The 144,179-nt window shown below is 47.3% G+C and overlaps 1 protein-coding gene across 2 annotated transcripts; it reads right to left on the bottom strand.

The window, feature by feature from the left end:
- Nucleotides 1-30,862: 30,862 nt before the first annotated feature.
- Rph3al (rabphilin 3A like (without C2 domains)) lies at nt 30,863-135,449 on the bottom strand. Of its 2 annotated transcripts, XM_042670532.1 has the most exons (9): nt 135,335-135,449; nt 115,254-115,363; nt 113,016-113,159; nt 110,409-110,538; nt 81,473-81,559; nt 55,854-56,028; nt 34,178-34,291; nt 32,305-32,451; nt 30,863-31,866 (listed from the first exon to the last, which is right to left on the bottom strand). In XM_042670532.1, exons 2-9 carry the CDS (start codon nt 115,328-115,330, stop codon nt 31,832-31,834), a joined length of 909 nt encoding a protein of 302 aa, XP_042526466.1. In that variant the 5' UTR covers nt 115,331-115,363; nt 135,335-135,449; the 3' UTR covers nt 30,863-31,831. The 2 variants fall into 2 exon arrangements, with proteins under 2 accessions (XP_042526466.1, XP_042526469.1); XM_042670535.1 differs by lacking the exon at nt 81,473-81,559.
- Between the last annotated feature and the right edge of the window lie 8,730 nt (nt 135,450-144,179).

Here is a 144,179-nt window from a genome sequence, read left to right as displayed (position 1 = left end):
GCTTGCCTTGCATGCATGAGGCCCTGGGTTCGATTCCTCAGCACCACATAAGCAGAAGCCAGAAGTGGCACTGTGGCTCAAGTGATAGAGCACTAGCCTTGAGCTGAAGAGCTGAGGGACAGCGCCCAGGCCCAGAGTTCAAGCCCCATGACCGATCCCCCTCCCCCCCCAAAAAAGCTAATGTCTAGCCAGGTGCCAATGGCTCATGCCTATAATCCTAATTTCTAAAAAGCTGAGTCTCAGGATTCCAGTTCTAAGCCAGCCTAGGTAAGAAAGTCTGTGAGACTCTTATCTATCTCCAATTAACCACTAAAAGGCCTGCCTCCGTTTCTCCATCAGTGCAGAGCACCTGGCTGCTCTCCCTCTCTGCTGTCAGGACCAGGTAAGGATGCTGAGCAACAGCACATCGAGAAGTGTATGCACTTGCCAAGACTGCACTGGCTGCCATGTGTGAGGCTCTTGAAGCAGCTGTAAATGTCCAAGCCCCATCAGTCATGTTGCTAGGATGGGCAGTTTGGACTGGCCCTTGGGCAAAGTTAAATGGGTAGAATCTGCTCTTGTTCATAAACATCTGGAGCCTTATGCCCCTGTCCCATTCTGATGTCTATTAGTAAAGCAGATTCCAGTTTCCTACCTCACACTGACCCAGAATGTGTGCAGGTCCAGCTGTGTCTCAACAAAGCTCTCCTGGATCATTTTTATGCACAATGAAGGCTGAGAATGACTGCGTTAGGAGGTGCAAATAGCTTCCCAGCGATTCTCAACCTGTTGGCAGCTCCCACATTGCTCACATGTGTAATGCACACCATCACCACCAACACCCTCTCCTGATACGTAGCAATTCTCAGCTGGGAAGGTGGGTGCCAGAAGGAGTTATGTGGAGGAAGTGGCAGTACTGAAATTTCCAGAGGGATTTAGCAAAGCCAAAGTGGGGAGCCTGATACACCCCACCTTGGCTATTAGGATGTGTTCCCTGGCTCAGAAAAACCAGTGCATAATTTTCCTTCCAATAGATAGATGCTTTTGGGGGGGAAAGGGGACTTCTGGGATGGGGCTTAAACTCAAGGCTTTTGTGCGCAAGGCTGGCACTCTACTACTTGAACCACACTACACTTTTAGCTTTTTTTGCTGGTTAATTGGATAAAAGAGTCACATGGAGTTTCCTGTGTGGACTGGTTTCGAACTGCAGTCCTTAGATCTCAGCCTCCCAAATAACTAGGCTTACGGACACGAGCCACCTGGGCCTGGCTTGTGACATGACTTTTGAGGAAGCAGCCTCTACCCGATACTTGTCTGGGTGTCCTTGGTTGGTACTTCTGGCTAGTTCCCATGTATCCTGGGTACATAACACCCCCACACACAATTTTTCCATCTTTCCCTGATTATTGGGGAGCTCCTTTCCTGCTGTGTGGCTAGAGTCTTGTCTGTACTAAGTGGAATTTTTTTAACCCAAAGGGGATGCTGGTAGAGGAATTCTAAACATTGTTGCTGGCTGGCAGCGAGGAGTCATCTAGAGGTTCTTGTCCATTCATTTATTTATGAAGTCACATTTCAACAAATGTTTACTGAGCGATGCCTTTGTAACAGGCCCCGTGCTGTGGGCTGCAGGGGACCAGGTACCCAGCAAAGCTCTGATTTTCTTTAGAGTTTGGATGACAGAGGTGGGGGGTAAATCAGGATGGGCTGTCAGAGCCGTTCTCTCCCTGGGACCCTTGCCTTCATTGTACCTTTGTACTCACCAAAGCCATGGCCCAAGGGGGAGTTGGGGGTGAGGGGTCTGTTTAAGTGTTTGCAATATAGCTTGTGTCTACTTCAGGGCAAATTTGATGTACTAAGCGATATTAAAAATACAGCTCTTTCAGATAATTTATTATGTGCATTCTCCTAAACACATTACACTCGTCACAGTACATTTACGAGCACTGGCCTAGCAGTGGGGACAAGTTAACACTTACCTAATGATGTTTTGTAGATGTCAAATGCTCTGGAGCTGCAATGATGGGCTAAATGAGGCACCTGGGATGTGGGAGCTCCTCACCTCACCCGCTCCAGCTTTCCAGATGAGGCACCGGAGGCCTGGAGAGACAGAGTGCCTGGCAAGAGAGCCCATAAGGCAGGCTTGTGACCCAACCAGGTCTCTTGATGTCTGGCTCCCTCTGCCCCCTGGGTGTAGAAAGTCTAGGCCCTGTCCCTCCACAATGGCCATGGACCGGGCGACCAGGCTAGAAAGAGGCCCATTTTCTAGGAGGGACTTAGCTCAGGGAGATCATTTTCCTATAAAGGGAAAATGCTATGTTCTCTTGGGACCTCTGGGAGAAAGAAGTCATTGGAGTCTTAGGTGACAGCACTGATGGGCTTGCCCCAGGCCTGTGGGCCACTGCAGCGCAGGGGCTCGGTTCAAGTCAGAGGTGGGGTGGACATCCGAGTGTAATAAATGTATCCAAGTGGCAGGGACTTGGGCTTGAGGGTATGGCTCATTGCCTACTATGTGAAAGATCCTCAATGTGATCTCCAGCATTGCCAAAAAAAAAAAAAAAAAAAAGGAAGTACTCAAACTAATGATTTTGAAATGCAAGGCACATGCAGTTCAAAGGTATTAACAATGCAAGTGGGAGCTTCCAATTATAACCCGTTCCACCTCTTAAATTCATAAAATAGTTCAGTCATATAAAAAGGGTTTCGAGTATAATGTACCCATCAGTTGACTTAAAAGTAACTCATTCCAAATTCCTCAAAGATCCTAAATTTAAGAGGCTGGAGGTGCAGCTCAGTGTGGTAGAATGCTTGCCTAATATGTACAAGGTCCTGGGTTTGAAATGTATCATTATACAAAAAAATAAACAAATGATAAATAAGAATAAATATTTTAGTGGCGCTGTAGCTCAAGTGGTAGAGCGCTTGCCTTGAGTTGAAGAGCTGAGGGACAACACCCAGGCCCAGAGTTCAAGCCCCACGACCGACAAAAAAAAAAAAAAAAGAATAAATATTTTAGTGTTCTTTTTTTTTTTATGGTCAGTTGTGGGGCCTGAACTCTGGGCCTGAGCGCTGTTCCTCAGCTCTTCAGCTCAAGGCTAGCGCTCTACCACTTGAGCCACAGTGCCACTTCCGGCTTTTTTCTTTTTGCTTATGTGGTGCTGAGGAATCGAACCCAGGGCCTCAGGCATGCAAGGCAAGCGCTCTACCACCAAGCCAACTTCCCAGCCCACTTCTGGCTTTTTCTGCTTATGTGGTGCTGAGGAATCAAACCCAGGGCCTCATGCATGCAAGGCAAGCGCTCTACCACTGAGCCACCTTTCCGGCCCAAGAATAAATATTTTAAAAAGGGAAAAGCTGAGCATGGGAGCTAGGCATGGTGGTGTGTGCTGAACTAGGATAACTGAACTCAGGGGTTCGAGACCAGCCTGGGCAGCATAGCAAGATCCTCTCTTAAAAAAAAAAAAGTCAGTGACTCACACCTGTAATCATAACTTCTTTGAAGGAGGAGATGAAGAGAATCTCAGTTCCAGGTCAGCCCAGGCAGAAAGGGCCCCAAGAGACTCCATCTCAATAGAGAGAAACACACTCCTGGCAGTGTTCATGTTATCCCAGCATACGGGAACCCGAAGTAGGCAGATCTCAGTATGGCCACATGTGCAGACAGAAAGTGAGACCCTATCTTAACAATAATTAGCTCTAGGAGCCAGTGGCTCACACCTGTAATCCTAGCTACTTAGGAGGCTGAGATCTGAGGATGTCAGTTCAAAAAAAAAAAAATCTGTGAGACTCTTATCTCCAAATAACCACCAGAAAACCGGAAGTGGTGCTGTGGTTCAAGTGGTAGAGCACTAGCCTTGAGCAGAAGAGCTCAGGGACAGCACCCAGGCCCAGAGTTCAAGCCCCACAACTGACTAATAATAATAATAATAACTAGCAAAATAGGGCTAGAGGTGAGGCTCAGCAGTAGAGCAGCAGGCAACCTCGTATGAGGAGGCTTTGAGTTCAAACCCCAATGTTCAGTGACAGCTTTATTCACAATAGCCAAAGGTGCTACAATTGGTTCCCATTAACAAGTGAATGGATACAAAACAAAATCTGATAGATAGCTCAATAGTACCCAAACTGAGGAGCTCAGTTTCTGTTTGGGGTGATGGAAAAAGTCTCAAAAATAGTGATAAAAAGCCAGGTATTGGTGGCTCATACCTGTAATCCTAGCTATTCAGGAGGCTGAGATCTGAGTATTCCTGTCCAAAGCCAGCCCAGGCAGGAAAGTCCATGAGACTCGTATCTCCAATAGACCACCAGAAAACCAGAAGTGGTACTGTGACTAAGTGGTAGAGTGCTAGTCTTGAGTTGAAGAGCTGAGAGACAGCACCCAGGGCCAGAGTTCAAGCCCTACAATCGACAAAAAAAAAAAAAAGTGATAAAAGTTGTATAATATTGTGAATGTAAAACCAAATTGTACATTTAAAATGATCAAAAATTGGGGGGGGGGTTGAGTTTCTCATGCTAAGCATTTAAGAGGCTCTGGGTTCAATTAACAACACCCATAAAATGATTAAAAAGGCAAAATTTGTTATTTGGATCTTACTACAAATGTGTTATAGGCCACACATAGTAGTACATATCTATAATCTCAACATTTGGAAGGCAAAGGTGGGAGGATTGGGAATTAGATGTCAACCTGAGTTCCGTAACTAGTTCCACAGATACATAGTGGGACCCTGTCTAAAACAAACAGAAAAAGCTGAGCAGCAATGCCTCACACTACACACGACACTCAAATCTGAAGGTCTCCATTCAAAGGCAGCCCGGGCAAGAAAGTCTGTGAGACTCTTAGCTCCAATTAACCACCAAAAACCCAGAAGTAGAGCTGTGGCTCAAGTGATAGAGGGCTAGCCTTTAGCCAAAAAGCTTAGGGACAGCACCTAGGCCCTGAGTTCAAGCCCCAGGACTAGCAACAAAAAACCAAAGAGCATTACAAATGTGTTTGAAATGCCCTGATGCAATATTTCTCCTCCTTCTCTTGGCTTTCTGCAGAGGCAAAAAATATCTTGAATTAGGTCAATTCCATACCATGCCTTTGTGTGTGTGTGTGTGTGTGTGTGTGCTGGTCCTGGGGGCTTGAAGTTGTGGACTGAGCACTGTCCCTGAGCTTTTTGCTCAAGGCTAGCACGCTACCTCTGGAGCCACAGCTCAAGTCACATGGACTTTCTGTGAGGTCTAGCTTCAATCTTTGATCCTCGGATCCCTGCCTTCTGAGTAGCCAGGAATACAGGCGTGAGCCACTGGCACCTGGCAACCATGCATTTGTTTTTATATTTACTCAATAAATATGTACTTAAGCAATAAATGGCATTGTTTAGTTTGCATTAAAACTTCACACACATGCTATAGAATGCACAGATCCTCATTAGCTTAGGTCTGACTCACAATGTTTGTGAGCTCTCTTCCTGCCTGTGGTGTAGCTGTGTTTGTTTTCCCTACTGTACTATTCTACTTTGGGAAAGCATGGTAATTTACTTCTTTTTTCTAATTTTGGAATGTAAGTTGGTCCCTATACTTCCCTATTATCAATGTGCTGTGATGGTTATTCTTGTCTCTTTTTTTCCTTTATTTATTTATTTTTGGCAGGGCTGGGGATGAATCGAGGGGGTTGAGCGTGCAGGCAAGCATTCTGGCACTGGACCACACCTTAGCTCTAGTTCTTGGCCTACTCATAGGAGTGCTGATGCTTTTGTAACTCCTGAACAGGGGATTGCTACTCCAGGGGCTAAGTAAGTGCCTTCCTTTAGCTTGACCAGGAATTACTAAATTGCTCCCTGCACTGATTAGAGCCAGTCTCCTCCCACTAGACATCCCTTTCCTGTCAGTTTCTCTACATCCTCATCAACGTTTGTGGTTTTGACATTCAGAAAGAAATTAAAGGGTTTCTGTTCTAATTTGTTTTCCTTCTAACTAGTGCTAATTCATTTTTGCCTCTAAAGGTAGGCACATGATGTCAATAAAGAAATGTAAAAAGTGAAATGGAGGAATTCTTTTCCTTTTTTTCCTCTTTGTGTAGGAGCTTGAACTCAGGACCTGGGCACTGTCTCTAAGCTTTTTGATTTTTGATTTTTTGTTCAAGCTAGGGCTCTATCATTTGAGCTACAGCTCAATTTCTGGCTTTTTTGCTGGCTAATTGGAGATAAGAGTCTCATGGATTTTCTTGCTAACACTGGCTTCAAACTTCAATCCTGAGATGTCAGTCTCCTGAGTAGCTAGGATTACAGGTATAAGCCACTGGTGCCCAGCTGTAAGAATTTCTATCAGTAAGGGATTGATTAAATATAGTGTCATTCCTGTATGGAGAAATCATTATACAGGTTATTTAAAAGGATGAAGCAGTGCTGGGAATGTGGCTTAGTGGTAGAATACTTGCCTAGCATGCATAAAGCCCTGGGTTCGATTCTCAGTACCACATAAACAGAAAAGGCAGGAAGTGGCGCTGTGGCTCAAGAAGTAGAGCCACTATCCTTGAGCACAGAGGCTCAGGGACAGTACCCAGGCCTTGAGGTCAAGCCCCAGGACTGACAAAAAATAAAAAATAAAACAAATAAAAGGCTGAAGCAGGAGGGCATGGTGGTATATATCTGTAATTCCAGAACTTGCGAGGCTGAGCCAGGAAAATGGCTGGAGGCCAGCTTGGGTAACATAACAAAACCCTGTTTCAAAAGCAAACAACAACAACAAAGAACAAAGCATCTGAGTGTGGTGATAACACACCTGTAACCTCAATACTCTGGAGGCTGAGGTAGATAAGCTGAGCTACATAGCCAAATATGTCTCAAGGTAAAAAAGGAGAATAGAGCAGCTCTGATGTGGAAGGCACATTGATGTTCTGATTTCTCAGATTTATTATTATTGTTGTTGTTGGTGGTGGTGGTGGTTGTGGGGCTTGAACTAAGGGCACAGTCCCTGAGCTGTTTTTGCTCAAGGTTAGTGCTCTACCACACTGAACCACAGCTCATATCTCAATCTCCTGAGTAGTTAGGATTACAGGAATGAGCTTCAGATTTATTATAAAATAAAGAAAGAGGCATAAACCAATATGTTCCTTGTGTGTGTGTGTGAGAGAGAGACAGAGAGAGAGAGAGAGAGAGAGAGAGAGAGAGAGAGCATATGTATTTGCATAGATACCCCTGCAAGAACAAGCAGGCTTGGAAACAGCAGCTCACAAGGAAGTGGTAAGGGGGGGGGGAGAGGTGGAGGGGCGGTGGAGGACACTCCATGGGAGGATGTAGTGATCCCAAGGCTCTCCTTAAAGCAGAAGGTGCCAGTTTTTGTGCCCCATTGGCCTAGCCCCACCCACCATGGCTGTACCCCATTGATCTAGTGGCCTGGTTCTTCGCACTGGGCTGAGCTTCCCCAGCCCCCACGCTTCCTTCCAGCCCTGGCTCCACTCCTGTGTATACACAGACCTCAGATGACCTGGGTCTCTCCACCGTTTTGACCTAGCCAGTCCCTTCACTATTCCTCATCAATTGGCAGTTATCCCCACCCCCCATTTCCTTTAAGACTCTGCCCCTGATGTGGTCCACCAGCCCCATGAAAACCCCAACACCCTCCATATACTGCTCCTGCCTTTGCCAGCCCGCATGTGGCCCTAGTTCCCGTTGGCCTCAGCATGAATTGCTTCCTTTCAGTCTCTCTCTCTCTGCCCCACAGAGGAATGCCCTATGTAAGTCATACGTGTGCTGTGGTGCTAGGATGGAGTGGTGGGGTCAGACCTCAAAGAAGGGACACCTAGTCTACAGGGGTGAGTAGCCTCCTTTCTCCCCTGTTGTCCTTAACCCCTCGAGAGGCCCAGTCCCTTCAGGGTCGCAGAATCGGAGGCACAGTTTGAAAACTTCTGGCCTCCAGGAAAAACCCAAACCATAGCCAGGCGTGAAATATGCCCTTGACCTCCATCACTCTCGTTCACCTCCCTTGCTAGAAACCACTTTCTCAGCTGAAGTCTCCCTCCCCTCCCCTCCCCTCCCTTCCCCTCCCCTTCTCTTCCCTTCCCTTTCCTTCCTTTCCCACCTCTATACCCTGTGTGCTAGTATTGAATCTTAAACTCATGGCCAAGTTCTTCCTTAGCTTTTTCGCTCATGGCTGGTGCTTTCACACTTGAGCCACAGCTTCACTTACAGCTTTTTGTTGGTGAATTGGAAATAAGAGTCTGGAGGAGGTGCTGGTCACTGATGGCTCCCATCTGGAATCCTAGCTACCCAGGAGGCTGAGATCTGAGGACCTAGGTTTGAAGCCAGCCAGGGCAGGAAACTCCATGAGACTCTTATCTCTAATAAATTACTTAGAAAAAGCCAGAAGTAGTGCTGTGGCTCAAATGGTAGAGTGCTAGTTTTGAGTAAAAAGAAGCTCAGAGACAGTGCCTAGGCCTTGAGTTCAAGCTCCAGGATTGGCATTTAAAAAAAAAAAAGGGTCTGTAGGATTTTTCTGCTCAGGCTGACTTTAAACAGCCTCTTGAGTAGCTAGGATTATAGGTGTCAGCCACCAGTGCCCTGCTTTTTATTTTTCTTAAACTTGACTCAACAATGCATCAGGGGGCTGGGAGTATAGCTTGGTGGTAGAGTGTGCTCAGTGTGTTCGAACCAAATCCACAAAGTGTCAGGCTAGCTTTGTCCTAACAAGAGTATATTTCTGTCCTGGAACACTGAGATAAACACACAACAGCACAATAAAATACATTGCATTATTTATCCAACATTTCATAACTAGAAAGAGAGTCAAAACCAACGTTTGAGGCTGTGACAGGCTACCATTAGTTTGAACATAGCCAAGCCTCTCTCTGTGGGTGTGTTGGGGATAATGGAGGTTCAGATCCTTGACAGGAGTTGCCAGCTCTGGGCTGGTCCTGTCAGGAGTCAGCCATGCCCCAGTGTTCCCAATGTCCCAGCCGCGTTCAAGCAGGGCTTTCACAGCACACAACATTTTGTTAATGTGGAAACTGAGGCCCAGAGAGGTGACTGAACCACTAAATGTCATAGTAACTTTGAAGTTGGACCAGGATCCTAGCTTTGTGCCCTCTCTGTCCAGGGCAGGGGAGGGGTAGGAGGCTGGTCCTATCCTCTCCTGCCATCTTTGGGCACAGCCTCCAGCTCAAGGCTTTAAGTCTAACCTGGTGAGGCCCACAAATTGGTTGTTTTGGGAGCCGTTCCTTAGCCTGGTATTGACAGCACCTAGGCCCCCTCCCACAGGGCCTTGGCAAGGATATTCAGTGCTTTGGAAGAACCCATTTCACTTATTTCTCCCATCTTCCCTTGTTTTATGCCTGCTCAGTCCCAGACCAACACCCAGACCTACCTCAGGACCTTTGTACTAGCAAAGTCCTTATGGAGTATCCCCACATCAAATCTTCTCATGATGGCACATTCTCACCTTTCAGGTCTCAGCTCAAGGATGACTCCTAGAGAAGCCAGAGGAACCACTAAAAGCATCTGTAAGCACCGGTGTTTTGTTATGTTTATTTTTTTTTTCTGTGCTAGTATTGGTACTTAAACTCAGTACCTTGCACTGTCCCTTAGCTTGCTCTTTCTTTTTTTTCCAGTCTTGGTGCTTGAACCCAGGACATGGACACTGTCCCTATGCTTCTTTTGCTCAAGGCTAGCACTCTACCACTTGAGGCACAGTGCCACTTCTGGCTTGTTCTGTGTATGTGGTACTGAGGAATCAAACTCAGGGCTTCATGCATGCTAGACAAGCACTCTACCACTGAGGCACATTCCCAGCCCATCCCTTAGGTTTTTAAATCAATGCTGGTGCTCTACCACTTCTGACTTTTTGCTGGTTACTTGAATATAAGAGTCTCATGGACTTTTTTTTTTTGGGGGGGGGTCTGGTTGTGGGGCCTGAACTCTGGGCCTGGGAGCTGTCCCTCAGCTCTTCAGCTCAATGCTAGCACTCTACTACTTGAACCACAGCGCCACTTCAGGCTTTTTTCTTTTTGCTTATGTGGTGCTGAGGAATCGAACCCAGGGCCTCAGGCATGCAAGGCAGGCGCTCCACCACTGAGCCACCTTCCCAGCCCAAGAGTCTCATGGACTTTTCTGCCTTGGCTGGATTTGAGCCTCTATCCTCAGATCTCAGCTTCCCAAGTAGCTAGGATTACAGGTGTGATCCACTGGTGTCTGGCTTGTTTATTGTGTATTGGCTGCATGCTCCTTCTGACAGTGACCTAGCGTGGCCCTCAGTCATTGGGCACTCAGTCTCCAGGGGTGATGGGCAAGGTCGGAATCAATGGCATTACTAGCAAGGTAGCTGGGAAGGAGGCCTGCAGGGGCCCAGCAGTCCAGGCTAGTGGTTCCTTCCTGCTGCTCTTGTGGTGGTGGTGGCCTTGGAGACAGCAGTGCTTAGAGGGGGGGGGGGGGGGGTCATCCATCAGCCGGCGACGTGGAGAGCCTGGTAAATCAGGGAGGCTGTCTGAGGCCCCTTCCCTTACTGTCTGCATGGCACTCTGGGTCATCTGGGAGCCTGACAGGCAGGCTGTGTCATAGGAACTGGGGGCAGTTCCCCAGGTTGAAGAGGGAGGGGCTCCACACCACCAACTCCTTTTCTCTCCCCAGGCTCTTCAATGTGTTCCCATTTTCCTTGTAGCCCTCATCTCATTCTGCCGGACAGGTCTTTTATTTTATCTAAAGTTTAATACACAAGGGTATAAAGAATAACACAACAAATTCAAAGAGGTATCCACCAAATAGTTTCATCTTTTTTTTTTTAAAAAAAGAGATGCGGAAGGAGTTCTCAAGATGGCGACGGGGCAGTAGGGAAACGCCACAGCTCTCTCCAACCAAAAAGAGAGTTCGAGTTCCAACCTTTAATCTCCCCAAGAGACCGACAACAACAAAAAGACGAACACTCAGAGAAAAACCAGAGGTGGAAAATAACAAAAAAAGAAAGAGAGGAAAAGAAGAATTTCAGAACAGAGAAGAGCGAAGACCCCTCCCCCAACCTTTACTGGCCGCGCGGCAGTGCGCCAAGCCGCCGGCCAGCCGGCCCGGCGGGGGCTGCCGGAGCCACAGAGACACAGGGGGCTGCTTGCAGATCACCAGGTACCGGATTGCAGAACAGCGGATCGCCAGGAACAGAGAAACCTACCAGCCGGGAGTCTCCAGGAGGATCCCACCCCACCCATCACTCTCCACCGGAGCGGAGAGGCTCCATCCCGCCAAAGCCGCCCGGCACCAGCAGCGCCACAAAGGGACCTGTCGCGATCGCAACGACCCGGCGGGGGGCCGCCCAACCCAGCCCGCAACCACCCCAACTGAACTCGGACTGCAACAACAACTGACGGACTGCAACAACAACTGACGACCTACAGGGTGAGTACCCATCAGGGGACAGGGAATCCATCAAGGGAGACCAGAGCTGGAGGGAATCCCCAGACCCTGACCTAGACTCCCTACCCCAACACCCGGACCACAGGACCCACTAAAACTGGGAACTGTTCGAGAGCCCCACCAGCCGGTGGAGCACACTCTGCTGGCCAGGCCAGAGCAAGAGCGCCCCGGGAAGGGAGCTTAAATGCTCAAGCCAGGAACAGTGCCCCTGGGTCAAGACTACCAACAGTAGAAGAAATTTGAACTGTGTCCTCCAGGCTGCATAACCAAGGTGGTATACACATTAGCACAGGCCTAACGAGCGCGCTCCAGGCTGGGGCCGGAACCAGGCCAGGGGACCGGCGCCTGAACAAAGCAAAAAGGGTCAGAAGTGGGGCTGTGGCTCAAATGGTAGGGTGCCAGCCCTGAGCTGAAGAGCTGAGGGACAGCACCCAAACCTAGAGTTCAAGCCCACAACCAGCCCAAAACAAACAAAAACACATCAGGAGCCCATAGCAGACTCCAGTATTTGGGAGAGTGCATCCAGAGCATCTGATCTTCCCAAGAGCACCCGCAGGAGCAAACACAAGCAGTCTAGGCTGCTCAACCCTTCCAAAGGCGGGAATTGCTACAGCAGAGAGCTGAGAATCCTAAGTGAATAGCAGCTGGAAATAGGCTCCCAACAGAATCCAGATCAGGCACAGACTCTCTCTACCAATACAGAATCAGCAACCAAGCAAAGACAGACACACCAAAACAAGATTGAAGAGCAGTCTCCTGAACCCCCATGCGAAAATCACAGAGAAAAATCACAAGGTTTACCACTACCCAGGACAGCAAGCTCACCTCAAAAGCCAGCAGCCACGCAGGGGAGAGCCCCAGTGGGAGCAAAGCAGGAATGGAAGACAAAAACTACATCCAAGGGTTGCTGGAGGCAATGACTCAAGAAATAAAGCGAGAAATGGATCAGAAATTGAAAGAGCACAAGGATGAACTATCAAAAGATATACAGGATATCAAACAAAAATTGGATGCAAAAATAGAAGCTGCACAAACCTCAGTAAGAAGTGAGATAAACGCCAAATTAGAGGTAATGCATACTGATATCACCTCATTGAGAGGTGAGATCAGTACTCTGAGAACCAACATTGAATCCATAAAGGGATCCATTTCCATCATGCAAACCACAATAGAAGCCACGGTCAACAGAGTGAATGAAATGGAAGGTAGAGTGTCAGATACAGAAGACAGAATACACCAACTGGACCAAAAAGTGACAGATATGGAAAAATCACTCAAATTAAACCAAAGGGAAATTCAAGAGCAAGCAGATAATGCTAAAAAATTTAACCTTCGCATAATCGGAGTGGACGAAGGTGAGGAATTCCAGAGCAAGGGAATGCAACACCTATTTAACAAGATAGTCAATGAAAATTTTCCCCACCTCAAAAACGACCATCTTAACTACATCACAAAAGCTTATCGAACACCCAACAAGCAAGATCCCAGGAGAAACACTTCTAGGCACATAATAGTAACAATGATGGATCTGAATAATAAGGAAACAATCCTGCATGCAGCAAAAATGAAGAAGGAGCTATACTACAACGGGAAAAAAATTAGAATCACTGCAGATCTCTCCACACAAACAATGAATGCAAGAAAAGCCTGGGAAAGCACCATACGAGCCCTGAGAGCCAATAACTGCCAACCCAGACTGATATACCCGGCAAAGCTAGCATTCACATTCGATGGAGAACTGAAAACTTTTAATAGCAAAGAAAAACTAAATGAATACATAAACATTAAGCCAGCATTACAAAGAATTCTAAGAGGGGGGACACAACCTGAAGAAAGCAACCAGGAACTGGGACCTGCCCCAAACAGGCATTACTCAAAGTCTAACTGAGCAAGCACAGGAGGAAAGGAAAGAAGAAAAACTTAGGAAAACGGAATGGCAGGGACAACAATGCATCTCTCTATACTTTCTCTTAATATAAATGGGCTGAATTCGCCAATTAAAAGAAAACGAACTGAGGACTGGATCAGAAAACAAGACCCATCCATCTGTTGCCTTCAGGAGACCCACCTCTCAGCCAAACATACAAACAAACTCAGAGTGAAGGGGTGGAAAAGGATCTACCAATCAAATTCCCCCAATAAGAAAGCAGGTGTAGCTATCCTGATATCTGACAAAATAAACTTTTCATTAAAATCAGTACAGAAAGACAAGGACGGACATTACATATTAATAAAGGGAACAATCCAAGAGGAGGATATAACCATCATCAACTTATATGCCCCAAATATCGGTGCACCCAGATATGTTAAACAAATGCTCTCAAACTTACAGAATAAAATAGATCCCAATACGATAATACTAGGAGACTTTAACACGCCACTCTCACCAAAGGACAGGTCTACCAACCAGAGGATTGGCAAAGAAGCTACCGAATTAAGTGAGGCCATACTTCAAGCGGAATTAACTGACATCTACCGAGTATTTCACCCTAAAACAACACAGTACACATTCTTCTCAGCAGCTCATGGAACTTTCTCCAAAATAGACCATATCATAGTTCATTCAAGGAACTTAAGCAAATACAAAGGGATCGACATAATCCCCTGTATCCTATCTGACCACAGTGGAATCAAGCTAGCTCTCAATAACAAAGCATACCGCAGAAATTTCTCTAATACATGGAAATTGAACAGCACACTCCTTAACAAGGCCTGGGTAACAGAAGAGATCAGAGAAGAAATAAAGCATTTCCTAGAACTCAATGAAAATGAAAACACCTCACAAAGAAACTTGTGGGACACAGCAAAAGCAGTCCTGAGGGGCAAATTTATTGCCCTCAGTGCCCACATCAAGAGAATGGAGACAGACCAAGTAAATAATCTCATGTTGCAACTAAAACAGCTAGAAAAACAAGAAAAAATGGGACCTAAAGCTACTAGACGAAGCCAGATAACCAAATTGAGAGCAGAGATTAACCAATTAGAAAATCAGAAAACCATAACCAAAATAAACCAAACAAAAAGCTGGTTCTTTGAAAAAATAAACAAAATTGATGGCCCGTTGGCAAGATTAATTAAAAAAAGAAGAGAGGAAACCCATATTAATAGGATTAGGGATGCCACGGGAAACATCACAACACGTACCCAAGATATCCAAACAATTCTAACTGACTACTTTCAAAAGCTATACTCTCTAAAGGAAGAAAATCTGGCGGAAATGGATGCATTTTTAGAGAAATACAAGTTACCCAAACTGAGCAAAGAAGAAGTTAACCAATTAAATAAGCCAATATCCTATAATGAGATACAGGAAGCTATCAAAAGTCTTCCAACAAAAAAAAGCCCAGGACCAGATGGATTCACAGCAGAATTCTATAAGACCTTTAAAGAAGAACTAATACCCATACTCCTCAAGCTCTTCAGAGAAACAGAGAAGGAGGGAGCTATCCCAAACTCATTCTACGAAGCCAATATCACACTCATCCCCAAACCAGGCAAAGACCCAACCAAAAAGGAGAATTACAGGCCAATCTCCTTGATGAACACAGATGCAAAGATCCTTAACAAGATTCTAGCTAACAGAATCCAGAAACACATAAAAAAAATAATACACTATGATCAGGTAGGCTTCATCCCAGAGACACAGGGATGGTTTAACATACGTAAGTCAATAAATGTAATCCAGCATATCAACAGAGCCAAGGTCAAGAATCACATGATTATCGCCACAGATGCAGAAAAGGCCTTTGATAAAATTCAACATTCATTCATGCTAAAAGCTCTGGAGAAAATAGGAATAGAAGGAACATTTCTAAAAACAATAAAAGCCATTTATGACAGACCAATAGCCAATATTATACTTAATGGGGAAAAGCTACAACCAATCCTCCTAAAAACAGGAACAAGGCAAGGATGTCCACTGTCTCCACTCCTCTTCAACATAGTCCTAGAACCCTTAGCCAGGGCAATAAGGCAAGAAAAAGACATTAAAGGGATCCGCATAGGGAAAGAAGAAGTGAAACTATCCCTTTTTGCAGACGACATGATACTATACCTCCACGATCCCAAAAACTCCATCCCCAAACTTTTAGAAATCATAAGTCACTTCGGCAAAATAGCAGGATACAAAATAAACCCACAAAAATCAGTTGCCTTCCTATACACTGATAACGCACAGGAAGAGAGGGAAATAAAGGGAGCAACCCCATTCACAATAACCTCCCAAAAAATAAAATATTTAGGAATTAACCTAACCAAAGATGTAAAAGAACTATTTAATGAGAACTATAAAAAGTTAAAGAAAGAAATTGCAGAAGACACTAGGAAATGGAAAGACCTCCCATGCTCCTGGATAGGCCGACTTAATATAGTAAAGATGGTGATACTTCCAAAATTAATATACAAATTCAATGCAATTCCTATTAAAATCCCAATGACGTACATCACTGAAATACAGAAAACAGTCCAAAAATTTATATGGAACAACAAAAGACCTAGAATAGCCAAAACAATTCTAGGGGATAAAGACAATATGGGAGGGCTATCCATGCCGAACTTCAAACTCTACTACAGAGCTATAATCACAAAGACAGCATGGTACTGGCACAAAAACAGACCCGAAGACCAATGGAACAGAATAGAAGATCCAGATATAAATCCACAGGCCTACAGCCAGCTGATATTCGACAAAGGAGCCAAAGACATACAATGGAAGAAACACAGCCTCTTCAACCGCTGGTGCTGGGAAAACTGGGCAGCCACATGCAGAAAACTAAAAGTGGACCCCAGCCTATCACCATGCACCAACATCAACTCAAAATGGATTAAGGACCTTAACATTAAACCTGAATCTCTGAAACTACTGCAGGACAGAGTAGGAGAGACACTTGAACTAATAGGCACAGGAAGGAACTTCCTGAACAGAGTCCCAGGGTCACAACAAGTTGGAGAGAGACTCGACAAATGGGACTACCTTAAAATAAAAAGCTTCTGCACAGCTAAATCTATCGCAACTAAGCTAGAAAGACAACCAACTAATTGGGAAAAAATATTTACCAGCAATATATCAGACAAGGGGTTAACATCCTGTATATACAGGGAACTCAAGAAACTAATCCCTCCCAAACCTAACAAACCAATTACTAAATGGGCAAGGGAACTAAAGAGGGACTTCTCAAATGAAGAAATAAAAATGGCAAAGAAACACATGAGGAAATGTTCATCATCCCTGGTGGTGAAGGAAATGCAAATAAAGACAACCCTGAGATACCACCTTACCCCAGTCAGAATGTCCCACATCCACAAATCAGCCAACGACAAATGCTGGAGGGGATGTGGAGAAAGAGGAACCCTATTACACTGCTGGTGGGAATGTACACTTATACAACCACTTTGGAAAGCAGTCTGGAGGGTCCTTAGAAAGCTAAAGATTGACCTCCCTTACGACCCAGTCATACCACTTCTAGGCATCTACCCTGAACAACAGGAACCAATATACAAGGACACGTGCACCTCCATGTTTATTGCAGCACTGTTCGCAATAGCTAGGATATGGAAACAACCTAGGTGCCCCACCACAGATGAATGGATCCAAAAATTGTGGTATCTATACACAATGGAATATTATGCAGCCATTAGAAATGACAAAATAATGGCATTTGCAGGGAAATGGATGGAGCTAGAAGGAATCATGTTGAGCGAGGTAAGCCAAGAACGAAGAGACAAACGGTACATGGTCTCCCTCATAAGTGGATGCTAAATCCAAAAGGTTAGTGATACGACAAAACTAACAGGACTTAAGAAACAAAGAACTCCCGCTCATCTGGTTGAACCACTACTAAATATCCTCATGCTGCTGATCACAAATATGGTATATAACATGTGAACACTGTTATATATTACAGACTGTGGTAGACAATTTGCTCCAGGGAAGTTAGAATGAACTTGTGACTTTGAAATTATGTAATCACTTAATCACAATCAAAAAAAAAAAAAAAAAAAGAACCTCGGGGAAGGGAGGGAGGGAGGGGATGGTAGGGGGAAAACAATGGAGGGGGTAACAATGTTCAAGAGGAAGTGTACTCATAACCTCACTCATGTAACTGTGACCCTCTGTATAGTAGCTTTACAATAAAAAAAAAAAAAAAAAAAAAGAAAAAAAAAAAAAAAAAAAAAAAAAAAGAGATGCTTTTCAACTTATAAAAATTGGGACTCTAGGGGCTAGATGTGTAGCTCTGTGACAGAGTGCATGACTAGCATGCAAAGGCCTTGTGTTCCATCCGCAGCGTGTGTGCGTGCGCTCACGCACACATACACACGCAACTATGACTGCTATACTTAAAGATGCACAGAATGCAGATGCCAGGGGTAATGACCAGTCCTATAGCACACGCCAGCAAAATTGCCAGCCAAGTCGGAAATGGAATTGTCCTTCCTCCAGTTCCCGTCACCCACACGACAGCCTCCTGTACCCACTGTATTCTGATGCTCATGATACCACTGCACAGTTTTTCCTGCTGTCTTAAAAGTGTAAACATAGCTACATGCTGGTAGCTCATACTTGTAATTCTAACTACTCAAGAGGCTGAGATATGAGGCTTGAGGTTTGAAGCCAGCCTGGGGAGGAAAGTTCCTGAGACTCTTATCTCCAATAAACTACTTAGAAAAGGCTGGAAATGGCACTGTGGCTCAAGTGGTAGAATGCTAGCCTTGAGCAAAAAAAGCTCAGGGACAATGCTCAGGCCCTGAGTTTAAGCCCTAGAATCTGTGCGTGCGCACATGTACACACACACACACACACACACACACACACACACACACACACACACACACACACAGTGTAAATATAAGCTGGGCACTGGTGGCTCATGCCTATAATCCTAGCTACTCAGTATGCTGAGATCTGAAGATCTCAGTTCAAAGCCCTCTCAGCAGGAAAGTCCCTGAAACTCTTATCTCTAATTAACCAGCAAAAAGTTGGAGTAGAAGTACGACTCAAGTGATAAAGAGCCAGCCTTGAATGAAAAAGTCCATTGAGAATATGAGGCCTTGAGTTCAAGCTCCAGTATCAGCACACACAAAAAGAATAAATACAGGGGCTGGGAAGGTGGCTCAGTGGTAGAGCGCTTGCCTTGCATGCTCAAGGCCCTGGGTTCGATTCCTCAGCACCACATAAGCAAAAAGAAAAAAGCCAGAAGTGGCGCTGTGGCTCAAGTGGTAGAGCGCTAACCTTGAGCTGAAGAGCTGAGGGACAGCGCCCAGGCCCAGAGTTCAGGCCCCATTACTGGACCCAAAAAAAAAAAAAAAAAGAATAAATACAGTAAAACATAATAAATAAAAATAAAACTTCCCTTCTTGTATTCCAACCATACCCTTAACTATACGCTCAATTATGAAACTTACCTACTTCATCACAGGCCGCCTTTGACGTTTTTACTGTGCACATTTGTATTAGAGCAGTATCATTTCATATAGTTTAGAACTTTTCATAGATGGTAAAATATTGCATATATAATCCAGCCAGTTGTTTTCCCCTCAACTCTAAATGCTTAAAAAAAAGAAAACAGCTTTATTGGGGTATAATTTATATACCATAAAATCCAACCATTCCAAGTGTACAATTTAATGATTTTTTAGTAAATTTACAGAGCCATGCAATCATCAGCAGAATCCAGTTTCAAAACATTTCTATCTCTTCTAAAAAGCCTAAATGAGCCGGGCACTGGTGGCTCACACCTGTAATCTCAGGAGGCTGAGATCTGAGGATCTTGGTTCAAAGCCAACCTGGGCAGGAAAGACCATGAGACTCTTATCTCCAATAAACCACTTAGAAAACTGGAAGTGTCACTGCTGCTTGAGCACTAGCCTTGAGCTGAAGAGCTGAGGGACAGTGCCCAGGCCCAGAGTTCAAAGCCTCATGACCAACCCCCCCCCCCCCAAAAAAAAAATAAATAAATAAAGCCTAAATGTGCTGGGTCTGGTGGCTCACTCCTGTAATTCCAGGAGAAGTCTGTGGCACTCTTAACTCCAATTAAACAACAAAAACCGAGGGCTGGGAAGGTGGCTCAGTGGTAGAGTGCTTGCCTCGCATGCATGAGGCCCTGGGTTCGATTCCTCAGCACCAAAAACCAAGAAGTGGAGGTGTGACTCAAGTGGTAGAGATCCAGCTTGGGATAAAAAAATCCAAATAAGTGTTTAAAGCCCTGAGTTCAAGCCCTAGTACCAGAACACACACACACACACACACACACACACACACACACACACACACACACACACATCTAAATGCTGTTTATTTTCTCTGTAGCCTGCTGGAAGTGCTTTAGGATAGACATCTTGGTAACCTCCCCTTAGAAAGCTCCTAGTAAATACCTCACTGCCCCGAGGATGTCACCACCTTTGGTCCTAATGGTGATTTGGAAAGGAGAAAAGTCTTAGCATGACGGAGACACAGAGAGGGTAAGAGGTTGCCCAGGTCACTGTTACCAGAAACAGACTGTGAGCCCCAGGGCTGGTCCCAGTCAGTCCCAGGGTCCCAGGTCATGGCCACTGTGAAGCTGAGAACTTTCCTGCCATGGGGTGAAATATCCAGTGCTGTGCTCCCACGGTGTAGGCCAGGCTCAGGGAGGGAAATGCCTAGGTGCTACACCAGACAGGGAGTGGTAGAACTGCCACCTTAACCAAGCTACGTGACTCCCAAGTTTGCCTGGCCCCTTGCTTGTCTCCTCTGCTGCCTTCCTTTCTTTGTGAAGAAAAAAATAAGAAGACAGAAGTAGAAGGTGGGGCAGAGGAGGAGAGAGACAGGGGAAGACCAAGCAGAAGAGAGAAGCAGGGAGGGAAGGGGAGAGGGAGAAAGAGAGAAAAAGGAGGGAGGAAGATGTGGCAGAGCCAACATTTGAATTCTTTCACACTCAAGATACACCCATGAAGGCACTTACAATTCCATGCACGGCATGCGGCACTCTGATGTGCATATGTCTGTGCATACAATTGTGTAAGCAAGCAATACATACAGGTGCACACCCACACAGGCATGTGCATACACATTGCTGAACAGACATTCAACTAGCCATGGTTGGTGTTCTAAGGCTCTTTGTTGGCTCAGGGTGCATGCATGTGTATGAGAGAGAGTGTGTGCACGTATCTGTGCACATGTGCATGGGTATGTGAATTATTGTGTTTGTGGTATGAGATGGGGTATAGCTTTTTGGGATGCCCCTCTGATAAGGTACCTCCCCAAAGGCACTAACTGTGGGGCTTAGCCCTGAGCCCCACAGCTTCTGCCCAGCTGCCTGCTACAGGCCTGTCATAGTTTCTGCCCAGGAGAATAGATCTGGGCATGATCTCAGGGACTGCTGTGCCCCCTTTCTACCAAGTAGCTTTCAAGCTTCTACTCCAAAGACCATTCCTATCTCTGCACTCATTTGAACTTCCCTCCACAGAGCCACAAGGGGATGTGGGACTTCAGCGAAAAAGCGACAGTAGATGGCATGGTGGCTCACACCTATAACCCCAGCTACTTGGGAGGCAGCTATTAGCCATGGCAAAAGTTTATGAGACCAGTATCTGGGTGTAGTGACATGTGTCTGTCATCCTAGCAATGTAGGAAGTGGAAAGAGGAGGGTTGGAGTCCAGGATGTCCCAGCAAAAACTTGAGACCATATTGAAAAATATCAAAAGTAAAAAGGTTTGGAGGCCTGAGTCAAGTGGTAGAGTCCCTATCTAGCAAGTCTGAGGCCCTGAGTTCAACCAAATAGACAACCAATAGGAATCTAGGACCAAGTGCACACAGTGTGTCTCACACATGGCCTCACTGCCAGTCTAAGAAATGGGCACAACAACTACTACTACTGTCCAGATGGGGAAACTGAGGCAAAGTTACCTACAGCGTTCTATGCCAGCAAGAGCTAGGCTCTGAGTTCAACTCCAGGTCGTATGTTCAGAAGACCCTACGACCTAGCAGCTATCCAGAGTTCTGGTATCCAGCTCCCAAGTCATGGCCCTGCCCAGGTAGTTTGCAAAAGCCCATAGATAGGCTGACTGGTTCATGAGGATGTCTTCCTGTCCGGTCCAAGACAAAGTGGGAGAAGCAGAGGGCAGTTATAGTAAGTTATTCACAAGGTTAAATTCCCTTCATTTATAAGAAAGCTGTTTTATGAAAATTTTCTCCTTTCTGAAATGATCTTATTATAAGGGTGATCTTATACAAGGCCTTGAATGAGAGATCCTCTTGCTTCTACCTCTGCCTCCTGAGTCCTGAGATTACAAGTGTGCTCTACCACTCCTGGATGCTGGTCTTGTATTCTTGGTTGGCAAGTTAAAATATGGACCCTCAAATCTAAGTTATTTTTCTGGCTGATGAATCCCCCTTAAGTCTGAGTCTCTTTAGGATACCCCCTGCTCAGTCTGCCTCAGTCTGGCATTGGGTCTTTTCTTTCTGTGTCTGCCCCCACCCCCAATTTTATCCTTGTATTTGCCAAAAGAAAAAAAAAAGTCTAGTTGCAGAAACCTACTTAGGATGTTTGAAATCTTTATGCTGCAAACTCAGGCTCTGGATGAAGTCCATAAGAAAACAGGGGAAAGCTCTTTGTCTTACCCAGCAGTCAACTTCAAGGCAACTTCAGCCCTGGGAACTCAGCCAGTTCCTGGGCAGCGAAGGGATCAAAACCCTTTAAACAGTGAGAAATGTCTTTAGAACAGAGCTCATCTCAGAGTCCGAGTCTGGCCTCCCAGCAAGCCCAGAACAACAATTTGGTGATGCTCGTTTATCTCCTGTCCACCAGCAGATGCCTGATCTCCCTGGGGGCATGAGCAACAGAGCTAGGAAAACGTATCTCAGGCTGGTCTCTTGATGTGTTTGTTAGGTGCCAACTGTAGTTCTTATTCCCTAGGGCCATTCAGTGTGAGGGCAAAGAGGTCCCCTTCTTTCCTAAACTCTCTGAGAGATCAAAATTTACAAGATAATATTTACCTGGAAAGTGAGGGTGCTCCTCATCCATCCAAGATTCCCACAAGAGCTGGGTATACATATAACTCTGTGTTTAGCATACACAAAACCCTAGGTTTGACCCCCACCACCAAAAGAAAAAAAAAGAATTCCATAAAAGCAGCAATAAAAACAACTATAATTGAAGATGGTGGTGCATACCTATAACCCAGCTACTTGGCATACAGAGGTAGGTGGATCAGGACTGAGACTTGCCAGGTGCTGGTGGCTCAGGCCTGTAACCCTAGGTAGCTCAGAGGCTGAGATCTGAGGATCATGGTTCAAAGTCAGCCCGGGCAGGGAAGTCCGTGGGATTATCTCCAACCACCAAAAACTTGGAAATGGAGCTATGGCTCAAGTGGTAGAGCACTAGTCTTGAGCAAAAAAGCTCAGGGACAGTGTCCAGGCCCTGAGTTCAAGCCTCAGGACCAGCATTTAAAAAAAAGTCTGAAAACAAACTAAAAAAAGGAGTAGGCTTGGCTCAAGTGGTAGAGAATTTGCCTAGCAAGTAAGTGCAAGACTGAGCTCAATCTTCAGTATCACAAAAACAAACTAAAAAACCAGAACCAAACCCAAATAAGAGCTGAGCACTGGAAGCTCCCACCTGTAATCCTAGCTACTTAGGAGGCTCAGATCTGTGGATGGCAGTTCAAAGCCAGCCTGGGCAGGAAAGTCCATGAAACTCTTATCTCCAATTAACCACCAGAAAACTGGAATTGGTGGTGTGGTTCAAAGTGGTAGAGTACTAGCCTTGAGCAAAAGAGCTCAGTGACAGAGCCTAGGCCAAGAGTTGAAGCCCCATTACTGACCCAAAACAAACAAACAGAAAAACAAATGAAAACAAAAAAAACTTCAAAACACAAAACAAAACAAAAAACCCAAACAAGCAAAGGAAAGGATAAACTTGTTACCTGCAAGCATCTGAGAGCATGCAGAAACATCCCAAGGCCAGTGCCTGACTGCTGGAGAGGGTGAGGCCTAGAGGCCCAACAGCTGCAACTTATTGAGCCTCAGGTTAAGTGATGCGTCTAAGATTTCGTCAGAGCCAGGACCAGAAGAGAGTAGCAGGCTCTGCTGGTTGGGGCCAGCTAAGGGAGGACATGGCTGCCTGGGGCCAGCTGTGTGCCCAGTCTGGAACTGACCCCCACACTCCCTCTCACACCTGGGGGCTGTGCTGCCAGTAGTAGAGCTTTTATTTCTCTTTCCCCAGATACCAGCTCTGACTCCTCCAATTTCCAACATGATCACGATGTTTTGTGAGTCAAATAGGCTATAAGGAAAATCGCTCTTTCCCTAGAATAATTTATCATCTTGTTATTTCCACTAGCTGACCCTGTTGGAGTCTATTCTGTGCTGAGCTCTTTGAATTCCCAGCTCAGAATTCCCCAGGCTGGGCAGGCAGGAAACGCTGCCTCCTGTGCCAGGAGGGATGCCAGCAAGAGGGCATGGGGAGGAGTTTGTGTTGGGGGGGTAGGATGGGACATGGAACATAGTGGAGACAAGGATACAAACGAGGGTCCTCTGTGTGTGTGTGTGTGTGTGATTACTGGGGTTGAACTCAGGGTCTTGCCCTCTCACTTAGCTTTTTCTATTCAAGGCTGGCACTTGACCACTTGACCCATGCCTTTACTTCTAGCTTTTTGGTGGCGAAGAGTCTCTCAGATTTGTCTGCCGGGTCTGGCTTTCAACTTGAATCCTCAGAGCTCAGCCTCTTGAGTAGCCAGGATTACAAGTGTGAGCCACCAGGGTAGCTCCAGAAGTGAGTGTGCTGAAAGGTTGGTCCTCAGCTCAGCGAGCTATTTGGAACTTGTGGAACTTTTAGGAGGCGGGACTTAGTCAGGGGAGGTGCAGTCATTGGAGGGAGCGGTGGGACCCTGGCCTCTCCTCTTTCCCTTTTTTTGTTCTTCAGGTACTATGATGTGAGCAGAGCCATATGTTCTCACCATGATAGGACGCCTCTTCACTGGCCCAAAGCAACAGGACCATGCTACCACTGCCTGAACACTGAAGCCGGAGGAAACCTTCCCTCTTTTTAGTTGATCTCAGGCATTTCACCACAACATGGGAAAGCTGGCTGACACTATGAGCATGTAGTTAGGAACACAGGCTATGTGCTCGAATCCTTCCTCTGCCACTTGCTGGCTGTCCTTGGACAGGTACTTCACCTCTCCCAGTCTGTTTCCCCTGTCTGTGAAATGGGAGAAGGCAGGGACTCATCTTTACCGCTAGTTTATGGGAATTAGTATAAGGCTCAGTGTGACCTTCCCTTGCAACATATGTGACCGAGTACTAGCTGTCTCTACGGATCACTTTGCCCAGGAACTTCCCTGGTTTTGACACTGAAAACCCAGTCTCTCTCCCAGGAAACTCCTATGTTCTGGGAAAACTAGGATGGCTGGTCACCCTGGCTATGGGATCTCCAAGCTCCTCATCTCACCAAAGAAATCAGGGTTCTGGGAAAAGCCAAAGTCTTTGCTAAGATTTCTTGGAAAACTAACTCCTAGGTCAGTGTGTGGCACCTCTGACTCTGTCCTGGGTGTGGACAGAAGGGTCCATGTACAAGTCGTGAATCAGAGTGAGATATGACCTTTGCTACTTTAAAAAAAAAATCCCAAATCCATTCCCACAAGACATTGAAGTGTGTGTGGGGGACATTGTGGACATTTAGGGCGAGATGAGGAAGTGTTGACATCGCCACAGTGCAAATACTGTGACAGGACCATGGAGCATAGCCCCTTCGGTCACTCCCTGGGTACAGGGGCAAAGGGCTTCACCTAGGGATCCCTTGCCTCATCCCATCTCTGACCTGTTCTTCTCTCTAAATGTGCTTTCTTCTCATGTCTGTTTTGTGGCTCTGTTTAAATATGCTCTGAGGTTCAACACAACCAGCATTACTATTACTATCATTATTTTGCCAGTCCTGGACCTTGAACTCTGGGCCTAGGTGTTGTTCCTAAGCACCTTTTTGCTCAAGGCTAGTACTCTACCACTTGAGCCATAACTCCACTTATTAATATTATTAAATTTTTTGTGGCAGCAAGTTTGAACCAGGACCTCATGCTTGCTAGGCTGAAACATCTCTAGCCCCCTTTTTACTCTGGTAATTTTTTGTTGTTGTTGATTGTGGGGCTTGAACTCTGGGCCTGGGTGCTGTCTCTTAAGCTCTTCAGCTCAAGGCTAATGTTCTACCGCTTGAGTCTCAGCGCCACTTCAGGTTTTCTGGTGGTTTACTGCAGATAAGAGTTTCATGGAGTGGGGGATGGTGGGGAGAGGGGAAAAAAAAGAGGTTCATGGCCTTTCTTGCCCAGGCTGGCTTTGGACAGGAATACTAAGATCTCAGCCTCCTGAGTAGCTAGGATTACAAGTGTGAGATACTGGTGCCTGGTTACTCTGATAATTTTTTAGATAGTCTTAATTCCTGCTCTGGGGGGCTGTACCTGGACCCACTGATCTCTCTGTTCATTTGCCCAAAGACCAAAAGTTAGCCCCCACCTACCACTTAACACTCATTTGTCCATTATCCATCCATCCATCCATTCACTCGCCCATCATCCTTCCCTCCATCCACCCATCCATGTGTCCATTTATCATCCATCTACCCATCATCCACCCATTGTCCATTATCCACTATTGTCCATCCAACCACCCATCATCCCTCTTTCCATCTATCCACCCATCTATCGATCCATCCATCCATCCATTCATCCACACATCTATTCATCCATCCATCTACCCACTCAGTCTCCATCAATTTAGCAGTATTTCTTGACAGCTAACCAGGGACTTAAAGATAAATAAGATTTAGCTTCTGCCTTTCAGAAGCCAGAGGAAGACAAAAGCTTTTAGTACTGCTCTACCACATTCTAGAAGCACTGACAGGGGGTCTAGAGGACTAATTTGCCAGGCTCCATCCTTAGGAAGACCCAGCTTTGGGTCTTCTATTTCTCGTAAAGAATCTGGGCAGGGGGGAAGGAAATGGCAATTGGGAAGGAGGGAGGGATGGAGGGAGAGGCTTCACTTGTCAGCTGCTCAGCAGGTACAGTCAGACTTAAAATGTCCCCAAAGAGTGTCTGCTGAGAGGCAGGGGGTGTGCACACTGAATTATTCCTCCAGTAATTGGCACTGAAGAAGCTGCAGACGTCCTGGGGCCCGCATCAAAGGGCTCAGAGTTTCAGTCTGTTTCAGTGGTGATGTGGCAGCTTGTGGGGGCTCCTGGGCTCTCAGAGTTCCCACCCACCTCTCTCCTCCACCTGCCATTCTCTTCCCCCTCCTCTTGCTACTCTGCAGGGATGGGATTGGGGGTGGGCAATGCTTTCCCTAGCTTCTTGCACAAGACAGCCTGAAGGGGTTAGTGTGCAAGTTGGAGCCCCGATCACTGGCAGAGCTTTGTGCCAACCATTGTGGGGAGCGGAGGAAAAGAACATACAGACCTTGTTTGCAGGGGGCACCAGGATCTGGTTGTGGTGGGTCTCCACCAGTGCTCTTCCTGTAGGGCCTGAAGAAGCCTTCTCTCCATGTGGTCGAGACAAGGCCAGCACCAGGTTTTCCCTTTAGTCTCATCCAGGCAGTTTGACCCACTGCCTCACACTATTAGAAAATGGTTTAGCACCGCTCTCTTGTCTCACAGATGGGAGTAGTAACACACACAGCACCATGATGAGGACCTGTGTTCATGGTCATCCAGTCAGGGACCCTGGCCCTTGCCCAGGCTGCCCCCTCAGCAAAGAGTCTGAGGACTCACCATGAAGGCCTTGACTGTTGATGGAATGTTACTTGTGGAGTCTACACCCAGAAAGACATGGCTACTCAGAGGCAGCTACACAACTTACAAGGCCTGGGGTGGTGGTGGTAGTAGTTGTGATGAAGAGGAGGGAATCTTATTTGAAAAATTTTAAGCATTTCCAGATGATAACAGAAAAGCAAGAAACTAAGCACCGGGCCCTACTCAGGCAGGGGGCCAAGCAGCTAGTACAGAGGCCAATAGGACTCCAGCCAAGCTGGAGCAGCCTTGGTCCCCAGCAGACACCTGTTCCCTTGGAGGTACAGGAGAGCAATCGGCTGTAAGAGGAAATGATGTAAGACTCTGGTGCTCTTTTGGAGGCTATAAAATAGTACAGCTGCTGCAGAAGCAGTATGGTGTGCCTCAAACAATTAAACAAGGGTAGAGAAGTGCATACCTGTAATCCTAGTCCTTGGGAGGCAGAGGCAGGAAAACAGAGTTCTAGGGCAGCCTGGTTTAGAATGAAACAATGGCTCAAAACAAATACATAAAACCCCCCACAAAATTAGCATATGATCCAGCAATTCCACACCTGCTTTTACCCAAGAGTTGAAAGTGGGAACTTGAACAGATGTTTGTATTGATGGCAATTATTATTTACAACAGCCAAGAGGGGAAAACAAATCAAATGTCTGTGGATGGAAGACTGGGGAAAGGCAGGCAAGAGTAGCTTATGCTTGTCTTCCTAACTACTAAGCAGGCTGAGATCTAAGGACTGAAGTTCTAAGCCAGCTTGGGCAGGAAAGTCTGTGAAACTCTATTTCCAATTAACCACCAAAAAACTAAGGGATGGTGCCCCGGCCTCGAGTTCAAGCCCCAATATTGGCGCATATACACACACAAACCTGAAGAGGCAAGATGCCCTATGCCCACACAGTGGGTATAAACTCAGCCCTAAATACACACAGCACAGGTGGGCCCTGAGGATACTGCCAGACCCTATTGGACTGTCTCCCTAAGGAAGGACAGAGTGGTCAGAAATAAGACACAGGAAGTTGGTGGTGGTTATGGAGCTGGGAAAGTGGGTGTGGAGAGCTACTGCTAAATGGGTACAGAGCTTCCATTTGGGACAAGGAAACAAATTCTGGGTATGGATGGTGAGGGGATGAGCTGGGGGTCTGTGAAGCATCCTCCTCCTCCTCCTCTTGGACTGCAAGGGCCAGCCATGTCCTGGCCTGGCTCTTATAGCCCTGGAGGGGTGAGAGTGAATGCAGAGACAGCCTGGGTGGGGAGGTAGGGCTGCTTGATCACCAGAAGCTTCTGGAAGCTCTCTAGGCCAAAGCCACACTTTACTCTCCCAAATGTGGCTGGAAGGGACAGCTGTTTCACTGTCTCACCCTGATGAAGGAAGATAGATGTCAGTTCCTGCCACTCTTGGTTACACAGAGCCATGGACAAAATAAGTTGTGTGTGGGGGGGAGGGGTGTTGGCAAAATTTCTTTGTAGCAGTAGGATAAGAGATTGTTTCTTCCCGTTCTTCTCTAGAAGTTTCCATCTGTGCTACTGACCCAGCGGGGCTGCCCTTCTGCCTATACCAACTTTCTCTGTTCTCAGAATCCTGATTTGTTTTTACAAGCAAATCCTCAAGGGCATGTTCTGGTATTCAACTGCCCCGGATGCAAACACAGGTGTTTCAGGGTCTCTCCGGGCCTCAGTTTCCTCCTCTGTGAAATGGATGGTGTGAAAATGATGTGACTCTTAGGAACATAAGGATTCCCCAGAGCTGGTAGCAGGTGTGATAGAAGCCATAGTGGTAATCTTCCCATCATGGCAAAATGCTTCGTTTGTCTTTGGCGTTGGCTCTGTAGAATGGAGGACTGTGGTGGTGGGTGGGCATGCTGCCTGGCATCCTTGGTAGGAGGCCTACCTGCCTGAGTTGGCAGCCTCCCTCTGCTGCGCCCTGCACTGGGCAGGACACAGCGACATTCACAGGAGTAGCGGGGACATGCAGACCCAGAACACAGGCTCCTAGGAACCTGGAGGTGCAATGCCAGAGAGTGGGTGTTGTCATGTTAAGGAAGGATGGCAGCTCCCACTTTTGGGGGGTGGAAATGGCTCTAATGAGCTGAGCTGTTGGAGGTGATCCTGCCATGGATGCATTAGCTCTGTCCTGGGTTGGGACACGCAGCAGGGCTTCTCCTGAGGAGTCACACGGAGATGGGGGTTCACCTTGCACACTGAGCCTGGTCTTCCTCCCCTCCCCTCTGTCCCCTGCGAGGTCTGTGTCAGGTCCCCCAGCTGGTGTCAATTCTAGGAAATGCAGGGAAATGGTTTCCACAGAGCAAGGGGTCTGCACGGCAGTCTCGACCTAGGGAGCCTCTCCATCACCTGGGGATGTAAAAATGTACCTTCCCAGCCTGCTCCTCTTCAGCTCCTCACCTTCACAACAGTCATTCTGGGGAGGGCACCGGTGATCTGTTTTTAGTCTACTGGGTGACCCAGAAGGACAGAGGCCATGTCTGTTTTGTCGTCTACTGCGCCAAAGTCTCTAACAAGATCCCAGCAACTGTTCAGGATCTAGCCAATGGCAGAATTGATCCAGCTGGGCATCACGCTTCCAAAATCCCAAATGCCAGAGTAGGAACATTAGCTGGTCCCAAGTACCATCAGTCAGTCACTGCACTGTCTTTTTATGCCATCTAGATGAGCTGTGCCTCAGCCCTTTTGCTTGTAGTTTGTTTTTGAGGTAAGGTCTTGTGCTTTTGCCTGGGCCAGTCTTGGACCATGATCTTCCTGACTCCACTTCTGGAGTAGCTGGGATTACAGAAACCCACCACTATGCTTGGTACAGCTTTCATGTTTATAACAATCCTCATTTTTACAGATGAGAAAACTGAGTCACAGAGAAGTACTCATGATCTCAGGTAAGTTTTGGGGGTTTATGCCATTTTAATATCTTTGTGTCATTTTAGAGGGAACTGGGATGGGGAACAAAAGAAATTATGTATGTCTTCAGGCCACCGTATGTTACCAGGAGTCTTTAACCATTAAATTTTCTTTTTAAGGAAAGCAGAGCTGTGGCTCAGTGGCAAAGCAAAAGAGCCTTGAGCAAAAGAGCTCGGGGACAGCACCCAGGCCTTGCATTCAAGCTCCATGGCTGACAAAAAACAAAAAAACAAAAACAAAAGCTAGGTGCCAATGTCTCACACCTGTAATCCTAGCTACTCAGGGGGCTAAGATCTGAGAATCACAGTTCAAAGCCAGCCTGGGAAGAAAAGTCCCTGTGAGACTCATCTGCAGTTAACTACTCAAAAACTGGAAGTGGAGCTATGTCCCAAAGTGGTAGAGCTCTAGCCTTGAGCAAAAGAACTCAGGAATAGCGCCTAGACCTTGAGTTCAAACCCCATGATGGGGGGAAAAAAGTGTGTATGTGTGTGTATGCTTTTTTTGGTTGTTTTTTGTTTTGTTTTAGCACTCAGCTTGTTTAACACATGTAAGCCTCGGGTTCAATTCTTAGTATATCCCTCCACTCCAAAAACACACACAAAACCCATAAACCCATATACAGGTACATATGTGTAACTCATTTAGATTCTTTTTTTTTTACCTAGATGGCCTGCTTTTTTACTCAGCATTAGGGTTGTGAACTCTAAGACACACATAGATCTAGTTCATTCCTTTCACAGCAGCAAATCAATGGAACTATGTTTTTTTGTGTTGTTTTGTTTTTTCTTTTCTCTCATCCACTTCTCCTGATGCAGCTCAGAAACACAGGCCATCAGGGTCTTTGATCACCACACCAGCTCAATGCAAATTCTAATCTTTATTGTTTCAATTCTAAAGCATAACATGTCACAGGAAAACAGTGAGTTTTTCTACCTCTGCCAGTGGCAAAGAGAAAGGCTAAGGCCTGGGAGCTCCCAGTTTGTGAGACTGGGGTGGGTGGGGGAAGGAAAGAGAGACATTACACACGTACAAACACAGACGCGCGCGTGCATGCACACAGACACACACAGACACACACACACACACACACACACACACACACACACACACACACACACATTCTGTTTTCAGGAGAGGGTTTTTCAGAAGCATTTATACTGAGTATTTTTCATACCAGCCAGCATCTACTAAAGATCAGTGAATTCATGTCTTAGGGGAGACATGTTTCCTGGCTGAGAAAAGTCTGGGAGGCCCATGGAGGGACTCAAGAAACCTAACAATGAGTGAGGCTAAACAGAGCTCCTGGAGCAAGGCAAAGTATGGCCATGTCTCCTCCCCGCTGTTCTGGGCTCCGTGTATACCTACACAATGAAGGGAACACTCAGGGTTACAGTTCTCACTGTGACCACCATTCCAGAGAATGCCCTGCAGGACACAGCTGCAGTGCATACAGGAAGGGCCCTTCCAGCCAGCCCAAGACCCTAAACGTGAACTTGGGGCAGTCTGGGGGGATAGGGAAGGACAATAAATACAGGTAAGGGCGGGGGGGGGGGGTAAGAGGAGTGTTGGATGAAGAGGCCCTTGCCAGGAGGGTGCAGAAAGGCACTGGGTGGGACTAGAAGGTTCAGCCCCCAAACACTGGTTTAAGTTAGAGGTCAGGGACACAGGGTGATGGGCTCAGGCCCCCTTCAGAAAGGAGCCTGGCAGCCTGGCTCCAGTGCTCATGTTCTCTCTCTCTCTCTCTCTCTCAGAGTTTCCATTGGAGAACTAGCTTCATGAAACAAACATCAGAGCCCAGGTCAGGCTGAGGGACGGACTGAGGCCACATCAACAGCGAGGACTCGCCCAGGTGTATCTCTTGCCTTTGGGAGAAGAAAGAGAAGTGAGGACAGGTGGGGATGGAATGGGTCCTCACTGGGTCAGTCAGTTCCCACACAGCCGTATGCCTTCTGCTCATCTGAAAGGAACCACGGAGGTGTGGGAGGCAGAGAGCCAAGGCTGGGCCAAGTGCAGAGAGCCTGTGCTCTGGGCCAGATCCTCTCCATCCATTGGCTGAATGCTTCAAGACCTGTTATCTGTCTCTCTCTGCTTCTGTGTGTCCATCAGAACCCAGGCGTCACCAGTACCTCACCCCCCAGCATCTGGCACCATGCTTGGCCACCACCGAGAACTGAAAATGTTACACACTACTGTACCACTATGGAGTGTTAGAGGAGGAAGAGGGCTGTGTGTGTGTGTGTGTGTGCAAGTGAGCAGGGCGCAGGAAGAAGTGGCATCTAGGAGGTGTGGGTGATACTCACCAGAACCCTTGGGCTCAGGCTGGGGCAGGGTGCCTCCCTGTGGGTCTGCAGGACCTGCCCCAGCCTTGCTGGCCAAACTGCTTTGGCTCCCAGAGAGGTGGCTGGGCAGCCGGGTGAGCTCCATCCAGGGGGCCCCCACACTGCCACCTGCAAGAGACCACATGTGGGCCTGCATGGCTCTGTGCTGCCTGGATCCAAAACTGAGTCAGGGATAAAACTCAGCCTAGCCAGGAGCTGGTCATATCTTCTCATTTGGAATCATAGGACTATCTGCTCGCAACTCCTATGTTGGGAGTTTACTCTCATTCACATGGATGCTGTCTTCAAGAATCTTCTAACAGGACCTAACTTCTGCCTCTGTTAATTGGCCTGATATACCAAGGCAACAGAATGGACCCTAGGACATTTCACTAAGGAACAATGTGAAAATGCATAATTACTAGCTTTTCCTATCTTTACAGAATGAGGGTGGAGGAACAGTATGTTAACTCAGCTGTAAAGAGGAGATATTACTTCCTGTTTATATTCATTAAATAATTCTCTCTCAAGCCAGGCACTAGTGGCTCATGCCTGTAATCCTGGCTACTCAGGAGGCTGAGATCTGAGGATCACGTTTCAAAGCCATGAGACTCTTATCTCTAAAAAGCCACTCAAAAAACTTTAAATGGTGTTGTAGCTCAAGTGGTAGAATGCTAGCCTTTAGCTGAAGAGCTGAGGGACAGCACCCAGGCAGAGTTCAAGCCTCATGATTGACAAAAAAAAAAAAAGTATTTCATGATCGACTAGTAATGTCTGCCATAGCATCAGACACTGAGAAATAGAATGTGTGCCCAAGCCTTTACTACCTCTGATCGATCCCAAACTTCCATTCCTAGCAGAAATTCCTTTCACATCAGCTCTGGCAGAGGATCACTCAGACTTGGTTTTAGGACAACACCTGAAGTTTTTTAAAAAAGTCCAGTTTGGGGCAATTATTATAAGACTAAATTTTGCACTAAAATTGACCTTCCTGAAACTTCTTTCAAAGTTCCAGTTCCTCACCTGGCACAGGTGGCTCACACCTATAATCCTAGCTACTAAGGAGGCTGAGATCTGACCATCAAGTTTCAGAGCCAGCCTTAGTAGAAAAATCTACAACACTCTATCTCCAATTAACCAGCAAAGAAGTTGGACTGAAGGCATGTTTCAAAGCAGTAGAGCACCAGCATGAACAAGCAAGCTGACTGAGAAATATGAGGCCTTGAATTCAATCCTGGTACTCGCACCAAAACCCTCCCAAGAATAAAAAGACAAAAAACCCAGTTCCCAGAACATTCTTCACCTGATTTGAAGGTAAGGAAACTGCTTTCCTTTTCCTTCCTAAGGCCTTCTCTTTTCTCCTTCAATATGGGAGTTAACCCTCTGTCATATGACCGTCACAGAAGTGATGTTACACAGATAGCAAAATCAGGAACTTTTCTGCTCCATCTCCCTTGTGCTAAAAAAGAAGGGCCAGCAGGGAGGTGAGCAGGAATAAGGACTCCACTGCAGTTTCAAGTGGATCCGGACTAGCTACGCAAGCGTTGTGCCTGATTTTCAGTTTTCTTTTTGGTTTTGCTTTTTTTCATTCACAAGACAAAATCTCAGCTGGGGAATGTTCCTGGGGGAGCTTGGTGTCCAGGCAGAGGGCATGGCTGGCTAGACCAGCCTCTAGTCCACGTGGCTCTTCAGGAGCACTAAGGCTTTAACTCATGGGGGAGCACTCTCTAAGCATAACCCCACCTCATCTACAACAATTTCATACCCTAGACAGGGAAGCTTCTATCAGAGGAGTTCAGCCAAGCCGTTCTGTACCTCCGGCTTGGAAAACAAACAGTCGGCCTCCCACACTTACCTGATTCTCCTCCAGGTTTATCACCTTTCATGTCCCTGACCCCAGCGGACGGAAGTCTGTCATCCAGGCTGGAGGAGCTGAGATCTGAGTCACTATCACTGTCACTGGAAACCACTGGAAAGATAGACATAAAGAGAGATCACCCTTCCTGCTGCTGCTTGAACAGAGGGGGTCAGGCCAGGCCTCTCTCCTGCCATGACAAAATGACCGAGAACCTCAGCCAGCTAGGGCATAAGAAACACTGCTGGGGGTCTGGAGGTAAGGCACTGGTGTGCGCGTGTGTGTGGGGGGGTGAGGTGATGGTGGAGTCCTCCTTCTGCTAGTCAGAGGGGAAAGCTGATATGCAGAAGCTAGGATCTGAGCTCTGTATGCCCAGCTCTAGCAGGGAGGGCTAGCTCCCCCGTCAGACTTCTCCCCTACCCCCACTCACCCTCTCTGACACCCTCTCTCCTTGCCTGGCAGAAGCTAATGATCCCAACTGGTGTAGGCAAAGCGATTCCAAGGCCTCCCACCTAGTAAGGCTAAAGGTTTCAGAATAACCCATAAGAAATAGTGCCACCCATTTCATAGATGAGAACACTGAAGCCCAGGCTACAGGTCAGAGGAGCAGGCTCTGACAGGCTCCAGAACCTGAGAACCTGAGGATCTTCTCCCCAGAAGAGCTGAACGAGGGCCAGGAGGCCTGGATCCTTATCTCAGTCCACCCAGTGAAGTACCAATGAGAGGGAAGAGGGCACCATCTCAGGAACAGGGAGGGGGTGGAACTGGGGGTGGGGGGGAAGAGAAGGAGCTCTCACAGTAAAAGGCTTCTTTTCTATACTCAAGAAGACCAGATTTGGCTGGTTCGACAGTGGGTGTCGTGATACAGGATATATTCATCCTCCAAACAGTCTATTTTCATTTTAAACATAGAAATGTACATCTATGTGCCCACCTTATGAGGCAGGCTTCAGGGCTTAGAGATGGGGCCCACACAGCCCTGTGTGTATAAACTGAATCCAAGTCTCAGTATTTATGACTTGTTTCAGATGCTTTAAGCTGAAGCAGGAGCTTAAAGACACTGCAAAGCGATGTGACTGTGAAATCTTTCTATATTTTTCCATTTCTTCCTCCTGTTTTTTACACTTGTCCTGCCCACTTAATTCAGTAGGTTTTTTTCCCCCCTCCCTTCTATCAAGATCTTACAAAGACTTGGTTTTAATGCAAGAGCTCTGGCCTCTTTCCTGACTCCTCTCATCAATTTGCATAGCATGTTAATTAAAGGCTGTAAGGATCATAAGTAAAAATGCACAGAAAGGTGTGAAATCAAAGGTAACCAGCTCTCATAGGTGACCAATGAGGGCCTCTGTTGATGTGTTTTACTTTGAAATGCAAAATGCCAGTTACAGAGAGGGGAGGGAGAGCAGGTTGGGGTCTTGCAGACAGTGTTAGGTGCTTAGAAAGCCAGTCTTAACACTCTCAACAGCCCTGAGCTGCAGGCCCTCATTTGGTAGGAGATAAGATTAGAAACAGGATTGATCTATACCCAGGGTGGCTAATAGGTTTCATTTGATCTGCCAAGTCCTTTGTGAGCAGCATGCAACATTCTCAGACTGCATTAGGCTCAACAGGAGGAAGTGCCTGCTCAGTTAGGGAAATCTGCTAGAGAGACCGGAAGGGGAAATGGGGCTTCCATCTGGATCTGGAACTTCCTGGAAAGTTTCTGTGCCTCAATCTATGTCACCTTTCTGCTGAGGTAGTCACAGGTCCCAGATGCGGGCATCCAGAGGCTCAAAGCTGGCCGGCCGTTTTTTGGCCCTATAATAGAGCCTCAGTACTGGGCTTCCACAGCTGAATGGCCAGCACACAGTAGGTGCTTTATAGAGGTATTATCACCTTCACCCTCACACCTCACATCCTGCCAGTTTCACCACCTGTTGGTCTGGAGTTAATCTTCTCATCACCATCATCGCTGGTCATGCTCATCTCCAGGCCTTAATGTCCCTCACCAGGGACCCTGACATGGCCTATCAGGTCCAGCAAAAACACAGGTCTTGCTGAGTGCCAGTGTCTCAGGTCTGTAATCCTAGTTATGCAAAAGGCTGAGATCTGAGGATCTCAGTTCAAAGCCAGCCCAGGCAGACATATATATGAAACTCTGATCTCCAATTAACCAGCAAAAAGCTGGAAGTGGAGAAGGACGTGGCTCACGTGGTAGAGCACCAGCCTTGAGTGAAAAAGTCAAGCGAGAGCAGGTGGCCTTGAGTTCAAGCCCCAGTACCGGCACAGAACAAACAAAAATTCCCATGGAGGGGCTGGGAAGGTGGCTCAGTGGTAGAGCGCTTGCCTTGCATGCATGAGGCCCTGGGTTCGATTCCTCAGCACCACATAAGCAGAAAAAGCCAGAAGTGGTGCTGTGGCTCAAGTGGTAGAGCGCTAGCCTTGAGCTGAAGAGCTGAGGGACAGCGCCCAGGCCCAGAGTTCAGGCCTCACGACTGACCAAAAAAAAAATCCCATAGATCCCCCCCCAAAATCCCATAGATCCCAGTTTCACCCTCTACAAAGGCTCTTCTCACTTTCAGGAGAAGCACACTCCCCTGCCCACCAAGGATCTCGGGGGCCCTCCTCTTTAGGGAGTGACCCAAGGCATAGGGCAAATATGATGACTACATTACATGGTTGTCCCATGTCTCCCTCCTTCTGCTCAAGGATCTGCCCCCTTTTCTGCTATGGTCCTCTCCCTCTGCCTGGCAGAAAGACTCTGTTGTGGCTTTTCTGATGTAGAAGTAAAAAGAGGAGGAATGTCAATGGGCCGTGTTCTCCTTCATGGAACCTAAGAAATACAAGGAGACACTTGGCTTATTTTATAGTTGCTTTTCAGATCCGGGACTGTGTGGCTTTGAGCAGCGGTCCACTGAGATCAGATCCCGCGGGCATCAGTGCTGTAAGCACTTACGTTGTTTTGACTCATTTCCTGGCTGACTAAACATCAGTCCTGTGGTCCCTAGACAAAGGGGTGGGAGGAGGTGGGCAGGAGGCAAGGATGCTTGTTAGACATCTGGAGCAAGTGGCTCCCAATGTCCTCCTTTGGTATGGCTAAAGGAGGATCGCGGCTAATGCTCCCCGAAACTCTGCCAGAAGGGGAGCCAGGTACTGTGGAACTCAGTGGGAAAACAGTCCCTGTGGAGAGCTGGTGACTGACCTTCACACTGGCTTTCCAGGTGCTCTGGCATCAAGTCATAGTTCCTGACTTGGAGATGTCACAGCTTCTACCTCTCCTTTCCCCAGCTGACCTGCAGTATCTGTGTAGTTAGAGGCTAAGGTGGACATGGAATCGCTGGGGGTGTTGAGTATCTCCTGGATCCCTTGTTGCCAATGGGAAAATGGCAAAGGCCTGGGCAGTAGACTATGGGGTAGGGTATCCCAGGACTCAGGTTATGGTGGCAAGCTTATCTGTCCCATTGTTCTCGCCTTCTCCCTCCATTATATGTAGTCACAGAAGTGAGACTAAAATCACAAGACACAGGTGCCATGCAACATAGGAGGTGTATGTCTGTCCAAAATAGCAGCAGGAGGTGAGGTGAAGGACACCCATATTGCCTTGTCTTTGTGGGGTTCCTGTGTTGTACAAGGTGAAAACTCACCCAGTAAACATCCCTAAGTTTCTATCATTTGACCTACTCTTTTCTCCTGTCACACACCCCAAAGGGCCCAGTCATGATAAAGCAGGGACAGCCTTAGCCTCATGATAAGAGTTCACGAGAGTGTCACAGAGCAAAGACCAGCCAGCTACGTAGTCATGCTCTAGGATGAGCTGCCCCTGTCTCATTGTGCCTGGGATTTCAAACTGGAGCTAGGCCTCGGTGTGGAAGGCTTTGTGCTGCAGACCCAAATCCCATTTCTAATCTGTTCTCATAAACCCTACTTGAAAGAAACAAACTGAAATAAGTTTGCTGTGTCGGTCAGAGCCTGGCCTTGGCACTTCCTGTCTCTAAGGAAAGAGGCTCGGGGAGAAGATTGGGCCAAGGGCAGCTCACACAAACATTCTTTACCCTACTAGTCATAGCTTCCTCTCATGGCCAAGGAAGCAGCTCTTTTGTCTTCCTGTCCCTGTAAGGCCCAACCCTGGGCTAATTTGCCATTCGATCACCATTGCCACCTTCCCTCCAAACAGCAGCTGGCATCGTAAATCTTTTGGGTCTATTAACGAAGATTTTAGGCTCATAAATCTTCTGGCCCTTGCTCTTCCATCCTCCACAAAACACTTGGAATGTCTGAGGCCTGATTTAAAAAAATTTTTTTTCCTATAATTCCCTAAAGGCTGTGTCTGGGATGGCTCAGTGACGAGCCTCTGCATTCTGCCCACGCCTTAGTTTTCAGATCGAAGATGGGAAACCCCCAGGGAAAAGCCAGTCCCGATTGCCTTCAGGAGAAGCAGTATCATTACATGGATTCACTAGGCTCTGTGATGAGGGTGGGGGGAAGAGACTCCCTCCTGCCTTCCCTCCTTGGTGGCCTGAGTTCCTGAACCACTTTCTGGGGAGCCTGGTGTCCCTGAGATTTCCCCATCACACCCAAAAGGGCTGCCCTGCTTCTCTGGGCATCCATCCTCAGCACTGGACAGACACTTGGTGCCAGCTATGCCTGCTTCTCTGGGGATGGGCCAAACTCCCTCTTTTCCCCCACCAGCTCACTCTTGGATGGATTTGCAATTTGACTATCACCATGGAAACTCCGAGTTTTGGTACATGAAGTGGGGGGAGAGTATTCCTTTTTGGAAAGTTTCCTTTGATTACCTCAAAGGACACATGTGGCAGCTGCTGTCCTGTGAAGACAGCTGGCCTGGGGTGGTGCAGGGGACCTGTGAGATGGGGCCTCACAGAGTTGCACAGGGATCAAGACCCGCCTCCAGGCTCTGCTTGGCCAGGACTGCTCTGGATAGCCCAGGTATTTTTCTCCATGGTAAAACCAAGAAGCTGACCAGGTAGCCACTCCAAGTCTGAGTCATAGGACTTTGTGGGATCAGCGCAGCACTGTTGTGAGACCTGATGTCACTTTCTGATGGATAGATGGGGAAACGCCCCCCTCTGGACCATGTAACATCTGTCTGCCTGGCACAAGGACAACTGGCAGTCTGGGAGGCACTTGCGATCCACACGGTTGCTCTGCTCTGAGACTCCGAAGCCCCCAGAAGTTGTGGGAATTAAAGGAGGAAGGAGCTATTTTCAGCAAACATTCTGCCAAGGCAAAGCAGATGGTGGAAAATTTTGCATACTAAAAACAAAAAAAATTATTTTTTGTTTTTAAATGTAAAGGAATGATGATTATAAGGCCCCAGCGAGGGCACAGACATCCCAATTAGCCCTCCCTGACCTACCAGAGACATAGCTCAGAGACAGAGCTGGTCCTGTTGGCCTAGGAGATAGATGCCCCCCACCAGATGGCCTGGGCCCTAATATCCTATTGAAAAGCCTTCAAAGTCTGAGGTGGTGAAGAGGCCCTGGCTCTGAGTCACAGGACTTGGGTTTGTGTCCTGCCTCTGCCACTTCCTAGCTGTGTGATTTTACACTAGTTTCTTCACCATTTTGTGCTCAGGGGGAAAATGAAGGGGGGGGAGGGATGATGACTCTTTCCCTGGGGGCTATAAGCATTAAAAGAGGAAATGAGGGCAGTGGCTATCAGTGGCAAGTACTTCGCAGACAGAAGCTATTTTATTTTGGGGGAGGAGTTCCTGAACTCATGGGCTCACATCCCCCAGGGGCAATGGAAAGCCTCTGGGGTCACCATGCTCCATGCCCAGACCCACCTGTCAGGGACACACTGGCCTCTTCTGTGGAATAAAGATCTCCAAGCTGTGCTCTGTAGGACGTGGACTGCACTGGGGACCTTCAGAAGCCATTCAGAGGTGGGTGCTGGTGGCTCATGCTTGTAATCCTAGCTACTCAGGTGGCTGAGATCAGAGGATCACAGTTTAAAGCCATCTAAGGGAAGGAAGCCTATGAGATTCCTATCTCCAGTTAACCAGCAAAAAGTCTGAAGTAGAGCTATGGCCCAAGTAGTAGAGCACTAGCCTTGAGCATAAAAGCTCAGGGACAGAGCTAAAAAAAAAAAAAGAAGAGGCTGATCTGGGATATGACCCATCTCTATCAATATCAATGCTCACTTACCTTACCTAGCATGAAGGGTATCTATCTGGTCCTGCCTCCCCTCAGAACTCTGCATCTTCAGAAATCCTCCCCTCCTAGTGACTAGCTCTAGCTTGGTCTCCCTGTCAGAGCAGTGTGAGAGGCACCTTCTAGTTCATGTTCAGTATCTAGGTTTGACCTCGGGCTCTGCTTGTATGCATTTGAGCAAATGCTTCAGATCATGGAGGCTTGGGCTTCTCATCTGGAAAATGGAGATAAAAATAACTACCAATAAAATCAGGCCCAACAGGACAAAAGGCTTTAGAAGTTTCAAAAGCTGTACCAATCTACAAATACTGTGAAAAATTGGACTTGAATTCATTTCCCAGGAGCCTCCACTGAATAGTCCCACCCACCCCAGGAAGGAAGGATGGAAGGCTACCCCTCTCCCTTCCTGCTTGGCACCTCTCAGCTCTGAATTTCTTCCAATGCTCACTTTAACCTCATTGGTGCCAGGAGCCATGGCAGGCAAGGTTACATCTCAATCCAAACCTGCCTCCTTTACTAAGTCCTGCTTGGGGTCTTGTACAAATAGGCACTCAGCAAACACTGTTGACACGGAGTGACAGAGTGCTGTTCACCCAGGGCCTGTGCTTGCAGGGTGGGAGGGGTGAACCACACTCGCCTTTGCTTTGGGAAGTCTCCTAGGTCCCCAGAACTATCCTCCAGGGGTAGGCCTTTTGGCAGCTGCAAGAGGCTCAGAGCTTTCCTGTCCTTTCTGCCCAGACCTTGGAGTTGGGAGATCTGGTAGCTGGACACAAACTGGCCACATTAGAAGGTCTTCTCAAGGAAGGCAAAGCAGAGCTGTGGCCTCTGTATTGTACTTAGTTCTCATTCCAGGCTGCCTCTAGTTGCCCTGAAGGATGACCCTGGGCAGGGGAGGGGCAGTCGGGCAGCCTAGGGCAGGCTGAGAGGCAGACCTGGGAATAAGGGCTCTGGTGCTTGCTTATTCATTCACCATCGATTTTGATTTTCTCTCTCCTCCAGGTTCACAGACAGACAGGAGGCACCGGCTAACGAAGACAGATCCTCAGATCAATAGAGCTGTGGTTGCCAGCATGGAAATCCTTCAGTCCTTTGCCCTCGATTGAGGAGCCCTTCTCTGGAGAGAAGGAGGTTGACACCTGGTCCCTCCAGGAACTAGATGGATATAGTGGCTATATAGATAGGGGCAGAGCGTAGGTGAGGGGCAGTTAGAACTTCCTAGGGTGGGAGTGGGGGGGAGAACTTAGGGAAGGCTTGACACAGATACAAAAGCTGGGGGAGGAGGTGTCAGGCATCTCAGACATCAGGAGAAATAAAGGCTTCTTTTGGGGTCAGCCCCTGGCTCAGGCACAAGGAGCTGGTCTGGTGAGGGTACTCTCTGCGCTGTGTGGGGACAAATGATGGCCTCTGCTTCCTGGAAGACATAAAGCATACTAAGCACACCCACTCGAGCCAGCTCCTTGGTGCGGAGACAACTCTTTAACTTCATCTCTCTTTGTGTGCCTCTTTCACATTTTTCTTTTTGTTTCTTTTTTTAAAGTTAATTTACTTCATTGTTATGATAAAGGTAATGTACAGAGGGATTATAATTACATGAGTCAGGTAATGAGTACATTACCTTTTGTACAGTATCTTCTGTTCCCTCATTCTGGTGCTTTTTCTTGAGGCAGGGTCTCCTGGTATGGGCCAGGTTAGCCTGGAACCAGTAATCCTCCTGCCACAGCTTCCTGAATGCTGGGCTTACAGGATTGCATCACTATGCCAGGCTCTCACAATTTTGTTTTTAAATCTCTGCCTCTCATCTCCTCTTTAGTTCCCTCTCTTCTGAGTCTCCACATGTGTTCCTGGTCTTCTTGGGTCTGTCTCTTGGTTCTTCTCAGTTTTTGTCTCTAGACTCTGTCTCTGAGTCTTTCTATCTGCCTCTGCACCTGTTTCTGTCTCTCATCCTCCAAGCCTCTGACATAGTTTCCCCAGGGCCAGTGTCGTGTGGTCTCTGAAGTTTGTGCCTCAGTTTACTTTACTTGGCTGGGAGCCTTAGTACCTCCTCAGCCCCAAGGAGATGGACCACACGCCTTGCTTGGGTCCTAGCCCAGGAGCAATGGAGGCAGAGGGAGGCCCTCCTCACTTCCTGTATGACTCTCTACTTTGGCTGTGCTCCTGCTCTGCCAGTAGGAAATCAGCTTGGCTCCTTCTACCAGGATAGACTCAGTCTGGGATGGACAGTAGGTTCTAGGAGCAGCTGGAGAATGGCATGAGCCATCACCGCTATTGTCCAGGGCTTTACTGCAGCCAGACAGTGTGGGAGGCTACATTTATTCACTTTCCCTAGGCTCCCAAAGGCTGCCCAATCTAGAGTGGGTAGAATTAAGTTGTTGCTTCACCTGGCGACACAGGTGAGTAGCCTGAGTGCCGCAGTGTGTACAGAGAGCCTCACGCCAGCTGGTCTGGTGGCAGCTCTGTGCTTCTCAGCTACACTGGAGCTGATCTTTTCTGCTTGGTGTCCCAAGACCTCACCTTGCAGCTGGAAGCAACCAATCCACTGAGACTATCATCAGGTTTGGGCAAATGAGCAGTGACAGTTGTGTTCCTAACCTCCATGGTATGGCTAATGAGGGCTTTCTGCTCTTGGGAAATCAATCTCCAAACCAGTGAGAACACTCAGGACAGACAAGGGGCTACTAGGGGAACAGGAAGTATGGTGGGGTAGAGCAATGGACGGGGGGAGTCATTGCAGCTTCTGCTGTAGAGATGGCCCCTCCCCATTCATACCCACTGATCCTGGGCTGAAAAGGCTCCAAGGGTAGGTCAGGCCCAAATACATAAGCTTCTCTTTCAAAGTACATACGTGGCTGGGCACTGGTGGTGCACACCTGTAATCCTAGCTACTCAGGAGGCTGAGATCTGAGGATCTCTGAGAGTCTCTTATTTCCAATAAACCACCAGAAAACTGGAAGTAGTACTGTGGCTCAAAGTGGTAGATTGCTAGCTTTGAGCAAAAGAGCTCAAGGTCAGTGACCGGGCCCCAAGTTCAAATCCCATGGCCAACCAAAAAACAAAACAAAAACAGCACAAATATGGCCTGGCTTCTGTCTTCCCTGAGGCAGTCAGGCCCCTGCCTTCCACTGGCAGGCAGAAGGGCCAAGTCAATGAAATGGATTGGATATGAAAAGCCTGCACTTCCAGAGAAGTCTGCCTACTTCTCTTTTAATAGGTGGTCTCCCTTCTGTTCTTTTCACAGAAATGGCAAAACAAGTATAATTGCCTTGTGGGCACCGGCAGCTCCTGCTTGTAATCCTAGCTACTGAGAATTAAGATCTGAACATTGAGATCTAAGAATTGAGGTTCAAAACCAGCTGGGGCAGGAAAATCCATGAGACGCTAATCTCCAATTAACCATCAAAAAGCAGGAAGTGAGGCTGTGGAGCTCAAGTGCCAGCCTTAAGCAAAACAAACAAACTCACCCAAAAAAACTAAGGGACAGTACCCAGGTCCTGAGTTTAAGTACCATGATTGACATAAAAGGAAAAAAGAAAAGAATAATTGCCTCCCTTACCTTAGGGCTGGACCCAACGGTCTCACACATGCTAGGCAGTGCTTTACCACTCTCTCCTTTTTCCCTCTGAATCAACTGGTAGGGGTGAAGCTAAAAGAATGTCAAGATGGCAGGGTGGAGTGGGGACTGTGGCAAACAAAAGCATACTAGCCTTGTGTGAAGGGGAAGCTGCTCCTCAGCCCCAATGGCAGACCTTCTATGTTCAAAAAAGAAGGTAGAACTTCATTTTTTTTTTAAAGTAGTAAGTCTCTACATTAAAAAATTCTGGCAATGAGGAAAGGGGTAACAAGTTTGACAAGAAATGTACTTATTAACTTACTTATGTAACTGTAACCCCTCTGTACATCACCTTGATTAAAAAAAAAAAAAGTCTGGCAGTGCATTTAAGCAGTTCTCCAGATCAAGTAACTGCTCCATAACATGGGCAAATGTCTGACCCTCCCAAGTCAGATAGCATCCCACCTCCCAACACAGACACCCCCCTGCTCTGTCCAGCTTCCACCTGCTTCAGCCAGCCCAGCCAAAACACACAACACAACTGTAGCTACTCTGAAGGAAGGCTGAAAGGCAAGTTCAGAGTCCACTAGGAAATGAGGGGGTAGAGTAAGGCCAGCCAAGGGCTCCAAGGAACTTCAATAGGCTAATTTCTTAGGAGCAGAGGAAGAGGGAAGGCAGCATAGAAACAGCTGGCTCTGGGCAGGGAGCGATCCTGTCTGGAAATAAAGCATTTTACAATCCACAACCGCGGCTCATTAAGAATGAATGGCTTGACTGGTATAAATAGCACGCTGCGTTAAGAAGTCAGGAAACAGCATATGCGTTCCATGGAAAAACGGCTGCCGACGAACTGCCTATTAGCTCAGCTGGCTGCCATTCTGCACTAACGAGACAGAGGCCTCAGGTCCAAAGCTGGGGAAGGATGTATGGTTTGTCCAGCTTTGGGCCATAGAATGTATCCTCTGCCCAACATGGTACTCCAACTCTGGACACACAGTAAAAGCCCATAATGAGCTTCTTGTCATTTCTGATCCCTAGGATCCCCACCATAAAAACTAGCCCTGGCTTGAATGCTCCCAGTGACAGGGAACCCTGTCTGATACAAAACATTTCTGAGGTTGCACGGCTTCTGATGGAAGGACAGATTTTCCTCTCTCTGTCCCAAATCCCACTTGGGGAGAAGCATTCTAAACTGACCATAGTATTCCTTGTGTCTGGCTGGGAGCAAAAGGGGTGCTCTGAACAGAAATGAGGGACTGAGCCTTCCCCTCCTGAGTGTGTGTGTGTGTGTTCTGGGAATATGGGCGGGACAGGTGCATACTGCAGGGTGTTCAGACATAGGCAGGGATGAGAAGGAGTGGGGACAGGCAGGATCAGCTGCAGCCAGCCCCCTGCTTTGAGCCAGCCTCGGTGGGTTCTGTTCTAGTCACAAAGGGCAGAGGCAGTGCATGTAAGGGTGTGGGCTAGAGTGTCCCCATGCATTCTGCTCAGGAGGACAAGGGGGGCTGGGATACAGAAGCCTGGGCCCCCAGCTTAAGCAGCCGATGTGACCTTGGGCAGACATCCCTTGTCATCCATCATGAACAGTCAATTTCACCGTCTGTGGCTGCCCCACAGCCTGCTCTGAACACCAAATAAGATAATGACCATGAGTCACAGGGCGCTCTGGCTGAGGCCAATGCCGCTTCCATCACGGCTTCTCCAGGAGGTGTGTGTGTGTGTGTGTGTGTGAGTGTGTGTGTGAGTGTGTGTGTGAGTGTGTGTGTGTGAGTGTGTGTGTGTGTGTGTGTGTGTAGGGGGGTGGGGGTGGGGACAGATCAGCAGGGCAGTGTTACCAGGTAAGGGCATCCCCTAGTAAACCTTGGCAGCTGGAGCTAAGACAGATGGTTCAACCTGAACAGAAACTTGAAGCTTGCTTTCAATGGACTGCGACCAGAACCAGCTAAGGAGTTTTAATAAATTGCTTAAAATCTAGCAAGCCAGTGAAGTGATACCGAAACTCCCATTTTTTTTCTTAAAATTACCCAAATGGAACTAAGCCAAAACCTCGAAGTACTTTTCTGGAACAGACCTGGAAGGGAGCCAGTCTGTTATTCTGTTCAAGGCCACGCAGGAAGCAGAGCCTGGCTCAGCTGGACGAGGGTGGGTGGGAGACAGGAGACTCCCATGGAGGGCCCTGGGGACAGATGGATACCTAGGCCTTGGCAGAGAAGGAGCTCTATTAGAGTGAAGGCAGAACTAGGGGAAGAGGTGGCTGGGGCTGGTCCCCTTGGTCCAGGCTCTGCTGTTTACACCTTCTACCTTACAAGGAGGGAGAGAGTGCTGGAAACTTAGAGAGGAGATCTGCTGGGCTGGCTGGAGCCCACAGCAGGTACCCTAACTGCACTGACTTCCCAGGTCAGACTCTGGGAACAGTTGTCAGGAGAGAATGCAGGCCTTCCTGGACAATCGTGATATCTCCTGTGGGTGAATGATGTCTCCCAGAGCTAACCAAGGAACTACAGGAAAATGCTCAACCCAAATCAACACCCAGGTTCCAGGGAAAGGAGAGAGGGGCCTACCTAGGTGGTGAGCCTACCTGTTCTGCGGGGTCCACAGCTACCACCAGCGGTCATGGGAAGGAGGTGATGGGAATCTGCCTTTGTTCTCATAACTCAATGTTGCTCCCATGGCCTACTGCCCATCCCTTCCCCAGGGATTCCCCTCCTGGAAATCTCCCTGGAATCTTATCCCTGACCTTGAGTTATTCTCAGCAAAACTTCACCCCCAACCTTACCTGTCTGTCACAGCTGCAAGACACCAAAACAGGATAGTATGCTACAACTACAAAGACATTTCCAAAAACTCTTATAACCAACTGTATTTAAACCCTAAAACCCCATAGCCCCCTACTCCTTGTTTCTCTGACTGCTAGGTATTACATGGAACCCCTCTGCAGCCATGATTAAGTCTTTATCTGACCTGCTGAGGTCTCTATTTCTTCCCTTTTGTCTACTTGATCTTTCCTAACAGAAAGGACCACCATTCTTGCTCTTTCCCTGATTCCTTTTCCCTTTCCTCTTTATTCCCCCTTTCTCCTTTCCTTTCCTTGGAAGAAAGGGCCATTCCTGCTTTTTCCCCTCTTTCCTTCCCCTTTCCTACCCTCCTAACCCTTCCCCTCCCTTCCTCTTCCCTGCCATTTATTTTAAGATAGAGTCTTGCTGTGTTGCCCAGGCTAATCTGAAGTTCCAGGGCTCAATGGATCTTCTTGCCTCAAGCTCCTGAGTAGCTAGGATTACAGGGATGTACCACTTCTGGCTCATTTTAAACATCTAGCTATTTAGTGTGTTTGGGGACACACTTGGGAGGGGATGGAAGTCTAAATGTACTATTTCTGGTTTTTAAATAAACCTGCTCATTTCTCACTGAGTTGAAAAGCTATCCTATGTTCGGCTTCCATACATTCTTAAGCCTATTCACCTCAATTCCACTCTCCTTACTTACCTATATACTTATTCTCTACTACACAAGCTATTCTCTGACTTCCTTATGGATTTTAATTGAGATGCGATTCATATCCCATAAAAGCCACCTTTTGAACATATACAATGAAGTGATTTTCAGTATGGTTGTGAAGTGGTGTGACCATCACCACTGCCTCATTCTAGAATGCTTTCATCAACTTTAAAAGAAATGTGTACCCATTAGCACATCCCCTGGCAACCACTAATCTACTTTCTGCTTCTATAGCTTTGCCTGTCTGGACATTTCATACAAATGGGATCACACAGTATGTGGCCTTTTTACTCTGGTTCCTTTGACTAGGCCTAATGTACTAAGGGTTCGTCCAGGTTATAATGTGAATCGCTACCTCAATTCCCTCCTGCCCATCCTTCTCCATCCTTTCCTCCCTCCATTTCTCCCTCCTACCTTCTCTTTCCCTCCCTTCCTCTTTTCATTTCTTCTCCTTCCTTTCCTCATACAGGGTCTCACTACATCCTCATGCTAGCCTCCAACTTTCTATCTTCCTGCCTCAGCCTATTGAGTCAGGACTCTATCCTATGACCTCATTTAACCTTAATTACTTCCTTAGAGATCCTAGCTCCTAATATGGCCGTGCTAAGGTTTATAGCTTCAAAATAGAGTGGGGGACACATTCAGTCAAATCAAAGGACAAAAAAATTAAGCCCTGAACAGAGAGGTAAATATGAGTACAGGTGTGTACCACCATGCTTGGCCTTCAGTTCCTTTTTATGGCTGAATAGTATTTCATGGATTGGTTGATTATGTTACTTTTGCTTATCCATTGCTCAGTTGGTAGTCATTTGGGTTGCTTACACTTTTTGGTTACTATGAATAGTGTGGCTAAGAACATTTGTGTATTTATGAACTTAAACAATTATTTATTCCTTCTTTCCTAAAGGTTCTGTTGGGCATCTGACAGGAATGATCATACACACATAAATTTGGTTCTTTATAAGAGAAGACTCCTAGAGATTCTGCCTTTCTATGATATTCTTAGCAGGGGATCACAACAGCCCAATCACTAAGTGCATAGGACCCTATATAATGAAGCATATCAAAGTGAACTCCAAGAATTGGAAACATTAGGTTCTTATTATGTTCTGTATGCAGTTATTTCTATTTTTTTTAGTTTGTGTACCCTTTGTCTTGTATATGTTTATCTGATCCATGGAAGGGAAAGGGAATCGCAGAAACAGCAGGACAAAGGATAAACTAATGCAACAATGATACTCACTAGAGACTACATTGAAATGAATTTTACAGTGGGGGTGGGCGGAGAGGAGTGGGGAGGAGTAAGTGGGAGAAAATAAGGGAGGGGTAACAATGTTTAAGAAATTTACTCATTTCTTGTATAACTGTAGCCTCCCCCATTCATCATCTTTATAATAAAGATATTAAAAAAAAGAGTGAGAGATGCTGCCTTTCTTTTCTCCAGTTTATATACTGCCTCCCAAGGGGACAGCCCTCATAACAACAACCCCACTGATACCTTGATCTAGGTCCTCCACATTCCAGAGCTAGGAGAAAATAAGTTTTTGTTGTTTAAGCCATCTAGACTGTGGCATTTTGTTACAGCTGCTCAAGCAGACTAATACAAAAACAAAATTCTATTGTAATTTTCTTCATATTGGTCTTATAATTTTCCTTAAAATTTGTTTCCAGGACATTTAATTTTTTTTTTTTTTTTTCTGATGCAACTGAGTTTCGAACTTGGGGTCTTGAGCTTGCTAGGCAGGTATTCTTCCTGCTGTGCAGCACATCCAGTCCTTTTTTGCACTTTTTTTTTTTTTTTGGTATCAATCCTGGAACTTTGGGCCTGGACACTGTCCCTAAGCTCCTTTTGCTCACTTATGCTAACTGCACTATCTCTGTTTCCCGCGCCCCCCTCCCCCCCTACACCCCCCCCCCCCCCCCCATGATTAATTGGAGATAAGAGTCTCACAGACTTTCCTGCCTGGACTGGCTTTGAACGGAGACTCTCAGATCTCAGCTTCCTGAGTAGCTAGGATTATAGGTGTGAGCCACTAGTGCTTGGCTGCACTGGTTATTTTTGATCTAGTATCTCATTTCCTGTCTAGGCACATGCCTGAACCTCAATTTGCCTATTTTAGGCTTCCTATTACAGCTAGGATGACAGGGGAGGCTTCTGTACCCAGCTCTTAGTTGAGACTGAATCTTACAAATTTTTCTGTTTGCACTGGCCTTGAGCTTCAATCCTCTTAATCTCAGCCTCTCAAATAGCTAAGATGACAGGTATGAGGGACTGATGCCCAGCCATTTAAAATTATTTATTGAGATTCCAGATGGGTTTTCCCATAGCAACTTCTAATTAACCAGTATAAAGCTATTTTTAATAGATTTTTCTGATGTCCTATCAATTTCCAAATTTTCTTACTGATCTAGGTTATTTTGGTACAACCTGTTGAATTTTCTTGGTATATAGTCAAGCCATCTGTAAGTAATATTACTTTTCTTCTTTTCCGAGATTAACAGAAGCTTTCATTTTTCTTCCCTTCTTATGTTGGTTAAAAGCTATAGGGGTTGGGAGTGGAGGTCAGCGCTAGAGCAAGTATGTACAAGGCCCTTGGTTTAATGCTGGCACAGAAAAAACCCTATAAAATCCTGTTGAGTTAGGATAATAGGTATTTCTCACTTGCATTTTGACTAACATGATTCAAGTGCTTTGCCAATTAATATAATGGTTTTATTTATTTTCATCAGTCATAGGGCTTGAACTCAGAGCCTGAGCACTGTCCCTGAGCTTTTATGCTCAAAGCTAGCTCTTTACCACTTTGAGCCACAGCTTGACTTCTGGTTTTCCACCTAGTTCATAACATTTGTTTTTATATATTTGTTCTTTTCAGTAATTTTGTCCTATATTGTTTTCTTTTTTTTTCTCTTTTTCTTTTTGTTGGTCATGGGTCTTGAACTCTGTGCCTGGGCACTGTCCCTCAGCTCTTCAGCTCAAGGCTCTACCTCTTGAGCCACAGCGCCACTTCCGGTTTTCTGGTGGTTTATTAGAGATAAGAGTCTCACGGATGTTCCTGCCCGGGCTGGCTTTGAACCATGATCCTCAGATCTCAGCCTCCTGAGTAGCTGATTATAGGCGTGAATCACCAGCACCTGGGATATATTGCTTTCTTTTATTTTTATATTATTTACGTTTTATTTAATCATTTTCTTAAGCCTTGGGGTGAAGAAGATATTTCAAAGCAAAATAGGAAGCCTAGAAACCACAAAGTAAGCTAAGCGCCTGTAATTCTAGCTGCTCAGGAGGTTGAGATCTGAGGATAGTGGTTCAAAGCCAGCCCAGGCAGGAAAGTCTGTGAGACTCTTACTTCCAGTTAACTACCAAGAAACTGGAAATGGTGCTGTGAATCAAAGTGGTAAAGCTAACTAGCTTTGAGCTAACAGTGCTCAAGCCCTATGTTCAAGCCCCATGACTGACAACAACAACAACAACAACAAAATCCACAAGGCAAAAACATACATTATGCACACATTAAAAATTTTTTTAATTAAAAAAATTGTTTTTAAATGGAAAAAGATGCTATAATGAATTGGAAAGCTAAAAAGGAGGTAAAACTACATACAAATCAAGATGAATAACTGGACAGGGTGCTAGTGGCTCACTAATCCTAGCTCCTTGGAGGCTGATATCTTAGGATCAAGGTTCAAAGCCAGCCTGGGGAAGGAAAATCCTGAGATTCCAATAAACTTCCAAAAAACAGTAGAGCACTAGCCTTGAGCAAAAAAAGCTCAGGGATAGTGCCCAGGCTCTGATGTGAGGCCCTAGGACCAGCACATACATGCACACACATATAAAAAAGATAAATGGCTTGGTACAGTAGTGGTTCATGTCTGCAATCCCAGCACTCCAAAAACAGGCAGGAGAAACTTGAGTTCAAGACCAGGCAAGACCTATCTCAAAACACACACACACACACACACACACACACACACACACACACACACACAACACACACACACACACACACACACACACACACACACACACACACACACACACACACACACACACCAAAGTAAAATATAGTAACAATAAAAAGTGAGCAATGGATTTGGGTGGCCCTTTTTTTTTTTTTTTTTTGCCAGTCCTGGGGCTTGAACTCTGGGCCTGGGTGCCATCTGTGAACTTCTCTTACTCAAGGTTAGCACTCTACCACTTGAGCCACTATACCATTTCTGGCTTTTTTGAGTAGTTTATTGGAGACAAGAGTATCATGGACTTTTCTGCCCAGGCTAGCTTCAAACCACGAGCTAGGATTACAGGCATGAGCTGGCTGGGCAGGCAATTTTTAAAAGAGAAACTCTAAATAATCAATAAGTAATAAAGTCATGAAGAGATATGCAAGTATGCAAAATAAAACAATAAAATGTCATTTCCTATCCTGTACATTGGCCATGATTTTAAATCTTAATTATATTCACAGCCCTCAAGGACTCAGGTAAATGAGTTTCACTGAGGTGAGCATAAATGACCAGAATATTTGTAATCCTAGTTACTCAGGAGGCTGAGATCTGAGAATAGCAGTTCAAAGCCAGCCCAGGCATGGTGGAAAGTCCATGAGACTCTTATTTCTCATTAACCACCAGAAAATTGGAAGTGGTGCTGAGGCTTAAGTGGTTGAGAGCTTGTTTTGAGCTGAAGAGCTCAGGGACAGTGCCCAGGCCCAGCGTTCAAGCCCTACGACCAAAAAAAAAAAAAAAAAAAAAGACTTTGGCAATGTCTCTCTTGAAATTTAAAACACAGAACCTCACTTTTGGAAACCCAGCCACAGATGAAAAGCTCTGGCTGGCAGGTTCCAGATGCAAAGACATTTAGTATTGCTCACGGTGGGAAAAGTTGGAGCCAACCAGAATGTCAGTCCTCAGGTGAATAATGAAATCACTATTCACTATGCTATGGGGTTTTATTCAGCCATTAAAACAAATGAAAGGAAATCTATATCTAGTGGCCTGGAGAGATGCCCACGATACTCTTTTAAAAACAACAACAGAAAATTGCAGGAGTCAGGCGTAAGAGCCTATCTATTTTTTTGTCATTAAACAAAAGCAAAATGAAAAATGTAAATACCTCCATTAAGTTTATGTTTGTGGGAACGGTGTGAAAGGGATTTCATATGTGGCTGAATTGTTTAACTTGTAATCTCATGTAAGTAAAACTTAACTGACTGAGCCATGGCTTAAGTGGTAGAGGGCTTGCCTAGCAGGCTTGAGGCTGATGAATTCAATCTCCAGTATCTCAAGAAAATAAATTAACAAAGAAAATTTAAAGTAGGAAGCAAAGGAGCCCAACTTCTGAAACATTAATACATTCACTTGATTGCTCTGTCGATTGGAAAGCTTTATGGCTTGTAGCTATTTATTACTGTTCTTTTTTCAACAGGGCATGGAGGGGGCTAGGATAAGGGGTACAAGAACTGGGGTGCAGGGAGAGAAGAGTAGGCTAAGAGTGCAAGCTGGTGCTAGGCTCAGCTCTGTGCCCATGGGAGGGACTGCAGGGCAGCAGGAAGGTGCTGGCCAAGAGTCCTCAGAGGCAAGGGGCAGGAAGGAGAGCCACCTCATGAGAGCAGGTGGTTTAGTAACAGCCTTCAGGTACTTCCTGGGTGGTCTAGCAGATCCTGGGTCTAAACCCAACCAAAACCCTTCCATTCACAGGCTTCTTTCTAATCCCTAGGAGCCCTTGAGTGGATCAGTCATTTGTCCAGTAGCTGATAAGCATCTAGGCTGAGTTGTCCCCCTGTTGTATCCAGAGGATGGTCAAGTCTAAGACACAAATAGCCATGCTCACATGGGGCTTCCAGAATTGTGAGGTGGGGGGTGAGGGGGAGGTATGCCAGGCTGCCTCTAAATACAGATCACTCTGTTCTCATCTGAGCTTAGCCTGGGCTAGATCAACTGCACTGTCTGGACACTAAGGACAATTTTGTCTGCCCAGTCTCCCACAGGCCTTGGGGATACACTGCTTTTAGTACATGGCCAGACTTAGGGCAGAGGAGAACCAGCCTCAACCAGAAAGCACAAACCCTAGCCAGGCATGGTGTACAGATTGTAATCTTAGCACTTAGGAGGCTGAGGCAGGAAGATATTGAGTTTGAGGACAACCTGGGCTATATAGCAAGACTTTGTCTTGGGGGGAAAAAAAAAGGCTGAAGATGTTTTCAGTGGTTAGAGCACCTGCCTAGCATGTACAAGGTCCTAACCTTGATTTCCAGCATTGCAAGATTAGAAAGACAGAAGAAAGAAGAGACCTGGCTCTGGCACAGGTGGACCAAGAAGAGCACAGAAACTACCTGGAAGTAGGCTTGGGCAATTCTGGAGTAGCTGGAGTAGTCTTTCTATGGCTCTCCACTCCCCCTCCCAGACTCACGTGGCACTGTGGCATCTTGGGTGGTAAATCTGCATTCCTCCCTGTCTCCTCTGCCTTAGCCATCAGTTCTCCCTCCTTCCATCCAATTCAGTCCTGCCCACCCCCGCCAACTCCTCTGTGTGGGTGCAGATGCCCCTGTGCAGCCACAACCAGCCTGGCTGCCAACCCACCCTGTCACACTGCCTGTGGGTTGGCATGTGTCAGGTCATCTGGGAATCACAAGGCTTCCACAGGCCTGGCACAGAGAAGCATAGGGACTTGGTCCTGAAGCTTAACGGGAGAACAAATGCTCATGGATGAGCCTTCACACTGACCGGCCCAGCCTTGGTGCAAACTCAGTTCATGCAACATGCCAGTTCCAACAAGTGTGTGGGGCCACTGGCTCCTTCACTCATGTAATTAAAAGGTCATCTGTGTGTGTATGTGGCTGAGGAAGCATGGGCTTGCCTTCTACTGGGAGCATACGTGTATGTGTGTGTGTATGTGTTGAGTATGCATGAACATGAGCATCTGGATCTATGGGAGCATGTATGAACATGTGTTTGTGCATGTGTGAGTATATCATCTCTCTCTCTATATATGTCTCTGTGAGTGTGTGTAAAGATAGATTCATGTTTGTATCTATGAGTATGAACGACCATGTGTGTATCTATGAGTGTGTGTGTGCGTGTGTGTGTGTGTGAATCTGTGCAGACAGGGTAGTGAAGGTGATGACCCCTGCGCTGGGCACTTAGGGCACAGCTTTTCCTTTTCAACTGGCTCAAAGCAACATTTCTGCGAGTGCCACTGCCTTTTGTCCCTGCCCTTCCCTCTGTCTATCTGTCCAAGGGACAAGGATAAGCCCTCATGGTTGGTGGGAGGGAGTGCAGGCTTTGAGGATGGAGAAGAGACAGGATGGAAGATGGCTGCTTCTCAGAGCTGGCCAGCCATGGAGGGCTCAGGACAATGTCTGAGCAGGCTGCTCCTTCGGTCTTCCACAGGGACGCCCCCTGCAGTCTGCCCTGCGATCCTCACAAATGCTCGTCTGCAGTAAGTCAGGGAAGGTGAACCTTGGCTGTCAAAAATGCAAAAACAATCAGGAAGGACAGGCTGCTGGGCCAACACCTGGAGAGGGCACACTCGCCGCATGGCAAGCCACAACTCCATCAGGAAGGGCCTTCAAGGGTTTACTGACAACCTTCAAATGTTGACTATAAACAAAAGTTAGTCTTGTAGTAAGAAAGAAAACAGCTCAAATGATATAAAAACAGCCAGACATCAGACATCACCTAAGATGTTGGAAAGCTCTTAAGAAACAGCTGACTGGGCTTATCATCTGGGTACCAACCTCCATATAAGCTATTGTGTCTAGTTAGTACCTCCTGGAGCCCCCTCCACCTCTGGTCTCCCTTAGGACCCTAAGGCTGAAGCCTTAGGCCAAAGCATGAGCACCTCTGAGCAGGAGGACAAAGGCCTGCCTTTAGACCCCAGCTCTGCTACGCATTCACCAAGCCATATCCTCCTCCTCTCTGGGCTTTAGGTTACGCATCTGTAAAATGGGGCTATTAAACACTGGTCCCATCTACCTGTCTACCTCTGAGCCTGCTGTACATCCAGGAACTTCAAAAAACATAGATATGGACACACTGGGAGAGCTGGGAGAGAGGCCTCTATTCCACCAGGGACCATCACAGTGGGCCACCTTCCCTCTGTGCAGCCATTACAGACACCAAGGGTGCTGAACACAAAGGCTCCCTGCTTGTAGGGACCAGGCAGGGTCAAGAATCATCTCTTTCTGAGACACAAAACAAGCAAAGGGGAGAGGTGACATAGACCTGCCTGGGAAGGATGTTTGTAGACCTCGAAAACATGTCACGGATATGCCATGCCATTCCATAGGGCAGCTGAAGATGTTCACACCCCCAAATTAATGCTTGTTTGGGAAACTGCCCGCCCCCCAAGGAAGAAGTGCTGAGTTGGGAGGGACAAAGCCCAACCTGAGCCCTCTGGCTGGTGTGGTGGGTACTAATCTGGCACCCACATTGCCTCACTGGAAGAAGGCCTGAACATCAAGGACCATTTGAGGTACAAGAGTCTTACCTCTCCCTCGAGCCCATGTGTAGATGCGGCTGACCTCAGGGCTTCGGGGCTTGGGCTCTGGAGGCTCCACAGGCAAAGGTCGGAAGTGGGGGTCATCTGCTCGTCCAGGTGTCTTCAGGGGCAAGATATACTTGGGGAGCCCTTTGTAGAACCAGGCCCCCGACCTTTTCCAGACCTGGGAGTGGGAGAGGTATGTGCTTAGAGCACAAGGTGATTCATTCCAGCTGTCCTAGCATGGGGTACTAGGCAGTTCATACCCCCCCTTCCCCGCCTCAACATCCTGTCCCGCCTACCAGTGATGGGGACTGGAGGACCAAGAACTAGGACAGTACAAAGGGAATCCCAGCTCTGCCCTCCCTGGTCTATGAACTGGGGCAGACCCAGGACAAGAGACAACCAATGCACAATCTCTCTACGCCAAAAGCCAAGCCCACATTCTCTCACTACCATTGCAAAATAGGCACCAGAGAAGGCTTATGACATCTGTCACCTGGTGCTAGTGGCTCATGCCTGTAATTTTAACTATCCAGAAGGCTACAATCTGAGGATTATGGTTCAAAGCCAGTCTGGGCAGGAGAGTCCATAAGACTTATCTTCAATTAACTACCAAAAAGCCAGAAACGGAGCTGTGGCTCAAGTGGTAGAGTGCTAGTCTTGAGAGAGAGTGTTCCTTGAAAAGAAAGGGTTCAAGCCCAGTAGTGTCACACACGAGGAAGGAGGAGAAGGAGAGGGAGGAGAAGGAGGAGAAGGAAGAGGAGGAGAAGAAGGAGGAGGAGGAGAAGGAGAAGGAGAAAGAGAAGAGGAGGAGGAGGGGGAGGAGGAGGAGGGGGAACAGCAGTAGCAACAACAACTGTCTATTGCTTTCATCTCTCTAGCTCTCAGATTCCTGCAGATGACCCAGTCAGCACCCTGCCTGGTTCAATCCTTTCCCGCCTCTGCTGGGAGACAGGCAGGTGCCCAGAGGCCTATGAACGTAAAACACTTGCTGGACTCCTGCCACCAACTGCTCCACCTGAGCTTTCTCTCCCTAAGGTGAGGCTGAGTCTCACAGGACGTTCCCAGCCGCAAGAGGCCACAGGTGGCTCATCCATCACTTACCAGTCCCTGAGCCACCTCAGTGCCATGCTCAGGCCCTGGCTTCTCAGGGAGAATATAGCTCCCTCTGGCTCGTGTATGTCACTGCCCTTCATGACAGGGGTTCAGAAGTAGCCATAAAACCCCAGGTTTTATCTGCCTGTCCCCAGGGCACAGGCACCAACATCTCCCTCTTTTCTGCCTTAGGATCTGAGTTTCCCAAGAACCCCCTCTGGTGACATTCAGAACCAGAGGAAGCAGATGATGCTGACCGGATCCCAAGCAGCATGCTTGCTCTGTGGCTCTGGATGAGTAACTTAACCTCTTTGAGCCTGAGTTTCTTCACTGATGGAATGTATTAACAGTGCTTGCCCAAAAGGGCTGTTGAGAAAGTTGGAAGAGTGCTTAGCACAGCACCCACCAAATGCTTGATAGGTGTCACCTGCTTTCCTCCTTTGCTCCCTCCTTCCCCTGGAAGCTCTGGGCAGAGTGACATGAAGCTTAAGGAAAAGCCAGGCCAGGCTACCCCCCCTTCCCCGCTTCCCCCCCGCTCCCCCGCCAGGATTTGAAAGCTCTTCCTGGAGAATTTCTGCAGATAGTTGGAAAAGAGTGGAATCTCAGAGAGCCTCTGATTAGAATTCAGAGCAGCCACCGAGATAAGGCCCATAAACTCTTAATGCGTACTTCAGAGAGCACCCGGTGCTCCGTAATCTCTTTCCCAGAGAAGGGGATGTGTTGAGGGTATTGAGTAAGGCGGCTGGGAGTGTGGGGAGCACCGATGTCACCCTGTCAGCCAGAGCAGGCCTTGGTAGTTCTGAGCAGACATCCTGAGTTTGGATCCTGGTCTGTCACCCAGCCACTGTGTGAGTTGAATACATTCAGCCTCCCTGACCCTGTTTTCCCCAGCAGTCAGTAGAATGTAGGACGGTGCTGACCTCACAGGAAAGCCACAACACTTAGACCCACAGATGGACATAAAGTCCTATCGTCCCACACTTGGCATGTAGCAGCCATCCTACAGAGGTGGCCCCCAATCACGTTCATTCATGAAGCACTGATTTAGACAAGTTGTTATGGTAGGACTTGTCAGTGCCTTTAATGAGCACGGGTTCTCTTACAAGGTGACAGAACACACTAGGCTTCCTACTTGGACTCTACTTGTTTTCTGGGCCCTTCCTGTTCTTGTTGCAGAAACTCAACCCTAGTAACAAGTTTGCATAAACTCAGCACTAATTATATAGTGCTCTTGCTGACAGATGTGCAATGAGTTGCTCAGGTATGCAAGGGTCACCTCTATGTTCTAGAATCCAGATGTGAGATTACCAGGCCCCAGAGTGAACCACACCTTGATCTTCCCAGTGACCCTATGTATGACCTGACTTTGTGTGATTTTGTTTTGTTTGCCGGTCCTGGGGCTTGAACTCAAGGCCTGGACACTGTCCCTGAGCTTTTGTGCTCAAGGCTAGCACTCTACCACTTGAGCACAGTACCACTTCTGGCCTTTTGTGGTTCACTGGAGATAAGTCTCACTGACATTCTTGCTCAGACAGGCTTTGAACAGTGATCCTCAGATCTCAGCCTCCTGAGTAGCTAGGATTTCAGGAGTGAGCCACCAGTGCCTGGCAGAGCCACTGGTGCCCAGATGATTTTTTTTAAAAACAATTAAAAAATTTTTTTGTTGTTGTTTTTGGGCAGTGCTAGGGATTGAATTCAGAGATTCATGCTTGCTAGGCGGGCGCTGTACCACTTGAATCGGGCCTCTAAACCCTTTTTGCATTGATTATTCTCCAGGTAGGGTCTCATTTTATGCTTCCTACTTGTGCTACCCCTGGCTGACAGGCATGTGCCTGATACACAGTTGGCCCAGTGTATCTGCCCCACTACGTGTCCCAGCCACTCTTGTCCTATCTCTTGGGTCATAGGGCAGTCACCAATTCCCAACCTCAAGCTCACCTTTGGCCACAACCCATCTCCAGTAAAAAAAACAACAAAAACTGCTGAGCAAAATGATTCGGGAGGACAAGATCCAAAAGCATTAGATTGAACTGCATGAAATTATTGTTAGTCAATCTTTGGGCTCTTCAACCCTCAAATCCTATTAAAATTTCATTAAGTTCATACAGTTTACCCTGATATCTATCCTCATCTGGAGCAATGACCTCACGGGCTGCCACACTGTGCATCTCCCTGAAGCTCAGTGGGTAGGTCCATGGCTGGCCGACAACACTGTCTTTCCTGGGAGTCCACCATGGCAGGGACTCTGGTCTGAATCTTGCTTTTGTCCCTGTGGTCCAGGAGGACACATGGATAGCTCATCCTGCCTCCCAGAAAGGTTAGGATCCTGGCTTCGTGGGATATATGGCAGTTCCTGCATCCTTGCATCAGAGGGACCAAGCACCTAGGCGTGTCATGAGGTCCAAGAAGTGAACCTGCACAGATATGCAGGGAATGCACTGTGTTTTGCAAAGCGCCTGTCAAGAGCAGGAGGGGAGCGGTGAAGATCCAAGCTCAGCTGAGTTCCAGCAGCACCCTTCCATCCCCACCTTCTCTCAACACCTGCCCACCCCCTTCAGTAACATGTACCACAGAGGCTTCCAGTTCAAGTGGCTTCTGCCCGGTGCAAACAGACCTGTCACTCACTGCCCAGGCAACACCTGGTCCCTCCTTCAAGAACACTGGCAGGACATGCCCTCAAGAGGGACTAACCTGGTGTTACCCACCCCACCACACCCAACCCCACTGAGGAAAACAGTCCCTTTCTGGAGAAGCCCAGCAATGATGCGGAGCTCTACTTTGCACCCTTATGTGTGCTTTGCTGTGATAAGGCCAGTAGAGCAGCCATCCTTAAAAAAAATGTCACTTAATGAGCAGAGCCCCACAAGGCTGCTATGGCCCTTGCAGGGGGGTATCTGGCAGCATCGAAGGCTCCCTGGTCCCACTGCTTGGTCCTCTGCTTCCAGGTTTTCATTACAATCAGCTCACGGCCAACCTGACTGCAGATACAGATGGATATTAGCCAAGCTGTTCCCAGGGAATTTTAATTACCACGATAACAATCACTAATCACTGACATTTCCTAAATAGCTGTGGCTGGAGAAGGTGGTAATTGCCCAGGGTCCTGGTGGGGAAAAAAAAAAGAGGAGGCCTGGTAGAGCAGCCTCTGAAGATGCTGAGAGAAGCTAAGGCCCCCTCCCCGTTCCCCCGCCCCCCCCGCCCCCCCCCCCCCGCCTTCCTGATGTCCACTGCTCTGTCCCTCTGGCTGTGATCCTTGGCTCCCATCATTCATGCACCCGGTGTGTCTCAGTAAAGTGTCTTCACACTCAGATGTCTGTTCACTCCCTTCCTTCTCAACAGGTCAGAGCAGGGGGACAGTGTACTTTGCTATTCCTACACCTGTCAACGCCCCTCACCTGGTCTCCACTGGGCAGCCGCTGCCCCTGGGAAGGCTCCCATGCCACCTTGTTAAGGATTGGGGCCCTCTGCCTTGCTCCTGGAGGCCACCTCTGGGGCTGGAGTGCAGACTCATCATCTTCTCTAGGATCTGGGTGCTGGGGACACAGTGAGAGCCTACAAAGCTGCTGGGTAACAACTAAATAAACAGATAAGGCACAGTACAGGAACCATCTTCAGGAGACAGAACGTAGGACTTTTCTCCAGGGAGATCACATTCTGTCTGCTGTACAAGCTCCAGGCTGATCAAGCCTTGAAAACATGGGAAATGGCCAATGTTGGGAGCAGTTCTCTCCTTTACACCATGGTCACTTTAAGGGCCTCTATAGGAGTCAACCCAATGTGTCAGGAGAGGCAGTTTGTCGCCTGAATGCATGAGAGTGCACACATAACTGCCTGTCACACACACACACACACACACACACACACACACACACACACACACAGAGCTACCAGGCAAGCAGAACTTTGGAGTATAGCTAACAAGGCCCCACTTCCCTGCCTCCTGCCAGCCTCAGTCTCCCATCCCGTCCTCCGCATGAGCTAGATTCAGTGGTTCTCCCTCTCTTGACTACACCAAGATCTCTCTTGTCTCTTTGTAGATCCCATTCTTCCTCCCTCCCCTAGCTCTTACTCCATCTCTGGGAAATTTTTATTCAGAAGCTTCCACAAGCAGAACTTTAACTCCTTCCACAGTAGGGAGCACAATAGTGGCTAGGCATGTGTCTCTCTCCTGCTAGATGGAAAGTTCCAGGGCAGCAAAAATCATGTACTTAGCACATGCGAGCACAAAGCAGGTGCCCAATAAATATACCAGCTGACCACCAACCTTAGGTCCACACTGCAACCCTGTAAGTAACCTAGCCTCACAAGGCTCTTAGAAGCATTAGGACCATGTGGTCTCTATATGTTGAAAGTGCTTGAGCTGAAGAGCTGAGGGACAGTACCCAGGCCCAGAGTTCAGGCCCCATGACCGGACCCCCCCTCAAAAAAAAAGTGCTGGCCTACAAAGTGATAATGTATGTGTGTGTGTGTGCACGTGTGTAGGCTCTCATGAGGGAAGTGGTGCCTGCCTGGAAGAAAGCCCAGGAGAGTCTGCTATCTCTCTCTCTCTGGCTGGTGGAGACACAGTAAGGACGTGGCATCTATAAACCAGATGGAAGACCCTCATTGAGGGACTGAATCAGCTGGTATCTTGAGCTTGGAGCTTCCTACTCTCCAAAACTATAAGGAAGAAAGTCTCAATGCTCAGTCCAAGGAGTTTTATTATTGCAGCTCAAACTGACTTACATAGAGGGAGAAGCTACCTAGAGGGTTGTAGTAGTTGAAATACAGCCTCAAATTACATTCCTCTCCTGCATAGCATACCCCTGTTCCAAACACCAAAACTCAAAACTTAAAAAAAAGAAAGATGTAGTCTATTTTCACCCCTTTAATATGGTCTAGTCTATGATTTGCTATGAGCAATAAAACATGAAAGAGGGGACCTATGATGCTGGCCAGACCTTGAGAGGCCTGCAGCTTCCTTTTTGCCTCCAGAAATATTGCCAGTGGCACTTAATCTAATGTACTAAGGATTAGAGATCTAACTCTCATACTCTAAGGCACAGTTCCGTTGTTCTAAATAACCAAGGGCACAGAAGTGGCAGACCGGTATCCTGAAGCCCACAGGAACTATTATCAAACTCACTGAACCTAAGTTATTTCCCCTAACATCCTTTTCCTGCAGAAGCCCCAATAACACTGTGGCTCTTTCTGAGTCTTCTGCCTCCTGGCCATCCCTGTGTTTACCCCTGGAACCCAGCTAGCTGACCCAGCTAGCTGGTGCCTCACCTTCCACAGCCTAAGTCAGCAGAGGGCATCTCAAGCAGATGAAGAATGAGAGCACTGTGGTCCAGGTAAGGGTGAGGCCTGGCCCTGTGATTTGCCTTTGCCAATAGATACTTTTCCCAACAATTTGATTCTTGAAAGAAAAAAACCCCACAAAACAAAAGCCCCCAAATACATGCATGACTTTGATTAAAATGAAAATCTAACAGACTGATAATTGAATGTTGATGGTATTCAATCCCTGGGCCACATGTTGGACCGACACATGGGGAGCTGGAACAGTCTCTGGCTGGGATATTGAATCTGGATGTGGCTTTAGGGAGAAAAGCTGGTAGTTCAGGAGAGGAAAGAAAAGCAGTAATTAAAATGGGTCTTCCTTCCTTCATTCCTTCTTTTTTTTTGGAGTGGAGTAAGAGAGGAGTAACCTTCATGAAACTATGGTTTAGTTGAAAACACTAACCTAAGATGGTAACATTGACACTGCTGTCCCCAAACTTAGGTCAGGCCAAGCTCCCCTGGCCTGTCCCTGCACCCACTCAACAACCCCTGGCAGGTCATTGCACCACTTAACTGCTAGGAGTCACGATCTTGGCAGTGGAGACCAGAACGTTATTGCATCAAGGCCAGCAAAACTGGATCTAAAGCCGGACACTGGTGGCTCACTCCTGTAATCCTAGCTACTCAGGAGGCTGAGATCTGAGGATTGTAGTTCAATGCTAGCCCAGGCAGGAAAGTCTGTGAGACTCTTATCTCCAATAAACTACCAGAAAACTAGAAGTGGTGCTGTGGCTCAAGTGGTAGAGCTGAAGAGCTGAGGGGCAGCACCCAGGCCCAGAGTTCAAGCCCCACAACTAACCAAACCTCCTTCCCCCCAAAAAAACAACTGGATCTGGTGGAAAACAGGAAGGGGCATGGGGCAGTTGGGGAAAGCCATGGTATTCTCCAAGGCTGCTGGACATCACTGGTTAGTACACTGTGACCAGGATTCTTTACACTGAGTTAAAGGCCATGATTACAGTCAAGAGTGACAAGCTAGACTTCTAATAGTTTGAATCTGGAGTATCCTCCAAAGTTCCCTGTATTAAAGGCATGGGGAGAGGGGTATCCCCAACCTGAAAACTGGGAATGGAACTGTGGCTCAAGTGGTAGAGAGCTAGCCTTGAGCAAAACCACCAATACTTCTATCTGAGCATGGGCTGGAACTTCCAAAACCAAAGCCAGATAAAACATTTTGTGACTATGTGGCTCAGGTTTTGATTGTGAATATCTGTGCAGCTTTTCTGAACAAGGGTGAAAAGCAAGACACCTGGTCTCTTGGTTACACTTGTGACTTAAAACAGAACCAGTGCAGGGAAGAGGCTGGTACCTGCTCTTTCTAGGGTTTAGCATGGTACCACCACTGTCCTCTGTAATGCCGAAAATGGCTGTGATTCTGATCCCTAGCAGGTAATGAAGTTCTAGCAGTAAAAAGAGAGAACTCAGTGATGTCTTTGGTTTCTTAAAAAAAATTCTTGGGTGACAATGTCCAAAAAAGAAATGTACTCGTTACCTGACTTATGAAATGGTAACCTTTCTGTACAACACCCTTCTGTACAATACCTTAATAATAACAATAAAAATTACATTTAAAAATTCTTAAATGTATAATAGTTTAGTTGATTAACAAAGGAATTAAGATAAAAATCTAAAGCTGGGTGCCAGTGGCTCATGCCTACAGTCCTAGCTGCTCAAAAGGCTGAGAACTGCAAGATCCAGGTTGAAAGCTACCACAGGCAGAAATAAAATAATCAGTAAAATATCAGACTGGAGGTATGGCTCCAGCAGTAGAGCTCCAGCCTTGAGCAAGAAAGCCAAGCAAAAACACAAGGCTCTGAGTCCAGGTCCTGGTACCTGCATAATCAATAAATCAGGTAAGAAGCTCAAGAATGCAGGGCTTGTGGTGATAGAAAATTCATAGTGGTCAATAAAAAAAGAACAAAGCTCAGTCCAAATAAATCATGTAAACATAACTACAGAATAAAAATGTGAGACCAGAACGTTATTGCATCAAGGCCAGCAAAACTGGATCTAAAGCCGGACACTGGTGGCTCACTCCTGTAATCCTAGCTACTCAGGAGGCTTCCAAAGAAGATATAAAAGAATTAGACAATAATAATAATTGGATCAAAATCCCAAGATTGTCTCAATGAAAACCAAGTGGCTGGAAATAAAGTTCTTGGGTCTTGGCTGAACATGATAGATCAGTGGGGATTTTTGGAGGACTGAGGTCCACAAAACCTCATCTTAACCAATAAAAAGCTGGAAGTGGAAGCACGTATGTACAGGAAGGTCTCAGTTCAGACTGGCCCAGGCATGATCCTATTAAAAAAAAAAAAATAACTAAGGCAGCCAGTCACTGGTGGCTAATCCTGCAATCCTAGCTCCTGGGGATGGTCTCAGTACAAAGCCAGCGTGGCAAGAAAGTCCATGAGACCCTTACCTCCAATTCAACATCAAAAGGCCAGAGTGGAGGTGTGGCTCAAATGGTAGAACACCAGTCTTGAGTAGAAAAAACAAGAAAGAGTGCTGAAGGCACTATTGTAATATAAGTGATTAGATAAATATTTAAACACTTATCTGTCTAAAGCAACCAGCAAAGTTAAAACTAGGAAGGTTTATCATCCTGACATACTTAAATTTCTCACCATTTCTTTCCTTCCCTTCCCCCTATCCTCCCTCCCTCCTTCCCCCTCTGCCATCCTGCTTCCCTCCATACCTGCTTTGTTTTGTATTTCTCCCTGCTTTTTTCTTTTCTCTTGGTAGGAATTCAGTTCAGAGATTTCTCATTTTGCTTGCTACCCTACCTCTGGAAGATAATGCATGCCAACCACTTCTGTAGGGAGAGCTGTTGTGCGAGCAAATGAATCCAAATAGCATTTATTAAGTTTCTCCTATGTATTGATTGAGCTACAGAAACAAAGATCAAATGTTCTTGGAGATGGCTTATACCTACCTCTGTCTATGGTGAGCCTATGTGGTCCCTTCCTTACAGTCAGTGTCAGGCTCAATGCTCAGTTCAACTGGTGGGCAGCATAGGCCAGTCACCAGGAGCTTAGGGAGAAGTTGACAAGTGGCAGGCCTTCGGCAGAGCTGTTAGCGGGCCCTCTCTCAGCCCAGACTACCAGCTATTTCAAATCCCCAAGTGCTACCTCCTAATTGAGGTGTTAACTGAAGGCTGAGACTCCTCTCAGGAGTATTAGCATACTTGTATTTTAAAGAATAACACATAACACTTTTTTTGGCAGTGCTAGAGATGATATCTATAGCCTCAGGCATGGTAGGTAAGAGCTGTGCCTCCTAAGCAAGGATATCAGCCCCAGCCAGGTCTAGCTGTAGGATGGCTGGTTCCCCTCCAGATGCTCCAAGATGCTGTACCAGCAGTGCAAGGCCCTGAAGCTCACCAGGAGGTGGGCAAAATGGAACCCCATGGGGGAGGCGGGAGGGAGGGAAGCACCTGCTCCTTCCTCCGAGCCCAGAGGGCACTGAAGCTGGAACTGGAGCTGGGCTTTCCCAGGCCTGAGTGCATCTCTTTGATTCAAGTGGGTTTTGAGTAACCAGGTCAGTCTGGAAGGCAGGCAATTGCCTGCACGGCTGAAAGAAAGAAAATGCAGTGAGAAAAAAATATTCTGAGGACGCTATCTGTTTTCTTGACAGATAATTTAAACACTGCGGCTGGATTATTTCAGAACCAGAAGCTTCCATTAACCCCTAGTGAGGGGCTGCTCCTGAGAGACTCGGGCTCCATCCCCAGCATCACCAGAGAGAAGGACACACTCAACCTCATCACAGGGAGGCGACACCCAAGACTGGCTGTAATGGGGTGGGGGCTGTGTGTGACCCTGGAGGAGGCCCTGGAGCAGGCTCACTGGCCTCCAACTCTGGTCTCAGACCCTCTGAGAGCCCATCATTAGTGTCCAGGCTCCACAGGCAGCTCTCCAAGCTCTGGCCATGCCCATATTATCTGGGATATGGAAAAGTCTTCAGGGACCACTGATAGCAGGGACACATATCTCTGTCTGGCCCTGAACACTGACTCCTCCCTTTGTCCTGGATAGTTCTGTAAGCTCAGCAAATCCCCAGGGGAATAAGGGGCTCTCAGCACCCCAGTCTCCGTTGCCTGCCTGTGTTGTCAACATTTGGCACAGGCTTCCTCTAACTCTCAGTTCACAAGCAGCATAAAATCCTTTTGAATCCCAACATTTAAGTCCCTTCCCTGATCCGCTGCAGGTCTGAGAGAACGTGTTGGGGTGGTATTTGGCGGGGAAGCCACGCTCTCTCTGTCCCCAGATGGAGCGAGATGCACACAGGAAATGAATAGGAGCTGGAAGCAGAAAATTGCACAGGCCAATTACAGTGCAGCAGGTCTTTTCAGAGGAGCTTCATGATTTTGATTCAATTCCCAGAACAACAAATATGCCTGTGTTTAAACACAATCTCAGAGAGATGTTCCACAGCCAGAGTGAAAGCACTGACCCTCTACGGGCAGGCTTATCGGCAGGGGAAAGCGGGGGAGATCTTCAGTTCAAGGATGGCTCCCTCAATCATGCCTTTAATAATTGCTGAATTTCCCATCAGTCTCATTCTCTCTTAGGTAAATTCCGAGGTTGCATGGCCTTCTCTGCTATCCCTACTTAGCACTGCCTACCCACCCCACCCCACCCCCTTTGCATGCTGAAAGATTTAACAGATTTTCCTTTGCATATCACTAATTCAAGCTTATTTGTCAGATTGTAGGGATCTGTTATCTTTTGTGTGTGTGCCTATGAAATCTAGCATTTATATGAAAGTATTTCATACACAACATATCTCAAAGCATCACATTCAAACACCTTTACACTCCTCACAAAAACCAAACATTAGCTGTGTGTTTGTTGGTGGCTCATGCCTGAAATCTTAGCTACTTAGGAGGCTGAGATCTGAGGACTGAAGTTTTAAGTCAGCCCACACAGGAAAGTCCCTGAGACTCTTATCTCCAATTAACCACCAAAAAGTCAGAAGTGGGGCTGTGATTCAAGAGGTAGAGCACGTGCCTTGAGTGAAAAAAATCTCAGAGACAGCACCCATCCCAAGTTCAAGCATCAAGACTGTCACAGGCACACATGCACACATAACGCACACACATCAGTTCTTCTCGATTCCTTTTTCCACCCAAAGAATGTTCCAGCAGCTCAGTGGGATGTGCATTTTGATCTATTTCTTTAGGAGAAGGAATGAGTATGTTGTTCCAGGGCTGGGTCCCACCTAGAAGCTTAATAAATACTTCCTGAAGGAGAGGAACCACCCTCAATTTCCCCAGTCTCCATCTGTAGGACAGCTGGCTAGGGGGAGGGGCAGAGCTGTGCCAGCCAATGTCACTTGGCAGCTGAAAAACGGGCAGGAAAATTAGATCGAATTTTTATTCAAATCAGTGCAAGAAAAAGACCGAATTGAGACACTTCCTCCTCAGCTTTTCGCCCACCTCCTTAGGGGCACACACAGAAGGGTGGCATGCCAGGAGGCAGTCATGACAGGGAGGGAGGGGCCAGCTGGGCTGGTGCTCCATCAGGTGATCCATGGGAACACAGAGGGATCCTCATCTTGTGGTCAAAGTTGGTTCCATAAATTAAGAGGGTTTCCAACATAGCTAAGCCCTGAGATCTATGCTAGGAATAGTGGGCTGAGATGTTTCATGGAGACCCACAGAACCTACTGGGACCTCCCTCAGCCCTTGCCTTGAGTAAGCCCAGGGCTCAGAACCTAAAAAAATGGGAAGTCCCAGCTGGACACCATTGGTGTCCCTGTAACCTTAGCTATTCAGGAGGCTGAGATCTGAATGTTGTGGTTGGAAGTCAGCCTGTGTAGGAAAGTCTGTGAGACTCTTACCTCCAATTAACCAGCAAAAAGCCACAAGTAGAGCTGTGGCTCAAGAGGTGGAACACCAGCCTTGAGTGAAAAAGCTAAGGGGCAGTCCTTAGGGCCTGAGTTCAAGCCTTAGTAGTGCACGTGCGTGTGCATACACACACACACACACACACACACACACACACACATAGAGTACTGTGCTCTGTGGATATGCTGGGCATTAGAGCATCCCCCCCCTTTTCTGGATTATTTTTCTTTTCATCAGCCACTAGCTTCTCTGCTATATTTGCTTCAAATTTTTGCTGAAGTTGAACTTTCTCAAAGAGTTCCATCCTGACCAGTGTATTTTGTGAGTCTTTTTATTTCTTGTTTTTTGCTGGTATTGGGGATTGAACTCAGGGGCCTGGGTACTGTCTCTGAGCTTTTACCTTTTGCTTAAAACTAACACTCTATCATTTGAGCCACAGCTCCACTTCTGGCTTTGTTTTGTGGTGGTTAATTGGAAATAGGAGTCTCACAGCCTGGGCTGGATTTGGACCATGATCTTCAGATCTCAGCCTGCTGAGTAGCTAAGCTAGGATCATAGGCGTGAGCCACTGTCACCTGGCCAACTTCATGATTTTTAACTGTGATAAAATATACAGTACAGAACAGCTCCATTTCAACCATCTTTAGATGTACAGTTCAGTGGCATTATTAAGTGCATTCACACTGTGAATGTGGTAAACCCATATGAATGAACACAGTCAGCCACCCAACATCTACTGAGCTTTTTATCTTCCTAGACTGAGACTCTACAATCATGCAACACAAACTCCCCAATACACACACACACACACACACACACACACACACACACACACACACACACACACACACACACACACACACACACACACACACACACACACACACACACACACACACACACACACACACACACACACACACACACACACACCAGCCTCAGCAGCTGCCATTCACTCCTGCCTGCCCTTGTCCCTTCTGGAAGTAAAATTCTATGACATCAGCCCTTTATGATGAGCTAATTCCTCTCAGCACAGCGCCCTCAAGGTCCATCCACGCTGCGACATGTGTCACAATTTCATTCCTTTTGGAGGCGAAACAACATGAATAATATTATGTATGTAACACATTCTGTTTATCTGTTCCTCTGATGATAGACAATTGGTTTGTTTCCATGTCTGAGCTACTATAAATAATGCTGCTATTAGCATGGCTGTGCAAGTATCTGTTTGAGACCCTGCCTTCAGTTCTTTTGAGTTTATACTCAGAGATAAAGAATGGAGGGGCTGGGAAGGTAGCTCAGTGGTAGAGCGCTTGCCTTGCATGCATGAGGCCCTGGGTTCGATTCTTCTGCTGAGGAATAAGCAGAAAAAGCCTGAAGTGGCGCTGTGGCTCAAGTGGTAGAGCACTAGCCTTGAGCTGAAGAGCTGAGGGACCGTGCCCAGGCCCAGAGTTCAGGCCCCACGACTGACCAAAAAAAAAAAAAAAGAATGGAGAGCAAGGTCATTCTACGTAATTTTTTAGTGTGTGTGTGTGCACGCACACGTGTGTGCGTGTGTGGGGTGGGGTGGGGGGTTTGCTCGTCCTGGGGCTTGAACTTAGGGATTGGATTCAGTCTTTGAGCTTTTGTCCTCAAGGTTGGTACTCTACCATTTAAGCCACACCTCCATATCTGGCTTTTTGGTATTTAATTGGAGATAAGAGTCTCATAAATTTTCCTGTGTGGGCTGGCTTTGAACTGTGATCTTCAGATCTCAGCTTCCTGAGTAGCTAGGATGACAGGCATGAGCCACTGGTGTCTATCTTTCTATAACATTTTGAAGATCTACCATATTTTTATCAATAGTGGCTGTACTATTTTATATTCCAACCAAAAATGTGCAGAGTTCCTGTTTCTTATCAGCACTCTGCTCTGTGTGTGTGTGTGTGCGCCTCTGTGTGTGTGTGTGTGTGTGTGTGTGTGTGTGTGTTTGTATGCACGCGCATGCGTGCGCGCGTGCTGGTACTAGGGCTTGAGCCCAGGGCCTCGTGCTCTCGTTTGGCTTTTTCACTCAAAACTACTGCTCTATCACTTCTGGCTTTTTGGTGGTTAACTGGAATTAAGAATCTCACTGAGGGCTGGGAAGGTGGCTTAGTGGTAGAGTGCTTGCCTTGCATGCATGAGGCCCTGGGTCCGATTCTTCAGCATCACATAAGCAGAAAAAGCTGGAAGTGGTGCTGTGGCTCAAGTGGTAGAGCGCTAGCCTTGAGCTGAAGAGCTGAGGGACAGCGCCCAGGCCCAGCGTTCAGGCCCACAACAGACAAAAAAAAAAAAAAAAAAACCAAAAAAAAGAATCTCACTGACTTTTCTGCCCCAGCTGGCTTTGAACCAGGATCCTCAAATCTTAGCCTCCTAAATAGGAAGGTGTTCTGCTTTTCTTTAATAATAATGGCTATGACCTGGTGGCTGGTTGGGCAGTAAGCCTCCCTCCCACCTTGCCCAATGTGCCCGACCCATCTCCCTGATCTGTCATTCCATCCCCCGTCTCCCAGCCCCCATTCAACATCCAATAGGTTATGTATTGTATTAGTGTGTGTTTGTTAGTTTGTTTCTTACTCCTTATTCCCAGCCCCCATTCAGCATCCAATAGGTTATGTATTGTATTAGTGTGTGTTTGTTAGTTTGTTTCTTACTCCTTATTCCCAGCCCTTGCTACATTATGAGCTCAAGTCAAGGTTATTGGCTGTTTGTCTCACTACAGTTTTCTTTTCTCTTTTTTGGTTGGTCATGCTGCCATCCCTGAGCTCTTTTTGCTCAAGGCCAGTGCTCTACCGCTTTGAGCCATAGCGCCACTTCTGGTTTCTGGCAGTTAATTGGAGATAAGAGTCTCCCAGACTTTCTTGCCCAGACTGGCTTTGAATGGGAATCCTCAGATCTCAGCCTCCTGAGTAGCTATGATTATAGGCATGAGCCACTGGTACCTGGCTTCAGTACTGTTTTCTAAGGGCCTAAAACAGTAAATAATCAGTGAATAGTAGATGAATGGATTAAAAAAAAAGTAAGGTAGTGTTGCTCAAAGGCATTTTGGAGGGAGGCACATCTGGCTTCCAGTCCTGGCTTCATCAATTCCTCCCTGGTATCTCTGGGCAAGTGACTTCCTTCCCCAAGCCTGTTATTCCACCTAGCACAAAGGGACAACTGACCCTCTATGTCCCTCGCTGGGGTCCGATGGGGATAAGGAGATGTTGGCTGCTTGGACTGTAGCTTGGCTCATATCCACTATCAATAATTGGATCCTTTGGTGGATGTGGGCATGGACAATTAGCGCAGAGGTAAGACAGAGTGGTGTGGTAGTGAAGGGCACTCCTGCTGCCACTCCAGCATCTCACAGAGTGAGCTTATTCAGTGCAGAGTCTCAGGTGGGTAGGCACCAGGAACAGGGATGGGGAAGTGGTGAGAGTGGTTCATTCTGGAAGGGGGGGATGATTACTGTGGGGGTCACCACTAGGCAAACCACCTTGAGACCTGGTGGGCATCAGGAGCCTGCTTCTGTTGCCACTTGTATGTATGTGGGAGACCAAGAGGCAGTGCTGATAATGAGTCCGCTTGGCAGAGCTGTGGTAACGTGGGAGGTGACCAACACATGAGGAAGTGTGACCATCCGGGTCCCCCAGGGACGTTGTGACAGCAGCCCAGAGCAAGCCAGGCACAGATGGCAGGGCGCTCAGGCAGCTACCCGCCTGAGTGCCAGCCACCCACTCTTAGGCGCACTCATGGGCTGTGGCGGGGGCCCTCTGGCAAAGCTGTTTGCAGCACAAATCCAAACTGCAAGGAACGGGAGGACCAGGAGACAACTAGCACGGAGAGACAGATGGCTGCCTATAGCAAGCACAAGCTGCCCACCCAGGAGGCAGGTGCCAAGGATGCTGGGCTTGATTGGCATGGATGGCTGGTTCCCACTGGAGACTGGCTGGGAAGGAGGGAACCTCTGATTCTCCCTCACCCTTTGCAGGTCCAGGGGTGTTACTGGTCACCTCCAGCATGGGTGTGCTGGCAATAAAAGCCATTCACATATTCCTTCCAGCCAGTCAATAAGTAGAAGGCAGGGTGCAGGTGGAAGGACTCTAGACCCATCCCTAGTAGACAGAGGTGGGTCACCAGCCAGGATCCTTTGGGATAAGACTTGGGAAAAATCAAAGACTCCTTGATGGGAAAAGGTTCTAAAGTGATCAGAGCAAAGACATTTCTTTGCCAATTTCTCTTTCCATCAACAAACAATTCCTGAGCACCTGTATATGCAGAACGCTGCAGGGGAAGCAGTAAGTGTTGGCTGAAGCCCGACCTCTGCTGAGTTATAATCATGGATGACGGTGAATCTGGGAATGCAAAGCAAAGGCTGAACAGAGGGGAAAGGAGGCTCTAATTGTATTAATCAGCTTTCAATTACTTACAAATTGGTCTTTACCCCTGCCTAGCTCGGCTCCCCCACACCCCCTGGCCAGATAACAAAGCCTTCATTCTCAGAAGCCTTTTAAGACACTGCTACCTGTTAAAGGCTGGGGGAGTGACTGACTTTGAGAATCCGGAGGAATCTAGATTCCAATTAACCTTTCTACTGATTGCAGGACAACCTGGAGTGAGTCACTCTAATGTGTGGGTTTTTTTCTTTTTCTTATAGATGAGGAAGAAAGGTTAAACAATAAAGGAATGAATTTATAGCTTGCAATGCTGGCTTAGAAGCCATCATTGCAGTTTCTCCAAACCTCAAGTGACACCCCCATGAATGCAGGTGAAAGATATTGAAAAACTCAAATGCAGAAGGATGGCAAAGTTGAGTCGATAGTGTCATGGCCCACCCAGGTTTGCTGGCCATCCAGGGGGCAGAGGACCAGGTCTCATGCCTGCTGGGCAGCTTTCCTGACCTAGCAGGGCTGTAGGTTTCTGGTATCACACATCCTTTCTTCATCTCTTCTCCAATCGTGTCACCATCCCCAAGAGACATGACTCCTGGACACAGCCAGGATGTCCAGGAGAGGTACAAGAGGGAAGGTGACTTTCCCTAGGTCAGGCTCTGCACAGGAAAACAGAAGATAGGTCTGAAGAGATGGCAGAGCCAGGAGCTGAAGTCTTTCACAACCTCCCCAAGGGCTCTTGAGGACCAGCACTCAGGAAAGGTGGACATGCCTTCTCCCAGGTACCAGATGTCCCACATTAAAAACACCATACACAGAGAAAGGGCTAGGAGAGATTTTCCTATCACCTCCTGGTCATCCTCATCTTCTATGCACTCTGCATCTGAAGATGGATGAATGGGGGTGGGGAAGACTGAGTCTGGGAATACAGTCCATAGAAGTTGGGGGGGGGGGGGAAGGCCTGTGCAGTGGTTCATGCCTGTCATCTTAGTTACCTGGGGGACAGATTTGGGGGGTTTACAGTTTGAAGCCAGCCTAGGCAAAAAGTTTGTGAGACCTCTATTTCAATCAATAAAGCCAGGTATAGTGGCTCATGACTGTCATTGTTATCCCAGCTATGCAGGTGGCTGGTGCTGGGAGGATCATGGCCTGAGACCAGCCCTGGATAAAAAACATGAAATTGTACCTGAAAACTAACTAATAAGCAAAAGAGGCTGGAGGGCATGGCTGAAGTGGCAGAGTTCCTGCCTGGCAAGTGTAAAGCCCTCAGTTCAATTCACACACACAAGCACAAAGATGGGAGGGTTAATACCCCTCAGAAGACTTAGAAGTGTGAGTGAATATGCATGCCAGGCTTCAGGGACAATTAGACAATTGTTTGGTGTCTGGAAAGATAAAGACTGGTCTTCTCTGAAATACAGACAAGAGAAGAAAACAAGCAGAAATGAGGAAAGAATGAAGGATTGCAAAGAAACTAGAGAGGAGAGGCAGCAGCCAAACTCAGCCTGGGCGCCAGAGAGAGCAGAGGCGACCTCAGAGAAGGTGAAGTGGCTGGAGAGGACACGCCCACCTGTGGTCACAGGAGCTTCAGATGGTATAGCAACCTTGGAAAATGAGAAAGTGTCTCGGCCCCAGAGGAACTCCCTCAGACATTTCTACAGAAATGCTCATGTGTTCCAGGTGACACACCTGGTTAGAGAACACTCACCAAAACCATCCAGCATCTAGAACAGAATGGTAATCAGGGAAGTAGAAGGAAGAGGGGAGTTACTAGAAGGGAACAGGGATAGCAGTAAGAGCAAGGGGATGGTGAATTTCAAAATCACAATGTTGAATAAAAGAACCAAGTGCAGAAAAATGCACAGGGTTCCATCTTAATGCTTTAAAAGGCAGGCATATATTCAAAGACAGACATGGTGACGATCTATATCGTGGCTCAGGTGGTGGCTAGTCACTGTTCATTAACATTGTGTGTATGAGAGACGGAACCTATACACAAGCCATGTTATGATTCTCTAAACTGTATTCACACATCTTTTGCTTTTGAAAAGGATGGAGGGAAGTCTTGCAATGTTGCTCAGGCTGGGCTTAAGCAATTCTCCTACATCAGTGTCCTGAGTAGCTGGACTATAGATGTATGTCACCCTGCCCAGCTTACACAAACACTTTTCAAGACACTTTCCCATCTAGGCTATAAACACACATAAATACACTCCCACCAAGATAAAACTCAGCAAGCTACCTAAGTCATACAAAACAAAATCAGTTATATGGAAGAAAAACTTCTAAGATTTTTTTTTTCCAGACTGGAGGGAATTTTTTCCAGAATGGAATAGAAGAAGAGGAAGACTACAGAAGGCAGAGGATGGAAACCCAACCTTGCCAAGACCAAAATACCAACATCTGGGGACAAAGCAATGTGCTAGAGCACACTGAGCAGCTTTCTTGGGTTAAACACAGAAATGTTGTATGTTTGTTCTGGACGAAAAGTCAATGAAAATGACCCCTGTACATCCAGACAAAAATGTTCATTTCCGATAGGCAAAGAGCCCCGACAGATTATTTATCTTTTTTTTTTGGTCAGTTGTGGGGCCTGAACTCTGGCTTGGGTGCTGTCTCTCAGCTCTTCAGCTCAAGGCCAACACTCTACCACTTGAGCCCCAGTGCCACTTCCAGCTTTTTCTGCTTATGTGGTGCTGAGCAATTGAACCCAGGGCCTCATGCATGCGAGGCAAGCGCTCTACCACTGAGCCACCTTCCCAGCCCCCAACAGATTATTTAAAGCAGGATAAAAGTGGCAGACTTCTCCAGCATGTCACTGTTGTTGCCTTTGACACATGTCCTGCCATGTCTCACACAAGATTCACCGCTTCCCTTCCTCTCCTCTGTGACTTCATACACTGCTCTGCTCGTCCTATGCTGTGTGCTGAAACTGTCATCTAGTTTCCGTGTTCTTTCCTGGGTAACCCTGACTTTTGGCAGTACTGGGGTTTGGCCTCAAGGCCTTGTTACTTGCTTGATAGGTCTCTTCCACTCGAGCCACACCCTCTGCCCTTTTCAGCTTTAGTTATTTTTTAGATAGGGTCTTACCTTTTTTTGCCTGGGTCTAGCTTGGGCTGTGATCCTCCGACCTAAAATCTCTGACAAAGCTGAGATGACAGGCGTGGATCACTAGGCCTAGCTGAAATGCTATTTAGCCAGCCTATTGAAGAAAGGTTAAACATGCTGGGCGTTAGTGGCTCATGCCTGTAATCCTAGCTACTCAGGAGGCTGAGATCTGAGGACCACAGAGTAAGAAGCCAGCCCAGGCAGAAAATTTCAGAAAAGTTTGTGAGACTCCTATCTCCAATAAACTACTCAGAAAAAGCAAGAAGTAGCACTGTGGCTCAAGCAGTAGAGCACTAGCCTTGAGCACAAAGAGACTCAGGGACAGTACCCAGGCCCTGAGTTGAAGCCCCAGGACTGGCAAAAATAAATAAATAAATAGCTTGAACACATGTCAGTTTATTAATCTACCAGCAAACTGACTAGCTAAGTGACTAAGGAGTGTTCCAGTCCTCAGACAGAGTAGAGAGGAGGAAGTCTGTAGAGTGGGAAAATGAAATGCTGGTGAGAAGCTAAAGATAAGGGAACACTGGTGGCCATTACTAGAAATGACAGGGCTCACTGCTCCAAGAAATGATGGAAGAAGTATAACTCAATTGACTTTTTACAATTCACTGATGGTATTTCTCATTTGAAGAAAGGAAAAATGGTTCCTTTGGTTCTTCTTCAAGTTTTCCTGGACAATTTTCAAAGGTCCTGTATGTTCAATTTGGCTTCTCTTACAAGTTTTAATTAAATAATTATAAAAGTACCCTTATCTACAGTCTCTCTATTTTCCTACTATGGTTCATTCCCTGGGTACCAATGCTTCTAATTGTCATGTCTGCTGGCTTTTCCTGGCACTGTTGCTTTTCTTTCTGTGGTTGGTAGACAAAGAGGGTAAGACCCACTGCACTGTCGTGTGAAAGATCACTATCAGCTGTATTCTCAGTCAAGTAGTCTTTCTGCATAAAGGCAACAATTATCAGCAAGGAACTCAGAAAGCAGACTATCGCAAGCCCTTGTTTTTAAAAACTGCACTGAATTATACACTAGCTAATTATGAGATAAATGAGAATAATAACAAGGGTCTATAAGAAAGGAAATCAGTGCTGACATTTCCTTTTGGCTTCTAGGAATGTCTTCTGAGGCTATAACATAAGAGGCAGGCAAGGGGTGTGGGTGGGAGGAGTGGAAGGCTTAGTGTTTCCCATGGGGAAATAAATCAGGGTGCCTGGCAAGTGTGCATGAGGCCCTGGGTTCCAGTCTCAGCACTGCACAAATAAATAAATAGAATGAATAAATAAGGCAACATAAAGTGTAGACAAAGAGGGGCTGGGAAGGTGGCTCAGTGGTAGAGCGCTTGCCTTCCATGTCTGAGGCCCTGGGTTCGATTCCTCAGCACCACATAAGCAAAAAGAAAAAAAGCCGGAAGTGGCTCTGTGGCTCGGGTGGTAGAGCGCTAGCCTTGAGCTGAAGAGCTGAGGGATAGTGTCCAGGCCCAGAGTTCAGGCCCCATGGCCAGACCCCCCCCCAAAAAAAAAAGTGTAGACAAAGAGCTATAATAAGAGGAAGAAATGGAAAGACTATCCTCCATAAGTATCAAGTTCATATGACAGAATATCACTGAGATGATATTTGTATCATTTTTTATATTTGGCTGTTTAGTTCTGTTTTGGCAGTACTGGGCTTTGAACTCAGGGCCTCAAGTCAGCTAGGCAGGTGCTCTACCACTAGAGCCATGACTGTCAGCCCTTTTTGTTCTGTTTATTTTTCAGATAGGGTATCATGTTTTTGTCCGGGGATAGCCTCAGATCATGATCCTCCTACATAAGTTTCCAGCCTAGCTGCAATTACAGATGTGAGTTACCTTACTTGGCTTATTGAAATGATGGTCTCATTAACATTTTTCCCAGGCTGTCCTCAAACCACAAATCTTCTGATTTCTACCTCCTGAGTTGTTGGCATGAGCCATCGTGCCTGGCCCTTAAAGAAAATAAAAACTGGGGCTGGGAAGGTGGCTCAGTGGTAGAGTGCTTGCCTCGTATGCATGAGGCCCTGGGTTCGATTCCTCAGCACCACATAAACAGAAAAAGCCGGAAGTGGTGCTGTGGCCCAACTGGTAGAGCACTAGCCTTGAGCTGAATTGCTGAGGAACAGTGCCCAGGCCCAGAGTTCAGGCCCCATGACCGGCAAAAAAAGAAAGAAAATAAAAACTAAGTGTAGCAACATCTAGGAACATAGATATCCAAGCAACTGTAAATATGAATAATAAAACATTATCCCTGGCTCTGATTTTTTTTATTTTTTATTTTTTGTCGGTTGTAGGGCTTGAACTCTGGGTCTGAGTGCTGTCCCTCAGCTCTTCAGCTCAAGGCGGGTGCTCTACTGCTTGAGCTACAGCACCACTTCCGGTTTTCAGGAGGTTAATTGGAGATAAGAGTCTCACAGACTTTCCTGCCTGGGCTGGCTTTGAACCGTGATCCTCAGATCTCAGCCTCCTGAGTAGTTAGGATTACAGGCCACCGGTGCCCGCCTCCTGGCTCTGATATTATAGTGTATAATTTATTCTCAACACAGTAACCAGAATTTCTTTAAAAGAAGAAGGTTACGTCCTGTACTCAAGACTCTTCCAAAGGCTTCTCATTTCACTAAGTATAAAATCCAAAGTTCTTACAATGGTGCACATGGACCATCATGGTCTGATTTTGTCCCCAGCCCTGACATTTTTCCAGCTACACTTGGTTTCCTTGTTTTTACTAGAACCTACCAATTGCACCCCTGCCTTAGGTCCTTTGCACTTGCCATAGCCCCTCTACTTTCCTTCCATAGTGTGCTTTGGATCTCTAAATATTATTTTAGCAAATGAGTCCCTCCACTTGTTCCCAGGACCCTTTCCCTGCTATGCCTTGAATAGTTTTTCAATATCTATGAAGTTGCCTTACAGTTGACCCTTCTGTGTTTTCAGTCTCTCTCCTATTAGGAGAGCTGTCTTTCCAGGGACACAGAAGATACTCAATAAATCTGTGAATTCCCAAATGAACAAATGCATTAGACTGGAAACTCCCCAGGCACAGCGCAACAGAGACTCATATCACTCAATCGTGTATGTGCCTAAAACAGGAACCTATGCCAGCTCAACAGCACCAGGAACATTTCCCTTGCATCCAACTCACTCCCGAAAAGCTACTTGCAATGACAGCAGGGCTGGTGGCAGGAAAGCACTGGCAGGAGAGGGAGATAAGAGTTCTCGGCACAAAGTGCAGGAAAGTTTCCAGCAGAAAACTCAAGCTCTTCCGTTAGGATCTGCCACTTGCAATGTGGACCTAACTCCAAGTTCTTATTTCACAATCAGCTACACGTACCACACTGTGAGTGGTACTTAAAACCTGACATTTTCAATGCCCTTTCTGTTTACTTTTCTCTTTATTATGATTAGATAATTTTCTAAGAGAAAAATGGCATCAGGAAACCAATTTCCCTGCCCCCTCCAAAAGCAGACAGGAAACGTCAGTGCCTGGGCATCATACCCATTGATTTAGGTACCACATACACCGCTTATAGGGCAGCTATACTAAATGCCTGTGGAATGCCTGGTGCTGCCAGAGCTAGCGTCTCCATCTTGCTAAGCTTTATCAGTGCCTAAGAATTCAAGGGCAAACTGATAGCATAATGGAAAAACTCATATTCTTGGCCTTGGGAAAGATAAGAAAACACATCCAAAGCTATTTCAGACTTTTCTGGGCACAGGAGTGCTCTGCCGGATGTTTCCCTGGTGCAGCAGGTCAGGACTGTTAAGCACTGTGTGAGCAGCTTGTGATGAGGTGGACAGGGCATCTGCTCCCCATTGATTCCATTGGGATCCACACTGTCCTCCATCCACTTCCTTTATTTTGATGGCTCCTTGACCTCTGACCTCATGAAAATATTTGAAGGAATTTCCCTCCTCATGGATATTCAATATCTGCATTTTAGGGGCTGAGAAGGTGGCTCAGTGGTAGAGTGCTTGCCTCATATGCATGAGGCCCTGGGTTCAATTCCTCAGCATCACATAAACAGAAAAGGTCGGAAGTGGTGCTGTGGCTCAAGTGGGTAGAGCTCTAGCCTTGAGCTGAAGAGCTGAGGGACAATGCCCAGGCCCAGAGTTCAGGCCCCACGATGGACAAAAACAAACAAACAAAAAAAAACAAACCAAATAAACAAAAATCTGCATTTTAAAGATGGGCCTCTAAAAGCAATAAGAACCTCATTTCAAAGGCAGATCTCCTGGTTGGGGGGTGGGAGAGGACTGGGGAGGGAAACATCAATTATATTTTGCATGCTGGATATCTTGAACCCATGGAATTCTCATAGTAATACTACGAAGTGAGTAGTATCATCACCATTTAGAACCCAATGTGAGTGCCCACTTTGAGACCCTGACATCACTATTTCAGACACACAGGTGAAATATTTTTATTTACAACGACACATGAAACTATTTTTAAAACAAGTAAACTAATTCGTGCTCTGAAACAAAATATGCATCACAGTGGATCAGAAACCCATACCATTTGCTTTTGTTTATTTGTTTGTTTGTTTCCCTATATGGCTCAGAGTGGCCTCAGACTCATAATCTTTCTTCCTCAGGTACGTATCTGTACTAAAACTACAGGCATGTACCACATCTGCCTACTTACTATTTTGAGGAGCTGAACACACTGCCTGTGGACTTGTAGGCAGGTGGTGGCAGCGAGGAGATGGGTTTTCCTGGATATGGGAATTTTAAATGTCCCATGGGAGGTGGGGTAGAGGCCAAGACACTAAAAATGGGGCTTGTAAGGGAGTTTGCTACCTGGGAGAGGAGGCTGAAACCTTCAGAGGCCAGCCCCAAGTCAGGAATGCATCCGAGAGAATGGGCAGGTGCCCACACAGCAGGGCCAGAGCCCGGCTCCCATGCTCTGGGAATAATCCCATTATCCCCATGGACAAGCAGCTCATCAGGAACCCAGGACACCTGGCTTCTCCCTAGGGGACTCAGGACTCAGGATGGAGCTGTGGCACCATTCTGCAAGGGGAGCAGTTAAGAGCTATTTTCCAATATGTCTTCCAGATGATGAAATGATGATAGTCAAGGTAATAGTCAAGGGTGTTATGGCTGAGAATTTTCCAGAGCTGAAAACATGGTACAGATCCTCACTTGAAAAGCACATGCCTAGTGTCAAGCAGAATACATAAAAAGACAACACAGATCTGGAGAGCTGGAGACAGAGAAATGTACCCTCTGCCCAGCTCCTCTGTTTCTGTAGCCAGGTCCATTTGGCTCCATTCTGATTTCAGGACAGTGAGGAAGCCCGAGTCTGAATCAACTTCCTCCCCATGCACAGGGTTAGAACTGGGATGAGCACCCTAGCACCAGGAAGGACTCTGTGGGTAGCAGCATCCCATCAGGCTACGGCTGAACTTGGTTTCCAGTACACAAAGCCACTTAGCCTCTGTACCTCCATTTACCCATCAGGAAAAGAAAGACAGGAAGAGCTCCCACCTACAGGGTGTGTGGGGAAGAAACCTATGAACCGATGTAAGGGGCTTAGCACACACTTTAGTAGATGTCAACCCCAAGTAGGCACAACTGTTACCATAGCAACAGAAGCCAGTGTCACATACCTCACTCTGAGTGAGGGGCATCCCACCGATACCAGAGACACAGAATGAGGGCCCAGGACTGCCTCTGCACAGGTAGGTGGCAAGCCAGCAGTGTGTCCCTGTCACCCTTCTCCCCTGGGTGGTCCCTCTTGGCCCCCAGAGAAGTACCTGACAGTGAACAACTGACCAACCCCCATGTGTGAAGCGCTCCACAGCCACCCCAGCCCACCCTGTTCCTGTGCCTGGGCTCTCCCTACCTCTCTCTGCTCACTGCAGATCTTACATAGCCACAGGGGCCGCTTCTGGCCAGGGGTGATCTCGATCCCACATTTGGTGCAGACTTTCTATAAGAAAAAGGACATGGATATGTCAGGTCTCAGCCTACTTCCTCCTCAGCTGAGGGATGGGGACAACGGCAGCCAGAGGACACTTCATCAACTTCTCAGGGGGCCGCTTTTGCTTCAGGACACAAGGACAGAACTCCCCAAAGGCAGAGATAATCTAAAACTCCTTGGCCAACTTTGGAGCAGCAAGTGGACCCCATCCATGCATCTCCATACTAATGATCAATCCACCTGCCCACTGCGCCACCCCCCCCCCCCCCCCAGTTTGTGCTGTTAGCACTACATCAAAAACCAAGCTCATTGATCTTCCCAGTTGCAGGGGCAACAGCAGGACAGAACTGAAAATGACCCAAATGCCCAATACCAGGGAAGGTGCGGAGAAACATGGTAGAGGGTAATGGCAGCCTGCACAGAGCAACCTGTGTAGCCTTCCAGAAATGTGGGCCGAAATACTGTCCTCCAGCAAAGAAATTATACACACATATACAATCATGCAACACACACACACACACACACACACACACACACACACACACACACACACACAGAGTGTGCCCAACAGCTCAGGAAAAATACCAGTGATATTTTGAGCTTGCACTTTATGCCAGGTCCCTTCACTGAAAAAGTTCCCAGGATTCCTTGGGTGATCTTGAGGATGGGGTTCAGTTTTCAGGAGGAACTCAGGGTATGGAGGACTTTGAGAATTTGCCCAAGACCAGGAGCAAGTGAAGATGGGGTTCAAGGCTGACTCTGGAACATTCTATCATTTCCTCTGCATACACAGTCAGAATGTAGATTCTATGTTTTTCCATCTGCGGAGTTGTTTAAGCTCCTGACTTCTAAACACATAGTTTGCTTTCCCTAGAGGCGCAGCAACAGCCTTGGTGAAGAAGGCCAGGGAAAACACACTGGGAGGCAGAGGTGGACTTGTTGGGGCTCAGCCTGGCTCTGGGCCCACCAGGGAAAGTGTGATTCAATGATGGCACCTCCTCCTAAAGGGGAGGGAGATGGGACTCTGTGCCTTGGCTCCCTGCAGGGGTGAGGACTCTCTCCTGTCCCCTGCTGAGGGACGGTGGGAATCTGTTACTTGGCCTTTTCTGCAGGCTGCCAACTGAGCAAGGCGCACACCTCTCCGAGGAGAGGGAAATGTCACCGACTTGGCTTCCCAAAGCATGTGTCACCATCCTGATTGGGAGGCTGAGCTGGGCTCTGCAGGAGAGAAGGCAGCCAGTACCCATGGAAGGGAAGCTATGACACATCCGTGGGGGCACAATTGGCTGCCATCCCAGGATCAGGTGCAAAAAATGTCACTTCTCTATTTCTCCAAGTAAAATAGGATCTGTTCCAAGCCCTGGTCCTCCTGGCTGGCAGGGAAGTTACTCTCAGAGCCCATCATCCTGAGGCCATTCCACTGGAGAGTCTATGTGGGGCACAGCCCACTGCTATCTGCTGGTCCTTTGGGCTCTCATGGTCAACTAAAAGGCAAGGGACCCACTTTAGTGTTAGTGTTTGCTTTGGGATCTTTGCCAGGCAGAGGGGGTGTCTCAGGGACCAATCAACTGCATCCCTAGACCATAAGCTACTAACCTGCCCTTTTCCTAGGGTTAGTTCTCCTCACCTCTCACCCTTATCCTCATTTCTAGGGCAAGACCAACCACCACTCACAAGGTCTCTCCTCCCTGGGGAAAGGAGAAAGAGGCACTGAAGCCAACTTACTTGGTCTTTCCTCTAGATGCCTAGTGGTATATGTGAAGGAACTGTGGCCTCAGAGAGGCCAGATTTCCCTGCTATATTCTTTCTTTCTTGTTTGGTGGTACTGGGGTTTGAACTCAGGGCCTTATACTTGCTAGGCAGGCACTCTACCACTTGAGCCATTGCCCTAACCCTTTTTTTGTTTTAGTTAGTTTTCAGATAAGGTCTCATACTTTTTTTGCTCATGTAACTCACATAGCTGGGATTACAAGTGTGTACTACCACACCTGGCTTTGTATTATACTGTTTATATATGTATGGTGTTCAATGGCCGTGTAACCTAAAACACAGAGTACTCTGCCCTTCCCAAAGCCATGGAATGAGACTGTAGTCTTGAAAATCAGGTAGGAATGAAACACCAATAGCTATTATTTACTGAGCCACTAATTATAAAGGAAGGAGTGTTGGGATCTCCCCAATAATGGAGGCTCTGGTGTTATAGGCTGCTAGAGCCACACAGCTAGATAGAAACAAAGTGGGATCTTGTGAAGTTCAGGAGAGTGATCACATACTTCCCTCCTTCTATTTTTTTCTGGGAAGGAGACCCATGCTGTTCTGAGCGCCCCCCCCCCCCACTCCCCCCTGCCGACTTAGGGATGGCTGTTCCTGTCCTAGAGGAGAAGGAAGAGGGTGAATGGTGGAAGCGAGAAGAGGCTTCGTGTCCAGAGGTTTGGATTACTGGTTCCTCAGGCTCACCCCCAGCCTGATATCTGGTTCTGTACAGGCAGGTCCCTGGTATGGCTGAAGTATTTCAAATAACAGCGAAGAGAAGGCCACACAGAGGATGATACAAGACAAGGGTTTGCTGGATTCAGGTGCAGCCAGAATACATTCACAGGCCTCCTGATGCTGGCTCACAGTCAGTCTGGTCTGTCCTGAGTTCTCTCAGGAAGGAAGAAATCTTTCTAGCTGTAGACTGAAAGCCCAAACTCAGCAGCCTTCATGACACCTGCAGGCTTCCCCACAGCCTGGTGGCCACTCTCCTCTACATACAAGGACAAGGGGAGGGGATAGTGCAGCCTGGGCCCCTGTCTGTATCAGCTGCCATAACGTAAGTATCCTAGATTCAAGCTGGGTGCTGGTGGCTCATGCCTGAAATCCCAGCTACTACGGAAACTGAGATCTGAAGATCGTGGTTCAAAGCCAGCTCAGGTGGGACAGTCTGTGAGACAATTGTCTCCAATTAACCACCAAAAAGCTGAAAGTGGTGCTGTGGCTCAAGTGGTAGAGTGCTAGCCTTGAGCACAAAAGCTCAGGGATAGTACCCAGGCCCTGAATCAAGTTCTAGGACTAGTATAAAGGAAAGAAAAAGAAAAAAAGGTACCCTAGATTGAGAGGTGGAAACAACAGAACTTTTTTTTTCTCATTTCTGGATGTCTGAGCCCCTAATCAGAGTGTGGTGCTGGCATGGTTGGTCCTGGTTTGTGGAGAGCCACCTTGCTGTGTACCGTCATGATAAGAGAGACACACTCTGGGCTCTTCCTATAAAGACATCATCCTCCCTCCGGGTACCCTCATGAACTGTCTAACCCAAAGCAAGACCCAAAGGGCTCACCTCCAAGCATCATTCCTCAGAGGTAGGGCTCACCATATGGATTTCAGGGACATACATTCCATCTAGCACAGTCCTCTTCAGGACTGGGCTCTTCTTTACATCTGCAGGTTGAGGGCCCTAGAAATGGAATTATATCTATGTCATCTTTCTTTCTACTCCACCTCCTGAACACTCCAGCTTCTGCTACCCAATGCTTCATCACTACTTTCATGTTCCTAAGTCCTGCTGAGGGCTCCTGCATAGGCAATGTGGCCTGGCACGGGGGCAGAGGCTTTATGCGAGGTAGACACAGGCCTGGGAAATCTGCCTGCAGCCCCTCTAACCCTCAACTGTTTCCATCTGTAAAATGAGATATTTGTCCTCAAGGGGTGCTTTGGGGATTGACTGAGATGTACATGCAAAGCTACATAATAAACACATAATAAATGCCAAAGTTATTAGTAGTATTAAATAGCCACCAGCAAAGGTGGCTATTTAAAGTGAAATCAGGTTTGGAGTATGGTTGTTTAGCATGCTCAAAAGCCCTGGGTTCCATCCCTCTCATTTTGAGATCAAAATGGTGATGATGATGATGATGATGACAATTCAATTAAAAACACTGAGCTCATTTCAAGTACTCACAAGGCTGCCACACATGGCTGGTAGCTACGCTACAACAACAAGAGCCAAGACATCTTATCACATTCTGCTGGCCAATGCTGGACTGCAGAACCCAGTGCCCAGCCTCCATGCAGGGCTCACAATCTGCCTCAATAGCCTACTCCTGAGACTCCTTAAGATGCTCCAATCCTAAGACGCTCCCAGGCATCCTGCATCTCTCTATCCCCATCTCCACTTGCCCCTGCTGGCTCACACCAACCTTCCCACTTGCTCACCCAGGTGAGCGTTGCCTGCGGGAGGCCATGCAGAGCACAGCCCTGGGCTGGCTCTGGCAGAGCCAGGCCTCACTGTGTCTGATCAATAGCTACAGCTCTCTCAGAGGCTGCCCTGCCAAGGGTGAGGGCTGCTCAGCTGCATCCCAGGAGGGACAGTTCAGCAGGGCTTTGAAGAATGAACACGCACAACCTTGGCTAATTCCATCTGACTGATTGAACATCTACACTGTTAGGGGCAGAAAACAAAGCAAAGAGAGAAATCACCAGTGGTACTCCCTAGACACTGTGTTGAAAATGAACTATACAACTTGTAGGTGTGGACAAGAAGGAAAAACAGAGAGAGCAAAGGAAGGGGTAACATTGTCCTACAAGAGGTATACTTATTACCTGACTTACATAACTATAACCCCTCTGTACATGACCTTTACAATAACAATAAAAAAGAGAGAATTCACAAAAGACTAGGCAAGATGATATATGCCTATACAATCCCACCTACATGGAAGCAGAAGCAGGAGGATTGCTCAATTTAAGGCCAGCCTAGGCAAATGCATTAAGACCCTGACTCAGAAAAAGAAAAAACAAAACAAAACAATTGACCAACCAACCAGGCTGGAGATGTAGCAGTAGAGGTGGAGGTTGCTCAGCATCAATAAGACCTTGAGTTTAATCCCTAAGAAGAGGAGAAAAAAAATGTCCTATTCTTTCCCACAGACTCAAGGATATACAGCCACCAGCTTGGAGACAGGAGCAGCATGAACCAGTCTCCCTTCACAGGTAAGGTCAAAGGCTGTAAATCAGCTCCAGTAGGGAACCCCTACCTTCCTGGCAAGAGGGCCCAGTGCTGCCGGGTCCCCAGGAGCTAATGAAAGATGGGTAGAGAAAAAGTCACTCCTGTTGCACCTTAGGCAGGAAGTGTAGCAGTCAGGGCTTTTTTTTTTTTTTTTTCCAATGTCCCCTCCACTTCTTGTTTTTCAGGGTACTAAGTCAAGAAGGCAGCCCAGGGGCACAACCACCCTGTGTGTGCACAAGTTTATCAGGCTACATTTATATCACTGGCCAAAGGCAGAATCAGGCCCTGCTACCTCACAGTTATCTTCACTTACTGTAGCATCTTCAGCTGGCAGGGAGGACTTGGGGGCTCCTAACAGGCTGGGCCTACAAAATGATGTCATGCTCTACTTCAAATAAAACACAATTGCTTCTCTATTAAATCTCAGATTAATAAGAGAATAACAAACCTTTTCCCTTTAGGGCTTGGTTTTTGTTTCTAAGTTCCAACACTGAAAATTAAGAAGCTGGTATATTTTTTTCCCTAAAAAAAAACAAAATAAAAGGGCTGGGAAGGTGGCTCAGTGCATAGAGTGTTTGCCTTGCATGCATGAGGTCCTGGGTTCGATTCCTCAGCACCACATAAGCAGAATAAGCTGGAAGTGGTGCTGTGGCTCAAGTGGTAGAGTGTTAGCCTTGAGCTGAAGAGGTGAGGGACAGCGCCCAGGCCCAGAGTTCAGGCCCCATGACTGACAACAACAACAACAAAAACAACCAAACAAAAAACAAACAACAACAACAACAACAAAACTTTTGTGAAAGAGTGTGAACCAGCTTTCCAACTCACAATGGAGCCTCTGACTGTCAAGAAGGGCCCAGGCCCAGAGAAACCATTTACTTCCTGCTGGATAGGCTTTCCTTGAGTAGAAGTGCTTTGGGCAACAGCACATTGGCAGTCAGGAACTATATTTGAGTGATAAACCATACTCTGCTTCTAGGGTGGACTCAGAGCACAAGTGCCAACTAGGCCTTCAGACCAAACATCTCCTCCTCACTCATGTCTCAATCTCTCCATTCATTCTTTTGCAAATGTATGCCCCAGCCTCAAGATCACAGGGAGGAGCTCCCACATGCTTAGGGCAGGATGAACCTGGAACATGGCACCTTCTCTGGGTCTTTTTTCCTCATCTGTTCATTAATGGTGACAGGGAACCTTTGCCACAGTTGGGAGATCGGGGAGATGATTCACAGAGTGCTGAGCACAATGCATGGTGAGGTCCTTTGACAGAATATCCTGTTCAGTGCCAGAAAATCCTGTTCAGTGAAAGATGCCAGCTGAAGAGCCCCCTCCCAGCTATGGTCCCTGCTCTTCACTCTTTGGGTACCCAAACCATCTGAATACCCTCTGAACCTGTCATTTCCCCCTCTCCACCTCTCCCTAATCCACATTGCCACTGCCTGTGCACCATGGGACCCTAAGCAGGTGTCCCCACACCCACACTGGCTGGCTTCCAATTGATTTCAGATAAGCAGCCTGATTGATCTTTCCAAGACACAAAGACAGGATTGCATGTCATTTCTCCCATCCCTTCCAGCCTAAAATCCTTCAGTCTTCCCATTGCTTTTCACGGAGACCACCCCCTTTGCATATGCATGATATATCTATTCAGACTGAACCCTATCTCCCCACTGGCTTCTGCTGATACTTAATTCCTGTTATATCGTCTTGCCTTCCACTCTCTGCTCCAGCATACCTAGTCTTCTTCAGTCCCTGATTCTTGTTCTGCCTCTGCCACAGAACTTTCACACATACCACAATCTCTGTTTGGGATGAACCTGACCACTGTCTCCTCATTGACTGAAGCATCCTATAGACTTCAGTTTAAAAAATACCCCTTCCCTAAGGCAGCCTTTCCTGCCTTCTTACCCAGTCAGAACTTCCATTATGGGTTGCTGCCTCTTCTTTTCCATTGTCAAGGTTGTAGTTTTGCCCTCAAGCTGTATGTGCTGGGACAACTGTCACTCCCTCCACTGGGCTGTCACACAGGGCAGAGGCCATGTCTATTTCTGTTCATCTTCCTGTTCTATGGCCTGGACCATGACTGCTTGCAGAATGAGGGAGTGAACATAAGGGACAAAGGAGAGGAGTTGTTTATTTATATTTTTAGAATGGAGTCTTGCTATGTTGCTCAGGCTGGTCTCAAACTCCTCAAGAGATACTCCCACCTCAGCTTCCAAAGTAGCTGTAACTACAAGCATGCCACTGTGTCCTGCTTAAGATGAATAATTTTAAAATATTTGAGGTTTCAATTCAACAAATGCTTATTCAATACTGTATGGAAGGCATTGTTTTAGGATGCTTTTTAGTTTTAGATTAAAAAAAAATATGGTAGATCATGCTGGCCATGAACTCAAGTTTCTCCTACCTCCACTCCAATTGCTGGGGCTTACAGATATTTGTTACCATGCCTGGCAGTTCAGGAATTTTGAGGATGAATAAGATATAATTCTTTTGTCCTCAGTGAGTACCCTTCTGAATGGAAAAGTTTATAAATGAGCAAAACCACCCAGCATTTTAGCACATGCCTGTAATTACAATTCTAGGAAGGCTAAGGCAAGAGGATTATATTTTTGTGTGCTCAAGATGGGCCTAGACAACATAGTAAAACCCTGGCTCAGACAACCATTAGCTGAAAAATAACTTCCCCAAACATTCAATAAATTAAAGTTGGTAGATGAGATGGCTGCTCTCTAGGAACGAACAATACTGCAAATGTTGACAGCCAGCCAGTCACTGGTGGCTAAGGCCTGTAATCCCAACTGCTCAGGAGGCTGAGATCTAAGGATTGAGATTTGAAGCCAGCCCAGGGAGGAAAGTCCATGATTTTCTTACTTCCAATTAACCACTAAGATGTCAGAAGTGGAGCTGTCGCTCAAGTAGTAGAGTGCCAGCCTTGAGCAAAGAAGCTAAGGGATAGTGCCCAAGCTCTGAGTTCAAGCTCCAGTACTGGGCCCCCTACCCAAGTTGACAGAAGATAATTCAAATATGCTAATAAAGTAGGGAAAAGAAACAGCTGCCTATAAATGGACCCAGAACATTCATACTCAGGTATGTGCTTCATGCCTTGTACTGTGCTTTTGATGCTAGAAATCAAATCTACAAAAGGAAAACAATCTTATTATGTTTAGGTGAAAGCTATACCAACAATAAAGATGATGATATATATAGAAAAAGAGGCCAAAATATTGGCAAAGCTGAATATGCAATGAAATAGAATGATACACATGATCAGTTAAGCAAAAAAGAAGCTTGCTATAGTATGATGCTTGGCCACATACAAATGTATACATGCTTAATGGATTTGTAAGTCTTTAGACACAAAACTATCTGGGAGGAGATAGGCCAACATACTAATCAAATAATGACAAATCAAAATCCATTTGAGCCTGGGCCTAGTGGTACACACCTATAATTTCAGCTACTGGAGAGGCAGAGGTGGGAGTTCTAGAGTTTGGGGCTAACCTGAGAAAATTAGTGAGACCCTCTTGCAGAAACAAAAGAGAAACAAAAGGGCTAGCTAGGGGGCTGGGAAGATGGCTCAGTGGTAGAGTGCTTGCCTTGCATGCCTGAGGCCCTGGGTTCAATTCCTCAGCACCACATAAGCAAAAAAGAAAAAAGACGGAAGTGGCGCTGTGGCTCATGTGGTAGAGTGCTCGCCTTGAGCTGAAGAGCTGAGGGACAGCACCCAGGCCCAGAGTTCAGGCCCCATGACTGGATCCCCCCCAAAAAAAACAAAACAAAGGGCTAGCTAGGGACATGACTCAAGTGGTAGAACACTAGTGTGAGGTCCTGGGTTCAATATCCATAATTGAATTTAAAAAAAAAAAAAAAGGAAGGAAGGAAAGCCCTGCGCTGGTGGCTCATGCCTGTAATCCTAGCTGTTCAGGAGGCTAAGATCTTAGAACTGTGGTTTGATGCCAGCCCAGGCAGAAAAGTCTGTGAGACTCTTATTTCCAATTAACCACCAGAAACTCAGAAATGGCACTGTGGCTCAAAGTGGTAGAGCACTAGCCTTTAGCAAAAAAGCTTAGGGACAAGGCCCTGAGTTCAAACTCCACACTGACAAAATAAATAAATCAATATGCAGGATTATTATTATTATTATGCTAAATGCTTTGGGCAATTATTTACGCCAAGTTCATTTTTTCCTACCAGATCTGGACTTTTGAAAGATGGGCTTAAGAAACTGACAGCCTATGCCCAGACAAACAAGAGATAGGACTTATCAGATGACTTGCAGCTCAAATGAAGACAGTCAGGCCTGTGCACTCCCATCCCTCCCAGGACAGGGTCGCTGGGTCACTGAGTCCTCTCAACTCAGCCCTACTCAACTGTGAGACATAGTCTGCAGCTGTGCTACCAGTCCTACAGGGAAGAGGGTTGGAGGCAGACATGCACTCAGTATTATATACACATTATAAAGATCTATTCACTATGCTTGGCACCAATGTGGATGTTTCATGTAGAATCTCGTTCAATTTTCATGATGATCTGTTTTATAAACGAGGGATAAGATGCTTATAAATAAGTAACCTGACCATGGCCAGTTTGGGGTGTGAACCTAGATTTGTCTGAACCTTAAGTATAAGCAAGGTCTGGCTGCTTCCTCTTCCTACCTGGACCCCACTTCACCCTCTGTATGCCAAGTTAAGACAGGCTTGGCTCCTTTTACCCCACCATTCTCTCCATAAGCCTTGAGTGGGAGAGGGTACAGCCTGGCCCCTCTTACCATTCACTGGGACATGGCCTGAGCAGCCAGCAAGGCTGAAAGCATGTAGGGTCTGGCCTGTTGAAGGCCTCAAGGGTCCCATCTCCAGAGGACTGCAAATGATGTCACAAACACAGCCTCAAAAGGCACAACCTTAAGAATGCCAGCCCTGCTTGGCCTGAGCTAGGAGCCAGGTGGTCACTGGAAAAGCACTGCAGAAGGAAGGCTACTCCTACTTCACGTGCTTCTTACTCCATGCCCTGCCTAGGAGCCTCTGGCCCTCTCCCTGTTCCTTGCCAGTAGTCAGGAGAACCAGGCAGGTGGGCCAGGGCCTCCTCGCCTCATCCTGGGTTACCAAAGGCTGTGCTGCCTGCCATACTGAGCAGGTCCTTCCCCTTCCTCAGAGGAGCTACTAGTACTGTGAGGACCACCTGCAAGCCCCAGACCCATGTAAGCCCTCAGCTGCCTTTCCAGTTGAAAGAAAGTCCCATCATTTCCTGCTGATTGCAGGACTAGCTTCCAACACACGCCTCCCTCCACCTGCCACTCACAGCCAGTCACCACAGCGTCCCGAGTGGAGGGGAGGGTTAAAAAAGGCAACAGCATCAGCTCGTGATTATTAACATTCACAGAGCACATAATAAGAAATCATGACTAGATGTAGCCGTGGATCATTTCTGGGCCTGTGTCTCGCTGTGTGCGTGTCTGATAGAGGAAATCAGGATACAGAGAACAAGATAGTCCCCAGCTGGCTGGTTACTGTGGGCAGGGTAGGTGAGGAGGACAGTGCCTCACCTCATTAACTCTTCCTAGCCCTGGTGAACCTGTGGGAGACTGGGCTGGGGGTTTTCGGTGTATTTTCCAGAAATCCAGGGAAAAGAAGGCATATGAGCTGTTTCAACAAAGCCAAGGGGTGTGCTGGGCGGGCCAAGAACACTATAGGAAGCAATAAGTTAAAAAAAAAAAAAAAACACACTTGAATCAGGTGTGGTGGCACATCTAATCCCAGCACTCAGGGGTCTGAGGCAGGAGGATGGGAGCTTCAAAGCCAGCTCAGGCTACATAGTGAGGCTTTATCTGGAAAAGCCAAAATCTATCTATCAATGAGTAAATCAATCAAAGAGGTTAGGGGTCACTCCATTAGAAGTTGCGGGTTTCTTTTTTTTTTTTTAATCAATTTTTTTACTTTTTGGTCTTTGTGGAGCTTGCACTCAGGGCCTGGGTGCTGTCCCTGAGTTGTTTTGCTCAAGGCTATGAGCAAACAGCTTTGAGCCACAGCTCCACTTCCAGGTTGTGGGTTTAAAACAGCAAACCTGGGCTGGGTGGTGACTCAAGTGGTAGCGGGCCTGCCACCTAGCAAGCTTAAGGCTCTGAGGTCAAATCTCAGGACTATTTTTTTTTTTAAAGTCAAAGAGCTTGTGTTTCAGGAGAACTCGTATGGTACCAAGTTATAACACATTTTCTGTGGGGGGGTGAGTGATAATGGTAAATCAATATGTAAATCCACACTCACAGCTCCTGGGGTCAGCTCTATCCTGGATCCTTAACTTGACTCTAATGCCTTCCAGACCTGGTGTGACGTGCAGGGCCTGGCCCTGTTCCTGAGCCAACTTGCCAATCTGCATCCTGAAATCCTCCTCAGCTCCTTCCAGCCCTAAAAGAAGCTGTCCCTTGTTCTGTACCCCACCTCTCAGCCTTGGCTTTTGGAACTGACAGGGCCTGAGCCTGGCCTGCATCTAGGCTGCAGTCCTTGTGGTTCCATCTGAATCACTGGGGGACTGACAATAGGTAAAGACCACCTCCATCCCACAGCAGCGGGCCACTCTCTAATTCATCTCCCTTGCCTTTGGAATCAAGCTGCCTTCAGGCGGAGAGGCAGTCAGGTCAGGAGAAGGCCCAAGTGATGGAGGAAATTGGCTCACATAAATCTTGTTCCCTGCCTCATGGTTACTTAGAATTACAACTCCTAATAACAATAATAGCCATCATTTATTGAGCACTTTTTCCATGCTTGGCACCACACTCAGTGCTCAGCACACATAATCATTATCACATTTAGTCTCGCCGACTTTCACATCAGCCCTGTGAGGGAAGGTTGATGATCTGAATGTCATGCATGAGGAATTGAAGGTTCAGCCACGCTGAGGTGCTTGGCCAAGTTCACATACAAGAGGACATGACAGAGCCAGAATGGGCATCCTAGTCCATAATATAGAAGCAAGAGCTTGGGCTAGGAGAAGTGGTTCATTGGTAGAGCACTTGCCTAGGATATGTGAGGTCCTGGGTTACTTCCCTAGCCCAGGGGAAGAGGATCTAAGACTAAAAAAAAAATAAGCTTATGTAAAGCATACTTTGTGTTAGATCCAGTGAATGTTCAACATTTACAGTGTGTTTTTAGCTTTTAGCAAGAATGGCATGGTGCATAGGTGGCTTAGGGCATTGGTCAGGGGTCTTGAAAGTTAGGAAGAGGAGGGAGGGCCTCACTCCCCATCCCGCCTCTTCTGTACTCCAGTACCCTCACCTTTATTGAGAAGGATGCTTATAAGTACAGAAAATGGATGCCCCTGGTTCTGAGGTTGCTAGGGAGAAAGCAGGTGGCCACAGCTGTCCCCTGAAGAGAAACAGCAGCCACTGCCTAGACAGACGCTGGTCACACTAGGAACATGAATGCAGGGAATTGAAAACCCCAGACAAAGCCAGCTCTACCTCCTCCAGCCAGGCCCTGGTTGCATAACCAACTTGTGCTTTCCCAAGGCCTCCCACAGACATTTCTCATCAAGAGGCACCTGCTGCCTGGAAGTCATCTGGCTCAGGCTCTGTTAAAGGAGTCCCATTCTCAGAGACACTGTTGAAGATTTCCATTCTTACATTCTGCACATTGAAAATATCCTGCCCCTCACAGAAGCCCCTGAGCTCATAACAGCAAGTGAGCCCCCCTCCATGAGGATCAAGAAGCCTCATCATGGAGGGAGGATGCTAGCTGTAGTCAACCTTGGCCATTCAGGAGCTCAGGCTGGTCAGGCAGACCTTGATTTGAAAATTGTATGGTCTCTATACATCGGACCTATGAGGATTATGAGGACCTATGATATTATGAAATATGTATTTAGTCATCATCTTGTTTCCTGACACATAGCTCATAATGTCCCAGGAATCTCCAGTGATAATAAGGACCTTTTTGTTGTTTTTGGCCATGGCTGGTGGTTCACACCTTTAATGCCAGTGGCTCAGGAGGCTGAGACTTGAGAATCACAATTGGAAGCCAACCCAGGCAGACAAAACCAAGAGACTCTTACCTCCAATTAACCAGCAAAAAGCCAGAAGTAGGGGTGTGGCTGAAGTGGCGGAGTACCAGCTGTCAGGGAACAAGCTGAGAGAAAGTGTGAAGCCGTAAGTTCAAACTCCAGTGCTGGCGTAAACATTATGCTAATGAGATGGTGACCCCTACAATAGCTAGTCACCGGAAAGACCAAGGCATGATGGGAAGTTTGGACTCATACCCCCACCCCCAAACTTAGGAGAGGGAGGGAAGAGAGTGCCCTTTCCCCCAAGGTTTAGTTGATTGTCAGTGTTTGAGTAACCAACCCTGCTGATGTACTGAGGCCTCTATAAAACCAAAGGGCAGGGTGTGGGGGCTTCTGGTTGGTGGGGTTCAGGGAGGTTCCCACAGGATTGTGGACTCCAGGAGACCCATGTCCCTTCTTCTGTATCTCACCCTATCCACCTTGTCATCTGGATGCCTTGTTAAATCCTTTACAATAAGCCTGAAAACTTAAGAGTTTCCTGAGTTTGTGTGAGCTATACAAATGAATTAATGGAATCTCAGAACAGGGCTTTGGGGGTCTTTGATTCTGGGCAATGGATTAGCAATTCTGGAAGCCTGAGCTTGAGACCAGCATGTGAAGTGGGATGTAATCTTGCAGGGCTGAGCCCATCCCTGTGGGTCAGGATGGAAAATGAGTCAGCTGAGATTTGCTGGTGAGCTGCTTGGTACTGGAGTCTGACACCCTTGGGTAATCCCAGGTCACAGCATGACTTCCTTGAGTGACAATGTACCAGTAGAAGAAAGCCCTTTGATTAACTTTTCCTATATTTTTTAGGGCCTAACCCCACATTTCCAAAAGTCAGAGCCCTGCTTTGGAAGACTTACTCTCTCCATGGGAGGGCAAGGCAGGGGCCTCTGGTTAGCCTCTACCATCCCATCCCTGGAGTCTGGAGAGCAACCTTAGCCAAAGTCAGAGCCAATGATGTCAATGACACTCAGTCACCACTTCCTAAAACTGCTACAACCAGGCCCTGAATTGGCTAGAAGACATGGTGAGGCTTACAGGCTGCCACGGATGATACAAACACTGGTGTACAGAGAGATGGACAAACAGATGTGTGCATGTTCGCGCATGAATGCACACGCATACACACACTTGAGAATCTCCTTGCTTGGTTCTCATGTAACTCTCCAGCCTCATCTACCTTCATCACCAAGTACTTCATGCCAGAACCATACATATTTTACTGTCTGCTCCCAAAGGCTTTTAGTGTGTGTGTGTGTGTGTGTGTGTGTGTGTGTGTGTGTGTGAGCGCGTGTGCATGCGCTTGCGTGCACGTGTATGCACACGCACTACTCCTGGGCTTGAACTCAGAGCCTGGGTGCTGGGCCTTTTTGCTCAAGGCTAATGCTCTACCATCTGAGCCATACCTCTGTCTGTTTGCTGAAAGCTAGCATTCTACCACTTGAGCCACATCTCCACTTCTGCCTCTTTTTTTGGTGGTTAATTGGAGATAAGGCTTTCATAGACTTTCAGCTTGGGCTGGCTTTGAACCATGAACCTCAGATCTCAGCCTCCTGAGTAGCTGGGATTATAGATACAAGCCACCCATACCCAGCATCCAAAACTTATTTTGCTTTCCTGTTTGGCCTACGCTGTATCTCATGCCTGGTAAACTTCTATATATACTCAAGACAAACTTGAACATCTTTGAGCTCTTCCTTGAGTTTTCCCAGAAAGCACCAGTGTGTCACCCTTTATATCCCACAGTGTGACATCCCTAGAGTAGGATTGTATCTCTGTGACTACCCCTACCCCTCTGAGGCCATGGTGTTTTTGTTTTGTTTTGTTTTGTTTTTGAAGCTTAGGGATCAAAGCCAGGGCCTTGCACATGCTAGGCAAGAGCTCTACTTCTGAGCTACACCCCCCAGTCACAACATTTTTCATATTTAATGCTGCAGGTGTCCTGCACATGGCTGGCTAGAAGGGAGGAAGAGCTGAGTGACAAGTATAAGGTGCTATAGGACTTGGAATTTCTGAGGCAGGGAGGCCTGTGATGGTATGTAAGGAGAGAAAGAGACATGCTCAGACCTAGGATTCAGAAAAAGGGCCTTTGCTCAGAACATGGACCCCATTACTCTCCCAGTCAGTCTTACCTTCCTTCCATATTCTTAGCAGAGGCTCTTTTCTAGAATATTCCTAAGCACCAATGGAATCCCTAGGTCCTTATGGGTTTTGGAAGGCAGGTCCTGAGTCCTTCCAAAGCCTGACCACAACATGGAGGAGTATGGGAACAACAGGACCAGGGCATCAATGGTTTTTATGCTTTTCCTGGACTCTCTTGGAAGGGTCCGGCTGCAGTTGATACACAGGGCCAGAGCCTGGGAGCAAGGCAGCATGGCACATGGTGTTACTGAGCACTGGAACTCAAGTGATGAGGGAGGACTTTGGTATCACTGTGCTTCCAGGAATAGACGCACCAGGAGGACCCAGACTCACTTGTCCTGTTCTTTGAGGAAGCTCTAAGGCCTGGCTTGTGTCTCAGAACAATTAGGTACTCAATAAATGTTTAAGTGAAGAAAACTCTAAGAGGTGCAGACCTGGGGAGCAGAGCTGGGTGGCAGTTGGATGAGGAGCTGCAGCTCAGCCCTGCTTCTAGAAGTCCAGTGAGAAGGGAGTAGAGAGAGGAGCAGGACATGGGCCTGAGGGAGGGGGTTCTTGGGCTGGTGGGATGGGAATGTAGAAGAGGAAGGATCACTGCTGGGGCCAGAATCCAGGGGGAGGCAGGAGGGACCCAAAACTGAGTACCAGACGGTCATCCACTACCCAACTCAAACTGCTGGGCCACCAAGAGCAGATGAAGAGTGGGGAGTCCTGGGTGACTGCAGGATAAAATAGTGAGTCCTGGGCTCCCACAATCCCAGTCAGCACAGACTCCCTGGCCAAAGTCAGCCCACATCCTCCAGCTCTCCTTCTGCCAATGTGGCCAGAGGCATGTGCACCCCCCTTGGTAGCCCCACTTTTCTGAGGGATGCACCACTGGTCTCTGACTTCCTGGGGTTACTGTGACTGTCACTAGGTCACCCTCCGTGCAAACAACCTCCCCCTTCTCCATGTTCTCTCCAGTGTCATGAATCCTCCCAGCCAGCAAACACCTGTAGGAATCATTTTGTTTTTATTTGAAAAAGAATACAGCTGACAAGATGAACACCCCCAGAGCATCTAACATTCCAGAAGCAACAGCACTCACTAATGATTAATTAGGGAGCCCAGTGATGTGCTGGCCCAGAGCTCCAAGGAGAACCTGGGTAGATCAGGGCCGTGTGGAATTAGCACACCCAGCCAGAGAGTAGACTGAGGACCCTGGATACCATGTGGAGGCATTTTAGACTTTATCCTGCAAGCAGTAGGGAGCCACTGAAGTCTTCAGATTTCAGGGAAGGGGCAGGGATGATGTGATCAGAGAGAGCTGCACTTGAACTAAATGAACAAGCAGAGGAGCAGAGAATAAGCTGGAAAGGAAATAGGCCTCTGGCAGCAGTTAGGAGCCTGGCAGGGGGCCCTATAGTGGCAGGACTGGCAGACCCGGGAGCTCTTCCTCCCTCCCTGGAGGGCCAAACTAACTGTCTATGCTTGAATGTGTGGTTCTGGGTAGAAATATCTCTGGCAGATCATCACGCCTGCCAGCCTCAGTTTTTCCATCTGTAACCCTGGGAGAATCATCTCTCTGGATGATGAGGGCAAGGAAAGAATTTGGAAGGTACTAACCTGATTCTTGGTTTTGTTTGTGGTACTAGGATAAAACCCAGGGCCTTGCACATGCTAGGCAGACGCTCTATGCTAAGCCATACCCCCAGCCCTCGCTTGATTTTTGTTTTTGTCCATTATGGGGCTTGAACTCTGGGCCTGGGCACTGTCCCTCAGCTCTTCAGCTCAAGGCTATTGCTCTACCACTTGAGCCACAGCGCTACTTCTGGTTTTCTGGAGGTTTATTGGAGATAAGAGTCTCACAGACTTTCCTGACCAGGCTGGCTTTGAACTGCGATCCTCATATTTCAGCCTCCTGAGTAGCTAGGATTACAGGTGTGAGCCACCAGCACCCAGCTTGCTTGTTGGTTTTATGGTCTGATCTGCAGGGAGCCTTGAGGGGAGGGCACCTGGCCCCTACTTCCCTGGGATTCCATCAACAGGTAAGCTGAAGTCCTTCAGGGTGAATAGCAAACAGCTGTAGGGCAACATCCCAGGTGGAAACAAAGAGGAAACGAGGGAGGGAAAAAAATCACAGGTCTTTGGAAGTGTAGCAGCTGGCAGGGCAGCCAGCGAGGTGTGGCCTGCAGCCACACGGAGGACTGGAAATATCATTATCTGCTATTTACCACAACTGAGGACAAGAGGCTGAACAGAATTATTGTTCCCAGCAAGAGCCTTAAGCAGATTTGCCAACAATGTTTCCTACAGCCAGTTTCTCCCAGCTCTGAAATGTAAAGTCTTTGCTGTGCTAGTGTGAGTGAGCCTCTCTCAGTCTCAGTTTCCCCATCTGGAAAACGACATACACACTGCCTCTTGCCTGCCTGTGTCCAGGGACACAGGCTTTACAGTGTTATCAGAGGCAGAGGAGGCTCTCAGAACACATGCCAACCCCACATAGCTTCCTCCTCCTGCTCAGAGGACATGTGAGTTGCCCAGAAAATCCAGCCTGCTTTCTCAGAACCTGCAGAGAGGGCTGAGTTCCAGAGGTACTCCTTGATTGGAAGATGTCACTGCTGCTGGGGCTGGACTGCACCTGAGCTTCCCAGGAGGAAACTGCTGGAAAGACCTGGGAGAGTCATTTATCCAACCATTTCCTCTTCTAGGAAGATCCAGAAAGCAGATGGAATTTTCATCCAAGGTTGTCACATGGGGAGACCATGTAACTAGCCCTGACTAGGCTTGGTCTTGGGTGTGTTTTACCTATGGACTTAGGCAGCATGCTCCACCCTTTTCCACTTTACTATGTCTGTCCTCTGATTTACACAAGGACCAAGAAGGCTTCTGGGAAATAAACCTGAACCATGCCCACTGGATTTTGGACATGGTGGGAAGAGTATCTGTGTATGTTGAGCAGGGAGAAGTGTGATCAGAGGGCAACAGGGGACCAAGGCCCTGGGAAAGATTCAGACAAAAGGAAAAGGCTAGACTTAGCTGGAAACAAGATGGGAGAGTGTGGGCCCAGCCCTCTCCACTTCTACTTCCACTACCCCAGAACTGCCCCCGCAAGAGGCTGTGTTGGGAAGGTGGGGAAAAACTCCCTTATAACTCCTAAATATATATATATATATATATATATATATATATATATATATATATATATATATATATATACACACACACACATATATATGGGAGGGTTGGGGCTATGTGTTAGCAAGTGAAAAAAAAAGCAATGAAAAAAGACAATCACAGAATAAAGAGTATATTACAGTCCCCTTAAAAATGCTTAATATGCTTAAAATGCTTAAAAATGCCTGTGTACATTTGAAAGTGGAGACAGGTGGGGCAGAAGGAGAAAATACTGGCTGCTAAGGTCAGGAGTGGAGGGAATATTTTACTTTCATATGTACTGCTGGATATGTATAATTATTGAGAAGTTATTAGCAACAGGGACTGTTCCTATGAACTTAGCACAAACTTCCCTCATTTCAGTTTTCACATTCACCCTCTGAGACAAAGCACTTTGATTATTCTGTTTCTAGGTAAGGAAACCAAGGCAAAGATAGACGCAGGCAGAATACAGATGATTAAATCTCTATGCAATAGTATCACTTTTTTGTTACTATACTAGGATTCGAACTCAAGACTGTATTTTATATTCAGGTGCTCTACCACCTGAGCCATGCCAAACCCATTTTACTTTAGGTTATTATTATATTTTGGTCATAGGGGTTGAACTCTAGGCCTGGGCTCTGACCTTGAGCTCTTCAGCTCAAGGCAAGTGCTCTACCACTTGAGCCACAGTGCCACTTCTAGTTGTGTGGTGGGTTATTGCAGATAAGAGTCTCACAGACTTTCCTGCCCAGGCTGGTTTTGAACCACAATCCTCAGATCTCAGCCTCCTAAGTAGCTAGGATTATAGGCATGAGCAAACAGTGCCCAGCTAGGTTATTTTTTAAAAAGATAGGATCTCAAATTTTTGACTGTGCTGATCTCAGACTGAGATCCTACTAGCTAAGACACCCACACAGCTGGGATTACTGGCAGATACCACCATACCTAGACTATTTGTTAAGATGGGACTCTCATAAACTTTTTTGCCTAGGCTGACCTTGAACTATGATCTTCCCAGTCTCTACCCTCCAATTAGCTAGGGTTACAGATGTGAGCCATCTGAATGCTTGTTACTTTTTAAACTTTAGGAAAAGAGGGGCTGAAGGTGTAGCTCAATGGTAGAGTACTTATCTCAAATGCTTGAGCCCTGGGTTCAATCCTCAGTATTAAAAATAAAACACAGAAAGAATTTGTATGAAGATAAAGGGACTCTTTGTCATTCAATTCTTTAATCTATCAGAGCCCCCAAACCACCAAAGTTGGCACCCTTTGCCTGGTGTACACCAATAATATATAACCCAGATGGAAAGGAAGTCTTGTCCCTTCTCACTTCTGTTTTTCCGCTTTGCTGGGCCTGGAACCCAGAGCCTCATGCTTGCTAAGCATCCCCAGCCCTCCTTCTCATTTTTGTGTGATGGCAGGTGTCCTGAATGGGCTGATGGACTAGGACTGGGGTTACACGTTTCCCCCTGATATGCTGAAGAGATGACTCCTCCAGCATGCCTGCCTCACAGGTAGGAAAGAGAAGCACACATATCTGTTCCATCATGTTCTTAGTGAGTTCATAGCCAGACATTCCCACCTCTGATCCTGGCCCTGGTTCCTGCTAATTAGGGAATTCAGTATCAGTATGCTCTCTCTAGCTCACCACAGTCCTGCTGCCAAACCTTCCCATGGACTTTGTCCCTGAACCAAGATTCCTGTACCTGTCATCACCCTGCTTGGCACCCTTGGAGGGCTCTGCTGCCCATAGGAGAAAGGCCAGACATCGCATGGGGCTTTTCCTGACACCCTTGACATTCTTTCCCTCTCTCGGTCTATGTTTGGCCCTTCATGGCCACCTTCTGCTCTCCCCCTGCTGCCTTCTTTTTCTCTTACACTGCCTTTCTTGCTCTCTCCCTAGCTGGTTCTCTCATTTGCCCAAACGACAAGTGCTGCACTTTGTCTACGGAGCTACAACTGCTCCATCCCTGCCCTGGCTGGTCATCCCCTCCTCCCAGGCTGGGCTAGCTCTAGCATTTGCTCCACCCTGGGGTTCCCACCCCTCTTCTCTCCAGGACCTGCTCCCATATCACTCCCTGCTTCCACTTGTATAGCCCTACCTCATAGTACACTGCATCTTTCAGCAACAGCTATGAGCTCCTGAAGGAAGGCCTGGCACCTTTACCTCCTCACCCTGGGAGCTATAGTGTCCAGAGAGCTCTGGAACTGACTCAATACAGAAAGCTAATGTCAGTCCAGCAAGCTCTAGGCTTTGCCACCAGGGGGCAGATTGGTCCCCAGCCCACCTTTTGTCCCGATGAACAACACACAGGTCTCCACCCCGGGGAGAAGAGAATGGGCTCTGAACAGCACCAAGTGGCAGTTATTTCCTCCTTTCTATGGAGGAATACGAGCCACTCTGCAGGCCCCAAATAGGAAAAAGAAAATAAAAAGTGTGCCTTAATGGAGATGTTCCGCTGAGCACCCTGAGCAAGGTGTATGCTCCAAGAAGCTGCACGGGTGTCTGGTCCAATCTTGCCATCCCAGCAACAGAAGCCAACTCAATTCCTGCCAAACAGACTTGGTGATGGGCAAGCAGCCAGAGCAGGTCCCTCAGGGCAGGTGAATTAAGTGACTTTTTTTCTGAGAATTTAGGAACCATCAGTAGCAGAATGAAAAAAATCCATCTCTATAATGAGGCACAAAGACACATCTTCTACATTGAATCTGGCCAAGGAGGAGAAAGAACACTGTGAGGCCAATTTGAAAGCAACTCAGATGACATGGCTATTTGCTCAAGGTAACTGCAAATGCTTCTATGCCTTCCCACCCCTACCTCCCTTGACACCCAACACACACATAGGTGGCAGCTAAAGGTTTGGAAAGGGCATGGGGAAATGAAAGCCACTAGTTGCTTTGAGCACATCCTAATTTGGAGAGTGAGGCTCAAAACCACAGATACTTTGTAGCCCTGAGAACTAGTGGTGGGAAGGGTGCGGCCACTATGGAAAACAGTATGGTTACTCCTCAAAAAAAATTACCCAAAGGCTTACCAAATTATCCAGTTATTTCACTGCTAGGTATAAACACTCTGAAGGACAAAAAGTGGGTCTCAGAGACTTGTACACCTTATTATATACAGCTTCATTATTCACAACAGCTGAAATCTGGGAGCCATCTAGGTGTCCAACCCTGATGAATGCATGAGTCAGTCACCTTTAAAATGTCAGTCCTTTAATAGGCTCATACCTGTAACCCTAGTTACTCAGGAGGCTGAGATCTGAGGACCAAAGTTCAAAGCCAGCCCACACAGGAAAGTCCTTATGCTGCTTATCTCCAATTCACCACTGAAAAAGCTGAAAATGGAGCTGCAGCTCAAATGGTAGAGCATTAGCCTTGAGTGGAAAAAGCTTAGGGACAGCACCCAGACCTTGAGTTACACACACACACACACACACACACACACACACACACACACACACACACACACACACACACACACACACCCTGATACGTGCTTCAATATGCATAAGTTTTGAAGACATTATGTCAAAGGGTCCTGAGAATTTGCATTTACAACAAGCTTTTTGGGGATGTCCATCCTGCTGGTCCTTGACCCATTCCAAGTGAGGACCTCATCAGCACCTGAATTCTCTCAACTGTTCATGCCTTCCCATCCAGGAGGTCCTCTCAAGGTGTGTCCCAAACCCCAAGGACACATGTAGAGTCCTCAGGGGTCAGGACCTACAGAGAAGAACACTGTGCAGCAGGGCTAGAAGCACCACCTAAGGGTGGAGGGCTGAGCACTAGAAATGAAACTATCCTGGACAGGGCAGGGGCTCAGCCTTCTTCCATTGTCCTCTCCAATGGCAGACAGAGGGGTGGTACTGAAATTCCGTCAGCTCCTCCCTTGGCTTAGCAGACACAAATCCCCAACTCTGAATCATGAGGCAAGCTGGGCTTTAGGGGAAGGCTATGATTGGGGGGGAGGGGAATGCAGACTCTGCCCAGCCTAGGGTTCTGCCAGCTTCCTGCAGGGGTTCTGGGCTGACCCTCAGCAGGACACCTTCTTAGAACAAAGTGGCCCTAAGCCAGTACAAGAGGGAGTAGGTCTGCTCCAGTCCCTTCCTTGTAGCTTTCCTCCATGATGGTCTGAGGCTATGCTACCTCATGGAGCTAGATTTGTCCTAGGGGCTTTGAAGTAAATGCAGGCTGGACTGATCATATCCATTCTCTATCAGGCATCAGCACACAAAACCCAGCAAACTTCTCATGACAGCTCCCCTGATCCCACAGTGTGGGGTGCATTTGGCAGAGACCAGGAAAAGATCCAACCACTTTTTTGGAATGGTAACAACGCTATCCTAGGCTCAGACAGGTCCACAGCCCAGCCTGGCCTTCTTATGGCTGGTAAGCTGGACTCTCAATTAGTCTAAAGCTTGCCTGACTCAGATTCTGAGCAATTAGGCGCGCCAGGCCTCTTTAATTAACCATCCAGCCCCTCTCTCTTCCCACCATGGCCCTGGGATAATGAGGGCAGGCAGCCCGGGCGTGCAGGCCCAATTACAGAGGGATGTGGCTCTGAGGACCGCATCGTCTTCCACCCTCGCACTCATTAGTGGTAGCTGCTGAATGCTGCTAGGGCTCATGCTGGGGACGCATCCAGGTCCCCAGGAGCACCTGAAGAGCTGTCCTCCCCCACTAAGCCTGGCTCTGGACACTTCCTATGCTGGGATGATATCCTCAGCAGCCCTCTGCAGTCTGCCAAAAGCCACACACCATTGGGGTCCTAAGGCTTCAGACAGCTAGCAGATGAGGAGAAGGGGCCTGGGGGAGTACAGCTTAAATGGTAGAGCATTTGCGTAGCAAATATAAGGCCCTGAGTTCAAGCCCTATTATCTATCTATCTATCTATCTATCTATCTATCTATCTATCTATCTATCTATCTATCTCTATAGTCATGAGGGAGAAAGTAGAGACAGAAGTGAACAGGAGCTCCCCAGAACCAGGCTCCTGGCACCTCATGATCCCTCACATATACCCTGTTAAGAGTTCTTTCAGCCCTCCCTATCCCCTAAGATTGCTTCCTTAACTTCTCCACTAACTGTACTTAATTATCCATAATCAACTAACCCTGCTCCACTGAAGAGGAGGGACCTGTGCCTACTTGCAGTGTGACCTAACATTGGGCATCAGTATGGTCTAAGAGGTATTTGTTGGCCTGTGGCTTGCACTTGTAATCCCTAGCTACTTAGGAAACTGAGATCTGAGGATCTCACTTCAAATCAGCCTGGGCATAAAAGTCTGTGAGCCAGCCAGGCACTGATGGCTCATGCCTGTAATCCTATCATCTCCGGAGGCTGAGATCTGAGGATCTCGGTTCAAAGCCAGCCCAGGTAAGAAAGACTGTGAGACTCCTATCTCCAATAAACTACCAGAAAACGGAAAGTGGCGCTATAGCTCAGGTGGTAGAGTGCTCGCCTTGGGCTGAAGAGCTGATGGATAGCGCCCAGGCCCAGAGTTCAAGCCCCACGACCAACAAAAAAAAGTCTCTGAGACTCTTATATCCAATTAACCACCAGAAAGCTGGAAGTGGGACTATGGCTCAAGTAGTGCCTAGCTTTGAGCAAAAAAACCTTAGGGACAAGGCTCAAACCTTGAGTTCAAGATCCAGGACTGACACATAGAAAAAGAAGTATTGGTTGGATGGGTGAAAGGGTGCTGTCATCCTTTTTCCTCAACCATCGTGGAGCCACTGTGAGGGCTAAGGATCTGCAGGGGGTTGTGTGTGTGTCTAGCTATTTCTCCATGTGATCACTGCCTGGTGTCTGTACCTTTGTGATCATCTCTTGGGGGCTCAGGAATCCACAGACTACACGTTCCCTGTTCAAATAATGTGTCCCCCACGTGACTTCTGACAAGCTCAATGTACTTTAGCTTCCCAAATCTCCCAGCTCTGCCCCATGTCTTCTGGTCCCCAGAATCTCACCCCTGGAGCTGCTAGAGCACGTTCCATCCCTCTTCCAAGGCCTCCTGTTCCAAGGCCCCCTGTTCCAAAGCCAAATCTGCTGTCATATCTGTGTCCTCCCTCTTTCAGTGCTCAATTCTCTGTCCTCCAGCTACCAGCCTTGGCTATGGTATCTCCTCCAATCTCCTCCACTGCCCCTAACTAAATCCATGCACACCTCCACCATGCCCTTTGCTCCTTTAAGACAGGCTCCTCCCAACAATTCTCCTCTTGTTCAGTCCTCCTCCACCCACCTTAACCGTCAAGACTGAGAGAAATAACTACTTTGGATGCCTCCCCTCCTCGCTTTCCCTCACCTGAGTCACACACAAGCTAAATTAGTGACTGAGTGTTGTGTGTAAAGGAGCTAGTGCATGAAACTGAGGTCTTTCCCTACCAGCTCAGGACACCCAATGCGGGATAGCTAAAAAGTGTCCAGAGGCTTTTACCTAAATTTTAGAATTAAGGGATTAACTGTGGCAGCTCCAATTTTAAGTTCAGGAAAACATGAATCTTAGTAAGGCGAAATGGGGTACAATAAACTGAATTGTGCCTTTCAAAATTCTGATGTTGAAGCTCCAATCTCCAATGTGTAGTTGGAGAGAGGGTCCTTAGGGAGTATTAAAATTAAGTGAAGCCATAGGGGTAGGGCCCTAATCTAATAGGATTAGTGTATTTATAATAATAAGAGACACCAGAGCTGCAGTCCAGGAAGTCTTGGGAAAACACTGAGTTTCAGCAATCCCCAAAACCATAGGGAAATAAACAACTGTTGTTTGAGGCGATGTCATCCATAGTGTTTTGTTACAGCAGCAGGAGTTGACTAATCCTGTTGCTGGATCCATGGTGAATAGTCACCATATCAAAGATGACAACAATGACAGGATCCCTTTTTGGAGTGCTTACAACGGATCAGACACAGCAAAGAACTTCCCTGAGCAAGTGAATCTCTTCTCACACCCACCTGGGGCTGATAGGAGCTTGGTGACCCTAATTTACAGATGAAGTGAGGGAGGCCCAGAGAAGCTAATTGACTTGTTCAAGGTCACTCTGTGGTGGCCAAGCTGGATCTCTCAATCTGGGTCAGTCTGGTTCTGCAGCTCTAGGTATAAATCTCTTGTGATCCTGCTGTTAGGGGGAGGGAAGCAGCCCTTCCAAGCCCTTGCAGCCTCATGGACATATATGAACAGGAAGGACAGGGTAAGCTCCTCAGGCCTAGGCAGGAGCCCCTGGCAGCAAACTGCACTGGTGTGGGGACAGTACTTCCTGGCCACCTGGAAGTATAAGGTAGACCAAGTTGCCTCTTACCCTAGCCTCTAACAGTCCAATATTTTCCTTCTTCCCTGAGAACTTCATTCAGCCCCTCTAATTCTTCCCTATCTGCTTAGAATACACTGGAGACATTGATGTTGTCTTAGCATAGTGTTTCTGTCCCAGTAATGCATTGTCCCAAGCCTATCATCATCTCTGAGTGACTGTCATTACCACAAAACTTGTCTCCTGCCTTTCACTTTGTGCTCTCCTGCAGTCCACTAGACAGCAGCCAGGGCCACTCTTAAAAACACAGAGCAAGCTGGGCTCCAGTAGCTCACACCTATAATCCTAGCTACTCAGGAGGCTGAGATCTGAGGATCAGGGTTCAAAGCCAGCCCAAGAAAATCTGTGAGACTCTTACCTCCAATAAACCACTAGGAAACTGGAAGTAGTGCTGTGGCTCAAGTGGTAGAGCACTCGCTTTGAGTTGAAGAGTGCAGGAACAGCACCCAAGCCCAGAGTTCAAGCCCCATGACCGACAAAACAACAACAACAACAAAACACACACACACACACACACACACAATACACACACACACAGAGCAAACTGGTGGCATGCATGTCATCCTAGCTATTCAGGAGGCTGAGGATGGAGTTTGAAGCCAGCCCAGGCAGAAAAGTCTGTGATGCTCTCTATCTCCAATTAACCAGCAAAAAAATTGAAATTGGAGGTATGGCTTGAGTGGTAGAAAGCCAACCTTGGGTGAACAAGCCAAGTGAGAGCATAAGGTCTGGAGCTCCAGTCCCAGTACCAACTTCAAGCAAACAAATAAACACAGAGCAGATCACATCAAACCCTTAGCACAAACATAGTGCTGGCTTCTTATTAAACTTACAATAAAATCCCAGCTCCTAACCTCTACTTAGAAAGCAATGTGGGATCTGCCAAGGTTACTTCTCTCTCCCTCTGTCCTAACTCCATTAGTTCTTAAAAGAGCCCAGCTGGTTCTGCTGCAGGGCCTCTGTGCATGCTGTTCCCTCTGCTTGTAATACTTATCCTCACAGATCTTCCTGGAACCAGTTCCTGCTTGTGTTCTGGTCTGAGCTCAGAGAAGCTCTTTCCAAGCACCTGACACATGCCAATGAATGTGTTTTAATTCAATCTAGAGCCCTTGGTGCACCTGACAGGACCTTGTATTTACTCATTCACTTGTTTATCATTTCTCTTCTCTTACCCTGGATACTTTCCATGACAGGTAGGATTTGGGCTAGCACCTGGAACCAGCTTGCACACAGTGGGCCCTCCCTTTACTATGTGAAGAAAGAATGAATATGAATGAATGACACATTTTTCTCAAGGACAGATGAAGAGAACCCTGCAAACCTCCCATGCTGCTGGGGTACTACCCTACTGTCCCCTACTCCCACCTCTGCCCAGGAGCAAGTCCCCTCTAAAGGTCAAAGGGCTCCTCCACTGCCCCAAGCTGCCTTCCCAGGCTAGCACCTAGTCCTCAGCCAGCTGGCAAAATAAGAACCTCTTCAAATAGAAATGTCCTTCGGACCAGCCCAGTGCTCCAGGGCACCAGGCGGTGGGGGTGGTGAGTCTGGAAGAACATTTTCCCCACACCCCACATCCAGCTGAGGCCCTCCCCTGGGATGGCCACTGTTGCCTAGGAAATGGTTCTCCCAGGAGCCACTGGTGTTAACTCCTTGCCAGCCAGGAACAGCAGCCTGCCTCTGTGTCAGAGGCCATGGATGTTCCCAAGGGAAGAAGATATGGTAGTGCCCTTCCTCACTAAAACCCTGAAATATTTAGAGCTGTTACAGTGCTGAGACAAAAGGAAGAAATAGGTAGGAAATTGTTCTCCCAGGGTAGAAGTCACAAATCATTGCCCTACCTGCCTAAGTCCTGGGAGCAAGGCATTCCCAGGTCCCTGCACCCACTCCTTAGATGGTCCATGGCCTACAGAGGAGCTGGCACACCCTGACACTCAAGCCCCCATCACACCTCCACCATGCTTAGACCAACTGATCCACATTTCCAGGACTGATTCACCACACATGACAGAGCTGGGCAGGGATGACCATGTCCAAAATCCTGGCTTTCACATTTATTAATTGGGAATCCAGGTTTTGAATGACAAAGGTACCAATTATTTTATTCCAAGTCCATGTTTATTTCTCTGATATTTTCCATCTGTTATAGTCATCTCAACTCTTCCTAGGCTTCTATTACTTCATGAACTCATTTGATTATTACTTTTTAAAAACATGTCCTCACCCAAGGGCATAGCAAGAGAGAACTTTCCTTTTCCCTCTGTCTTGTTCACTGTAACAACTTCAGGCTTACAACAGTCAATGGCACGTGGAAGTTACTTGAGGATGCATTCTAGCAAAACTACAGTAAAAACAGAAAAAGGTAACGAGAATAATGTCTTAATCTAAGAAGGTAGAAAAGAGAAATCTCATGAATATTACTGTGCAGCAACTAGTTTAGGCTGGAGCAGGAATAAAAATCTAGGATTTCTGCCAGGGGAAAAACAATAAAGTAGGCTCTATGTTATAAAGAGTAAAATTGAGATGCTAAATAATCTTGAAGATTGAAAGGTCTATTATTCTCTGAGTAATAAAAAAGAAAGGCAATTAGAAACCCCAGGGAAAAAACCTAAAAGTTATATTTTAAAAAGTCTTGGACTCAATATGAAACAATTTAATATATGGCACAATTTAATATAAGAAAAGGAGAAAATCTATTTGATTTTTCAGCAAATATCATTCTTCTTTGAGTGATCAAAAGAACAGACAACAGAATAGGAACTTCAATTTTACCACACTAGTTGGCCCTGAGGAAAACAGTACTTATCTAATAACAAGTAATAACATTTATTCAGTGTCTGTATGCCGAGCAGGGTTTTGAAAGCTTTGCATTTAATATTATCTAATCCTTACAGCTCTCTTAGGTACATATTATCATTCCCCCTATTTTGCAGCAGGAAGATGAAGCTTGAAATAGACATTTTCTGAGGTCAAATGGGTGGTATAAAGGCTGGATTCACATCCAAGCTCTGATTCAGAGGTCCATTCTCCAGAGCTGGCCACAGAGTCTAGACTACAGGCCTTCAGGCCCTGTCCTTGACAAGAGAAGCATGAACATGCACATATGCACACACACACATGTGCACACACGCGCACACACACACACACACACACACACACAGAGTTTCTACTCCTCTTTCTTTCTCCTCTGAAAGCTGGGATGTATGGCTGACCCAGGCTGGGCAGCTAGAATGGCAGAGTCAGAACAGGGCCTTACCTTCCTGCAGTCTTTGCAAAATACTGAGGAGCTCCCCAGGAAGCCCAGCACCTCCCCACACAGCAGACATTGGGAGAGGCCGTTCCCCATCACATTTTGCCTCATGGTCTCCAGCCGCTCCACCAGCCGCCTGCAACGTAGGACGTAGAGTCAGTGCTTCCTGTCACCAATGCAATGACTGCTCAGACCCAGCTGCAACAGAACTCAATACTACACCATGTCACAGACTGTCTCCTTAACTGGTCTGTTCCCTGCCCCATCCTTTCCCCAGCTAACTCCTAATCATTCATTCCTTTACCAACTATTGATGGAGCATTTACAATGTGACAAGACCAAGGAACTCACGTTCTAGCAGGGAAGAAATCCTGAAGAAGAAATCACTTTCAGACAGGGAGAATCCCATGCCATGTATATGGTAGGAGAGTGGGTAGGGACAGGTGAGGAGCCACAGGTATGTCAGATAGGGCCAGGGAAAACTCTGAACTGAACACATGCACTGAGAGATGAAAGACAGCAAAGACCAATCATGTGACAGAACAGCCAGGAAAGCTTCCTTCCAGGCAGCTGGGACAGCAAGCACTGTGGCTTGGGCTGGGAAACATCAGCAAGGAGGCCAGGAAGGCTATTCCCACCTCCCTCCCCCTCGGCAGCAACAGGAAGATGGGGACAATGAAGGAGGGGGAAGCAAGAGAGGGTCACATGAGTTTACAGGTCACAAAATGGGGTTGTGTTTTTCTAAACTCAATCAGAAGCCACTAGAGGTTTTGAAGAAGGGAAGAGATTTGACCTCAGTGACATTCTCCAAAGCTGTGAAAAGCTGGGATTAGGAGAGCAAGAGGGAAGAAGTCAGTAAGAGGCTAAGGCCACCCTGGAAAGGACAGACCCAGGCTGCATCTCAGAGGCAGCATGGGTGGCCGGGGGGGGGGGGGGGGGGGGAGGGGGGGCAGGGTGACAGGAGGCTTTGGGTCACAGCATCTGGGAAAGTGAGAAGCTGAAGCAGGAAAGTGAAGGGAAAGAACCCAGATCCTGTCTGAAATGGTTCAGTTCTGGCCATCAGGAGGCTTTCCTGTACCCTGTTAAACCTGATTGACCCCTTTCCTGGGGCTCTACAGGCCTTCATCATACTGTAACCACAGCCGCTAGCGGAAAAACACTATAGCCTCCTCAGAACTGTTCTAATTTGTGAGTCACTATGTTTGCAGGACACAGAGGACAAGATTCTTGAAAGAATGAAGAACAACGAACAACATTGCAGGCATATCATCTCATCTCCTCTGTCAGACTTCTAGTGAGGAAGATGCATTTGAAAGATTTGAAGACCGAGACTCAACAATGTGAAGCCACTTGCTGGGGTTACAAAATTCCCAAGAGGTGGACTCAGGGTCCATCCCAGGCCTGTCTAGCTCATATCCTCCTCAGGCCGTGCAGTATTGCCACTGGAGCTGAGGGACAGCAGACTCAGCAATGACACTGCCTCTACCCATGTGTCTTCCATAGGGACATAGTCCTTCACCTAGGAAACAACAGGGCCTGGGAGCAGCCCCAGCTCCTACCAGGCATAAACTATTTGTTCTTAGGGGAACCTACTCCATACCTCCACACCTCATATAAACACACAAGATGCAGTTCCTTCCCCTGAATGATAGATAACCTACAATACTGCTTCTGGATCATTCCATGTCCCTGTACACACATCAAAGCCAGACAACTGGATGGATGAAGGGGCCCATGAATGGTTCCATAGCACAGGGGAGCCTTCCATGAAGTTCCTGGTGGAGTTGGAGCCCCAGGATCAATCACTAGTATTTGAGGTAAGAGCTTGGCAGGGCACTCAGGGAGTAGATCTGTAGAAAGCTGGGCCTCAGCCAGTTAAATGAAAAGAAAAGAAAAATCTCAGGAGTGTGAGGTGAGTGAGCCCTGCTTGAGCTGTTATTGAGGTACATACCAGACACGGTGAACCAACAGCCACCAATCTATCCAAAACTGCGCTTTTACAGTTCCTGATTTACAAACACGATCATCTCACAAACAGAAAAAAGATAAGTAGAAAAAGAACAGGGAGAGCAGAACAGAATGAATTCCTGCTCCATGCCACGTGGTCTGGTCCCAATTGTGTGTTACTACTTGTGCTTTTCTGTTATTTCTCAGATTTTTTTTCTAGGAAATGTTTATTGCTTTTGTAATTCAATGACAACAAAAACAACCTTGCACCACAAAGACCATCGAACGACTGAGTCATGGTCAGCTCTGAAAGTCACAGGCTGGCAGCGCTTAGGACACGCTGGAGGATACCTCCTGCTGGGACCTGGTGGGGCGTTTCGTGTTTCGGAATCCTGCTATGGACAGGGGTGCAGACAACAGGCTCAGTGTGGTTGGCTAGGACTCTGTGACCTGGGGCTCATGTCAGTCACTAACCCTGCTTAGACAGAACTTGGAGGGGCTGGCTGGGTACTTGTCTATAGCAAAGAAACTGGGGCCCTCTGACTCATACCCACTGGTGACCCCATTGTTGGACCCAGTGCACTAGCCTCTTCGCCCCTAGGATCTCTTGCAGTGCCCCTGCCTTCCTTCCACTGCTGGCTGCTGCCCAGCCGGTCCAGCCCTTACCCGATTCTCTGCTGCTCCATGATGTCAAGCCGCTCAGCCCTCTGGATGACTTGCAGAATGGCCTCTACCTCTGCTGAGCTGAGGCACTGACTCCTCCTCTGTTTCTCTGTCTGGTAGGTATGCACGGACCAGCCTGTGTGCAGCCTGGGAGGGAATACCACCAATGGTTGTGAGGCTTTCCAGTGCAAACCTGGGCCCCTACCCTCAACATATCCATAAATCCCTTCTGAGAATGTGTGGGGACAACCCAGGTGGTATGGGACCAGGGCCCTTAATGAAGAACCATAACAAGAATTCTTAGAAGGCCTGGGAATATGTCCATCACTGAGTTTCAGCTTTACTGTAAGACAATGAGCAACCAGCTGTCCTTCTTCCAGAAAGGGAGTTTCTGGAGGGTCAGAAACTCCCTGCCCCTGCCCCATCTGGTCCTGGCTGACCTCTCCATCTCCCCTTTATGAGCTCACTCTTCACTAGAGTCACACTGGCCTCCTGTCAAGGCCTTGCATGTATCATGCTCTTTCTACCTCAGGGCCTTTGTACTTGTTTTTGCTTCCTAGAACTTGCTCTGTATTCCCATCTGACCTAAGCAAAGGGAAGTCTCCCTAACCCCAAATTAAGTTAGCCCCCCCACCCCCCACTACCGCCAAGTATCATGGCAGCCACTATAGTAAGTATACGTGTAATATCCATAAATCCTTCCATATTTCTGCTTTAAGGCAAAGAACCATGCTGGTCTTGTTTGCTGCTATGCAACCAGTGCCTGGTACATAGTAGAATTTAGAAATTGTGCAGACTTAGGAGCCTGCTTGTTATTCTAAGAGATTGAAACTTCAAGGCTAGCATGGGCTACAAAGTGAGACCCTATATTGAAAAAAAAAAAAGAAAGAAAAGGAGGAGAGGGAAAAGAAGGGAAGGAATGAAAAGAAAGGAAGTAGAAGAGATAAAGGAAAGAGAAGGAAAGAGAAAAAAGAAACTGGAGGCAGCTGCCAAGACTGGCTGGAGGCCCTGCAATGGAGAGGGGCAGAGAATACCCAGGTCCTGGGGGATCCTGAGGGGTACACTCCTGCCCTGCAGCCCTGGACGAGGCACTACTCTTCACAAAAGACTACAGGCAGCACACCCAGGGGGAGGATATAAGAACATCCCCTCTTCTGAAGGGTGCTCCTCCAGGTCTCCATGGTGAGAGCCAAGGTCAGAGAGAACTAAGGGGATGCTGGAGGGGTCAGTGAGAATCCCTTGGGCCTAGGGCAAGCTGCTGCGTTCTCCCAGTGCCTTGTGCTGGGTAGGGCATGGCATCTGCCTGGCATCACGGGCGAGGAAGATGGGCTGACCTTATCCTGGGTACTATTCCTGGAAGAGTGGGGGAGGCTGAAGGGGGCTGAGCTACCCGGGCAAAGGGGACAAAGCAACTGTGGGGCAAAGCAGCCTGCAAATCACGCATGAAGCCTCTCTTCCCAGGCATTTCAGATTAATTTTTCCACCCCCTTTGATGTTCAGAGCTGTCCCCCTGCAGGCTCATAACATCTAATTGCAAATTTCTTAAACTTGGTCCCCGTTGGGAAATGCTGGCTCTCGTAATTGGCACAGTTTGATAGACATAGGAATTTATCAGACACCAGGGATCCCCAGTCCTCGGAGGCCTGGGGAGGTGCTAAAAGAAAGAGAGGCATCTGAAGTGCTACCCTCTCTCCTATGGGCACAGGAAGTAGTAGGGGAGGCATCAGATCTAACAGGAGCTGAGGGTCACCAGGCTGAGGGTTAACAGGAAGACTGGGATCTCAATAAGGACCAGAGAAACTTGTTGGGAGCAAGAGAAAGACCTGGAAAATTTCAGCGAGGGGAAGCTCTTCATTCCTGACAGGCTATTGCTCTGAGCCCTGAAGGTAGTGTCCACACATCAAAGGCTCCCTGCCTTAAGGGGCTTTGGAACTTTAGACTCAATGACAGAACAAGGGGCAGGTAAAGTAGTCCAGCCCTTGCAGCTTGCTGGGACAAACTGAAGGCATGAGTCAGCTAGGTTCAGGAGTGGGTCCCAGTGAGGTGATTCACAGTTAAGGGACAAGGCCAAGGAAGTTAGTCTCACTTCCCCCATCTGAGAAATGGAGATAAATTCTACTCAGTGCATAAATGAACTAAGTGCCCAGCTCAAAGCCCAGAGGACAGGCAGCTCTACCCCCTAGGAAGGATAGGGTAAGGCAGGAAGGAGGGAGGGATGCGAGGGAGTGAGGAGGCACTCACTTGGCTCTCAGGGCTAGTTGCCGGTCATTGGGACAAACCCACTGGTCACTGCCACTGCCGAAGATGGTGTCAGCCATGGCTTGGAGCAGCAGCCGGGGCACCAGTCACATCTGAGAAGAAGAAAAGAAAGGACAAAGTGTCACTGGCTGTGGTGCTAATGGCAGACAAGTTCTCACTGAATGTAGGCACCAGACATTTGGCACTTCCAACCCTGTATGTCCCTGACTGACACCTGGATTCCAGCAAAACATGGCTCCTGTCCAAGCTTTTGCTTCTGTGAGAAGCAACTAGGTGGGTGATGTGGCTGTGGCTCCAGTGACCGTGACTGGCTGGATATAGAAGGTGAGAATCAGCACAGAGAGAAGATTGCTTGTTCTTGGGAAGTGTCAACTAAGCTGGCAAGCCCTGGTAGGCACTGGACCCCTGCCCTTTCCTAGTGCCATCCATACTTTGCTCCCTAAGAGCTCCACAAAGACCCAAGTGCTCTCTGGAGCAGGGACAAGGACAGGGAGGCTAGTGGTAGACACGGCCTTATCACCTAGTTAATAAAAAGACAGCCAGATGTTCCTATATGTTCCTATGGCGCTTTGGTGATGTGTGCTTTTCAGACTACATGGGGGATGTGGGGACTCCCACAGACAGGTAAGACAGCTGCCAAGAGAAGGGGCATCTTAATAGCTTTGCCAGACAACATGTATTGTTCTTGGATATTGCATCACAACTCAACACATGGTAGTTTCTAAAAGACTAGTTCTCATGTGGCCTCTGAAACTTTATCCATGAACTTTCCATTTCTGTACATTGTGAGAGAAGGAGGCCAAGAGGCTTAGAATGATGGTAAAAAAAAAAAAATCACACACATACAGAGAGAGAGAGAGAGAGAGCAGTACTTGAACTCAGGGCCTTGAATTCTTGCTCTGCTTTCTTGCCCACAGCTGGCTCTCTACTACTTGAGCTATGTCTCTAGTCCAGCTTTCTAGTGGTTAGTTTGGAAGCACAGTCTCTGTCTTTTCTGCCTGGGCCATCCTACAACTATGATCCACCAGATCTCAACCTCTGGAGTGGCTGGGATCCAGGCCTCAGCCACTGGGCCTGGAAGAAAAATAGTTTGACCTCAAGGAGTCTTGAAGTGTCACAATCTCCCCATCAACCTCTGTACTTAGACTATTCTTCCAGACCAACATCCGTGCTGACCAGCAGGGGCAGTGTGCAGATGGCAGCTAACTGGCCCACAGTGGTGACCATACCCATGGCATCTAGCACCATAGTTTCTGGGTGTTCAGTACAGATAGGCACCTGTTCTCCCCAGCTGGGCCTGACATTCTACTGTAGGTCACTTCAAGAGAAAGAGACCTGAACCATCCAAGATTCCAAAGAGCCAGATATGGGACCCTGCAGGCAGGCAGGCCCTGGTCACAGTCACCAAGGGTCTCCATAGGGGTCACATTGGACCTTCTCACAAATGAGACTAATATATTCCCTAGGAAAACAGGTGGGCTCAACAGTGACATGTTCATTAAATAATTTTAAACCTGTGCTCCATTTCTAGCCTTCAGTGCTCTGTGCTCTTTTGTTTTGTTTCTGTTTCTGTTTTCATCTTAATTTCTGTTATCTTGTGAATAGCACAGTCACACTGCTGTGGGGGTGTAAAATGTGTTACTCTGTTCAAAGTAAACATTTAAAACAATTCAGTAGCCCTGTTTCCTTTCCCTTCTCCCTCCCCTCCACTTTTTTTTTTTTTTTTAATTCTGAAAACTTCAAGAAATGGAAGGAAGGGGGTTGCTCTGGATGGCACAGGCTGTGTCCCAAGTAAATCAGGTATCCAGAAAGCAGGGTTCTACTACACAGGCGCACAGTTCCAGTCCTAACCTACAGGGGACACCATGCCCCAGGTATCCCGCTAGCCCCCACAGAGACGATCCCAGAGCATGATGCCCATGCTCCCTGCGGCTGGACATGGTGAGGGTAGGGCCCTTGGATCTGTTAGGTACCCCTCAGATGCAGGAGAGTGGTGACCTGGAAGGCAAGACCAAATCAGGAGACACTGCAGTTCCTCAACAGGAGGACCTCATCTTTTGTAGAAGCTTTTGAACCCCAAAGCTTGGAGCAGAGGAGCCAGGAAGGAAAAGAGGGAAAAAGGGAAGCCTGGGTCCAGATGCTGGGACTTTCACCTCCATGACAGGTGAAAGTACAGAGGGTGGGGCAATGAAAGATGAGGCTCATAGCCCCGAACCCATCACCCCTAAATGTCTCTCTAGGGAACAAAAGCCTTATCCCTTTTAGGTTACTTCCTAGTGGGGACCTTTGATAATGAACTCTCAAACTAACCTCTATCTGTCCTATGATCCACTGGGTTCTTTTTAATTTTTTTTTAACAAGCCATCAATGAAGGCCCATCCCCCAGGCTCTTTTGTTCCTCTTCAGGGTGACCCTCAGACCAGCTCTGTTTTCTCTATATCTTCTTACCTTCTACCATAAATGCAGATGGAGGAATACATGGAAGTGTGAAAGGTGGGAAGATGACCATAGATGTCAGGCTTCCATGAAAACTTACTAGAAGTCCAGGAACAAGAAATGACTTTCCTGAGCCTCTGTCCCTCTGGAGCCTGAGACAATGGATGGAAAGATGTCATGGAGCTGTTCTACTCTTTTATTCTAACTCAGCTGAAGGGCCTGGGGAGGCAAGGGTGGCTGGAAGAGAACTGGAGGGCAGCACTAGGCAAGAAGCCAGATGTGGATACTGGGCCCTTGCCTCAACCTTCTCCACTTTGGACGCCATACCACCCATCCTTTTCCCTGCACACTGTCAAGTGCTCAGAGACGTTGAGGGAAACAAAAGTAGTTACCTCCAGATCTGGGGGCTGTGGCATTGGCTGGGCATGTTCATCATGGATGGCCAGTTTGTGAAGCACAAAACGGACAACACAGACCTCAGGCCTCCACATTTGGGACTACTGTGCCCATTTTGGGCTGTGGCTAGTTCCTTGGAAGGCACTTCCAACAGAGTAACCTCAGCACAGATCAGGGAGAAGAAGGAACTTGAGTTGGTATGTTTTAGGTAGCTGTCATCAGAGCCAGCTTGGGCTCTCTGAACCTCTTCAGGCTGAGCTGGCTGCCAGTTCCCTGACTAATCAACAGACTCCTGTCCTGACCCCCAGCCTACCCTTTCTCTGGGGGCTCCAATGCCCAACTAGGTGCTTACCACCACCTGAAGTACCCCCCTGGGCTCTGTTCTCCTCACAGGGGATTAGCCCATATCTTCTTAAGATTGGGGCCTTACCCATGTATTCTCGGCTAGTTTGGAATCTATCAAGCTACATTTGGCCATAATTTTTTTTTTTTTGGTCGGTTGTGGGGGCTGAACTCTGGGCCCGGGCGCTGTCCCTCAGCTCTTCAGCTCAAGGGTAGCTCCCTACCACTTGAGCCACAGCACCACTTCCAGCTTTTTCCTGCTTATGTGGTGCTGAGGAATCAAACTCAAGGCCTCATAAATGCAAGGCAAACACTCTACCACTGATCCAACTTCCCAGCTATGGCCATAGATTTTTTTAAAAAGAAGCCTTATACAAACTGTTCCCTAGAGTTTTACCACGTCCCATCTGCCTAAAAGACCCTTCTCTGAAGATCTAGGAATGTCAACCCCTTCTCTGTCCCCTCTCAACAGAAAGTAACCTGGATTGGTCATTACCCTTGTTCCCTAATGCCAATTAGAGTTTCAATCTAGGAGGGGGGAATGAGGGAAAGAGGGTAACTGCTAGGTAGATATGGATAAAAATTGGCAGACATAACATGGCAGATAGCACATGGTCCATCATGACGCTTCTAGTTCCCATGGTGACTCAAACTCCTGCTGAAATGCTTCTCCCATAATGCCCTGGGTATCTGCTCAACCAAAATAGCCAGGCAGCCTATGCACAAGCCATCAAGCAATCAGTGCAAAGCCCAAGGGAAGATGTATGAGAGGAACCTCATACTATAAAAATTATCCTCTTAGAGGAATCCACTGGATTCCTCTTTGGGACCCCTTCCAAATGGAAAGTCTCCCTACTTTCCTTCCACTTTAAAATAAACTTGTTATATCTACTTTAAAAAAGAAAGCAGACCTTAGGCTCGACACTGTGGTGCACACCTGTAATTCTAGCTACTCAAGGAGGCGGGATGAGAATCACAAGTTTCAGACCAGCCTAGGCAAAGGTAGTACTGACTATTGTACAGAAAAACCATTAATACTCACCCATTTCTCTCATGAAGTGATGGTAGCAAGGCTCAAGGATAGAGCAGCTCTACGTCCTGAGTTCAATCCCCAGTACCATAAAACAAACAAGTAGGTAAATTGAGACCTGAAAACATCCCAAAAGCAGTGTATGTGTATTAAGAATGTGCTACATCCTTATTTTAATAGTAATAATTAAACTGGGCAACAATGAACTTAGGGCTGGGCATTGATGGTTAATGCCTGTAATCCTAGCCACTCAAGAGGCTGAATTCTAAGGATCACAGTTAAAGCTAGTCTAGGCAGAAAAATCTGAGAGACTCTATCTCTAGTTAACCAGGAGGGGTGGCTCAAGTGGCAGAGCACCAAACATGAGTAAAAAAAGCCAAGTGAGAAGCCACGTGTTGGTGGCTCACACCTGTAATCCTAGCTACTCAGAAGGCTGAGATCTGAGGATCACGGTTCAAAGCCAGCCTGTGCAGGAAACTCCGTGAGACTCTTACCTCCAATAAACCACTTAGAAAATGGGAAGTAGTGCTGTGGCTCAAGTGGTAGAGCGCTCACTTTGAGCTGAAGAGCTGAAGGACAGCGCCCAAGCCCAGAGTTCAAGCCCCACAACTGACAAAAATAAAATAAAAATGAAAAAAGCCAAGTGAGAGCACAAGGCCTGTATCAGCATGTGAGCACGCATGTATGTGTGTGCATGCGCATGTGCGTGCGCGCACACACACAAACGCACACCAAAAGTACTTAGGAAGGAATAAATCAGAGCTTCCTCTTTCTATTACATTGTGGGCTCCCAGGGCTCCTCATCCCTCTCCTCTCCATCCCTAGTGGCCAACACAGGGGTGTTGTAGCAAAGATCTGTGAAGCTCAACTGTGTTGTTTCATTGCCCCTTCCCAGACAAGGAAGAAATCTGAAAACAAACAAGCCAGACTTGCAAAAGAGCAGGCAGAGTGGGACTCTAGCCATGCTCTGTGACTTGTTGACTCATCTACATTTTGTTCCTAAATATTCCCCTGGGGCAGTCAGTCACAGGCAGTGGTGGCTCCCTGTGACAGCTGAGCTGATTCCCTGAAGGCCCTGTGTGTTCACAGAACCTCTGCAGGAAGCCACAGCCTCCTGGTACCATCTCAGCCTGGCTGAGGCCACAGCTGACACAGGCTGCACCCAGCCAGTTGCTGGGCAGACAGATATGCAGGAGTTCTGCATTGCAAAGGCTAGGGAACTTGATGAAGGGACAGGGATCAGGAATGACTTGTGACAATTTCCTGAGAAAATTCCCCTGGAACAGAGGCTCACAGGCTCCTGGCAAAGTTCCCCCCCACCCATCCCTCCTCCCAAGTTCATTACCCTGGGTCATTGCAGGGAAATGCCATGGTCACAGGAGACTTGTGCCTACTGTCAAGCCATTATTCAACTTCATGTGGCCAGCTCCCCAACACCATATTGTACAGAAAAACCATCCAAATTCACCCATCTCTCCCATGAAGACTCTTAGTATCTTAACAGAGTTTTTCCTACCATGTACCAGTGGCTCACATCCATAATCCTAGTTACTCAGAAGGCTGAGATCTGAGGATCAAGGTGTGTATGAGCAGATAAATCAGAGAGACTCTTATCTCCAATTAACCAGCAAAAAGCTGGAAGTGGAGGTGGGACTCAAATGGTAGAGCACCAGCCTTGAGTGAAAAAGCTAAACAAGTACGTAAGGCCCTGATTTCAAGCCCCAGTACCAGCACAAAAACAACCCTCCCCTTCTTCCCCCCGCCCCCCGCCTGCCAAAAAAAGTAGAGTTCTTCCCAATCTTCCTAGGTACATATAGATTCCAGATAAAATTGAGTCCTGATCACTTACATTGTTTTGTTTTCTACCACATTGCATTTTCTTTCCCACACTATAGAAGTTCTTCAAAATTGTTTTTTAACTGTAACATTGCATTCGGAATATATTTTACCATTCCCCCATTTGGAGCTCACAGATTGTTTCCAATTTTTTTCTATAAACAACACTAACATGGATATCCTGAGAGATACATCTCTGTGCCATCTATAATGACTTCTCTGGATAACTTCCCAAAAGGGAAAAGGAACATGCATTTTTTGGGAATGCATTTTTGAGTCAGCTTTTCTATAGTAACACTCACAGCCACTTGAAGCTGTGAGCTGCAGGCCTCCTCCTGCTCTATCCAAAGTATGTCTAGAATTGTCCATCAGGGAAAAATCTGCTGGAACCAGCTCTGTGCTATTGGCCTAAGTATATTTTGTAATTCTGAGCTCAGAATTAAAAAAGATGGAAAAACCTATCTATAGACCTCCACTTGGTTGCTTTCAATAATGTATACAAGTCCCCCATTGCTTGCCACAAAAAAGGCCTCTTCTTCACAAAACACTCCAATCTACTTGAAAGAAGGTTCCTAAACAGATTTTGCAGGCTCTGAGTTGGGAGAGCCAGCACCAGCTTTAGTGTCTTGAGTGACCCTGGTGAGCCAAACAGGTCATGTAATGCTCTGCCAACAGAACATTCTCTTCTAAGAAGGGGTAAGAAAAGTGTAGCTCAGTAGAAGAGAGCTTGTCTAGACAAGGCCCTGAGCTCCATCCCTAGTACCACCAAAACAGAGAGGTGAGGATCTGCCCACAAATCATCATTAACCCAAGAAGACTGCTGCTGACCTTCTTCAGATGCAATAGCTGTACCAGTATGAAAACACTACCTGCCTGTATCTGTCGTTAACATACACCACACTTGGAATCCAGAATGACTGGCCCTTAGAGCAATGGTACATATGCATGGAGCTGGCAGTGGCAAACAGAGCACCCAATACCAGCTGATTTGCTTGGCTAAGATGTCATGAATGTGACCTCAAAGGCATTTCTCAGAGAAATATATCCCCAAGCCCAAGCATGAGGTGTGGATACACAGGACAGAACATCTCCACAGTAAGAAGAGAAAGAAATAGTTTCTTAGAAGGCTGATACTGGGAAGATCACAGTTTAATTCCAGCCTGAGCAAAAAGCTTGTGAGAGCTCAAAAGAACAAGACGAGCATGGTGACTCATTTCTATAATACTGGCTGTAGGAGGTCGAGATAGGAGGATCCTGGTCTGAGGCCAATCCCGGGGAAAAAAGTGCAAGATTAAAGCAGAAAGGACCAGGAGCATTGCTCAATTTGTAGAGCACCTGCCTAACAAGTGCACGGTCCTAAGTTGAAACACCAGTACCTTTAAAAAATAACTTAGACAAACGGCATTTGGCAGATAAAACTACCCTGATCTCTCATCAGCCATACCCCTCGCTAAAAGTGCTGTTTGATTTTTTTACTTATAGTTGAAAAGCCAAAAAGCCCAAGCATAAGAGGCAAAGTAAGGACACAGTAGGCCAGCAAAACCCACTTCCCTTCCCACCATGTGACACAGTCCTGATGAGTGGGGGGCAGGGAGAGCCTGGAAGCTTAGCAGGTGGCCTCTGCAAGCTTCATTCCGAGGGCCAAATGTGAGAGGGGGCCCAGAGAGCTGGTGGCCAAAGAGGCACAGCCCATATCCAGCTTCCACAGGAAAGAACGCCAGGATAGGTTAGTGATGTCTGCCCTGATGTGGGATGGGGGAAGGCATGCACATTTGCTACTGATGAGTAGATGTGCATAGATCAGGGAGATTAAAAAAAAAAAATCAATGGGAGGTAGGGGTGTAAAGGAGGGAGAAAAAGCGTGGACAAATAGAAAAGAATACTTGCCAGCAAGCGGGTGCTTTCCCAGGCCTCACAGGCACATGGAAGATCCCTCACTCAGCTCTACACCCGGGTATTAATATTGCAGGGAACCCTTAGCAACAGGCCCTGCCATCTGCTCTGTTACTATGAGACAGGAAACAGGATGATAGCAGTGAGATAAGGTGAGCCCAGACATCAATATTCAATATTCTCCCCTGCCTGGAAAGATTCAGACAAGCACAGGAAGCCTCTGGGGCCTGTCTGAACCCTGGGGGGGGGGGGAACCCACTCACTCAGAAGCTTCCCAGGCAAGACCTGAGTGGATTTAGGAGATGAAACAAGAGGCCTGGGGAAGCTAGTGTGAACAAATGTCCCTAGAACTCTGTCTGCCATCATATACCCTGCCAGATCTGCCCACTCAGGATACCTCTCCCTCCCTCTTCCCAGTTCCGAACTCATCTCTCGATCCACCTTTGGAGCAAGAAGTCAGACTGTGTGATTCGCTTGCTAGAAAACTTCCAGTGGCCCCCACTACCATGGAGGAGGGGGGGAAGAAACTCCAGCCTCTGGGACCTGGACATGTTGCAGGCAGTCCGCCTTGTCCCTCCCAATCCTCTTACCTGGGACACCTTCTTCCTACTGTCACCCTTCAGATGCCCAGTGCAAATCTCCCCTGGGAATTCTCTCGCCTTTCCCTATCCCTATTTAAACTGATGCCAGGTCCTCTCAGCATTTCAACCTGTCTGTGACCTGGGGGTGGGGCCGCTTTTGTAATCACTATAAAGACCTCAGTGTCCCTTACCTGGACATGAAGCATGTCTAGTCACTTTTCATGAGTCAACTGCAGCCCACAGAACAGAGGTCAACAGTTTGACCCTCTGCCTCCTTCATCATTGACCCCACCCCAACCTAAGCAACAAATAGCCTCACTTTCTTTTTTTTTTTTTTTGTCAGTCGTGGGGCTTGAACTCTGGGCCTGGGCGCTGTCCCTCAGCTCTCCAGCTCAAGGCGAGCGCTCTACCACTTGAGCTACAGCGCCACTTCCGGTTTTCTGGCGGTTTATTGGAGATAGGAGTCTCACGGTGTCTCCTGCCCGGGCTGGCTTTGAACCGCAATCCTCAGATCTCAGCCTCCTGAGTAGCTAGGATTACAGGCGTGAGCCACCAGCGCCCGGCAATAGCCTCACTTTCTATACTGTATCTAGGCCCCTCTGAAGTGGGAAATCCTGTGTGTGTGTGTGTGTGTGTGTGTGTGTGTGTGTGTGTGTGTGTGTGTGTGTGTGTTTTGGTTGTTGTTTTGTGTGTGTGTTTTGGTTGTTGTTTTGTGTGTGTGTTTTGGTTGTTGTTGTTTTGCCAGTCATGGGGCTTGAACTCAGGGTCTGGGCACTGTTCCTGGGCTTCTTTTGCTCAAGGCCAACACTCTACCATTTGAGCCAAAGTGCCACTCAGCTTTTTCTGTTTATATGGCACTTTATATGGCACTAAGGAATCAAACCGGGGCTTTATGCATGCTAGGCAAGCATTCTACTACTGAGCCACATTCCTAGCCCTAGTACTAGGGTTTGAACTCAAGACTAACTTGGCTTGATTGGCTGGTGCTCTACCATTTGAGCCATACCTCCAGCTCAACTTCTAGCTGGTTAATTGGAGATGGGAGTCTCACAGACTTTTCTGCCTGGTCTGGCTTAGAACTGTGATCCTCAGGAATCTCAAACTCCTAGATAGCCAGGATTACAGATATGAGCCACCTGGCCAATTCTTGAGATACCACTCATCAATGGGCAATCCAGGAGCAATGTCAGCGTTGATGTAAACAATGATAAATAGGAAAAGGGCATAAAGTAAAATTAGGTACAAGAAAAAGAGGCAAGCAGTAGAAACAGGGACACCTGAATCATGAAGCAGTATGGGAAAACAGCTCATGTGCCAGAGCAGGATTTGAGATCGAGAGAGAGTTTATTTCTTTAATCAGCTCCAGAAGAGGGCAAGGAACAAGTAAACAAGCCAGGGCCCCCACTTGTCCTCATAGCTCCCACTCACATCCTTCTATAGGGAACTCTGGGCCAAGCTGTGATACCAGGAAAGGGTTAAGAGGTTGAAGGCTGAAAACTGGACCCTGGAAAAGTCAAATAGTCAAGGCAAGTCAGAGATATAAGTTACTATTCTAAATGTGTTTAAATTAGAGCTGTTTGGACACTAAAAGATCGTGGAAAATAAGATGAATATCTGTGTTATGGTTAGAATGTTTCCCCTCTGCTCACTAATGATAAGGGAGTCAATTATCACTATGTATACAAACCATACCTCATGTTAATGACTGTAACTACAAGCTGGATTGATACCCTAGTTTTTGCATATACCCATAGTCACCTCCCCTGTACTGAACTAAATAAATAAGCTTGCTAATGGGAACTTGGGATTTAGAAGTCCTAGTGAGTGCGGGACTCCCTGGTGCCCCCTTCCCCCCTCCTCTCTTTTTTCAGTTCTGCCTGATATCCTGTTGTGCTGTCTCTGGTTGAGGGTAGTAATATCCCTCCTCCCAGGTGGACTTTCAGACTCCTGTATAATTCGAGAAGCAATCAATTCTGGACATCCTATGGTGCACACCTACTAAGTCACAGAGCTAAGCATATGTTGTTTTTTTGTGTTTTTTTTTGGGGGGGGGGGTCCGGTTGTGGGTCCTGAACTCTGGGCCTGGGCACTGTCCCTCAGCTCTACAACTCAAGGCTAGCGCTCTACCACTTGAGCCACAGCGCCACTTCAGGCTTTTTTCTTTTTGGCTTATGTGGTGCTGAGGAATCAAACCCAGGGCCTCATGCATGCAAAGCAAGCACTCTACCACTGAGCCACCTTCCCAGCCCAGCATCTATTCTTATCCTTGGTAGATCAAGGTACAGCAACCTGTGCTCTTGCGGTATCATTCATTCAATAACCACATACTTTTTAAGTCAGGAAAGTAAATCCTCAAAACTTTCAGAGACCTAAGTGGTGCATTGCAATAGACCCCCAAGTCCCTGCCTATCTCTTTTTCTAACTTGAAGCTTTTTATCCCCTTTTTTTCCTTTTCTAGGCTGAAATGCTATGCAAAGCCTCTGTCTAAAATGAGATGCAAAAACCTCAGCTCTTCCCCCTCTTCTGCAAGCTATAGGCTCTACCCACGCTCCCCAGAGGCTCAGCTTGCTTTTGTCATTTCTGAAAGGCCTGGCACAAAGCAGGTAAAATTCCCAAATCAAGGCTATTACGGAAGCAAAGGTGGTGACTCCAGGGGAAGCATCATCCCTTGATGGCACAGGAAGGAGGGGGGCCTCACAGGCTGGCTTTCTGCCCCAGAGCAGCGCAGGGAACCTAGGAATACTACATGGCAGCTGTCTCCTGGGACACTGCCACAAACTACTGCACACTGGATGACTTAGGTGAAATGAACCCCAAGATAAGTATTCAAATGTTTTTATTTTCATGTGATTGTTTCTAACATATTTATAAGATGATTTCTTTGTTGCTTTGTATGTCCCTCCCCCACGGTATACCCCCTGTTTTCACTGTATTTGATGTTGGTATAATTTGTGGAGGGGAAGGGAAAAAAAACAAATAGCTTAAATAGGGATACAGGTGGACCCATTGCAATAATGAGATGTACAAGTTGCTATGTTGAAAAATGAACTTTACAACTTTGGTTGTAGGGGGGGAGGGGTGGGAAGATGGGAAGGGATGGGAAGGAGAAACAAAGGAGGAGGCAACAATGTTTGATAAGAAATGTACTCATTATTTTGCCCATGTATTTGTAACCCCTCTATGTGATATTTATTTTAAAAAAAACAAAAAAAACCTCCCTGAAGCAGAAAATGCTAAAGCAAGGTAGTAGCAGAACTAAACTCTCTCTGAGGTGAGAGAAGAATGCACACACTCCATGCTTTCCTGTTTGTGAGCTACTGGGGCCTGCAGACCATCCTGGGCAGGCCTTGGTTTTCAGCCTCCACCTCCACCATGTGCTCCTGTCTCTGCTTTTCTTCTTTTATTCTTTTTTGAAGTGCTGAGAATATTGAACTTAGAGCCTTGCGCATGCTAGGCAAGCACTCTACCAGTGAGCTATGGCAATCCTGCCCCCCAGTCTTTGTTTTTGATCAGACAGGGTCTCATTATGTAGCTCAGGCCAGCCTCAGACTCAGGATCCTCTTTCCTCTGTCCTCCTGAGTGCTAGGATTACACAATCCCTCTCCAGAATGATCTCATCTTAATTACATCGGCAATGACTCTTTTTCCAAATAAAAGTCATATTCTGAGGTGCTGGGGGTTAATACTTCCGCATGTTCTTTTGAGAGATACAGTTCAATGTACAACACATGGGTATAATAGGACCCAGAACCCAATCTTGGAGGGTGGGAGCCACCAGGCATGGTGGACCCATTAGTCTATGTGCACAGCTGTGAAAGCTAGTCTGAGATGCCCCCAGAAGCCCTGGGTCACTAAGGACCAGGAGAGGAATCTAAATTCTAGCACAGAGAAAAGTCACCAAAAAGAATGCAGAGCCAGGCATGCTGGGTCATGTTACAAACCCAGTACTTGGGATGCTGAGGCAGGAAGATAAGGAGTTCAAGGCCAGCCTGGGCTACATAGTGAGACTTTTTTGGTGAGGGGAGAAAAAAAGTCTTTGGTCTCTGGTTTGCCTGTCTTGGAGATTCTTCACACAGTAACTATCAATACTTTGGATGGGAAATACATACATTTTCATTAACCTAGAACTGAAATTTTCTATTTCCTTTCATCATAAGTGTGGTCAATATCTAACAGTCATATTTATTGTTGGTGCCTTGATTACCAAAAGGATCAGAAACTTTCTTATCCCAGTACAGAGCTGCAGACTTCCCAAAATACTCAGGTTCACTGCTACTTCAAAATTACAGCAATAATCAGAACCACTGCAAGGCTGTTTACTTCACACAAAGGCAAAGAAGCATACTGGTTGCAATAGCACAAGCTTTAAAAATATTCCATTAACTCTAAGTTAATATAATTGGTTCCCTCTGAATCCTGTCTGTGCAGCTAAACCCATTATTTCACCATGCTGTCAAAACAGAGGTCCAAGTGAACAGATAAAAGAACAGGAAACAGAATTAGAACCTGATTCCATAGTTGGGGAAATAAGATCAAGTCATCAGGGTAAGCTAGTCTCTGCTCAGAACATGCCCAGGGCCTCCAGGGGGCTGCCCAGCACCTGGCTAGGGACATGCAGTGAGAAGCAGGCATTATGCTCTGACGACATTTAGCCTCTTAATACAGAAATACAACCTGCTTTCATTTGTGTGATTTAATGTGGATCTTCAAAGTCACAGCCAACCCAAATTTCTGCAAAGAAAATCTGATTTTAGCTCAGATTTCTGATCATCAATTGCTTTTTAAAGGATCTCGAGAAACCTCTCCACAAAACAGTGAAACCTCTGCAAAGACAACCTTCCATCCCTTCTTACCTGTCAGGCAAAGTCCCAGTACTCAGGTTTGCTTCCAGGGCTGGACTTCAACACCTGGGAGCAGCTGCCCTAACAGCCACCACCCCTAGTGCCTTCCACAAAGCCAGGCCAGACACCAGCCCTCAGGTGGCTCTTCTGAGGGTTGTCAGGTGCTTCTCCATCCTTCTTCCGTCCAGGCTTTTGGCCCTGACTATTTGTTTAAAGCCAGCAGCCAAGGCAACCCTCAGCTGACCCAGCCTGCTATCTACGGGCCAGCTGTCCCCTCTTGTTCATGGAAACACAAACAGACGTTTCTCTGTTCCAACTCCAAGATTAAGTGCCACACAGCCTGGGCGCCAGCTGTCTGCTTCTCTGTACATTGTCTATGCCCCTGGCAGAGGCCGAGACCCCAAATAAGTGTGGCTGCCCATCCCAAATGATCATGGGATGGATTACCCAGGACTCAGGCAACAGTGGGAGGATCTAGAAGCCAGAACACGGCGTGGTACTGAGAGAAGCAAGGTACCTAGCTAGTAGCAGTTTTGGTGTTTTTGTTTCTGTTTTATAAACAGCCCCCAAATTTAAAAAACATCTCTGCCCACATGTACATACAGGTACCTCCTTCACAAGTGTCCACAGATGACAAGGCCACCTGAAGCAAGAGGCTGAGAGACTTTGCTGTGAGGACACAGGCCTGGGGCCCGAGGAAACCATCTCCACATAAGTACATTCAGCAACTCGGGTTCAAACCAAATCAGAAAGCAGGTAGCACCCGCTGCTAGTGATTAGCTCCAAATTAATGTGATGACAGATGCCTGGCTGACCAAATAGGCCCCAACCTGGATCCACATTCCAGGTGTCCCTGCCAAAGAGCGGAGGAGCTCTCTTCCCAGGAGATAAAGGCACTAGTCTCAAGCTTGGGCTTTGTATCCTGGCTCTGTGAATTATTAGCTAAGTGGCCTTGGGCCATTTCATTTTTCCAAGCCTTAGTTTGGCTCATCCATAGAGAGAGTAGCTGCCTGCGGAGGCTGTTGAGAAGAAGAAATTAGGAGAGTGGTTCTGAGTCAAGCGACTGTTCCCTAACAGACACCTGGCATGTTGGAGACATTACAAGGGGTGCTCCTCATTACCCCCAGCAGGGAGAGACCAGCAATAACTGCTAAACATCCTACAGAACACAGAACAGAGAACGATCTCCATGACCAAGAAATATCTAGGCTAAACAGCAGCCTACTGAACTGGGAAGCCTGACACATGACCTGACACAGTGTGATACCTAGGGCTGCTGTCACCATCCTCATCATCATCTCATCTATCTATCACATTTATCACCATCATTTTTGTCACCATCATCATCACCATTCCATTGTCATCCTCACCCTATCACCAATGCCACCATTATCACCATCACTACCAAGGTTATCATCATCGTCGTCATCATCATCATTGTCACTACCCCCATTGCCATCATCACCATTACCACCATCATCACTATCACAGTCACCACCACTGAAGTCAGTATGATTGGCCTTGGAATTCCCAGCACTCAGAGCACAGGTAAGAGGCATAAATAAACACAAGGCTCATTTCTTTGGGGGCTTCCAAAACCCTCACAGCCCTCAACTCCTTGGAGGGAATCAGAGAAGCAGCTAGGGGCGAAGGAATAGAAGGAGAAAAAAAAAAAGAATACTGGGAAAAGGGAGGTGGGTGAAGGACACTGGGGGAAAGGGTCTAATCTTGTGACAACACCAGCTGACAATATTCTTGAACACTAAATGTGTGTGAGTTCAAGCATTTTGCATGAGTTAATTCACTTTAACCTCTCAACAACCTAGAAGAAAGTCACTTAGAATAACACATCTCCTTTCCTGCCTGATCTAACCACTGGACTTCTGCTTCCCAGGCAAGAGGGAACAGAGGCATTGCAGGACTGGCCCTTTGCCTGTAACCAGCTCTGCCACTTATCTCCTAACTCTAATGTGGCTACTGTTTGGGTCTTCTGGGAAATGCCCACAGGGGCTCACTTCCAGGTAGGACAGAGGACTGGGGAACAGAAGGTGTATATACCAGAACAGGAAGTAACTTAGGGGAAGGCCACAAGGCTGTCTGGGTTGGGATTGGTGGTCTGCTGGCAAGGCCACAGCAAAAAACCAACCCCCAAGCGCCAGAGGCTCACATCTAAAATCCTAGTTATTCAGGAGGCTGGAGATCTGAAGATTCTGGTTTGAAGCCAGCCCAGGCAGAAAAACCTGTGAAACTCTAATCTCCAATTAACTACCAAAAAGCCAAACGTGAAACTGTGGCTCAAGTGGTAGAGTGCCAGCTTAAGCAAAAAAGCTGAGGGGAAAACACCCAGGCCCTGAGTTCAAGCCCCAGTACTGGTACAAATAACACCCCCCTCCCTGAAAAAAATAATCCCATCCAACCCATCAACAAATTCACACAAACATGCACATGTACACACAGAGGCTGTACCATACAGTACTCAATGATACCATTTTACTTGTCTATTCATAACACCAGTTCTCATTTTCCTCATTAAGAGTGGCATTTATGCCAAGCACAGAGAAGCAAGTGATGGAAGGCCAGGCTCTTCCAGGACTGGGTGTCTGGCCACTGCTGGCCAAGACTGCCTGCTTCCAAGTATCTTCCACTGCTACTACCTCCTTGGAGCCTCCTGGGATGGCTGCAGAGAGGTTTCTTTTTTCTCTGTGCTTCTCCAGTGGCTGTGATTTTGGCATAGCCCCAGCCTTGTGTGTGTGTGGCGGGGGGGGGGGGGGGGGGGGGGGCTTGAATTCAGCTTAGGTGCTGACATTTAGCTTTTTAGCTCAAGGCTAGAACTACTTAAACCACTCCTCCATTTCTAGCCTTTTTTTGGTGGTAAAGAGTCTCACAGACTTTCTTGCCCAGGCTGGCTTTGCACTGTGGTCCTCAGATCTCAACCTCCTGAGTAGCTAGGATTACAGGCGTGAACTACAGGCACCTGGCTAGCCCCAGCCTTTATTACCACCATTGTCTGGTTCATTGGGGATTCAGCTCATGCTCTGTCTCTCAGCTCAGGGTGTTCAGGGCAAACAAAATAGAGATGACCCTTCTCTCCAGGAACCTTCTGGAGATTAACAAGTAAATAAATACATGCATGGATTCAAATTAGGATACCATATAAGCCAGGAAGAAAAAGTACTGCAGTTAGTATTGTTGACCCTCTCACTCTTGCACCAGGCTGTGTTCCCTCCAGGGCCAGGTGGTGGAGACCCAGTGGACCTTACAGAAATAAATGCACACACAGACAGGCATTCCTCGGAGGGCACTGACAGAAACATTCTGAAGGATGTAGCAGTATTCCCATGTGGAGAACAAAACATTTTCCCATTGATGAAGATTGTGCTGGGTTTTTTTTTTTTTGCTCTGGGGAAAGAATTTATTTATTCAAGCCCCAATAATGAAGCTTGAATTCAGGGTCTGAGTACTGCTCTTTAGCTTTTATGCTCAAGGCTGGTATTCTACCACTGGAGCCACGGCTCCAGTTTTAGTTTTTGGTGGTTCATTGGAGATAAGAGTCTCACAGACTTTGTTGCCCCAGACTGGCTTCAAACCTCAATTCTCAGATCTCGGCCCTGGGGAATCACAGTGAAGGAGGAAAGACCCCCCCTTTAGCCATCCCAGGAGGCTCAAAGGAGGAGGTGGCAGTGGAAAATACATGGAAGCAGTCAGGCCTGGCAGGTAGTGGCCAGACACCCAGTCCAGGAAGTGGCCTGGCCTCCCAGTACTCGCTTCTCCAAATGTTAGAGCTGGAAACAAACTCAGAAAACTTAGGTAGATTAATGACTGTCCAGAGGTCCCAGCTCCTGGCACTGTTTGGGGCAGTGCTGGGGTCATCCCCTGGGGAGCTGTGAAATGTCAAAGACCACCTTGATTCCCATGCTTTCCCTGAAGTAAGAAGGCTGATAGGAGAGAGAGCCCAGTCACAAAAAGTCCCCCACAAAACATCCCTCAGGACACACACACACACACACACACACACACACACACACACACACACACACACACACACACACACACACACACACACACACACACACACACACACACACACACACACACACACACACACACACACACACAGAGACACTGTCCCCTGGCTGTTAACTATTTTAAAATTGTAACAATGCTTCTCCCTGACTCTAAGTGGTAACTTCCAGAAACATCTTCTAGAAAAACAGATCCTCAGGATTTTTCAGCTGGCATTTCTGTCACGCCTTATCCACAGCATGGCTCAATTGCACGACAGCACTGTTGGGATACCTTCAGCACCTGTTCTTGGCTGATGTGCCTAGCACACTGCCAAGGTGCCTTGCGCACACAGAAGAATGTGACAGTGATCTGCATCACCAGGCAGATGTTTTGCCTAGTCTGGCCACTCAGAAACACATATTGGCAGCCAGGTGCTCATGCTTGTAATCCTAGCTACTCAGGAGGCTGAGATCTGAGGATTGAGGTTCAAAGCCAGCCCAGACAGGAAAGTCCATGAGACTCTTATCTCCAATAAACCACTAGAAAAGCCGAAGTGGTGCTGTGGTTCAAGTGCTACAGTGCTCGCTTGAGCTGAAGAGCGCAGGGACAGCACCCAAGCCCAGAGTTCAAACCCCACGACTGACCCCCCCCAAAAAAAGAAACACACACTGGCAATTTGGAGTCTTCTATAACCCAGTATGAGTACTGCTTCTTTGCACCCCATTCTTCTGTACCCCACAAGCCATTCCTCTTCTGCAGGTTCCTATAGGGGGAGCCCTAGGACCAAACCTAGCATCCATACATAGTAGGCCCTCAAAGGAAAAAATGTAACAACCTGTGTTTGAAACCAAGCTGGGTTTTTGAACTCTTGGTAGTAGGCTTCTCAGACACCAGTGGGGAGAGAGGGGAAAGTGAGAACTAAATAAATAAGAAGTACCCCAGATGCTGACAGGCCTCACTGGAAAATGAAACCATGACTCCCCCTCCCCGTTTCCTCCCCCCCCCATTGTAACACCCCCTCCCCCCGGCCCCACCCCAGCTATCAGTCAAGGCTGTTTTTTTGTTTGTTTTTTTTTACCAACAATAGTCAGGAAATCACATTCTTCCTGCCCCTTTCAGAACTCTGGCCAGAAGAGCTGCCTTCGGCAGACTCCACCTAGTTCCCCAGGAACATTCCAGAACATTCTGTGCTGTGCCAGGAAGCAGGTCACTGGGCCAATCCACTCCTTTCCTCTGAGTCCTGTGCAGGAGAGGCGGCTCCATCTTCAGGCCTCCATTGATACTCTCTGACCTCAGCTCAGCCCAGCATCCACTGACTCCCAGAGTCAGACCAAGGTCTGGCTACCTATCGGACCTGCTTCTCTCTGCTGTTTCTGGGCTGCATGCCAGAGGCAGCAGGAGATCGGTTCTGTGGCTCTGGCCTTAGTTTGATCTCTTAATAATCTTTTTACTTAGGCTCCTGACTGATCATCCTGTCTCCAGTCCTGATACCCATCACAAATAAAGGAGGCTCTTTATAAAGTACCACACTGAACCACTTCCCCCCTCCAGTACCTTCAATGGCTCCCACTGCCTCAGGAATTAAATTCAAAGTGCATACCCTCCCATTGATGGTCCTCTCCAGGTAGTCTAAACCCACCCTCCAGTCCCTTCAGGACTTATCCACCCTGAGAAGACTGAGTTGACACCAAGACTCACACCCACATTGCTGGAGCTATAAGTACACTCACCCGCCAATCTCCACTTGGCTAGTGTTCTTCCTCTCTGACCCCATCACCAATTCTATTCCTTCTGCCATCTCGGAACTCCTCTAAGCATGCTTTTCCCAAGCCTGCCTGGCTCCCACGCCATTCTCTACTCCCCATCTTCCTTTTCCTTCACTCACTCTTTTACTTAAATTTGTTTTCAGAGGAAATTTCCTATCTCCAGCATGAATAGAAAATCCTATCATGTGCATAAATAAAAGGCAAGTGGGAGAAGAAAAAAAAAGTTATGTTCCTATATATGAAAACACTCCACCCTGGGTTTGATTCCCAGCAGCGTAAAAAAAAAAAAATCATGAAAAGAAATAACGACTCAAATGTTATAAATGCTCATCTGTAGATCACTTAAAATTCTTTCACACTACAAAAAAAAGCTGCTTGGGCTATTTACTTCTGCCTCTGTTGTGGCCCTTGTATTTTGTTAGCTTTGTCTCTTGGCTACCTGAGGACTTTTCACAGTCTGTGCTGGTTGACCACAAACATGAGGGCCAGGGTGCCCCAGTTCCAGCCTATGCACAGGGAGATAGGCAGTCAAGAGTTTACCAACTTGTATTAGTTCTCATTGGGGATGGGGGGGGTGGTATTTGTCCCAAGCCCACCTGTTGCTCAAAACAGACAAACCTCAACACCCCAACTTCATCCCTGTCCACTGGGACACTTGGAAGAAGGGAGTGGAAAGTGTTCAGAGTAACAGTCCTTGGCAAGAGACACTCCTGGCTTTTCTCCAACTGCCTCTTCCTCCTGCAGCAGGGCTCTGGGCAGCCAGGAAAGCAAATTTCTGTCAACCATTAACTAAACACTCTCCCAGTAAGACCCACACTCTTTCCCATGAGTATACAAATTTCTGGAAAAATCCCATGCAGCAACTGCACCCTGGTTCCTGGGAAAGACAGAAACATCTTCCCAGGTCCTCCGAACCACAAGACCCAGCAACACCTACCAGGAAGCAGGGGTGGCCACCAAGGCCCTGTGGAGCCCAGCCAGGAGGAGGGCCTCCCTCCCACGGTTGTCAGGGGTGACCCAGGCGCTCTAGAAGAATCTCTGAATTGCTGAGACTTAAGTCAATAAGTGGCAGCCACAGGGAACGCCCAGCTGAAGCCAAACCCAGGCCTGGATTCTCCTGTGAGGATGGAAATTTGGTAAAGTCCATCCCATGGGCAGCTCTCTGGTGATCAAACCCCTCAGAGATAGTCTACTAAAACTGAACAAATGCAGGGCATTGTTAAAATTTTAATCAGAGGGAGGCCCTGTGGGGGAATGTGTGTGTGTGTGTGTGTGTTTGTGTGTGTGTGTGTGTACACACGCGCACACAGGTTTAAAAAAAAATCTGAAACTTAGGCAAATTTCCAGGATGTTTTGTTAAAGGGGACATTTTCTGGAAAGGTCTCCATAGATTCATTATAGGCAGTGGTGGCATAGGACTTAAATAATTAAAAAAACAAACTTCCTGAGGTCTAGAGGGGAGAGGAGGGAAGGAATATTAGACTGTGGCTGTGGCTCATGAGAAAAAAGGTAAACAGAGGCCAGGGCAACTCGACCAGTGGGATAAACACTCCCAAAGGATGCACTGGACGAGGGTAATGAGACGTATCTGGGGAGCTCTGACACTCTTGACGTCTGCCTGCAGTGAGAAGGAAGACAACAAGATCTCCATGCTGACCTTTTCACAGTACAGACAAGCTCGAGAAGGAACAAAATGTTTTGGTGATAATAAAAACACAACACTGGCAACCTCGCTGGCTGTGGTGGGGCATGTCTGTAATCCCAGCACTCAGGAGTCTAGGGTAGGAATATTACAAGTTCAAAGCCAGTTTGGGCTACATGGAAAGAAGAAAAAACTGAGGAAGGGAACAAAAAGAAAAAGAAAAGTCCTGAGAGGTGCTGTATCAAAGGGCAGCAGGTCGAGGCTGGGAAGGTGGCTCAGTGGTAGAGTGCTTGCCTTGCATGCATGAGGCCCTGGGTTCGATTCCTCAGCACCATATAAGCAAAAAGAAAAAAGCCGGGAGTGGCACTGTGGTTCAAGTGGTAGAGCTCTAGCGTTGAGCTGAAGAGCTGAGGGACAGCGCCCAGGCCCAGAGTTCAGGCCCCCATGACCGGACCTAAATAAAAAAAAAGGGGCAGCAGGTGATGGGGCTGGGGCTGCTACATACTTGGGCACACTAGGATCCAGCTGGGCCTCTGTACTCCATGTGCTAGGTTCAGCAGCGCAGAAGACAAGCCTCATCTGCCAGGGCCCAGCCTGGCCACTTTGTCCCCTGCCTGACAGAAACTGCAGGTGTCACCAAAATCAGATTGAAACTCATAAAGAGAGTCAATCCCCAGCATGGGGGAGGGGGCTGATAGCTACATCAGACCCAGATTTGTAGATCCAGAGGCCAACTGGTGTTAGTGGTCAACATCCCCTTGGACTCCCTGAGACAAACAGACTAGTGAAAGACTGCTTTCCCTGAGCTTACTACATGCACAGGCAGCTCACTTGAGGGTCCACAGAGCCCATAATGAAAAGTTGCATTTGTTGTGAAGCACTGACTACTTAATTTGGGCTCACAAATTAATGAAAAGTAGGGAAAAAAAAATCTTGGCATCTCTGCCTCCATTTTATATGCATCTTTGCTCTAAGTCATTCTGTAATCACTTTGCTACCGCCAGGGAATCAGGAAAGATAGGACTGATCAATGACAACTTTGTGTCAAGAGACTAAAACGCTCCCTATAGAACAAGAGTTTTGTGGTGTCTCACACCTGTAATCCTAGCTACTCAGGAGGTGGGATCTAGATGGCACAGTTCAAAGCCAGCCTGCGAAGAAAGCTTGTAAGATTCTTATCTCCAATTAAGCACCAAAAAAACAGAAGTGGAGCTGTGGCTCAAGTGGTAGAGTGCTAGCGTTGAGCAAAAAAACTCAGGGACAGCCCTCCCAGGTCCTAAATTTAAGCCCCACAATTGGCAAAAAAAAAAAAAGCAAGAGCTTCCTCAAGCTCAAGACAGACCACCCTTCAAGCAACAGTGACTTCCAATAACTACCCCAGAAGCCCTTGAGAACAAGGACTGAGCCAATGGTCAGCCAAGTGCTCTATGGTTGGCACTGTTTGAACTGTTTGAACATTATGTATTCTTCTCTCCCTCTTCCCCCAGTTCTGTTTAGAGCTAAGGCTCATATCTGTACCCTGAAGATGGCTGAAGATGGGCTGGAATGCTCAGTTTGTCTCTTTCCATGGCTGCCTGAACAGTGCAATAGACTACCTTGCTCTGCCTTTGACTATGTCTCTTCTTGGTGTCTAGGAGCCAGTGGCTGGTCCTGACCTGTGAAGCTCCTGCAGTTTGGGTCTGGGGTCTAAAACTTCAATTTCTTATAAAGAGGCCTGAGAGTTCCTACTCCACACACCTGAGAACTATATGGATGCCAGTACACTGTTACACAGACATCAACCTCCAGAGCCCAGATGGTTGTATACTTGTGGGCTTGGGGGACAATTGTACTTCCAGCAAAGCAAGGCCAGGGACCTCGGCTGATTTTATATACATCTTACCTAATTGGCATTTCTTTCTCTGGGCCAAAGTAATTATATGTAGTCCTTTGGTCCCTACTTTTTCCTCAAGGATGTTTGTGATTAGGGCTAACCAGTTAGAATATCCTTACTTCTTAGAAAATGATTGGTTTAAGATTGGCATGTAGGGCTGGGAAGGTGGCTCAGTGGTAGAGTGCTTGCTTTGCATGCCTGAGGCCCTGGGTTCGATTCCTCAGCACCACATAAGCAGGAAAAAAAGCCGGAAGTGGCACTGTAGCTCAAGTGGTAGAGTGCTAGCTTTGAGCTGAAGGGCTGAGGGACAGTGCCCAGGCCCAGAGTTCAGGCCCCACGACTGGACCACAAAAAAAAAAAAAAAAAGACTAGCATGTAACCCAGACCTAGTCAGGCAGAATCAGTCCTCCATGCCTGCCCAGTATTACTGAGTAATAAACTTTATCGGTAACAATAAGCTATGCAAATAATGTCAGCTTGGGATAGTCAATGCTTAGCTTGCTGCCACTCAAAACCAGCCTATCTAACAAGTGAAGCTCAGAGGAGCTGAGAAATGGAGGTAAGTAACCCACAACACATTGTCAAACACTACATGTAACCATACTTGAACCATCCTCTAAGGTTCTCAAGTTGCCAGGCTCACCAAGGAGGCTCTCTTTTACTTAACCTAATTTGAGTTGAGTTAGTGTATGTGTGTGTGTGTGTGTGTGTGTGAGAGAGAGAGAGAGAGAGAGAGAGAGAGAGAGAGAGAAGGAAAGAGAAAGAGAGAGAGAGCGAGAGAAGGAAAGAGAAAGAGAGAAAGCCAGTACTGGGCTTGAAATCAGGACCTGAGCACTGTCCTGTAGCTTATTTTTTTTCTTTTTTGGGTCCAGTCGTGGGGCCTGAACTCTGGGCCTGGGTGCTGTCCCTTAGCTCTTCAGCTCAAGGCTAACGCTCTACCACTTGAGCCACAGCGCTACTTCTGGCTTTTTTCTTTTTGCTTATGTGGTGCTGCAGAATCGAACCCAGGGCCTCAGGCATGCAAGACAAGTGCTCTACCACTGAGCCACCTTCCCAGCCCCTCCTGTAGCTTTTTTCACTCAAGGCAGGTGCTCTACCACTTGACCCATAGTTCCATTTCTAGCTTTTTGGTGGTTAATCGGAGATAAGAGTCTCACATACCTTTCTTCCCTGGCTGGCTTCGAATGAGTAACCTTAGATCTCAGCCTCCTGAGTAGCCAGTGAGCCATTGGCACCCAGCTGAGCTGGGTTCTTCTTATTTGCAATCATGAGCCCTTAGTCAGGCACCTGGCCAGGGCTAGGAAGAAGTAAGTAGGCATACTACACACTACATACTAAACTGAAGAAGCTGGACCTCTAGCAGACACAATGTGAGCCCTAGAAGTGAGCTTTTTTTTTTTTTGGTCGGTCGTGGATCTTGAACTCTGGGCTTGGGCACTGTCCCTGCACTCTTCAGCTCAAGGCAAGCGCTCTACCCCCTTGAGCCACAGCACCACTTCCGGTTTTCTAGTGGTTTATTGGAGATAAGAGTCTCACGGACTTTCCTACCCGGCCTGGCTTTGAACCGCGATCCTCAGACCTCAGCCTCCTGAGTAAGCTAGGATTACAGGCGTGAGCCACCAGCGCCCGGCTTAGAAGTGAGCTTTCTGCTCCTGTTCTTTTTTTTTTTTCTTTTGGGTCCGGTCGTGGGGCCTGAACTCTGGGCTTGGGCGCTGTCCCTCAGCTCTTCAGCTCAAGGCTAGCGCTCTACCCCCTTGAGCCACAGCACCACTTCCGGCTTTTTTCTTTTTGCATATGTGGTGCTGAGGAATCGAACCCAGGGCCTCAGGCATGCAAGGAAGTGCCCTACCACTGAGCCACCTTCCCAGCCCCTCTGCTCCTGTTCTTAACTGTCCTTTGGAGCCTGGGCCTGCAGCAGCCTGGCTCAGAGACACCAGGGCAGTGGCTGTTCTCCTTCAATACCCCAGTGCTCATTCCTTCATGACTGGCTCTTCAGTAGCAGCCATGTGGCCTGAAGGAAGCCTCTGCCTTGTGGGCTTGTGGTTTCTAGATGATGTGGCAGCTTTTTTGTCACCACCTGATCTGTTCTCTCAGCATTTACCCACTTGTTCAGGCCCCAAGCAGGTCCTGGTCCTTTCCCCAGATTCCATGTTCAGGCTCCATTTCCCACCTCTGAAAATTCCTGGTGCTCTGGACTACGGCACCCAGAAGGGAATACACCTCTAGTGCTGGCCTGAGAACCTGAGCGTGCATGCATGTATTTACCTCTGTCACTCCTGCACCATACTGCAGTTCAAAAATTGCCAACAACAAGATGCCACACAAGCCTGACCAGGAACATGCCTAATCAAGCCACAAGATTTGTAAGAAGGAGGAAAAGGAAGACAAACTTAATGAGCATACATGAAATATCATAATATGGCTTTTTTCCCCCCCTTTAGTGGAACTGGGGTTTATGCTCAAAGTCTTGCATTTGCTAAGCAGGCACCTACAATTTGAGCTACATCTCCAGCTCTCTTTTACTTTAGTTTGTTTTTCAGATAGGGTCTTTTGATTTTGCCAGGACCTGCCTCTCACTATAATCATCCTAACTCCAGCTCGTACATAGCTGGACTACGGCATGCACTACCATGCCTGGCCAAAGTACAGCAATTTGAAAATTAATAAACATAGAAAATAAAAGGTCCCCAGCTGAGGGCTTTAAAAAGCTCAAAGGAGGGAAACGAAGAAACTAAACCATAATGGCAAAAGAAAAGCACTAAAAGAAACCACACTAAAGATAAATGCTACAACACATTTCATTTTAAACTTTAGAAATATATTGGAAACTGTTATTCTGAGAACTAGCTGTTCTAAATACCTCTGGAGGACCAGGCCAGCAAGAGGGCAGCCTACATGGTTAGAACCACAGTCTTGGGGCTGGGAATGGGGCTCAGTGTTACAGTGCTTGCCTCGCATGCATGAAGCCCTGGGTTCGATTCCTAAGAACCACATACACAGAAAAAAGTAGGAAGTGGTGTTGTGGCTCAAGTGGTAGAGTACTAGCCTTGTATAAAAAGAAGCTCAAGGACAGTGCCCAGGCCCTGAGTTCAAGCCCCAGGACTGGCAAAAAAAAAAAAAAAAAGAACCACAGTCTTCTAAAGGGTGGCTCCCAGGGCCCATGGGCAGGTAGGATTGTAAACGGAGTCTGGGGCAAATGGCTATGCATTCTCTCAGGGTAAAGCATCTACCACTTGCAGGCTAAAATCATTTCCCCAGACCTGTCCCAAATCCCTCTCACCCCACAAGCCTGCTGCCTCTCCTCCTGTCCAACCAAGCCAGGAGGGACTCCTCCAGCATTGGCTGGCACCTCCTCTCCTGGCATAGTCACTCCTTCCCACCATGGCTGAGAGCCCTTCACCTGGGTTCTGGCTCCTCTCCCTTCTTGTTCTACCTCTCTGCTTTTGTTCCTGCTGCCCCAAAGGCCCCAGGTGCTCCTCTCCTCCACCTCATCCTGCACGAACCACCAAACAGGAGTCTACCTGAAGCCTTCCTGACTGCCCCTTCCTCCCAAAGGCCCTTCTCTTTCACCTGAAGTTCTTAATTACTGGCCTGTCCATTTTCCTCCAGCACTGAGACCTGTCACCTGACTTTTCCTTCTATATTCTGGACAGTAAGCACCAGTTTCATATTCCCACCTTCCTTATTCTTTATTCTTTCATTCATTCATTCATCCATCCACTCATTCCACAAATATTAACTGAACACCTACTATATACCAGACCCTGTGCTAGGAGTGAGGAAACAATGAACAAGGCAGATGTTGTGCCTGTCATCATGAACCTCCTCTTGGAAAGGGAAAAAAAATAAACAATAAACAAACATAAAAAATAATTCTGTGACCAAGGTTATGACAGAAAGGTGTAAGATGATATGCATGTAAGTGCTGATTTAAATGTAAGACTCCAGACATGTGCTTCAGAAGAAATGACATTGAGCTTGGTGCACCTCAGGTGGCAGAACACTTGCATAGCGTTCATATCACACATTTTCTCCATTATTCAGGATCCCATAGATGAGGATCAGGTGAGACATTCCTTCAGCTCTATAGTCCTAGGAGTACCTTCAGTGTCTGGTACCTATTTCCTCATGGACTAAAGAAAGCAGGCCACTGGTATTTTTCTTCTTGCCTTGGTCATCCTTGGCCAGATCTAAGTATAATTCAAAGACAGAAACCTGGGTACTGCTCTATGGCATGAATATATATCCTCACTCTCCCCTCATTTTGACCTTGTAATTAATTTGTGTTTTTCTTGACTTCTCCTCCTCCCCCTCCATCCCTTATTGGCAGTCCTAGGTATTGAACTCAGAGCCTTGAGCTCACTCTGCAGGTGATCCACAACTTGAACCCTATCACCAGCCTTTCTGATCTTATTTTTATGAGTTTCTACTTTAATTAAATATACTCATATACATATATACAAGGCAGTATAAATATGCATTTAAATATACATCAAGATAAATGTAAAGTATATATATTAGTGTAGTATATAGCACCTATTTATCTTTTTATTCATATAAATACATATAAATGCATGTATACTTATTTTCCAGCCATCCCCAGTTTCTATATGGAACATCATGGAGGACAGAGGGATGGAATAGACAGACAAGAAAAACAAGGAAAAAGATTGCCTAGTCTTTGCCTGAATGGAAAAAATGCAGTTGGCTTCTGGAAAGAGCTGTATGGATTAGAGATCAGAAGCCAGGAGATGTAAGTATGAAAGGAAAAAAAAAGTCATTCATCTTTACCCCCCACTCAGTGACCTGAGATATTATCAACTACTAAATGCTTCTCACACAGATGCCCCACGCCCCCTCCTTCACATTATGGCTGTGAATTATATGCAGAGGTTAGCAGCTTTGTGCACACCGCTGACAATTAGTATTGGAGGCAGCACTCTAGACAACAGCATTCGGCCATAAATAATAAGACATCAAACTGCATGGCCTCCTTATAAATGCTGAAAGAATTCAAAGCAAATGAAGCCACCAGAACCTGCATCTGTATTCAGAGTGTCCTTGTCCCCTTGAGAGAAGTGGATGATTGAAGGACTTCTTCTAGTGAGAGAGAAAGCTTCAGCCAAGATCACATGGCTCCAGAATGGAAATGCTGCCCCCAGCACAAAGGGCCTGGGCCCTTGTGGCCCTCAGTGGCCTTTGTGACCACAGAGTCCCCACAGAAAGATCAGCATAGTACGCAGCACCTGCAGGCTAGCTGAAAGAAAGGGATGACCCAGCGGGCCTGTGTAGGCAGCTGAACCTCCCACTTGCCCCCAACTGACTCCTCAGATATGACCTGTCCCCTCCTGTCCCAAGCACAAGCCAGAGCTCCAGGCTCCAGAACCAGCCCCACTGAGTTACAAACAACAGGTGGAGATGACATGACAGGAACTGGGGTCCTTTCTATTTGTGAGAGAACATGGGCCAGGCCTTTCTTACTGGGAAAACTAATAGAATTCACAAAGGTAGTAAGATTCTTTCTAAACTATGGAATATTCTCTGACCAGTCAGGGACTGAAAATGAGTGCGAAAGGGGAGGGAAGAGTGACAGTTAAAAGACTGCATTTGGGCTGGGAAGGTGGCTCAGTGGTAGAGTGCTTGCCTTGCATGCATGAGGCCCTGGGTTCGATTCCTCAGCACCACATAAGCAAAAAGAAAAAAGCTGGAAGTGGTGCTGTGGCTCAAGTGGTAGAGCGCTAGCCTTGAGCTGAAGAGCTGAGGGACAGCGCCCAAGCCCAGAGTTCAGGCCCCACAACCGGACCCCCCCCCCCAAAAAAAAAAGACTGCATTTGCAGGGCTGGGAATGTGGCTTAATGGTAGAGTGCTTGCCTAGCATGCATGAAGTCCTGGGTTCAATTCCCAGTGGCTCAGTGGTAGATTGCTATCCTTGCATAAAAGAAGCTCAGGGAGCTGGGCCCTGGTGGCTCACGCCTGTAATCCTAGCTACTCAGGAGGCTGAGATCTGAGGATCGCGATTCAAAGCCAGCCCGGGCAGGAGAGACTGTGAGACTCCTATCTCCAATAAACCACCAGAAAACCGGAAGTGGCGCTGTAGCTCAAGTGGTAGAGCGCTCACCTTGAGCTGAAGAGCTGAGGGACAGCGCCCAGGCCCAGAGTTCAAGCCCCACGACCGACAAAAAAAAAAAAAAAAAGCTCAGGGACAGTGCCAAGGCCTCAAGTTCAAGCCCCAGGACTGGCAAAAAAGAAAGACTACAAATGAATTCT

The sequence above is a fragment of the Dipodomys spectabilis genome, unplaced genomic scaffold (genome assembly GCF_019054845.1).
Source record: "Dipodomys spectabilis isolate Male_0828 unplaced genomic scaffold, ASM1905484v1 ptg000018l, whole genome shotgun sequence".
Taxonomy (NCBI): Eukaryota; Metazoa; Chordata; class Mammalia; order Rodentia; family Heteromyidae; genus Dipodomys; species Dipodomys spectabilis.
This window is presented reverse-complemented; position numbering and strand designations above follow the sequence as displayed.

Coding starts and splice junctions, on each gene's coding strand:
- Rph3al (XM_042670532.1), bottom strand. CDS start 115,330: ATGGCTGACACCATCTTCGGCAGTGGCAGTGACCAGTGGGTTTGTCCC. Junction 113,160..115,253: donor CAACTAGCCCTGAGAGCCAA/GTGAGTGCCTCC, acceptor ATTCCCTCCCAG/GCTGCACACAGGCTGGTCCG. Junction 56,029..81,472: donor TCTGCAGTGAGCAGAGAGAG/GTAGGGAGAGCC, acceptor TCCCACTCCCAG/GTCTGGAAAAGGTCGGGGGC.